Source organism: Phodopus roborovskii, unplaced genomic scaffold, assembly GCF_943737965.1.
Source record: "Phodopus roborovskii unplaced genomic scaffold, PHOROB, whole genome shotgun sequence".
NCBI lineage: Eukaryota > Metazoa > Chordata > Mammalia > Rodentia > Cricetidae > Phodopus > Phodopus roborovskii.
This window is the reverse complement of record NW_026126602.1, coordinates 2,206,024-2,350,202: the sequence shown is the minus strand read 5'-3', so window position 1 is coordinate 2,350,202 and position 144,179 is coordinate 2,206,024. Positions and strand designations below refer to the sequence as shown.

At 42.2% G+C, this 144,179-nt stretch overlaps 1 protein-coding gene across 3 annotated transcripts; it reads right to left on the bottom strand.

Moving 5' to 3' along the window:
- Nucleotides 1-48,600: 48,600 nt before the first annotated feature.
- Nucleotides 48,601-138,735, bottom strand: Epc1 (enhancer of polycomb homolog 1). Of its 3 annotated transcripts, none has more exons than XM_051205610.1 (14): nucleotides 138,587-138,735; nucleotides 79,154-79,313; nucleotides 67,904-68,049; nucleotides 66,931-67,137; nucleotides 66,305-66,453; nucleotides 65,116-65,275; nucleotides 62,967-63,140; nucleotides 62,796-62,885; nucleotides 62,566-62,714; nucleotides 61,390-61,742; nucleotides 54,225-54,343; nucleotides 53,182-53,323; nucleotides 52,716-53,079; nucleotides 48,601-49,960 (listed from the first exon to the last, which is right to left on the bottom strand). In XM_051205610.1, exons 1-14 carry the CDS (start codon nucleotides 138,587-138,589, stop codon nucleotides 49,885-49,887), a joined length of 2,292 nt encoding a protein of 763 aa, XP_051061567.1. In that variant the 5' UTR covers nucleotides 138,590-138,735; the 3' UTR covers nucleotides 48,601-49,884. The 3 variants fall into 3 exon arrangements, with proteins under 3 accessions (XP_051061567.1, XP_051061566.1, XP_051061565.1); XM_051205609.1 differs by lacking the exon at nucleotides 138,587-138,735 and adding an exon at nucleotides 110,817-111,255 and having other exon boundaries at nucleotides 48,601-49,957; XM_051205608.1 differs by lacking the exon at nucleotides 138,587-138,735 and adding an exon at nucleotides 110,817-111,254.
- Between the last annotated feature and the right edge of the window lie 5,444 nt (nucleotides 138,736-144,179).

Sequence of the window (144,179 nt, the reverse complement as noted above, 5' to 3'; positions counted from 1 at the left end):
GTTTCAAATTTAAATTAAAAAAAAGAAGAAAAAGTTTTAGTTAATTCAATTTGCAGTCCTGCTGCTGACCTTCCTATTGTCAGCTCCATTTCCATTTTGTCCGCAATGACTTCAAGTTCATCAACAAATCATAATGGTGCGGCTGAATCATTTTGTCCCAAGTCCAGGATAACGGACCCATAGGAGGTCTTAGCATCTTTTAGGAAGCTGTATGAGATGCAAGGTAGTGCACAAAGCCAGAGGCCAAGACACAGGCACTAGCAGCAGGTCACAGGTGTGTGGTGTGTGGGTGCCCTCAGGTTTTCAGTGTGCTCGTAGGATGATGGAAATGAATTTCAAATATATGTACATCTAAAGTGGCAAGTGTAGCAACAAGTGATGCAATTTCTGTTGCTCTGACATATTTTAACTGACAGCAGTTGGACATGGCTTGTGAAGCTTTCTGCCATGTATATATTGGGCAATGATTAGGTCAGGATGACTGGCATCATTACCATCTCATTTATCGTTTCAGAGCCTTAGCATAATTCCTCCTAGACAGCTATGATGTGATCTCTTCTGATTTGGAAAAAAAGCAACAGTGGGTTTAGAGGGGAAAGTCAGTAAACCACCCCTGGAAGACAAACACTGTTTTCTCCTCTAAGGAAAACAGCCTAATTAGTATGAACATCAACTTGCAATGCAAATTGACCAGGGAATGAGAAACTCTCAGCTAAAAAGTTACCAAGAGAAAAATCCACATTGGGCATCGCTCTGGCTCAGGGAAAGGGGAGGCCCATGAGGTGCACTCCATGGTAAATTTCAATAGGGGATGCTTCCTGAAGAGCACTACAAATAGGAGCATGCTGAATGACTGCATACCTCATCAGTTCCCTCATGCCAGAAGCAGCAGTTAGTTTTTACAACACATGTCCAGATGCTGCCTAATGCTTTACATATTAGGTCATTTAGTCTCCACAGCATTTCAGTCGGCACACAGACAAAGAAATGGAGGTCCAAATGGAAACGGTTGATGACTCGATGGGGGTCACATAGCTGAATGGGAAGAACACATTGCTCCCAGCAGAGAATGGATAACTCCTTGTGGATATGCTGTGCCAGGGGGTTGAGAATGTCGACCCTGCTTTGAAAAGGTTGCTCTGTGTGTGTGCATGTGTGTACATGTTTGTACACATGTGTGTATGGGGGTTTGAATGTAGTAGAAATTTCACTGAATAATTTAAGAACTCTGTGGTGCCCTCAGCTGGATATCTAGCTTTCATGACCTTGACACTGAGCTAGCAGAGACAGGTGGAAAGCATGGAGAGAATTGTGGAGAGGCGTGAAGGGGGATGCGGAAGAGCCCTGGGGACACTCGTGGAGGAAAGGGCCTGGGAGGACCATCTTGTCTTCTATGGCCTGAAGGGTCAATTTATAGCACAGAGCAGCTGCCATTCTAGACTTGAGTGGCCACCACAGAGGATTATCCTGTAGGAGTCAGTGGGCGACTTGGGAGCTGTAGAGAGCTGCTAAAGAAGGAAGGGTGTGTCCCAAGCTTCTCTCAGTTGACATGGAAGATGTCTGAGCTATTCCCTCCTCCACACAGGAGGACTGTGGTAGAGTCCTTTTGTAATAGGCATAGAGGAGAAGGGGGTATAGAGGTTGTGAGCTGCCAGTTAATGGGTGCTGGGAACTGAATCTGGGTCCTCTGCCACAGTAACAAGCACTCAAAACCACTGAGCCATCCCTGCAGTTTCTAAGCTAGAATATTTACATTTAAGGCAAAAGGGAGCATTAAGAAGTGAAAACGAGCCAGAAACACTTAATTTTTAAAAATGTACATTTAGGGCTGATCATGCCTATAATCCCAGTGCCCAGAAGGCAGAAACAGGCAGATCTCTGCAAGTTCAAGGCCAGCCAGGGCTACACAGTGAGATTCTGTCTCCAAAACAAATGTACATTTTATTTACATATATGTAATAATTAACTAGATTTTGTCATCAAGGAGGCTATGCCCACCCCAAATCAGCCAGTTCATTGTTTGTTTGTTTGTTTTTCAAGACAGGGCTTCTCTGTGTAGCTTTGTAAACCAGGCTGGCCTCAAACTCACAACGATCCTCCTGCCTCTCTGCCTCTCGGCCTCTCGGCCTCTGCCTGAGTGCTGGGATTAAAGGCATGAGTCACCACTGCTCCGGGTTCTTCTTTTAATATATAGTTTAGATTCTTCTGATACCCTGCTGTGTTAGCATTACTGTGGAGGTTTTCAGGGTGTGATCTTAGTTTTGTAAGAAATATTTGGTATGATTTTGAGGTGGTCCCTAAGACACTTGGATGCTGCCACTGACCTTATGACACACTTGTGCATCCAAATAGGGCACCCCCCCATTCCACATCAAACATCACACACACACACACACACACACACACACACACACACACTAGTAAGAGGTGAGTTTAAAGTTTCAAAAAGAGGCATAGAAGAACTCTCAGAAAAGGAGACAATGGCCTCAGTATAGACAAAGAGGTTGCATGGCATTAAAAGGCTGTTGTATAGGAAAATGTAACTCCCAGTAGAGCAAACAGACAACCTAGAGTGGGAGAGAAATAAACTTCAGGTAGGTTAACATCCAGGTTTACGTAAAGAACTACAATAACTAAACACACATGAAAGCTGCTCTTCAGTAACTGGGCTAACAGACTCAGCAGAGTTCTGAAAAGAAATACTGATGGTCAATAACTACTCTTTAAAATGTTCCATGTCTTCAGCCATCTGCTAAACAATGTTAAAATTCCATTGCTATGCCATCTCACCCCAGTCAGCATGGCTGTCCTCGAGAAAGCAGATAACAGCAAACCCTAGAGAGGGCAGGCGTGCGGCGTGAAGCTGGTGGGGGCGTCATTGCACACACACTATAGAAATCAGTGAGAGGGTTCTCAAAAAATTAAAAGTAGAGCTGGGTGATGGCGGCACTGCCTTTAATCTCAGCATTAGAGAGGCAGGGGCAGGTGGATCTCTGTGAGTTCAAGGCCAGCCTGGTTTACAGAGGGAGTTCTAAGACAGCCAAGACTACATAGAGAAACACTGTCTTGAAAAAGAAAGGAAGAAAGAAAATTAAAAGTAGAACTACAGTGTGACCCAGCTGAACTACTGCTGTGCATGTACACTGACTCCTCCCATAAAGAGACTGTATGCCCACATTCATTGATGCTCAACTGACTAGAGCAAGATGGCCTAGTGTCCACCAGCTGATGAATGGATGAGGAAAATGGGGACACATAAACCCTATTCAATCACAAGACAGGAAATTGTGACATTTGCAGAAGAGTGAACTCATCTGGATATTACTGTATTAAGTAAAACAATGCAGATGCAAAGTGAGAAATACCAAGTGTTTTCTCTTGTTTGTGGAGTCTTCAACACACACACACACACACACACACACACACACACACACACACACACACACACAGAGTCATTGTGGTAGTTTGAATGAGAATGGCCTCCATAGCTTACCATATATTTGTATGATTGGTTCCCAATTGGTGGAAGTGGGGAAAGGTTAGGGGGTGTGGCCTTTTTGGAAGAAGTGTGTTCCTGGGGGTGGGCTTTGAGGTTTCAAAAGCCCATGCCAGGCCCAGTCTCTCTGTCCCTGTCAGTCTCTCTCTGCTTGCTGCCTATAGATCAGGATGTAAACCTCTCAGCCACTGCTCCAACACTGTGACTGTTTGATTCAAGCCATGGTAATAATAATAGACTAAACCTCTATAACTGCAAGCAATCCCCAATTAATCCTCTTGGTAATTACCTTTTAAAAGTAGGCGTGGTTGGAGAGATAGCCTAGCTTTGCAAGCATGAGGACATGGATGTAATCCCAGAACTCAAATAAAAAAGCCAGGTGTGGTCGGAGTCCTAGCCCTGGGAAGATAGGAACAGATGGATCCCTAGCTCACTGACCAGCCAGCCTAGCCTAAAAAGTAGACAGTGCCTGAGGAATAATGTCTGAGGTTGTCTTCTGACCTCTACACACATGCACACACACATGTGCACCTACACATGTATAAACACACATGCAAATAAATACATAAATACTAAATTAATAAATAATTAAATGTAAGGCATAATTATCTGTCTTTTTCAGTAATAGTCCTTTTTCTATTCCATCTGTAGTAAACTTTGAGTTTTATAGTTTGGAGTTGCCTGCCATTTCCATTGTGACAAACATATATATATATCCATCTTTATATATGTCTCAAAGTCTTACTAAAGTCCTGGTAAAGTCTCAGTTTCTTCAGTTATATATTATGAATCTATTTTACAAGCTGGGCTATAGTGGCACATTTCTTTATTCCTAGCACTCGGGAAGTAGAGGCAGATGGATCTCTGTGAGTTCAAGGTTAGCCTAGTATACAAAGTGAGTTCCAGGAAGGCCAGAGCTACACAGAGAAATCCTGTCTCAAAAACCAAGATATTTATATTTCCTAGGAAGGCATCTAAGGAAATAATGTAAGAAAAGGACTCAGGTTCTAGAATTCATTAGCATTTGATGTACCAGGCTGAAACCATTTCACCTATAAGTTCAAAATTAGCATTCATTTTTGTTTCTTCTTTAAAGTCAGGTGTGTGTGTATCTGTATGAGTGTGTTCTCTTCAGGATAGCATTTGTCTTCTACCCTCACTAGACCAATTCTTGGGTCTTCAGACTCTGAGACTCACAACAATGCCACCTCCCCACCCCACCCCCCAAGTCCCACCCCTCACCCCCCCCCCCCGTACCATTTCATGGATCCCTGGCTTCTCAGGCCTTTGGATTCAAGACTGAATTACACCTGTGGCTTTCTTGGGTCACTGGGTCTAGGATGGAGGATTGTGGGGCTTCTCTGGCCCTGTAGCTTCTATATGCTCCCATTATAAATCTCCTCTTACATAAATCCCTCTCTTTATATATTCTATAGAAGCTATCTCTCTGGTCTATGTGCTGATCAACTCACGTTTCCAGATTGCCCCAACTTACAAGATTCTCCAGTTTCACAGTGACCTTCATGTTAAAGCTTAACCTTTTTCCAGTGCAGCAGTTGTAGCTGGGTACTCCTGGTAGATGTTGCTCAGCACTCGGGAGCTGTGGGGCTCTGTGAGCAGGGATATCAGGCTGCTAAACAATCCTCTCCCGTGCTCTGTGTTGTACCTATGGCATTTGGAGGGTTACATTCAATGGGAGTTTTTTTTTTTTTTTTTGCTTTACAATATTTTTCAACCTCTGAAAAGCTTCGTTGGGGATAGGGGGCATTCATATGGTAAAAGATGATGGAGAATACATGCCATTTGAGGCCTGCCTCTGTCCTCGAAAGCTAAGAGTTACTGTGATAATCACCACCACTATGATTTTGCTTGGGGGTGCTAGAGATCTTCCCCTGTGCTAGGTAGGCAGAGGCAGGAGGATCTCTGTGAGTCTGAGGCCAGCCTGGTTTACAGAGTGATTTCCAGGACAGGCTCCAAAGCTACAGAGAAAGCCTGTCTTGAAAAAACAAACAAACAAACAAACAAACCTCTGATTCTGTGTACCCCCCCCCCGCATTTGTTTGCTCGCTCCCTCCACAAAGCTATAGAAGGAACTATTTCTTGAGACATCACACACTTGTGAGGAAGAGTTACTTTAAAGACATGTTCAAAATAAACAAGATATGGCTGACCAAAAAACACAAGGAAACAAAACAGTAAAACACCATTGTGAGGTTTGCCACATTAGGTATAGAGCCTTGGTCTTTTCTTTCTTAAAATTTCTTCCTTGAAAAAAAAAACAAAAACAAAAACAAAAACTGCAATAACCATTGATGCCACTAGATGGCAGACGTGAAGCCAAAATCTATTCAATTCAAGCACCAATATACAGAGACTTTTACTGTGTCAACATAGTATAAATCTATTGGGGTCCTAAAGTACAGTAACTGTAAATATGTTGTCAATAAAGAACTTTTCTGGAGGCATTCAGGTAACGTGTTGTAGAATTTCATTGTGACTGTGCCTTGCTTTAATCCCAGCACTCAGGAGGCAGGAAGGCAGAGGGGCAGAGAGAGGGGAGAGGAGGGAGGAAGATGAGAAGGTGGAGAGGCAGAGAGGCAGATCTCAGTAAGTTCCAGGCTAAAACTCTGTCTCAAAAACAAAATAACAAGAATTAAAGAACTGCGGGGTGGTGGTGGTGTGCACCTTTGATCCCAGCACCCTGGAGACAGAGGCAGGAGGATCTCTGTGGGTTTGAGGACAGCCTGGTCTACAGGGCTAGTTCCAAGACAGCTAGGGCTGTTACACAGAGAAACCCTGTCTCAGAAAAGCCAAAGAACGAAAAATGAACAAAACAAAACAAAAAACCCAGAGAGAATTAATGATTTAATTCTGTGTGTGTGATGTGTCTTTTAAGCATACCAAGTGTCCTATTTCTGAAAGACCTGCAGAGCAGTGGACCTTCACACTCTGACTCATCATACACCATGCAGGGGTAGAGGACTGAGGACCCCAGTGCAGAATCGAGACAGCTTTTATAGGGTTTACAACAAAACCCTCGCATCATAAACTAATCATCTCATAGCATCAAGAGCCCATGCAGTGAAGGCCAATCAATTTAAACCATTTTATAGTTTTTAGACCAATCATTTTAAATCATCCAAGCCCTCACTTAATACACCAATCTGTTTTCTAAAGCCCTGGAGGTCTGCATTTATGCGGGCTCCTAGACCTTTAGCCTATTTACTGGCAGAGGACAGGGTCTGGAATTTAAGGTATTTAGTATTCTTAAACTTCTAGCTTCCTGGGGTCATTGGAGAGTTAGGCTGTATTTTTCCATCCTTACATTTCGAGTTATGTAACAGTGCTGTCAGCATTCTCTGCTGTTAAGGGTGCCTCTGTGTGTGTGTGTGTGTGTGTGTGTGAGTGAGAGAGAGAGAGAGAGAGAGAGAGAGAGAGAGAGAGAGAGACGGAGACAGAGACAGAGACAAAGAGAAAGCTGCAGCACCATTTAGTCAGCTTTCCCAAAAATGTCAAAGTACATAGTATCAACTAGCTTTTGCATAAAAATCAAAACAAAACTCAGGAAACATTGATTGAGCACTTACTGTGTGCTACCTCTTATTCAAGAACTCTTTGTAATAACTGTGCTCTGTAGGTTTTATTATCTTCAAGCTATGTTTACTTAAATTGCAAGTTTGGTGCAGAATTTAAAAGTTTGTTGTAATTTCTGTACTAGGAACAAGGGAGAAAGTTATATAACTCAACAAGTTCAGAAAAGGCTTAGGCAAAAGTTAATACCCATTCAAAATAAACAAATCAGCAAACAATAGAAGGGACTTCTTCAATTTGATGAAGGGTGTGTGTGGTCAGCTTTGTCAGCTGGACACACCACCCTAGAGTCACCAGGCAAGAGAGGCTTCACGACGGCTTGTCCTCAGTGGGTTGGCCTATGGGGATGGCTGTGCTGTGTGTGCGTGTGTGCGTGTGTGTGTGTGTGTGTGTGTGTGTGGTGTAGGTATCTTTTTTAAATACTATTTTATTTAATTATTATTATTTTATATCCCTACAGCAGTTTCCCGTCCTTCCTCTCCTCCCAGTTCTTCCCCCACCTCCCTTACTCTCCCTCACCCATCCACTCCTCCTCCATTTCTCTCCAGAAAAGGGCAGGCCTCCCATGGATATCAACCAAATATGTCATATCAGTAAGACTAGGCACCTCTCCTCATATTAAGGCTGCTCAAAGCAATCTGGTAGGAGGAAAGGGTCCCTAAAACTGGTGAAAAAAGAAAAAAGAAAAAAAAAGTCTCAGACAGACCCTGCTCCCACTGTTAGGATCCCACAAGAACACCCAACTCCACAACTGTTGACATACGTGCAGAGGGCCTGAGTCAATCCCACACAGTCTCCGTGGTTGTTGCTTTAGTCTCTGTGAGCACTTATGAGCCCAGGTTAGCTGGTTCTGTGGGTTTTCTTGGGTCCTTGTCCTCTCTGGCTCCTATAAACCTTCTTTCTGCCCTTCATAGGATTCTCTGAGCTCCCCCGATGTTTGGCTGTGGGTCTCTGCATCTGTTCCCATCAGTTGCTGGAGGAAGCCTCTCTGATGACAACTGGGCTAGGCACCGATCTACGAGTATGGCAGACTGTCATTAGGAATCATTTCACTGACCTGTTGTTGTTGTAAGTCATATTTGGTTCTATCCTAGGTCTCTGGGCTATCCAGCCTCTGGCAGGGTCAGGGCGGGGTCACTCTTGTGATGTGGGTCACAAGCTGGGCCAGTCATTGGTTGGTCCCTTTCACAGCTTCTGTGCCACTTTTATCCAGTACATCTCGTAAGCAGGACAAACTGCAGGCTGAAGGTCGTGTAGCTGGGTTGGTGTGCCAGTGCCGTGCAGAGGTATCTTAATTAAGTTAGTTGCTGGGGAAAGACCCAGCCCACTGTTTCTGACCATGGTGTGTGAATGTTCCTGTCTGAGGTGACAGATGTGTCAATTTGACAAATGAGAACAACTGCTATGTGCCAATTAAAAAAAAATTAATGTCATTACTCTAAAAAATAAAAGAGAGAAATTTGCTGTTTAAGATGGGGCAAAGCATATGTATATAAAGCTTACATTTCAGCCACGGTTGGCATTTAGTCAGGTGTTTACCGCACCCGCAGCTGGTCAGCAGCCACACCATCTGTCTGCACAGCAATCCTCGCCTTCCTGAAGTAAAACTGTCCATTAAACACTGAGTCAAGTCCCTGAGGACCACTGTCCACCGTCTCTCAGAGTTTATCCTCTCTAGTCTCCTCACATAGGTGGGATCCCAATTACTTTATTTCCACTTTGCATGTTGTCCCCAAATTTCATCACTGTTGTAACACATCAGAGTTTTTCCTACTCAAGGATGACTAGCACTCCATTGTGTGTATATACATCTGTTCATCCACTCACCCCGCAGTGGGCCCTTGGGGTCCTTTTAGCTCATAAATAATGTCATTATGAACACAAGCATACAGACACCTTCTCAAGCCCTTGCTTTTAATTGTCCTGAACACCAAGAAAAGGAAGTGTGGGGTAGCATGCTGGCTCTATTTTGTCGTTTTCTCAGGATTTACTACACAGCTTTCTATATTCCTTAACATTTTACATCCTATAAAAAGTGTAAAAGGTTTTCATCTTCTCCATTCTTTGTCATGCTGGGTAGATTTTCATTCAAATGGTTACTCTCTGAGTGTGGAGGAGGCGGCAATCCAGGAGATTTGGGTTTGTGTTGGCCTGGTAACTAACTAACTATACACTGTGAGCAACATCTTAGATGCTTGTTGACCCTGTCTAGGCCTTCTGTGCCTTCTGGTTTTATGTCAACTCAACACATAAGATCCAAGGGCAGGCAAGCCTGTAGAGCATTTTCTTATTTAGTGACCTGTGGGGGGGGGCAGTGCATTGTGGGTGGTACCATCCTGGGTTCTATTAGAAGATAGGCAAGGCGGTGAGCAGCACCCCTCCATGGCCTCAGCACCCCTGCATGCCTCTGCATCAGTTCCTGGCTCCAGTTCCTGCCCCGCTTCACTTCCAGTCCTGACCGCCTTTTACGATGAACAGTGTTGCGGCAGCATAAGCTGAATGGACCCTTTCGACCCTATTTGCCTTGATTTGCTCTGGTCAGTGTTTCATCGCAGCATCTTTCGTCACATCACTAACTGAGACACCTTTGGAGAAATGTGTCCCAAGTTCCTCCGCCACTTTTAACTGGGCTCTTTGTTTTGGTCAATCCCGAGTGTTCTTTGCCCTGCGGACTTTAACACCTTGTCAGACACTTGATCTGTACTCAGCTTCCCCAGCCCTGTGTGCTCCTTTGCATCCTGTGATAGTCTGTTTATATTTACAGCTTTCCTTACTGTACTGTGATTTAACTATCTTTCTTAACTTTTGTCACCTATCATTTTAATATTACATTAAAAACCATTGCAAAATCCAGGACAGGCAACGTTCCCAAGTGTTTTCTTCTCAGGCTTCTACAGTTTTAGGCCTCACTTTTGTCCTTTGACCTACTTTGAGTTGATTTTGTGGATAAAGTATAAAGGGAGGGTCCAGCTTCAAAAATAAGCTCTGAAATCAGGAAGTGTGTGCTAGCCAGCCTTTTTTCCACCTCCAAGATTGTCTTTACTATTTGGGGTTCTTTGGGAGTTTGTGTTAATTTTAGGTTTTTTCTTTGTTTGTTTGTTTTTGTTTTAATGTTTTTTGTCAGGATGGACTTCTCTAATGCTGAGAAAAATGCCATTGGCTTTTTATACAGATGGCATTGAGCCTGTGGGTCATTTGGGAAGTAGAGACACTTCCACTCTGTGAATGACATGTACTGCTTTTCACTGGTGTCTTGTTCAATTTCTTTTAGGGGTTTTCAGTAATTTTTAAGGCTCATAACTTTTGAGCTCTCCATCAAGCCTACCCCATGTATTTTATTTTGCTGGTGTAAGACAGCAAGTTCTCAGTTGCTTTTCTTTTCTTTTTAAAATTTATGTATTGTTACCTTATGTGCATTGGTGTTTTGCCTGCGTGTATGTCTGTGTGAGACTGTCATATTCTCTGGGAGATCCAGACAGCTGTGAGCTGCCATGTGAGTCCTGGGAATAGAACGTGGGTCCTCTTGCCAGTGCTCTTAATCGTGGAATCATCTCTCCAGCCCCCAGCTTGCTTCTCAAATTATTCATTTTTTTTTTTTTAAACACGGTCTCACTGTGTAGCTGGGACTTGCTATATAGACCTGGCTGGCCTTGAACTCATAGAGACCTGCCTGCCTCTAACTCCTGTGTTCTGGGATTGAAAGTGTGTGCTGCTACACCAGGCTTCATTCTTGATAATGTAGAAATGCAGCTGATTTTTATATGTTGATTTCATTCATTGGTGAGTTTTAACAAGTTTGTAAAATCTTTGCTATTTTATAAATATAAAAAGATCAGAGATCATTTCACTTCTTCCTTTGAAATTTGGATGTTTTAACTACATTTATTCATTTGTGTTTGTGTGTGCCACGTATACGTGTATATGCGTGCATTTATGTGCGTGTGTGTGCAGGTCAGAAGACAACTTTGTTCTCTCCTTTCACATGTAGGTCTCAGGGATGGAATTCAGGTTGTCAGGCTTGGTGGCAAACACCTTTAGCTGCTGAGTCATCCTGCTAGTCCTGGATGTCCCCTTTCTTGCCTGGTTTCTTGGCTAGGACCTCTAGTACTATGTTGAGCATAAGTGACTAGAGGCCATCCTCGTCTTATGTAGGTCCTTGGGGAAAAGCTGCCCATCCTTCTCATTGCCTGTGGGTTTTTCCCATGCAGCCTTCCTTCATTGTGCTGGATAGTTGCTTTAGCTCATAGCTACTAGTGCCCTGTGCCGTGAGAGGGTGATGAATTTTCTCAAATCCTCTTTCTTCATTAATAAAGATGGTCATACACTTTTTCCTTCATTCTGTTTTTATGGTATATTGCCTTGGCTGATTTCTAAATTTTTATTTGTTATATTGGTGATGGGGGTGGTAGTGGTGGTCTTGGTGTTTGTGGTGTTGGTGCTCTCGTTGGTGTTCTTGTTGCTGGTATTGTTGGTAGTGCTAGCATAGGTGATGTTGTTGGTAGTGGTGGTTGTAGTGGTAGTGTATTGTAGGTGGTAGTGTTGGTGGTAGTAGTGGTGGCAATGGTGTGGTGTCGGTGAGGTGGTGTGTTGTTGGTAATGGTGTTATTGGTGTTGTGGTTGCTGGTGGTGTTGTTGGTGATGGCGGCATTAATTTAGGTGATGTTGATATTGTTATTGGTGTTGTGGTTGTTGTTGGTGTTGTTGGTGGTGATGGTAGCATTAATTTAGGTGATGTTGATATTGTTATTGGTGTTGTGGTTGTTGTTGTTGGTGTTGTTGGTGATGGTAGCATTAATTTAGGTGATGTTGATATTGTTATTGGTGTTGTAGTTGTTGTTGGTGTTATTGGTATTGTGGTTGGTGTCATTATTGGTGGTAGTTGTGGTAGTACTAGGTAGATGATGTTATTGTTGTTGTTATTACTGGAGTTAGTGTTAGTGGTTGTGGTGGTAGTAGGGCAGTGCCTGTGGGTAATGGTGATGGTATTATTGTTGGTGTTTGTGGTAGTATGATGTTGATGTGTTGTTGTTGGTGGTGGTGATGGTGGTAATGCTAGTGTAGGTGATATTGTTATTGGTGTTAGTGTTGGTAGTGGTAGAGTAGGTGATGATGATGTAGTTGTGGTAGTAATGTGGTATCTGTGATGGAAGTGTGGTGGTATTGTTGGTGGTGGTGGTAGTGTAAGACCCACGGAGGATATGGATCTTCACTCCCCAGCTCAGGAAAGGTGCCCCCCCCAAATTACTCACAAGAAGTGGTCTTGATGCAAAAACATGAGGTATTTTATATTCCAGTGCACTGGGGCCCCGCAGCCACACTCCACGTGGGGTGTGGAGGCTGGGAACCCTGGGTACAGGGTTCAGACAGCTTTTATAGTGTTACAACAAAGCCCACGCATTACAAACCAATCATCTCAATAGCATCCATTGTGGACCAATCAATTTGAACTATCCAAGCCTGCACTTTGCCCAGGAAGTCTGCTTTCGCTAGGGCTCCTGGGTAGTGTGGCACAGCTCATTTCCTGTTCTCATTCACTCACAGGTGCTATCAGTAACCCACCCTGTCGTAAAACAGTTAAGAATGACCTTTCGCCTATTCACTGCTAGGGAGAATTAGGCTAAATTTTTTCATCCTTACAGTAGTAGTGGTGGTGGTGTGGTGTCTGGGGTGGTGGTATGTTGTTATTGTTATTGTTGGTGGTGGTAGCAGTATTATTGTTGGTGGTTATGGTTGGGTAGTATTGGTGTTGATATGTTGTTGTGGTGGTGGTTGTTGTTATTGATGTTGTTGATGATGGTGATATTGTTAGTGATGGTAATGGTATTGGTGTTGGTATTGGTATTAATGTTGTTGGTGGTATGGTGTTATTGTTATTGTTGGTGGTGGCAACGGTATTGGTGTTGGTATTGGTGTTATTGTTGTTGTTGGTGTGTGCATGTGTATCATGGTACACATACAGAGGTTAGGAGTTGATTCTCTCCTTCCATGTTGTGAAAGCAAAGTCTCTCATGTTTTTTATGCTATGCTGTGTACTCCTGGCTAGCTGGCCTTATGATTCATTTCCTTGTGGTTTGTTAAGAAATGACTCTACATATTTATGGATTTCTCAATTTTTTTATGCTGTTGATTTCTACTTTCTTTCCTGTTTGATTTTAAACGTTATTATTATATGGTTTTAATATTTTAAAATATGTAAAAAATATTTTGTTGCCTAACTGGTCTATCTTGAAGAATTATCTATAGGTACTTGAGAAGAAGAAAGCTGTAATTTGTTATTTAGATTGGCATTTCTTTAGTTTCCATCAGGTCCAATTGTCTACTCGCTAGTCAAATCCCATATTTCTTTATTGATCTCCTGTCTGATTGTCCTATCAGTTGGTGGTGGTATTGGGTTTTTTTGGGAGTAGGTGTTTATGTTCGGGGATGGTGCAGGTCTCTTTACAAGGCAGGGGCTTTGTTTTGACTAAGCTGTCTCCTCGGTCCACATTATTGTTTTTATTTTATAGACAAGGAGTAGAAGAGATAAACAGGTGTACCTTGGTCAAGTTCATTGCTGGTGAGTATGAATTTAGCACTCAGAATTAGGACTCTCTCCAATGGCCTTGCTCTACTAGAAAGAACATCTGTGGTCATATTCTACTCTGCCCCTTATTCATACATGCTAAGATTCAACAATATTCAATCACAACACACACTCAGGTGTGTGCATGTGTGCGTGCGTGCGTGCGTGCATGTGTGTGTGTGTGTGTGTGTGTGTGTATTTCTTCCTACAGGTTGATAAATTCTCCTGCTAGAGTCTTTCCAGAAGCTGAATCTTGGTTAACACCCTGTTTCAGCATCTTTCAAATCTACTCTAGCTGTGCAACAAATAGCCCCAAACCCAGAAGATTTGATTATGCACAGAATTCAAATGGCACAGGGCAAGACTGCATGCTTGTCTTGCACCATATGTGGGGCCGTCACTGGGGCTGGAGCCATACATTGCCCCTTTGCTGGCATGTGAGTTCCTTGGGCTGGGGGTGACTTCACAAGAGCTCTGCATGCAGCTTTGGCTTCCTCAGAAGCAATCCAGCTTCTTAATTTAGTGTTTCGGGAAAGCAAGCATGAGGGTTGTCACTTCTTTTGACAAATCCTTTGAAGTCATAGACCATGACTTCTACTATGGAGTGTCATCCAATTTGTCCATGTATTTTACTTCTTCTTAAAGAGGAGGGAGCAAAGTCACCCTGCAGCGGCATCTTGCTCTGTGAGTGGGATAACAGCATCATTATTTCTGGAAATACACTGAATCTTGTTACCTGCAGCATCCCAAGTTGCCTTTGAAGCCTCCTTGGTATCTGGGAGTCCTTACTGACCTGCTAGTTTCTTGATTTTTATAAGAGGAATCCTTGAAAAGGCTCTTTCTTCTTGGTGTGCCCTTGCCCCTATGAGAACCAGATGTACAATGAAGGAGACAGTGGAAGCTGTGAGTCTCTGCAGACACCCATGGGAACTTAAACTCCTCTCTATAACCAACTTAACACCAATCATCCTGCAGTAGAGGCAAAAGATGCTATAAGAGCAGGGGAAGCCCTAAATGAAAGCAGTCCTGAATGGTTGTGTATTGTCCACATGGGCATCACCATGCCAACTTCTCCAAGACCTTGGACCCATGGAACATTGACAATGCCATTACCCATATACCCTTTCTCGGAAGTCTGCCTACAAGTGTTTATGAACGATTGATATTGCAGCTTCTTCTTCCTGGATGGTTACAGTCTTTGACTGCTCATCTGCAAAGAACCCCTGCCCAAACTAACTAGTGCCTCCCTGGTGCTGTACCCAATACATATGCTTTGGTTCTGGGTTGCCATGATAGCACTAGAGAGCCCCAACTGATCCTATACAGGTACATTCTACTGTACATGTGTCTGTCTGTCTATCTGTAGGTCCCTTCTTCATTCCTTCATCACTCCTAGTCAGGGTTCCAGAACCTAGGCCACAAGAGACACAGCAGTATACAAGCTCCCATCAGCTGGGAGTCTGCACTTTCTACATATGATACTCACTGATGAGCAGCTACAGAAAAGAAATTAACATCAGCCCTGCTGGAGAAGCTGTGTGGAAGAGGAGAGAGCCAGGTCCTGGAGGCAGCTCCACCTAGCAGGCCTGCTCCTTCATTCTCTGGATGTGGGGGTGGGACGGGAGGGACAGAGGATGGGATGACACTACAGTGAATGCCTGCAGAGGGCACAGTCTACTACTCTGAGAGTGTGTGTCAGGAGAGCTCTGCATTCACAGATGTATGATTGTATGAGTCAGGAAATCCTTCCAATCTCACCCACGTTGTTGTTTAATTTGAATTTGCTATTAGTGGAAATGTCATGTAGATAGATGGCTTTTCTAGTATTTATTAACAAGAAGTTAGGCCTGCAGTGATGTTGCTTAAAAGCAGATCTCTGTGAGTTCAAGGCCAGCCTTGTCTACAAAGCAGATTCCTGGACAACCAAAGCTACACACAGAAACCCTTTCTAAAAGAACAATAAATAAAATCACATCCATATTTACACAACAGTAACTCATAACTGCTGCCGAGTGAGGAAGTAGCTAGTCCCTTTTCCATTTACTAGAACATTCTCCCTGTAGTCCATCATACCAGCCTTGTTGTTGAAAGGCCATAAGTTTGGTGAGCTCTGAACCAGGGTTTTGTTTCAGTGTGCTGCAAAGCCAGAAAGGCGGGTGCTGTGAGGTCGCACTAAGGATGGCAAGTACCTTGTGGGAACTTGCATGGGTAAGTTCCCAACAGCTTACTGGTCCTTGCTTCCTAGGTTGGAAATCTTTACGTATTTGATGGGACTTCATAGATGGAAAAGGATCCAAGGGACAGAGAAGAGAGGTTGAAGGAAGAAAAGATATGTTATTTGATCACATTTAGATATGAAATGGGTCTATTAGAGAAAATGGTATTTACAGCAGGCAAATAAGCAAACAGAAAACACCCTGTTCTTGGGTGCTGGAGAGACAGCTCTGGAGTTAGAGCCCAATGTGCTTGCAGGAGATCCGGTTCAGTTCCCAGCACAAGGGTAGCGGCTCACAATCATGACTCCTGTTCCAGGTGATCCAGTGCAGTCTTTTGGCCCCTATGGGTACTGCATGCATATGGTATACTGATATAAATGCCGGCAATTTTTTACATTCTTTGTGTATGGGTGTTTAGCTTGTGTGCCTGCGCAGTACCAAAAAAGACCAGAAGAGGGCATTGGATCCCTTGGATCCCTTGAATGAATGTGAACCATTGTGTTTGTGCTGGAAACTTGAGCAGGTTCCTTTGTAAGCACAGCTAGTGCTCTTAACGGCAGAACCATCTCTCTAGTGTGTATGACAGGATCTTACTATATAGTCCTTGCTGACCTGGGATTCTGTGTGCTTCAAGCTGGTCTTGAACTCACAGAGTTTCTTCTACTTCTATGGTCTGAGTCCTGGGATTAAAGACATTCACCACCACACCTAGCAAGACATTTTTTTTTTTTTTTAAAGAAGGTAGAGATTCCCATTTGAAAGGTTGAGCATGGAGCTGATAAATGGGTTGCATTTTAGCATACCAATCTTATTTGGTTTAGCCCTTTGAAGAATGTTGGGATTCAAGGACCAGCCTGACTCCATTTTGAAGACAGGGTCATCATGCTGTATTGTTAAAAAATAAATTTCCAGTTACTGTACTGTAAGAGTTAAGTTTCTGTTTTTTAAGACTGTTTCCTAGAGCCTGACCTGCCCCAACCCTTGACCTTGTTTTTTAGAACACCCTGACCCTCAGCCTTCCCTAACCACCAGTAACCTTCTGTGCCCCTGTGGTTTTTTTGTTTTTTTGAGATTTTTTTTCTGTACTTCCTTATTGCCCAATTATCCAATTATCTCTTTTCTGCACTACTTATGATTTTACTCTTTAAAAGGGGCCCAAGGAATAGATTCGGAGCTGTTTTCTTTAACCTGACAAGAGGCAGTCACTGGCCAGCTTTTGGGTGCACCCCAATAAAATCAAGCTTGCTTCAGATTCAGCTCAAACTTTTGGTTGTGGTCATATTCTCGGTGGTGGGGTTAGTAGGTTATTGCATCTATAGGCACTGCTCAGCCTCACACACCAACACTGGTTTACACAGATCTTCACTCTGCAGATGGTGCTGGACTCAGTGTAGGACACGCACTTAGTGTGTGTCTCAGGGCTCCTATGGCCGTGAAGAGACACCATGACCATGGCAACGCTTATGAAGGAAAACATTTCATTGTGGTGGCTCAGTTATAGTTCAAAGGTTTAGTTCATTATCATCATGGCAGGAAGCAAGGCAGCATGCATGTAGGCAGATATGGTGCTAGATAGTTCTTACATCTTGATTCACAGGAGATAGGAAGTAGTCTATCTCACTGAATGTAGCTTGAGCAAAAGGGACCTCAAAGCCCGCCCCCACAGTGACGCACTTCCTCCAACAAGGCCACACCTCCCATTAATGCCACTCCCTTTGGGCCATTTTCTTTCCAACCACCACACGTGTGAGGGGTAGTACATCCACTCAGTATATACGAAGCACCAAAAATAATAAATAAATAAATATTTCCCTGTAAAAGGGTGCCATTATTATAATTGCTTTATATTGTGACAAGCTTGCATGTTAAACTGCAGCGAGATTGTGACCATCATTAGAGCAGGGCATGCTTTCCTATCAACTGGCTGTTTGACTTGAGGTGAGTTTATGTCAACTCTGTTTTCTTTAGGTTTTGTAGGGTAATTTATTGATCTAACATGATTTATCCAACACCTACCACAGAGAGTATAATACATGTGTTATTTATTTTTGTCTAATTGCTGTAACAAAATGCACAACGAAAGCAACTAAAGGGAAGGTTTATTCTGGTTCACAGTTCTGGGGGACATCACAGCCAAGATGATACCGTGGCAGAGGCAGGAGGTGACAGGTCATATAGTGCCCATAGTCTGGAAACAGAAAGCAATGAATGCTTGTGCTCTGTTTTGTGGTCTTTGTTCTGCCCATGGAATGGTACCCATCCTCAATTAGGATGAGACTTCCCACTTCACTTAACCTAACCTACATAAGGTCTTGCAGGCCTGCCTAGAGATTTGTCCTCATGGCAATTCTGAATCCCATCAAGTTGACAATCAAGATCTATTAAGCTGACAACCAAGAACCATTGGACTGGCAAGATGGCTCAGTAGGTAAAGGTGCTACTATGTCTGCCAACAACCTGACTTCAGTCCTGTTAGGTCTGAAGCTCAGGACAAGTGGCTGAGGTGCCTACTTAACATATCAAAGACTGGCTGCCAGTCTCCCTCAGTTGTTACCTATTACAGAGTCCTGGCTCCTTAGCATTGGGGCTGACTCCCACCTGCAACCTCTCCAGTCCTGAGCGCCACTGCCATCTCCCAGCTGCTCTTCCCGATAAGCTCAGTCCCTTTGGTTGCCAGCCTCTTGGCCTCTCAGTGCCCTTGGTGTGGAAGGAGAGAACCAGATCCTCTGACCTCCATATACATGCCGTGGCATGGACATATGCACACGCAGCACACAAACAAACACACAATACATCAATGTGATAAAAAAAAATCACAGTGCACAGATATCCTCTGGCTTCTACACATCTTTCTCATATCATGTGTCCTCAACATATAGTTACTTGTAGATTTGACTTGTTTGTGTCTACTTCCTTCTAAAAGGAAAACAGGAGCTGGGCATGGTGGCACATGCCTGTAATCCCAATGGTCAGGAGGCAGAGGCAGGCAGGTCTCTGTGAATTTGATTCAGGGTATGGTTTTCAGGACAGGCAGAGCTATATGGAAGGACCCTTTCTCAAAACTGAAACAAAATAAAACAAAAAAAGAAAGAAAGAAAAGGAAGCACACTGCGAATGGAGTGACGCCTGCCAAATCCCACTTCACCAAAGGCGCTTCCGTAAGATGTGACTTTCCAACAAGAAGGGAGATGATAGACAGATCCCATTAACCAAGATTTCATGAGGAAGAAAACTGGGAAAGATGGAGCACATTCTTACTCACTGCTTTTCCCCACCTCTTTCTGCCTGTAAAACAGTTCACCCTGCTTAGCTCACTACAGAGCTTTGCTGTTACAGATGGAGACAGGACCATACCTATTTACTTCTTCTTTGACATGTTTCACCCATAACTTCCAGAAGTTTCTGGGGGACAGACCTTGTCTATGGTAATCCTCATACTAGGACTAGTGTCAAGCACCACATACTAGTGATGTGGGTGGATGGGGGAATAAAGGGTGGTAGGATGGATGGGGGGGGATGAAAGATAGATGAATAGAATAAATGATGGGGGATGGAGAGCTTTGCAAGTAGCTTTCCTGTGAAAGCACAGGCCCTTTTTTGTTCTGTGGCCTGTTAGAATGCTTGAACAGGGGTCTGAGGGCAAGAACACAGCTCTGCATTGAAACTGACAAGCTCCAGAGAGCCCTGAGCAGGGCAAGCATTTTCCTTTTCACCCGATATTTTCAGGTCACCATTTTCTCATCATCAGAGTAGAAAGATCAAAGGTTTTGGCCATGGGAAGAAGAGGCCCTTCAAGTTGCCTGCAGGGTTAGGTTTAAGGTTTATCTAGGTACTAGATGCACTTTTATGGCCCATTACCTTTTGGTATGTTTGGCTTGAGGTGAGATCACAGTAAAATGATATCAGTTTTCCCATCATTGTTCTCTGGCATGTTCTTCCCTTCCTGCTTTTTAGGTAAGAGCAGCTTGACAGGAACATGTTCGAGGTCCTGGGCCTCCCAGATGGACGCCCTCATGACATCGTCCCAGGCCAACATTTTGCAAGCACAGGCTCTGTCAGCTGGTCTTGTAATCTTCTCTGAAGGAAAAGCATTCCAACATTCAGATTTTCAAAGATTTCCACAAAGATCAGAAAGGCTTGTTTTCATGCTGAAAATTCGCAGCACTGGTTTATAAAAAAGACCTGTAGTTAAGGTGATTTATTTATAACTATTTAACCCAGTCTGTAAACATATGCTAACCGTGCTAATCTGTTTTGTCTCAGCAACCTAATTTGACCTTGGTGATGTGCTTCTGAAAGCCATGTGTTCCCTACACACACACACACACACACACACACACACACACACACACACCCAGGTGTCAGATTCCCTGGAACTGGAATTCTGGGCAGTCGTAGGTGCTAGGAACTGAACCTTGGTCCTTTCCCAGAGCAACAAGTGCTCTTAACTGCTTCACCATCTCTCCTATTTTATACTTTATGTGTACGGATGTTTCACCTGCAAGTATGTCTGTGCACTACTGTTTGCCTGGTACCTGTGGAGGCCAGAGGAGGATGGCAGATCCCCTGCTTGTAGTTACAGACATTTGTGAACTGCCATGATAAAGCTGGGAATGGAATTTGGAGAGCAGCTAGTGTTCTAACCATCAGGCCATCTCTCCATCCCTGATATTATTATTTTCTCATCTCTGTGTCTTTCTGGTCTTGCCTGTGTAGCCATATTGACTGTGAATGTCAGGAAAGCTCTGAGACCCTTAGCACACAGAGGAAATGCAATTGCCTTCCCTGAGTGTGCCTTCTCTTCCGGGGCCTTCTCTTCCATTGTTCTTGAAGGGATTTTGATTAAAAGCTAGTGTCCCACTCAAAATCCCTTCTAGATCTCCTGGAGGCAGAAGCTATCAGATCATGGCCAGATCCTACAGCCTGAAGAAATCAGGCCAGGGCTGCCTGCAGCTCTCTCTCTGTTTGTGTCTCTCTGTCTCTCTTTGTCTCTGTGTCTGTGTCTCTGTCTCTCTCTGGGACAAAGCATTAAGAAACTATGCTGTGTTCTGGTTCCACAGCCTTAAGTTATGGTCCTACCTAAGACCTGGCTCCTCCATGCTCCTTGTCATATAAACTGTCTCAGACTAAATCACATGGTGTGGAACTTCCTGCCGCCCTCTGACACAGAAGTCTGACTCTTTCCTTTGTTTGGGGGATTTCTCTGAAGTTTGTCCTCTTCCCACCATCCTGTCCCTGTGGCTGCCTCTCTTTAACTTTAAGCTGTCCCTCTCATGAAGCTTTTCTCCAGGTTTTAAATAAAATCCTCACCTTCCCTTTAAGGCCCCATCACACTGTGCTGGATACAATGTATCAGGTCGTTCCATTGCTTTTCTTTCTCAAGGCCCAGTCTTGGCCTCCGTGTTCTCAAGGCTCTCTTCTAATAAAGCTCATCCCTAAAGGGTGACTGCCTATCAGCTCCTTCCAGGAACCCACCTGCTGCCACTCCCCCTTCTGTGTCTGATAAAACAACCACATTTTGTTTTTCTTCCCCTAAGAAGGACTTGTTAATTGGAAACATAATGAAGTTATGCAAGGCTGAAGATATGGGTTGGAGGAAGAGTGGTTTCCTAGCAACTACAGGGCACTAGGTTCAGTCCCTAACATCACACACACACACACACACACACACACACACACACACACACACACACACACACACGATACACAGATGTCACATTTTATTTGAAATCTCTGCAATTTTTTAAAATTTTCTTTCAATATTGCTTCTGAGCCTGAAGTAATTAACATGCATACTGAATATATAAGAAAAGAAGCAGGGAAATGGTTCAGAGGGTAAAGGTGCTTGCCACCATGCCTGGCAACTTGAGTTTGTTGCCTGGGACCCACATGGTGCCCTATAGTTCAGGCACCTCTGTTACTGGAATTTTTTGACCCGCCAGGTCCCACTGATACTTCAGCCCCAAATAAGCACACAAATACTTACATTAATTACATAACTGTTGACCAACAGTTAGAGCTTCTTATTGGCTAGCTCTGTCTTGATTATTAACCCATTTCTATAAGTCTGTTTATCTCCACGTGGTCTTGGCTTACTGGAGAATACCCGGACCTGTTACATTACACCTTTGGTGGCTACATCAGGTCTCTTCACAGTCTCTCTCTACCTTTCCCAGAATTTTCCTCGTCTCCTGGTCCCACCCATCTTCCTGCCTCTATTAGCCATACAGTGTTTTACTCATCAATCAATAAGAAAAACATATATACGAAGGACATCCCCCATCAGACCTCCATCATAGTGGGGTCTTCACAGAAACTGAAGCTTCATCTTCTCAGCTTTAAGCATGGCCTCGGGACCTTCTTGCAGGAATTCAGTGATGGTAATCTCAATTGTCAACTCCAGATCTCTTAACAATTACCTGAAGGTGATATTCTGCACATGACGATGAGGGATTCCCCTAATTAGGATGAGGTGAGAAAAACTCACCCACAGTAGGTAACACCATTCCCTGGACTTTAGGAAAAGGAGAAAGGGGGCCAACTACAAGCATCCTCTCTGCTTGCTGACTGTGGGTGCACAATTAAAGCAGGCTGGTGCACTCGAGAGGCTAAGGCAGGCAGATCTCTGTGAGTTTGAGGCCAGCCTAGTTTACAGAGGGAGTTCCAGGCTACAGAGAACCACTCAAAAAACCAAAACAAATAAGTAATTTTTTAAACAATTGTTTTATTTTGTGTAGGTGAGATATGAGTGTTACCATGACAGTCATGTGGAGGTCAGAGGGTAACTTTGGGGAGTCTGCTTTCTCCAGTAATCAAACTCAGGTTGTCATTCCTACCAACTGGGAAACATCACCAGATCATATTGAGGTTTAATAAGGATCGGGAGAAACAAATAGGCCGAATAGACGTTTATTCAGGGAGAAATAACTTACACATAGACAGATGAACACCAGCAGGTTCCTGGTCCCAAGGATGCTCTGGATGCTCGCCTGTCCCCATGCTGCAAGCAAGAGAGCTCCTGGGGGGGGGTAAGGGGGCGATCCTCAGGCTTAGTTCCCCCAGGTAAAGTCTGTCCCTGTCCCCACCCCCGATGGGCGTGGTCTTTGCCACAGGTGCAAACCAAGTGATTATCTCTCTACAAGGTCGCTTTCCTCTGTCACTTATCACTGATTTCAAGGACTAAAATCTTTTCTGAAAAATGTGGCATCCTGGTAAATTACCCATTGGAAGCAGCTGTGTTCCATTTCTGTTTGGGTTAAACAAAACAAAACTTTATGCCACACAGAGATGCAAGCATGGAGACAGCTGCTGTGTGGAGTGTGAGAAGGGCAGGCAGCTGTGGGCCCTGCTGGGTGGGTGGGTCTCAAACACCACCCCACCTGCCCTGCTTTTCCCTGCAGTCCACTTCTGCAGGAAAGCGTGGAGGACCAGGGTGGAGAGGTTAAAGATGCAAAGGAAGGAAACAAACAAGAAGCTTCTGTGGCCCAGAGTTCTGCACAGGGCTTCTCCAGCCTTCTGTGCCTGTCACCTGTCCCAAGCTTCTTAACACATAGAATCTAAATATGGGTCTTGGGGGAGCCCTGGAGCCTGTGCTTTTATATTTTATTTATTCATCTATTTATTTTGAGACAGAGTCTCAGGTAGCCCATGCTGGCCAAGGATGACCTTGAACTTCTGATCCTTTGCCTCCCCAGTGCAGTCATTGCAGGCCTGAGTCATGGTTGTTAGGAATCCGTGCATGCTAGACATAGCTGGATGTAGCTCTACTGACAGAGCTACAGGCAAGCTGACAGTATGGTAGTGAGTGTTCTGAAGGGCTTGGTGCAAGACTGCACATGGGAGGGATGGATGGATGTCTGCGGTTAGGTTGCCCTCTAGTGACAACTGCATAGAAATCTGTTATTTCTCCACAACAGACCTAATGACAACTGCATAGACCTTCTCAAACTCTAAAATTATTAATACCAAATTAATGAGAAATTTACAAATATGGAGATGTCTGGAAATATGGCTCATTGGTCAAGAGCACTGTCTGCTTTTCCAGAGGACCCAGAGTTTGTTTCTCAACACCAACGCGGTAACTCATAACAGTTTGTAATTCTGGTCTCAGGGGGCACCAGGCACATCCGTATGTGTAGGGAAAACACCTATACACATAAACAGTAATCTCTTTATCATTTGAATCACTTCAAACTCTTTTGTTGTGTGCATTTTATTTATTTATTTATTTCAGTGCTGGCTTGGAACCAGAGCCCTTGCCTGTGGTGAGAGCGTGTTCTCTACTGTCTGCTTCCTCAGCCTTTGCACATCTGGTCTGTCAGACTCCAAGACAAGCAGTACCAACACCATCTTTCTCCCCCCTCCCCACAGGCTTTGCCCACATAATCACAGCTTATTTCTGCAACAGTGCTGCATCCCAGCCTTCTTCTTACCTTTTGTTTCGAGATAGAGTCTGCCTCGGCTCTACAGTCCAGGCAGATGGTGAGGCTGTGACCATTACTCTGCCTCAGCCTCTGGGACACTCGGACCGCTGGCCTCGGCTACCTGTCCTGGCTGTTTTTTGTCTTGTTGCTTCTTGAGGAATCTTTTGAGGCTCCCCTCAGCTATAGTGTGGAGATTCACAGTCTGGCACCCAAGAGCTGCCACAGTGTGGCTCTAACCCTTCTGTTGTAACTGTTTCATTACACATATGTGATAGTTCTACAACACTATGCCAAGTGTGGAAAGCATAATACATTGTTTTCATTTTTTTCCCAAATACCAAGTCTGCCATGTGCTTCTAGTACAGGGATAGGCGGCTAAAGTTTACAATTTTGCCATCAAATAGTTTACATTTTTACTATGCCCCCACCCTCTTTTTGAGACAGGGTCTCATTATATAGCCTTGGCTATCCTAGAACTTGATATGTCTACATAGGCTGGCCTCCAACTTATATCTCCACCCACTTCTGCATGCCAAGTGTGATGGGAGACGTCATTCTGTAAATATGTTTCTCTTATTGGTTAATGAATAAAGCACTGTTGGCCAATAGCAAAGCAAGTTAGGCAGGACTAGGAGACTAGGACGATTCCGGAAGAAGTAGGAAGGAGTTTCAAGATGTAGGGCCAACAGAGCAAAACACTGGGCCCCTCTCTCAGGTAAGATAAGACCACGTGGAAATATTTAGACTAATAGAAATGAGTTAATAATTAAGACAGAGCTAGCCAATAAGAAACCAGTAACAGGCCAACAGCATTATATCAAATACAGAGTCTCTGAGTGTTATTTGGGGCTGGCACGACTCTGGGACCAGACCAGCGGAAAAAACTCCTCATAACACAAGTGCTGAGCCATGATGCTTGGTTTATGATCTTTAAAAACAGGGAAACAAAAAAAAAACCCTGTGGTAGCATAATCCAGTAACCCCTGCTATTTGGGAAACTAGGAAAGTGGATTAAATTAGATGCAAATTGGGCCAATTTGGAGAGGTGCTCTCTCTCTCTCTCTCTCTCTCTCTCTCTCTCTCTCTCTATCTATCTATCTATTTATCTATCTATCTATCTATCTATCTCTCTATATATCTATCACACACACACACACACACACAGGCACAGCTTAATGACAGAGCAGTTGTCTAGCATGTATGAGACTCTAGGTTCAATTGTCAGTATTACAAAAAAAGTAACAAAGGAAGGGAGGGAGGTAGAAAGGCAGATAGACAGAAACAGAAAGGGACACAGAGTCATAGAGACTGAGAGCCAGAAAGAGAAAAAAAGAAAGAATTCCCAGGTATTAATATCCACTGTGTAACTTGGTAACTTTTAGTAACACAATGCAATCTACACCATTTCTGTTGAAGAAGAGAGGGGAAGAATGAGGATAATCCAGTTTCTCAAACCATACTCTGTGAAGATGAGCTATAGGATTAAATTATGCTGCTTTCATATCTGTTGTGTATTGACAGATATCTCACCAGAGACTCAAAGTATTGCCAAGTGTGTTAGTTACTTTCCACACTGTGGGACAAAATACCCAATAAAAGCAGCTTCGGGAAGGAAGAAATTTTGACTCAAGTTTTGTGATGGCAAGGCAGTACAGAGATTCCTCTGTTTTGTATTCTTGCTCAGGCCATTTTAGAATAAGAATTTAGAGTTAAATTCATTTAACTAGAATTTGATCCTCTTAATGGAGACTTCCATGGAAAATTACTCATCTTTATTCTAGGAACTCAAGAGCCCCAGCCACTTCTCTTAGGTTCTGTTAAACTGCTTGTGCAGAATCCCTTTCAGCTAATTGCTTATCTTAGCTTCTGTTAAACTGCTTGCTTGCACAAAACCTCCCCCCTGCAACTGCAGAGAAAGATACCAGATGTTTGTTTGTTTTCCCTTTAAAAACCCCTTACTCTAAACACTTGGGTTTTGAATATCTGAATGTAGTTCAGTTGGCTGGAATAAAAACTTTCAGTTGGCTATAAAACTATGCCTGAGTGGTTACCTCTGGTGGGTGCCTGTTAACAGTTTGAGGGTACAGTCAGTCATAGTGGGGACATCATTGTGGCAGACTCTAGGGAGGCTGGTCACGTTGCATCCACAGCCAGGAAGCAGAGAGAGATGAATGCTGGTGTTTAGCTCACCTTTCTCCCTTTTTCCCAGTGCAGGACTGGTCTTCTAGGTGATTCTAGATCCTATCAAGTTGGTGGTCCATATTAACCTACTCCAGGTTATTGATAACATATTTTTGCCAGCTTTTGTGTAGTACCTTCTGCTTTGTTGGGCTTTATAAGTTTTAAATGTTTTGTTACCTTGGCAGCTGCATTTGTGGGCTACTGGCAACCCATCAGGGCCTTTGTGCAAACTGAAAGCAGTCATGGGGCACACCTATGACTGGAGTACATCTTTGTGCTTAAACAAGCATGCCTCCTTCCTGGGTGGATACAGTGGAAGATGGGGCCTGTGGATGGAGCACAGGCTAGGAACATATGAGCAGCACAGCCCCCTACCCATGTCTGTAATATGCATACCCTGGGCATTCCTAAGTGACTTGGCCTGAATCCATGTACCATTTACACTTCCAATAAACAAGCTAAAAACCATAACTTCAATGTCAAATAAAATGAGTACATGTTGAAGATTTGATTGATTCATTAATGAGGGCTTCCTTTCCTCCCAGTCCCTCACTCCCTTGCAACCCTGTGATTTCAGGCTCTCTTGGTTCCTTCTAATCTCTTTCTCTTTCTATCCCACCATCCCTACCCTTCTCAAGGCCAAGTTCAGTTTACTGACCATGTTCAGTCTATTGCTTTCTCTCTCTGTTCTAGACTCTTCCACACATCTCCCTCATGTCTACAGTAAAAATCTTTCCCTTAACCATAACTTGGAGTGGTCATGCTGACAGTTTATACAGGTGTATATTATGTAAATATCCTACAGCTTTTCCCTTTCTAATAAATTGTCTCTATTTCTGATATTGTGTCACTGGTCTAATTCTTTGCCCTGGGACACAAGAGCCTAGAATCTTCCATGAGGGCTCTGGAACACAGATTCCTGCTGGTTCCACTTGACCTTAGCCAACAGAGCTGGAAACAGTGTGTTCCTTTATGTGGTCTTTGTGAGTGAGGGGTGCCGTGCTGTAAAGAAACCACTGACAAGGCTGAGCCATCCTGGGGGAATGTTTCAGTTGTAGCAAAGAGAGAGAAAATAGAGGTATCTGGGGGAATCTGCCTGGGCCACCTTTTGGGGACAGAGAGAAAAGGCAGAGAGGGGAGCAGACTGGCAATCGCCAGAGTTATGGGAACACAGAAGATAGCAAAAATGGTGGAGGAGGCTGGGTATTGGTGACACACACCTTTAATTCGAGCACCCAGGAGGCAGAAGGAGGAGGGTCTCTGGGGGGCCTGTGTGCTGTGCAGAGCGAGTTCCAGGACAGCCAGGCCTACACAGAAAAACCCTGTCTAGAAAACAACAGAAAGGAAGGAAGGAAGGAAGAAAGAAAGGAAGGAAGGAAGGAAGGAAGGAAAGAAAGAAAGAAGGAAGGAAGAAAGGAAGAAAGGAAGGAAGAGGGAAATGGCTGGAGAGTCCTATAAAGGGGTTAGGTTGCAGTGGAAAAAGGGCAGGTTAACTGGACACTAGGGTGGGGCTCTGACCTTATTAATAGAGAACTAGATGCCCTCTCGGGGTTGGGGGCTGCAGGAGACGAACGATAAGAGAGTAATGGCTTTTCCTGACAAACAGAAATCCGGTTTACAAGGTTTCTGAGGAATGCTGAGTGTTTACAGGTCAGAGTCCTGCCTGAGCTGAGCCCAGGCGCCATATGCGGCAGGGGTCCGGTGAAGTGTTGGGGGAGTTGAGACCTAACATTCTGATTGCTACCTCTTCTAGTCAGAGAGTTTTACTTTACATTGCACATTTAGGAAAAGATGATTTTAATCTGTGAATTATTTTGTGCAAGAAAGAGAAGATTGGGGAATATATCTGCCACTTGTCCCAAGATTAAACCCTGTTTTTATCCTCCATGGGCAGAGCACTATCTCACCCACTAGTTATACCAGAGTGTCTATTGTGAATGCTGTCTTACTCCAGTTGTCATAATCTCTTGTCCCATTAGCTGTATGAGGAGGATGTGGGGCGAGGGTTCAGTTAGTGAAGATGCCTGGTGGCAGAAAATAAGAATGGGACGTTCTAACATCTAACCAGAGCATCCTTGCTGCTCACAGCATTCTCTCCACATCTGCTCCAGTCATATCATTAGCAGGCATTTTCAGTGTTGTGAATGGCATACTGATTTCCAAACACAAGGCAATCAACAGTTGCTAGATTTGGAAACCAAATGGTTCCTGTCAGTTTGCATGGCAGTGTTAAGATTGTGGCTGCAAAGAATGTTGTTCTGGATGAAGAGAAGGAAAGCGGAACCCTGCAGGAGCCTCTAGAAATCTGGGGGTAGGGATGGCAAGGGCCTTCCCCCCATCCCATCATGCACTGCTGTCCCACAGCCTGCCACACAGCCATTACTTTTCTCTGTCTAACCTATCAGCTCTGCCTCAGTTGTCACAGGACAGACTGTGTCACAGCTGCCTGCTGCTCTCCCTGTCTCTGGACTTGGTCATGGCAATGCTCTCCCTACGCGGCTTCTATCTGCATGACTGTTATAATGTGTTTTACTTCCCAGATCAAAGTTTTGGATGATTCCCAGCTAACCACAGGATATAACCCAAACAGTTTTTCTTTACCTTTATCTTCTTCCTCATGTATTTATTTACTTTGTGTGTGTGTGTGTGTGTGTGTGTGTGTGTGTGTGTGTGAGTGTGCGTGTGCGCGCATGTGCGCGCACGCATGCTCAGAGTTATGAGACAAGTTGTAGGAGTCAGTTCTTTCCTTCCACCATGTGCAGACTTAAGTCTTCAGTGGCAATAAAATCCTTTCCCTGCTGGACCTCCTTCCAGGTCTCTATAGCATTTGAGTTTGGCATACAAAGACCTCAGAAAGGCCATTTTCTTTCCTCCTGTTTTTTTTTTTTTTTTTTTTTTTTTTTTAAAGCTGTGTTTTTTCAGAGTGTGGCATTTTTGAGTCCCCTATTCACTCTACTTTTCATCTCAATTATTTTCTTCTGTAAAGAAATCCACCACATTGCCAGGTGTACCCAGGACCCCCTCTGCCCCCACAGTACTTGTACAAAACTTCACACTATAAACCATCTCATGCCGTCGTTGTGTTTAAGACCACTCTCTATGTTTGAGGGGCAGTCTTTTAAAGATCTGGGCTGTATTTGTGCATCCTAAGTTTGAATTCTTAGAACCTGGCATACAGAGGAGGCATTATTTAGTTCTTGGGTGAATTAAAAGGTGTAAGTTAAGAATTTCACAATAACTTAATTAAATAATAATAAAAAAACAAGTAACACATGTAAAAAGTAGTATCATCCTATCTTCCGTTCCATATTTACCACATGCCAGGCCATACACATATACTTTATGTTGATGCTTCCCAAACTCCAATGTACATTATTTCCTGCAACTTGACACATTTTACTAGGATAAAAATATTTCAGGGGCTGGAGAGATGGCTCAGTGTTAAAGAGCACTGGCTGCTCTTTCAGAGGATCATGGTTTGATTCACAGCTCTTATACAGTGGCTCACAACCATCTGTAAGTTCAGTTCTAGAGAATCTAATGCCCTCTTCCTGCCTCTGAGAGTAGTGCACACATGTGGGACACAATACATGCAGGTAAAACACCCACACACATATTTTTTTTTTTAAATGTGAAACTCCGGTATTTTAAAGTAAAAATGCATCTCACTGTTGTGTATGAGACACTAATGGCACCTGCTAAAAAAAGAAATAAAAAAAATTATGCAATATTAGTGGCCCAGCGTTTTGTCAGTTTACCAGACTGTTCTCCAACAGGAAGAAGAGTAAGGAATTAAAGCTCCATTCTCTCAGAGGCAAGAAAGGCTGCAAGGATGTACCTGCAGTGGGAGGAGGAGCTGCTTTTGTAAACTTGTAGCAACAGTTCTGATTTCTGTGCATTCACAGCTTCAGTGGTAATTATGTATAATTTACTCTTGAAATTTATAAGCAAAATGACTAGGGAGACTTTTGTTCAATAAATTTCAGTTAAAAGAGACGTCTGAATTGTGTTTATGCTCTGTCAAATTATTTAATGACAGCAAAGTGACAAAGAAAGAGTCTGCCAACAGGGTTGAAAAACATGGAGTTTTTTGACAGTGTCTCTCTACTTAGCTCTGATTAGCGTTGAACTCACTATGTAAATGAGGTTGGCCTCAAACTCATGAAGATCATCCTGCCTTTCTTTGTCACTCTTGAGTGCTAAGATTGAAGGAGTGCACTACCACACACATACACACACACACACACACACATTTATTTTTCAAATTGGTAGGTTTTTTTTGATTGTGTGTGCATAAGTATGCTTTGTTTTGTTTTGTTTTAGTTTTTCCAGACAAGGTTTCTCTGTGTTTTCTAGACAGGGTTTTCTTGCTGTCCTGGAATTCACTCTGTAGACCACATTAGCCTCAAACTCACTTGACCTGCCTGCCTCTGCCTCCCTGAGTATTAGGATTAAAACACTTGGCTATTTTTCATTTTAACTTTAAAATTTCCCAGTAAGGTTTTTGGCTGAGACTTCAGAATCAGTTTGTTCATCTAACCAAAAGGAATCAAGCCTACTGCAGGTAAGGAGGTGTCCCTTGTCTATGTAACAAATGGTGTTCACTTTGTTCAGTTGGGGAATGCTGCTTTGTGAGAATGGAGTCCAGCTGTTAGTGATCATATGCATTTGCTGGGATGGTAATTTACAAAGTCCTGCAGCTGTGGGAGAATGAAGGCAGAAGGCCTTTCTCCTAATTTGGGTGAGCACCGGGAAAAGCAACTGGCCTCCGTGCCCAGAGATGAAAACTAGCAGCCCTACCCAACAGGTTTGGTCATTAGCACCATTTTACTAAATAGCCAAGCATCCTTCTGTGTGTTCAGGCACTTTGAGGGTTTTCCTGTTCCCAACTGTTTGCACAGGCTATACTTTGGGATGAAACTTGGACAGAACAAATCCTCGTGGCTCTTGCCCCAAATGTGTGATCACTGACTATCATATCAGTTCTGTGTGCCCTGTGTCTCTCTCATGCTGGTAAAGAATTACAGGGCAGATTTGGTTATGAAAGTTTTAAAATGCATGACCACTCCTTTTTTGTTTGGTTTTTTAAAACAGTTTTTAATAGGTTTTCTGTATCAGAATAATAGCTTTCTCCGCCTACACAGTAAGCCAGATCAAACCAAATTGCAAAAGTAACAGAACAGGTTTATTTGAGCAAAGCAACCTCCAGATGAGGTCTCCAGTCCCAGAGTTTGAGACAGGGGAAGTCACATGCCTGAACTATAGTCTGTAGGTGAGGGGTGATGATATGTCTGCCACAAACTGGGTTTGTGCCAAGTGTGGTCAAAGCTGGAATGCTTTGGGTGGTGACTTGGGTTGTTGGCAGTCTCAGGGGGAGGAGCTACCATAGCTGCCAAGAACACAGAGCTGGGCTTTCTGGTGCCTTCCCTTTGTTAGGGTCTGATCTTAAGGGAGGAATGGGGGAAGGTGGTAACTGTAGTACAGCCATAATCATTGTGTTAGGAGATGGAGACGTAACTTCCTGTTGAGAAGACTCTATAATCCCTGTGGGTGAGGACAGGACCAGGAATGGTTATGGGGGCACTGGTTATTTTTCCCAACACTGACAAAATGCCTAGCAGAGACAGCCTAAAGGAGGAGAGAGAGGCGTGTTTTGGCTTGGAGCTTCAGTCTATCAAGGTGAGGGAGGCGGTGTGAAGTAAGTCTGTTGTTTGTCCACTGTTGTGTCTATTTGTCCACTGTTGCAAGAATGTGCAGCAGAACCTGCTCACCTGGTGCAGCCCAGGAGATGGAAGACAGGAGCTAAAGGCAGACAGCCTACTTCCACTAGCCAGGTCCTACCTCACCAAGGTGAACATGCTATGAATATTTTAGCACAACTTTAAAATAAAACCAAAAAAAAAAAAAAAAAAAAAAGAACATGCAAAGAAAAGTCTTTCTGAAAACCTGGAGGCAGGCATATCTCTTTGTCCACCTCCTGGCCTCGGGCATGATGGGCAATGTCCCTCTAGGCCAGAGCCACACTTTAGCAGATAACAATTGGGAGGACATTTTAGTTTATATTAAATGAGATCCTCAGCTATGTTGTCTGTGAGTTTAAATTGCCAAGAGGAAAAAAAAAAAATGAGAAGAAAAAAATATGCCCACAGCTGGGAGCCTGAATTTGCAGTTTTGTCTCAAGAGATAGAAAAACACCTGGTCCCAGTGGACTGTCTGTTGAATTTTATAGTTTTCAAAAACAGAAAATCTTAGCTGTCCTTCCCCAGTTTACCCAGGCTCAAGCAATCCCATGAGATTTTACTCTTGTTTTTATCAGCTGGGAAAGGGATACACAGAATTCTGTTCCATCTTTGCTAGACTGAGTCATCATCTTGACAGCTCAGGTAGTGACGGAAGTGACTTCAGAAGAGCCGAGCCTTAGCGGTACACTCCTGGCTGACCCTCAAGTAATCCCAGCACTGGGCAAATGGAGACAGGAGGATCAGGCAGTTCAAGGATAGCCTCCACTATATAATCAGTTTGAGGCTAGCCTAGACTACAAGAAACTTTGTTTCCAAAAGCAAAACAAAATCAACAACTACAATCCTTACCTTCACCCACAGCCTAGACTACTGACCAGAACTGGAATTTTCACATACCCCTAATGTTATAGCTTAAGGTTCATGTGCTGGTGGCTTGGTCCCCAGCTGGCTTTGCTGAGAGGGTCACTGGATCCTGAGAGTGGTAACTGTTAAGTCTCAAATCCTGGGTCAAATGGCTGAGGTGCCTATTTAACAAATAGGTGCCTGTTTATCCAAGAGAACCTGGCTGCCAGGTTCTCCCAGTGTCCCTTAGTACCTACCTGTTACAGGGTATAGTTGACATACCCCACCCCTTACCCCAAACTCTCAGCCCAGTGGATAGACTGCCCTTCCTCAGACACTCTTCCCTATATAATCCAGCCATTTTGGTTACCTGTCCCTTTTTTCTACCTTTGCTCTTCTGGCTGCCACACCTGGTTCCCCTCTCCTCTCTCTCCCTTCCCCTCCCTCTTCTCAGATGGCTCAGGGTCATGCCCGGCCTGGACTCTCCCAGATGTCCCTGTCTCTGGCTGTGCTCTCCCTTTCGTCTACAGTAAACTCTCTCCTCCACCATACCTAGGAGCAGTCATGTCCTTTCCTCTTTGATTTCTTTTTCACCCAATTACATCCTCAGTGGATGCATTCACTGCTAAGTTCTTGTTGAACTTGTCGTTAAGAGGAGAACTTAGTTGAAAGAAGCAGACACCAGGAGGGTGCCTTGGAAAGGGAATCTTTTTTGTTGTTGTTGTTTTGTTTTTTTCAAGGCAGGGTTTCTCTTTGTAGCCTGGCTGTAATGGAACCCACTCTGTAGACCAGGCTGGTCTTCACCTGCCTCTGCCTCCCAAATGCTGGGGTTAAAGGTGTGTGCCATCACACCTAGCTGTAAGATGGTTCTTGTCATCGTTCCTTCCTGTCCTGTTCTCTGTTTCTTGGCCACCATGAGGGGAGCAGTCACTGCCCCCCCCCACACACACACACAATGTCCTGCTTTATCTTAGACCCAAATGGGTCCACCACACTGTGGACTAAAGCCTCTGAAGCTTTGGGAAGAGCTCCAGGGATCCTCCAGATAACATTTCAGTCTACTTATTAAAACTGCATACTTCTAGAACCCGCCCAGCATCTGTAAAGCTTGCCGAGTGTGGCTTGTTTGTTTTGTTTTGTAGTGCTGAGGGTTTGAATCTAGGCAAGCTCTCTGCCACAGAGCTGTGTCCCCAGCACTTCCCTCTCCCCACCCCACCCCACCCCACACTCTTTGAGGCAGTGAACTGTCACAGAGGCACTGAACTCACTTTATATCCCAGGGAGACTTTGATCTTGGGATACTGCTATCTCAACCTCCCAAGTTTCTGGGGTTCAAGGCATGTGCCCACTATGCTCGGCTTCCCAGTATGGTTTTAAGATGAAAACTTTCCCAATGCCAGTCACTGGGGCCTGTAGGGCTAAGAGCAGCCAAGTTCTGTGCTAGTAGGGATGGAGGCCCTGTGGCTCTCTACACCCAGGCAGTAGGGATCTTCAAGGATGTGTGTCTGCCATTCATCTCTCAATTTCAATTCCTCTTCTCTCCCATATCACTAATATAATGGAGTGTGAAACAAGAAAGGAACTCAGGGGAACACAGTCTGTGCCTATAAATCTTCAAAGAATCAATTCCAGGCTGACGTGCAGTTCAGACCTGCCCTGGGCTTTTCTTGGGCTGGGGGGTTGCAGTGTAGGGGGGTCCAGGGATAGCTGTGAAGACCCCTCCCACTTTATGCAATATCATGAATTATCTGTCAGCTTCGATCAGTGTGTGATCTCAGGGGAGGAGGCAGGGACTTGGGAAGAGAAGTCCTCCATGGGATTGCAGTGCTAGGAAAAGGTGCCCTTAGACCCACATTCACTTCCTAGGAGCTGAAGACTGACTCCAGTAAGCCTGGGAAGATAAAGACACACAATGGACACCTTGCTTCCCTACCCCAGGTGCCCAGCTCTCTGGCAAAGATGAGCTGAAAGGAACAGGACTCGGGGGGATAACTGCAATCTGCCCTGCCCACTTAGTCTGCAGGCCCAGAGAGGTGTGGAGTGGGTGGTGCTGTGATATTGTAGTTGTAAGCAGAAACATCAAGATGGCAGCAAAGACACAGGGAAGTCCTTCCTCACCTGCGTTTACTATAACATATAAGCTTGGGAGGCCAGACAAAAGTTCTGTGGAAGGCTGTCTGGGAGGCTGGGACCCACAGGTCTTTCCTGGCTCTCTGGCCTACCTCCTTCCATCAGGAGTACTTTCTCCTTAATTCGCTGCCTCTGTTCTATTCCTAACCACGACTCCGACTCATTGTCCTCAGACACAATAACCCAGACTACGGAGTCTGCTGACGGAGTCTGCCAGACGGTATGACTGGAATCCTACTCCAGACTTGCCAGTACAGTGTTCCCTCAAACAGCTGAACTGTAGCAGGCTAAGCACGGCCAAGGTCACACACCTAAAGAAGGAAGTTGGTATTGGAACTACAGCTTTAATCTTCTGTTATGAAATATTAGATTTTGCAGGTAACGTGCTTTGTCTGGACTTTGATCAATCCATTGTATTTTGTAGTCTTGTGTCGTTGTCTCTTGTGACATACAGCGTTCAGTAGAGGCGGCTGTGGCCTCTGGAATTTTGTACACGTCTTTGAGTTTGTGTGGGCACTCACAGTCCCAGTACTCAAAATCCCGGTGCTCATATACTCGCCCGAGGGGGTCCTTAATCACGTCCTATCTCTGAGTTCATTCCGTAAGACATGGTGATGGGCGTTCGAGAACATGTATCTGACTCCTGTCAGGTAATTTGATAAATCATTTCAGGGAACACCTGCATAAAGCAGTGACAGATTGCTTTGATTTCTTCCCTTTTTCTTTTTACAAGGCAGAGTCTTCTCATATATCCCAGGCTGACCACAAATGGACTGGCGCTCTGTTCATGACCCTCCTGCATTAAGGCTCCCAAGTGCTGGGATTCCAGGTGTGTGCGGCTATGCCCAGCTTCTAGTGCTTAAACACGCGTTTTACAGCATCATTCACAAGGTAAGGATCCTAGAGATGGTCTATCCAAGCAGGCCCCGCCCACTTCATAACATCCGTGCCTTGCTGGTGCTTGATTCATTTTCCACTTTCTCCGCAGCCCCGTGGTTTCGCTCTATCCCCAAGATTGCCACCAGGGGGCACCCGTGACTACCTACCACTGACAGCTGGCTGGAGAGGCAGAATGGGACAGCATTTGTCTGCAGGCTTAGAGCAGTAGTGCCTTATCAACCAGCCTCCCGCCAGTGGCTTCAGAGATCTGGATCTTGTTGCCTCTGATTGGAAAGGATTCCAGAAATTCTAGCTTTGCGTTATCTCTGTACTGCTAATAAGTAAAGAGGCTTGTTTGCCTCTGATGTGAGGTGTTCAAGAACAAGACCAGACATCTGCCTGAGGGCTCCCAGAAGTGCCGAGGTAGAAAGCATCAGTTTGTTTACTTTGTTTTTTGAGACAGGGTTTTCTGCAAGATAAACTAGTGCTCTCAATTGGTGAGCCATCTTTCTAGCCCTCCGATTTTAGTTTTAGAGATTTATTTTTGCTTATTAGAAACTGTGTGTGAGTATGTATGTGTGCCCAGGGAGGCTAGAACAGGTATTTAGGCAGATATGAACAGTTCAACATGGATAGTGGCAAGAGCCATACTTGCTGAACCATCTATCTAATCTTATTTTAAATCGTGTGTGTGTGTGTGTGTGAATTTATGTGTGTTTGAGTATGTGCACGAGTGCTTGCACCAGAAGAGGCAGAGTCATCAGATCCCCTGAAGCTGTGGTTACAGATGTTGGGAAATTCCCAGTGTGTCCTCTGAGCTCTTAACCACTGAGCTGTCTCTCCAGCCCTGCACAGGTAGAAAGGACAGCCATGAGCAGCGCAGAAGCTAAGCTGAGGTCTGAACACAGAACCAACTGCAGGCTGAATGCACTCCCTGCAGGGCTTTGTGAGCCTATTTACTTTCCTTCCCAAGTGTCTTGCTCCAGAAGAAGCCAGGGACAGAAAGAACCTCCCCAGTCCCCCAGAGCCATCAAAGGCACCTGTGAAGGAAGAGACCTTCTACATTCCTGCTTAGTTTACTGTACAGTGGCAGAGGAGGCCCGGCTTTAGTCTGTGTGGTGTGTTGATAGATATTTAGTGACCGACTCTTCCCACAACGACTTGTCTTTCCCATTCCTGACTCTGTGGGGTAAATCACCCCACCACGGCTGAGCCAAGCATCAGTGGGAGTCCACCGAATGCTGAGCTGGGAATGGCTTTCAGAAGCCTGTGTGTACCTAGTAGGATTCAAACATGGGTGAGGCCTCAAGAGCACTGCTCATAATAAATCCAATGAGATGACCAGAAAGTGATGAGCTTAAAATTTTTAACTGTGATGAAATAGACACGGCAAAGTTTACCGTCTTAACTATTTAACTGCTGAAATCTGTCTACCATGCTGAAATCTCTGTCTGTTGGCTCTTGTTTCCCCCTCCACCATCCTCTGGTGACGTCCACTTTACCTCCTGTGAGATGACTACTGTACATGGTGTGTGTGGCTCTTCTGTTTCACTCAGCATACTGTATCCAAGGTTGCTCTAGGCTACAGTCACAGGGCTGCCTTCACCCCCCAAGGCCGAGCAACATCCCCGGTGTGTATGGAGATACCACCTTTGCTTTGTGGGCCAACACCTGCCTGCTCACACCTCTTGGCCGTTATGAATAATGTTGCTATAAACACGCATATAGAAATCTTTTTGAAATTCTGCCTCCAGTTCTTTTAGACAATGGAATGGATGCTGTTCTGCTGTGGTGGGTGACAAAACACAGGCATCTATATTTCCGGGCTGTATGGAAATCCATAAAGATTGTTTTCTATCATCCTGGCTGTCCTGCTTGGTCTGGGCTCACTGGGAACAGCCCTGAGGGCTCTGCTGCTTCACAGTGTGGGGACAGCCACAGGAGACTGTCTGCATCAATAGTTATTACTTGCCACATTCATTTCATCATCTTGAGGGGGGGAAAGGCTTTTTATTCTATGAATGCAATAACTTCATGTGGCCTAGCTATGTGCTGTGGTTTTCCCACATTTACATAGGTGAGTATTTCTCATGTTTTATGGTCTCCAGAGGGCTTTCTCTCTGTCATCTCTGTGGTACACACACATGGGTGTGTGGGTGCGTGGGCCAGTGCTTGCAGAGGCCAGCGCAGGGCAGTGGGGATCCTTTTTTATTACTCTACAGCTTGTCTTTCTCACTGAACTGGAAGCTGGCCATTTCAACTAAGATGGCAGGCCAACAACCTCTTGAGATTCACTCACCTCTCCCCTCCATTACACGAAGCCCTGCCCTGCCTTTTACAAGGAGCTGGGAATTTGAACTCAGGTCCTCCTGCTGACAGAGGAAGAGTTCTTACTGAGTCACCTCCCAGCTATGAGGTTTTCCTAACAAAAGAAAGAAGCTGCATTAGCCTGCAAGAGTCTGACCAGCAGCTCGGTAAGACACTCAGCCTGGCTGAGCACACTCCTGGTGCTCGAAGAGATTGTAAAAGTCCTTACTCCAAGAGGAGCAGAAAGCGGTAACTATGGAAACAGAGCATCCGGAATGTTTTTGCTCATTCCTGCAGTTTGTAGCCTGCCACTGAGGATGTTGTTTAATATGTATGTAGCTGTTCTACGTCAGGAAGAATAGTGGCGTTCTTTTGTCATGGCTTGGATGTTTACCTGCCAGCCCTCTTGCTTCAAGAAGGTGCCCACCTGCCAGGGAACCACCTTGGCTACCTATGAGTCCCTCTTGATCATCAGCTCTTCCCGAGGGCTTTGAACAGACAATCTCCATATCTGATGTTTTAATGAAGTCACCATTTTTTGCCTCAACATCTTCTCTCTCCATTTGGATCAGTTTATTGTGGGACAAGCAGCCAGACCTGGATTCAGATGACATTCTCTGTATTCTTTAATTAGCACAGGACAAGAGAAAACAGATGCAAGATAATGCAGGGTTTTTTGTTTTTGTTTTTTAAAGCCAAGTGCCAGCACAGCAGGCAATGTATTAAGATGTAAGAATGTTGGGCTGGAGAGATGGCTCAGTGGTTAAGAGCACTGCTGCTCTTCCAGAGGACCCAGGTTCAATTCCTAGCACACACATGGCAGCTCACACCTGTCTGTAACTCCTGTTCCAGGGATCTGATGCCTTCATACACACACCTGCAGACAAAACACCAATTTACATAAAATAAATAATAACAGTAAAGAATGACTCTACCAGGACGATATTTAAAAAAAAAAAAAAAAAAAAAAGCAAAGGGGTCAAGACCAGGTTACAGAAACCCACAGAGACAACAGACCCGAACATGGGTCTCAGTTAGAAGGCCTGGGCAGTTTACAGAACCTCCCACAATGGAATCAGGATGTATCCCTGGTGCACGAAAGAACTTTGGGAACACATTCCCCGTGGAGGAATACTCCCTTAACCTAGAGACAGGAGAGAGGGCCTAGACCCTAATCCAAATGACTTGACACATTTTGATGATCCCTCCTGGAAGGCCTCACCATCCCTGTGGAGTGGGTGGGGAATGGGATGGGAGGGTGTTGGGGGGGACATGGGGGATGGGAGGGAGAGGGAACTGGAATTGATATGTAAAATAATAAAAAAAAAATAAGATAATTAAAAAAAAGTTAGGATACTAGGAATGTGGTGCCAATAGGGGCACTCATTCCAGAAGGACTGGAATGGCAAGGTCACCGAAACCCTGAGAAGATACCAGGACAGCAATTAGTTCAAATTTCATTCCCTCCAGGGGGCACGGACACCAGAGTACCGCCCCCAAACACACACACATACAGTGGGGGGGGGGGAGACACGGGGGTGGGGGAATACAGGTCTCAGTTTACTGGTGTGTGGTTCAACAGTCTTTGGAGGGATGGAGCGACACAGAACCCACATCGCATGTCAAATGGTGGCAGCCAGGCTGTCAAATGCAGCCGGAGCTCAGGCCGTGCACCCCTGGATGCTACAGCTTGTGATGTGTCTGTGCAGACACCATCAGTGTGTGCGTGGCGCTTCTTTGAGAGGGAGTGGGCAGCCTGGCACCGGCTCTTTCTGCTCATTGGTTCTCCAACAGTTCCCCCACTTTAAAGAAGTAGCTGGCGGCAGCTTTCTCAACCAGCTTCCTGTTGAACACAGTGCCACCCACAACCCTGTGCCAATGCACTTCCCCTGAATAGCTGCCTCCCTGTCCCACTTTTCATGAGGCGCTGGAAATAGCTAGTAAATAAATTTCTTATCTATGCATCTTATGTAACTATGTATCTATATGTGGTTTCCATGTAATTTTTGCTGACAATTCTTTTATTCACTAGACCTAGAGCCCCATTGTATAGTGTTGTTTTTTAAATTAATTATTTTACATGCATTGGCATTTTGCCTACATGTATATCTGTGTGAAGGTGTCAGAACTCCTAGAGCTGCAGTTACAGACAATTGTGAGCTGCTATGTGGATGCTGGAAATTGAACTCAGGACTTCTGGGAGAACAGCCAGTGCTGTTGACCACTAAGCCATCTCTCCAGCCCTCCCCCCCCCCCCCCCCTTTTTTTTTTTTTTTTTTTTTTTTTTTGGTTTTTTTGACACAAGGTTTCTCTGTAGCTTTGGAGGCTGTACTGGAACTAGCTGTTGTAGACCATACTGATCTCAAACTCACAGAGATCCACCTGCCTCTACCTCCCAAATGCTGAGATTAAAGGGATGTGTCATCACTGCCCAGTTGTGTAGTGGTTTTTGTGGAGATTCTACTGAGTAGATATGAAAAATTAAGTCATTGGCAGTTGATGGCTGAAATCATCTCCAGCACAATTCCTTCCCTTAAAGTCTGGGAGCTTCTGTGGAAATGCCAACAGCTTAGCCACATGGTTAGTTACTAGCCTTGTTTGTGAATACTGTTATAATTAATTTGTCAAAACCTTTGGTGTGTGTGTGTGTGTGTGTGCACATGCACGTGAGTGCATATGTGTACATGGGTGCACTGGTATTTATGGACACATTGTTCTGTTATGTTTGCTTTTTGAGACAACATCTCTCTATTATGTTGTCCTGTCTGTCCTGGAACTTTTTCTGTAGGCTGGTCTCGAACTCACAGAGATCTACCTGCCTCTGCCTCCTGAGTGCTGGGATTAAAAGCTACTACATCCGGTTAATTTTTTTCTTGCAATAATTTTGTTTTATGTTGTTTAGTACAGGATCTTGCTATGTAGTCCAAGCTGGCTTTGAACTCAGTGCCCTCTGGCCCCCTGCTCTCAAGTGCTGGCATTACAAACATTTGCAGTTCAACCTGGCTGAGCCTTCCTCTCCCTCCTGTCTTCCCTTTGTGGTTTGTGTCTATGCAGTTGATACTTGAGGGGATCAGAGGATGACCTCGGGTGTCCATCCTCACCTTCCCCTTGTTAGAGGCAGGGTGCTGTGTCTGGATGCTACACACACTGGATGGTCCAAAGCTTTCCTGGGATTCTGTAGATGCAGAGGAGCTTTGGGACACCTCATCTGGCTTTACCTGGGGACTGAGAATCTGAACTCAGCCTCTTCGTACAAATGTGCCAAGCACTTTACCTACTGAGACATCTTCCTAGCTTGCACCTAACATTTATTTATTATTTATTATTAAAAACAAACAAACAAACAAACATTGGTTTCTTCTGGAAACAGTTGTATTAATTTGTCTTCAAAGGAAATCTTGTTTCTTTTAGGCCATGAGATTTATTGGGATATGTTTTTAATATTTTCTTGTCATTTTCATTTCAGTAGCATTTGCAATCCTATGTCCTCTAGTTCCCCAATGCTGCTGAATAGTTCCTTTCTATTCTAATCAGTCAGTTATAGCTTTATCAGCTTTACAGATCTAGTCAGAGGTAACTTTTGGTCTCTGTTTCTCATGGCCTATGTGCCAGGTGCCATTTCCAGGCTCCTGCCTTGAGTTCCTGCCCTGACTTTCCTTCATAATGGACTATAAGCTCTAAGATGAATTAAACCCTTTTCTTCCTCAAGTTGTTTTTGTCATGGTATTTATCACAGCAACAGAAAGCAAACTAGAACAGTCCTCATGATGAAGCCATCTGTGACGGCTAGATCTGAGAGGAGAGAACTGCAATTAAGAAAACACTTCCATGAGACTGGAGTGTAGGCAAGCCTGTGGGGCATTTTCTTAATTAGTAATGGTCCAGCTCATTATGGGTGGTGTTATTCCTGGTCTGGTGTCCTGGGTTGTATACAAAAGTGGCTGAGCAAGCTATGGGGAGCAAGCCAGTAAGCTGCATCAGCTCCTACCTCCAGGTTCCTGTCCTGTTTGAGTTCCTGTCCTGACTTCTTTCAATGATGGACTATGATGTAGTAAGCCAACTGACTCCTCCCTAACTTGCTTTTTGGTCATGGTGTTTTGTCATAGCAATAGAAAGCCTAAGACAAGTTGGCACCAGGTTAGTGGGGTAGTGCTGTGACAGACATGACCATGTTGTTTTGGGGAGGATTGTGGAAGGACTTTGGAACTTTAGGCTAGGAAAGCCATGGAGTGTTGAGAGCTCAGTGAGCTGTTCATTAGGAGTTTGAAAAATAGCATTGTTGAGGGCAGTGCAGAGGATGGAGGCCTGGCTTGTGAAGTTGCAGAGGGAAGTAAAGATGCTATCAGGCCATTTGTGTGAAGAATCTGTGGTGTCTGGTCAGCTGGGCCTGAGAAATCAATGGTGATTAACAAGAGCCCAGAAGTACTAAAGTAAAACCTTTGTTTTGCTGGGACAATGGATGCTGGTCAGCTGGGGCTGAAGAATCAGCTGTGATTAAGAAGAGACCACCATCACTGAGGTGAAATCTTTGGAAGTGTTTCCTGAGAGCACAGAGAAGCTGTTTCAGAAGTGGCTAAGACTGTACCTCGTGCTGGCAGTTAAACTTAGTAGTGTAAGCATCTCTCAGATGGTACTGGTTTTGAAGGCACAGCAGCAGCCGAAGCTTGGCACTGGGAGAGGCCAGGAGGGTCGTTGGTGAAGGTGCAGCCTCAGTAGCATTTGAAGGCCCCAGGACTGAAGGGGTCATGGAGAAAGTGGAGGCTTGGTGTCATGAGGAAAGCCAATGAGAGGCTATTGGTGAAAAGGGCAGCCTAGTTGCAGCAGAAGACCCCAGTGTTTTTGTGACACTAGTTACGTTGGGATGACCACCACGGACAGCAGCAGCTGTGGAGTGGAGCAGCCAGAGCCTGGAAGACAGCTGTGTGTGCTGCAGAGGGCAGAGCTGGAGAACTGACCCAAGACCCTTAGAAGAGCCGGGAAACTCATAAGTGGATCATGGACACTGGGCACAGCATTATTTATATTGTTAGAAGAGCCCGGAAACTCATAAGTGGATCATGGACACTGGGCACAGCATTATTTATATTGTTGGGAGTTTGGTTTTGCCTTGATCTGATTGTGACTGTGTCCTGATTCTCCATTCTTGAAGTAAAAAAGTAGCTTAATAATTTTTACAGGAGTCCACAGTTGAGAGATTTTTGAACTTTTAAAAGATTTTGGCTTTTTAAAGGGATATTTAAGGGATAGGACGTTCTATTTATTTATTTATTTATTATTTATTTATTTTTGAGTCAGGGTTTCTCTGTAGACCAGGCTGGCCTTGAACACCCTCATCCCCCAATCTCCTAGTGGGACTGGGTATTTTAAAGGGACTCAATTTTTAATGTGTTTGAATTTTTGAAGAGTGTAGGCCTTTTAAAGTGATTTATGTTTTTAATGTGAGACCTTGCGGATGAAGGAGAAAGGAAAGGTTGCGGTGTAATGGTGATGTGTTTGTGTGTCAAGTTGAGGGGTCAATTGTGCTGGAGAGTTTTATGTCAGCTTGACACCAGCTAAAGTCATCTGAGAGGAGGGGGCCTCAATTAAGAAAATGTCTCCATAAGGTTGGGCTGCAGGCAAGCTTGTAGGATATTTTCTTAATTAGTGATTGATGGGTGGTGCCATCCCTGGGCTGGTGGTCCTGGGTTCTTTAGGAAAGCAGGCTGAGCAAGCTTGAAGAGCAAGTCAGTAAGCAGCATCCCTCCATGGCCTCTGCATCAGCTCCTGCCTCCAGGTCCCTGCCCTGTTTGAGTTCCTGTCCTGCTTCCTTTCAGTGATGGACTACAATGTGGAAGTGATGAGTGTAAGCCAAATAAACCTTTCCTCCCCAAGTTGTTTTTACCATGATGTTTACCGAATGGTGAAAGGCCAAAGGCAATAGTAAGCCAGCGGATGCTGTGTGAAGTACCTATTGCTAGTGTCTTCTTTAGTCCCAGTTACATCTGAGATGCAAACCTTTCCGGCCTAGTCTTCCTTTTGTTAAACAAACAAACAAACAAACATTATTTTATGTGCATTGATGTTTTGCCTGCATGAATATCTGTGTGAGGCTGTTGGATCCCCTGGAACTGGAGTTACAGACAGTTGTGAGCTGCCATATGGGAGCTGGAAATTGAACCTAGGTTCTCTGGAAGAGCAGCTAGCACTCTTAACACACAGTTATTTTTTAACTGTGTGTGCGTGTGTGGTGGGTATGGATATATGCACATGTGAAAGCAGGTGCCTTGAAGTCAATAAGAGGGTACCAGATGCCCTGGAACTGGAATTGGAGGTGGTTGTGAGACTGGATCTGGGTGCTGGGATCTGAACCTGGGTTGTCTTGTAAGAGCAGCAAGTAATCTTAACTGCTGAAATATCTCTGTAGGTCCTGCCTAGATCATTTACATTATTAATGTACAATTTTATGAGTAGGAAATCACTAACATGAACTAGAATGGATCTCCTTCTGTTTTACATGTTAGAGTTTTAGGCATGAATGCTGTCAATAAAAGTTTTGCCATGCTGAGCCTGTGAGATAGCTCAGCGGGCAGAAGCACCTGCTGCCAAGGTTGATGGCCCAAGTTTGGTCAGCCACCTTGTGCAAGAGTAGTCCTCTTACTTCCATACCCATGCTGCCACTCACACTCATGCACACACAGATACAAACTTATAATTGAAAAAATTTACTGTCAGAAAAACTTTCGATTTGAAAGTAACAGGAACGGACAAATAGCATATTCACCCAACATATATTTATTAGCAAGGCTGTTGGTTTTGCGTTATACTTCCTGTATGTGACCTATGGATTAGGGTTAAGGTGCCATTCATGTAGGATCACAGGGCTAAACTGCTTAATATGTAGGCAGAATGATGCCAGGGGGCTTTGATTCTGAGAATTTTGAGATAACATGAAGATTATTGAGAACATTTTCCAAGTTCCCAGTTAAGAGCACTATACAGGCTGCAGTTAAGAGGGGAGTGTTATTTACAGGGGAGACTAGGCTGTGGGAGCGTTGAGACCAGAGAAGGCAATGGGAAGATACAGGATGCCAGCTAGCCACCAGCAGCTGGACAAGACAAGAAGCAGTCTGCCCATAGCCACTTCAAAGGGGTGAGAGACTGCAGTTACCTTGATTTCAATTCAGTGACATAAATGTATTCTGCATGTAGGGCTCCTTCCAGAACTGGGAGAGAGTACATTTTTGGCAGGTATATCCAGTCTTTGACAATCTGATGCAGTATTGCTACCCACAAGGCTCATGTACACATGGTACAAACAAGTTTAAAAAAAAAATAAAGTTTTGTGTTATATTCAGTTATCCTAGGCTGGAGAATCCTGGGAGCTATCAGATTTGTAGTAATGTCACTATGGGAGAAAACTAATATATATGGTCAAAAACAAAGCAGTCAGTATGCTAGATGGTTCAGTCAGGAAAGTGCTTTTCATGCAAGCATGAGGTCGTGAGTTTGAATCCCCAGCACACACATAAAAGTTGGATGTGATGGCATAAAATTGTAATGCCTGAGGGGTAGAGATGGGATCCTAGAGTTTGCCAGCCTAGCCAATCCAAGAGTTTTTGGTTCAGTGAGAGACCTAGTCTGCAAGTTGTTCTCTGACCTCTGTGCACATGCTGTGATACACACAGACACACATACACACTCAAATATAGTAATAACAATGGTGAGGACATTGAACCCTGGCCTCCATGTACATATGCACTGCCACATGGGCACACACACACATACACCCATACACATGTGCCCACACTCATACATACTGTCCCCTACATGTCCACCTACCTGCATGCAAAAAATCAAGCAAGCCTTCTGTAACACTAAAGTTCTGAGACACTGGTGGTCCTTTGTATTCTTTTATAGAATTACAAATGTAGACCATTCTCTACATTTAGCTTTTGTACCTCTTCAGAATATTCTGGAATTATCACCTGTTTTATTCAGCCATGTAGCCCATAATTTCAGTAAGTGATTGTTATATTATTCTGATTTCACTGTTACTATGATGATGATATGATGAATAGCAATAGTAATAGGCTGGGACCTTACTCTCTCCTTGTCTGTCGCTCAAAGCAGAGTCTACCAGGATGTAACAGTATGGGAGCCGGGGCCCTGATTCCTGGCACCTGCAGGGGCGCCTGACACAGATAACATGCAATTGTTGGGTTGATGTGCTATTGGTCTATTCCTCTGTTGCTGTTATAATGAAGTAGCCCCCACCCCCACCTTCCCAAAAGAACCTATATCAAAACCCTAAACCCCTTATAATTTGGAGTTCAAAGAGAACACAATTTCTCTTCCTAGGTAAAAAGCCAGTGTCTGTGAGGTATCTGGGATTTATGTTCATCAATTGGACCAAAGCACAGTGAGAGTGTCCTCTAGGGTTACCTTGGTAACCATGGTAAGGGATGGTTACCAAGGAAACTGCATCTGTCTAATTACAGAATAAGCTGTTAACAAATACTGCCACCTTTGGAGTCTGGCAGGAATGAGTTCCAGCCTGGGACTGCCAGTCACTATGACCTTTTCTAACTTTCCCTAAGGTCTTCTGGTTTCAGCTGCTCTTTTATCAGTATCATCCAGTCCTTTATTTTATGCTATTACAGCTTGGTAGCGAAAGTACTGGAAGCCTAGTGTAAGGTCCCCCCCTAAACCTGTTTTGAAGGCATCTATCTCCTTTTAAAGCCCTGCATGTTAGTTTGTATGTTCCCTGAATTTGTTGTGATGCTATGGAACAGATGCGGCATGGAACAGCAGCCCAGCACAGCTGCATTCCAACCTCTCCAGCCAGGACTCATTTTCTTATTCCCCAGGACACTTAGGCATCTGTTAGTGCACATAGCAGGCAGGCCTTGGCCTCATTCTCTCTGCCCTGACCCCTCACTTACCCTGCAGCCCATTCATGCCAGTAGTTTGTATATTAGGTTTTCAGATGCTCTAACTAGAAAGACAAACCTTTTGCTTTCTCATTATACATTAGCTGTATACTCCTTTCAGGGAGGAGATTCTCTTAGAGGTAAAATGAATCCCAAACCACCTTGCCACCATGGCTGCAGTAGACTTCAATATCCCTTTCTTTTTGTAACCTTATGCTTCCAACTTCAGCCATAAAGATTAATGTTTGGTTTCCAGTTCAAATCTCTCGCAATCCCCACTGGTTTATATGTGGTGCTCTCATCTTGACTTGGACTTTAATGAGTATCTCGAACCTTCCCAATGCCCCAGACCTACTTTCTCTTACAGGACTTTCAAGCATGGTCATCTGCTCAGGTAAAATATCTTGGACTTAAGTTTGTCTGTCTGTCCATGTGGAGGCCAGAGGGCTCCCTCAGATGGGGTCCACCTTAGTTTTTTTCAGTCTCCCTTGCGTGGTTTCCAGAGCAGGCTGGTCTAGCCAGTGGGCCCTGGGGCTGCGCCCTCCTCCTTCAGCCTTGGGATGACAAGCACATGTCACTACCTGGTTTGTCCATGAGTTCTGGGAACCAAACTTCTGTCTTTACTGCCCATTTGAAGCCATCCTTCTCAAGTGCCTTACTGAACAGATTCACTCAGCAAGTACTTTCTACTTTGGAACAGGGTCTCTATAAACCTCCAACTGCCCTATAACTCACTGTATACCAGGCTGGCCCCAACTCATACACAGCCTCCTACCTCTGCCTCTAAAAGCATGTGTCACTACAGCTGGCCAGTAAGCAATTTTTAACAGTCCCCTCTAAACACACATAGGCAGATGAACCCCTCTGCTCCAAGCTCTTTTCTGTACAGAAGGCAGAGTCTTCTCCATCGCAGCTCCATCGCAGCCCCCTTCTGTGTCACACATCGCTGCTGTCCCTGCCCTCTGCTCCCTCTCAACCCTGGATTAATGCTCCCCTCTGTTCAACTGCTTAGGCCGCTGGATCTGCTGGGTCAGTGACCCAGACTGACATGGTGAGCATCCTTGGCTTTCTTCTGTGCTTGCTCAGCGGCCCTGGCTTTTCCCTTGTTGCTTCCCATTAGTTATAATGAATTCTAGATCTCATTTGCTCTCTCCCCTTCACGAGGTTGTAGGTCGAGGGCAGGGATTTCTTTCCCTGATGTAGGCAGAGTCATGTCGAACTTGAAGTCCCCCTCTCCCCCTTTTCTAACCAAGCCCCTTTACTGAAATAACAGAAAGTCACACAGAGTTCTGGAGTTGAAAATAAAAGCCAAAGACCACACATTAGTTTGTCAACATGTAATGCCCTGGGTTTATTTTGTGAGAATTCTATCACAATGTTTCCAGGTGGGATTAAAAACCTTAAGGATAACGTATGCCATTGGACTGGGCATTCAGACTTCGGTACTGACAAAGCACTAGTAGTAGTCTGGTAAGTACCGTTCTCTTCACAGAAGAGAGGTCAAATATTTCCAAAGGAAGGCACCCGATATTTGTGGCTCTGGCCTCGCAGCCTTCTGGAGAATCTTAAAAGGAAAAAAGCTGGCTGGCTGTTTTACAAACTGGAATGACGATACACGGACAGCAATTACTGCATTCTTCTCCCCTATAGCCTTTCTGTAAGAACAAGTAAAGAATGAAGCCTTTAAACGATTCCACAATAAAAAAGTACATTTTTTTTTTTTTTGTGCTAAAAAAAGGGCAAGACAACATAAACTCCAGTTGTAAGGACTCCATTTGCGTACTTGATTTAACACTTTTTGGTGTGGAAGGAAATGGGACGACTGGGCTGTTTGCAGAGCAGCAACATAACATTAGTGCTTTAAGTACCAGGGGCCGCCCAAGCTTGCAGGCGGGCAGGCGGGGACGGGAGGGTTCAAGAGACTTCATTTTTAGCTTGTTGCGCGTCCTAATGGTAGTAGACCAGGAAGATCCCCATTGAACAGTACATTCCCCGTTTTAAAAAACTGATGCCTTTTTTTTTTTTTTGTAAAATTCTGTATGTATGTCACCATTTTTTTTTCACATGATACACAGAAAACTCAAGGACCCAGAGGGAACCAAGTTATGTTATACCATTTACAAAATACCAAGGAGTCCACAGCTACCTAACACATTTACTACAGCACAGGAACCAATGAGGGTACAGTGTACAAAACCTGTAAACACGGCACAATAAATAGACAGCAGGTTCCGCACCATGCACATGATGTAATGACAACAGCTACACAGCTCACAGCTCACACTCTTGTTGCAGTTTACCCCCCCACCCCCACCCCCAAGTGCAAAGCATCACAAATGAACATTTCTGTATTCAAGTAACATATATACAAGGGTATTACAAATATGCAGTACTATACAGATAATTGCTGTATTCTTAATTTACAGATGTTGATTTTTTTCCTATTAACAGTAAGAAAAGTTGAAGCATGAGAGATGCGCAGTGCTGCCGAGTCCCCACAGCTGCCATGGAAACGCATGTGTGCATTCCATCCTCCCCTGCGTTCCAACGCCTCTGATGCATAGCACCTGATCATGTCCCCAGGCTGCAGTCCTCCTCCCAGGAAGCTACGTCACCTCCATTGCTACTGTGTTGTCTGCTATATTGTTCAGTGCTGGCTTTTCCGACTCATGGTTTTCCCTGCTGGGATAAAAGTTCAGTTACTGAACTGTCATGCACAAACTGAGCAAACGAAGAAAGAAGCATTAGTAGTTACCTTTAATGACGGGAAGAAACTTTACTCATGTGACAATGGAACAAAGAGGAGGGTGAACTTTTATAATTATGAAAAACAGGCAAGCAGAAATCAGGTATCAACAGTCAATTCCATGGCTGACTGTACTGATGAAAACCTGTAGAGGGGCCCAAGTGACCAGGACCTTCACACTAACTACCAAACACGCCCAGCTCTGAAAGTGATAGTGTGGCTGCCTTCCACACTCACTTCTTTATTTATTGTGTATGCACATACACAACTGTGCTCATGAGAGTATCTTATAGGTGGACTGTGGCGGAGTTACTTCCTCTTCTGTCTTGTAGATTCTGGGGAGCGAACAGCTTGTGAGGCTTGGTGGCAAGTACCTTCCCAGTAAACCAGCCTGGCAGCCCTAAGCCTCCATTCTGACTTTGGTGTGTGTATGTGCATGGGGAGGCCAGAGGCAGAGAATGGGACCTTTCCTATCACCCTTCACCCTATTTCCTGACATAAGGCTTCTTGCCAAACCTCAAGATCACAGAGTTAGCTAGGCTGGGACCTGCCTATCCCATAACTTCCCACACCCCCTACAGTACAGGGTTACAGGCATCCAATACTATATGTAGCTTTTTTTTTTTTTTTTTTTTTTTAAGTGTGGAATCTGGGAAGCAGCAAGCAACTTACCAACTGAACCAACACCCTAGGCGTGAACCCCTTTTAACCCTTTACAGAATTGTGTGTGTGCATGCGTGTCTCAGAGGACACCATGCAGGAGTTGGTTCTCTCTCTCCACCACACGGGTGCAGTAGACTGTCACACTTGCAGGCAAGTACCATTACCCACAGAGCCATTTCCCCCCTTCCAACCCCAAAGCCTTTCTTAGTAATTTAACATACAAACAAATATGATTCATGTCAGGACTTTAAATCTGGGTCCTAATGAACCTCACTAAGTAAGACAGATACTATCAGAACACTAGGGCCATCTATAGGGATCCCTGGAAAATCCACTGACCTCTAGGAATTTGCTTCCTGCTTTTAGACAGAGACAGGGATCTGAGAAGTCCCATATACCATAATGTCCCTATATTAGTACAATTCCACAGCAATGAAAGCCACAATGGTTGGAGATGGGGGAAGAGGGAACTGCAGTTGGCTGGTAAGCCATGACTAGACCAACAATGTACATACTGAAACTGAGCAGACAGGGACCTGTGGGTGTGTAAAGGAAAGGCTACCAATAAACTGCTAGAAAAACTCCTCTCCCTGCCACTCCCCACTCTTGGCTAAAGAAATCTTAAAGTTGGTCCAACACAAGTTGCTGTGTGTTCTGCCTCCTCCTGTAATTCCTTTTCTGGGTTCCTAGGAAAACCAAGTACTTGTTTGCCCTGAACACTTGCATTTCCTCAACTTTATATTTCTGTTTATCCACTCCATCGTCTGAAAATGCCCCTTTTCTTCATCCAATCAATTATTACTTCAGGTAGAATCTGATATTTTATAGAACATACTCAGAATTCCTGTGGTGTATAAACATTTCTCTTTGTTTTGAAATGATAGTGACTGTCTATACAATGAATTGGACAACATACAGTGCTTTAAGATACATCCAGAATGGCTTTCACCTATTACCTGCACCATCTTTTAACATTAGCTTTCATATTTTAGGTTTATTTCTTGCTAATCTAAAAAATCTAGGTCTTTGTTGCCTTTTCTTTTAGTACCTTGCAACAGCAGGGTTTTAATTATAGTTGATTCTGAAACTGTAATACAGCCTTAACAAAATGCTAAACTGTCAACTGAAATTCAAGAAGGCAAGTGAGCAAAGAAACAATGCCTCGATTAAGCGTCACTAGGCATGAATGTCATTTCCACTATTGAGAGTAACTTGAAGATTATTGAAGGAAGGTTTACCAATTCTGCTCACACAGTAAGCTACAGACAAAACCAGCAATACAAACATCCTAAAAAGAACATCCTCCACCCAAAGGCTGGGGAAGAGCGAGAACATTCTAAGTTATTGCTGAACAGACACACATGCAGGCAAAACACCAATGCAAACAAAATAAATTATAAAAGGAAAGAGAGAGAGAGAGAGAGAGAGAGAGAGAGAGAGAGAGAGAGAGAGAGAGAGAGAGAGAGAGAGGGGTCCAAGTCACTATCTAAGTGAGTGGACTGGCTCATTAAACTGAACTAAACTCAACTAAAACTGAATTCAACTAACATAGAATTACAGCATCCACATACTCAGTTCTTAAATAAACTAGGAGTTCTTTTATCTACACATTTTCAATGCATAGAAGGAAGAGTAGAGAAGACTCCAGGAAAGCCACTCCAGAAGGCTAAAGTTAGGGGCCTTACTCTTCAGATATTTTTTTTTAATTTTTTTATTTCTTTTTACATTCCAACCACAGTTCTCCCTCCCATGCTCCTCACCTTCTCCCTAGCCCACCCCCAGTCCACTCCTCCTCATGGGTAAGAGCTCCCGTGAGGAGTCAACACAGTCTGGCACAACAGGTTGGGGTAGGACCAGGCCCCTCTCCCATGCATTAAGACGTACATGGCATTCCACCATGGGGAGTGGGCTCCAACAAGCTAGCTCATATACCAGGATTGAATCATGGTCCTACCGCCACTGAGCATGGCATCCCACGCTAAGGAACGGGCTCTTCTCAAACTTTTTAAGCTTAGGATAACTACTCACCTTGGAACTGAATCTACAGAGGATGATGAGGGGACCTTGGAAACTTGACAGTTTGCCGCGGCAGCCAGCTTTAAGGCAGATGACGGAACAGCACTTAAAGTCCTAGGTATATGTCGTGCATTTATTGGGGCGATAGAGTTTACAGTGGGGACTGATGAAGGTACAGTTAATCGAATGTTGTTCCCAAACAGAACCTGAGTTGTTGCAGAATTGGCAGCAGTTACTTGATGACTCAGTGCACTGTGGGAACCCGCAGTCTGTGTGATATTTGAAGGCTGTAACAAAGTTGAACCTGCTGTCGACGGACTCGTATGCATAAGCGCTGTTGGTGTAGTGCTACTGAGGTGTAAGCCCTTGTATACTCCTGGGGAGAGAAAGAGAGCATGTAAACACTGCGCTCTGTGCCTGGATACAGATAGGTATGCAAATTAACACCACAGGGCCATGCAGATGTCTCTGTCCTCACCTGAGGCTGGAAGGACGCCATTCACCCCAATCCCAAGCACCACATCATCCTTCATCTTGAATCCCATCAGCTGTTCTGACGTCATCAAAGCAGAAGCAGCAAACTGCGCACTAGCAGAATCCAAAGTCTTAGAAACAAAACCCTGAAAGGAAAACACAAAAGAAAGACCATCAGGGTAACAGTCTTGAATCAGTATAAAGACACACAGGCATACCCAAGTCAGCTTCAGCAGCACTAAAAGCCAGCCAGCTGGGCACTCAAACCTTAGTCTCTTTTCAACAGAAAACTTCATTAATTTATTAGGCTTAAACATTTTGACCTTCCTATAAGAGACTATAGAATGCACAAGTCAATTATAAAAATAAACCCTTTAGTATAGAATGTAACAACAGCAGAAAGTTCCAACTGGGAGATTAGAAATACATTTCTCAAATAGTTGAGTGCTGGGCAAACATAAGGCTTCCACGTAACCTCTATACACCCATTCTCTACCCTCCCCTCCTTCCTGCTCATACCCAATTATGACACAATCACAGATGCCTTTGAAATAGTAATACAGTCATTCCTTAATAAAAAACTAAGAAATGGCATAATTTAACTTAAAAATTTATGAAATTCCCTGAAGATGCTTAAAAGATTCAATTCCCAGCCTTCAGTCTCAAATCTTTTTATACAGCAAATATTTTTCCATGCTTTAAATTTCTAAGTGTTTTTAAAGAGCAGATCAGGTTTGGGTTTAATTCTGAAACTGGACAGTAAAATGCACAGGGCTCTAGGCTCTGAACAGTGCCATTACAGACTACAGGTCAGATGACAGCAACTTTACAGCTAAGGGAACTATGTTCTTATGTTACTTTGTACAATAGCAGCGGAAGGAACACCTTCCATACTCACCTGGGATGTTCTTTCTAAACCCTGAATATTCAGGCCAAAGCCACTTTTCTGCTGGTTAGATGCAAGGCTCTATGACAACACTTGGTAATTAGAGATGAACTCTGGTGGGAAACAATGAGGGATAATCATAAGACACACAAGTCCCTCACCTGTGGCGCGGCGGTGGAGGAATTACTATTTGCTTGCTGTTGTTGAGTTTGTGCAAGCTGCTGCTGCTGCATGAGCGCCAGTTGCTGCTGGTGTTGCTGGTATTGTTCGGCTGTAAATGCTGAACATAAAACAAGGAAACGATTCACAAAAATGCACAGACTCCACAGACATCTTACAACACTAAAAAAAAAATCCAGCATTAGAAAAGGGTGTTTTTGTGCAAAATGGAAGCATTTGGATAGACATGATTCTGCTAGAGTTCACTGCTAGATGGAAACCCAGCCTTTTCTGCCACAATTTACAAAAGTAGCTTCAATTTAAAGGAGGGGGAAAAAAAAAAAAGGGAAAAGAAAACAAAGCTTCCCGAATAACACAGAAAACTGCTGCTCTTCTAAAGCTGTAGTACTTGTGCTGGACGGAATAGGAAGTGCTCTTTTGTTCAGTCCACAGGCTTGGAGATGCACTTCGTCCTGAGCTTGAGGTGAAACCTGGTGATCACCATTTCACTTCTAGTTTACCCAGATCGCCATGCCAAGGTGCCAGGGCCTTCCCAAGAGGGCTGTGTGCATATTCTGTTAATGTCTACATAGCTTCTTATTTTAGTCATTAGAAAGGTTTCCTCTAATAAAAGGTAAATCCAATAGCTTATGACTTAAAAAAAAAAAAAAAAAAAGAGAGAGAAAGAAAAGGAGTTCCACTGTTAAGTCAATGAATTTTCCCCACCCAATTAACCCACCTGGACAAAATCCAGTCAATAAGAACGGAGTTATGCTGATTACTGTACAGAGTGATGACTGAGGAAAGACACTGTGTTATGCTACTTATGTGTGTCTATGGAGAGCTCAGTTCTAAAAAAGACAAACAAAAAAATGTTCATTTATTACCCCCAAAAGTGTGTGCAGTTTTAAAAAGGAAACCTGTTTCTTTATTCTTTTCCTTTGGCCAGTATAAAAAATAAAAAGGGGAGGGGAGGGGGAACACACAAATAAACAAAACAAAACAGAAAAAGAAAGAAAGAAAAAGAAAAGCACATAACCCTAGAGAACCACCTGACTACAAGGGACTTCCTTAAGAAACTTTCTTGTCTTAGTAAAGTTATTTTAAGGAAAAACAAAACAAAACAAAACAAAACAAAAAAAAAAAGTTTAGCACATATCCCCAGGTGCCAGGGCACCAACCGCTTATCCAAAGTTCCCTGAGCTCTAGTTTGCAGTTCTAAAACAACTCCCTGATTTGCTATGATGTATCTTTTAGTTGGAACATCTGCCCACCCCATTGAGTTTTCTAATTTTCATCACTAGACAACAGCTAACAAACTCAAGCCAAGGGCTTGAGGAAGCTCTGTCCAACTATTAGACAACTATTAGTGCCTACACACGTTCTTGAACTAAACTAAGTTGTGGACCACATGGGCAAAAAAGTACCTTCTCACTGGGAAATACTCCCATTGAGTCTTCTTCTGTGTGTGTTACAGCTCCATTTAATTGGTATCTGTTTTCCTACTGTTGGTAATCTACAGAACAAACTCTATGGGAGACTTACTGATACTAGGATTTTCCCCTAAATAAGACATAAGTAATTTCTTGTCATGTACACATCATGCAACAGAAGTGATTGGGTCAAAACCATGGAAAAACCTATGCAAATGAATGCTGCCTGGAATAAAAGGTTCATAGCTTAATTATTTCCCATAAAACAACTGTTTAAACCTTAAGATACTTAATTTATTAGCTATTTTTTTAAATGACTGTGTTTCAAAGTTATACTTTAATTTCCTAAAAGCAAATGTGCCACCCCAGCCTTTGCTTTTCCAATAGGGAATATTTAGTAATTAAAAAAGTATTTCTAGAAAGGTCAGGTCATTATGTACTTAGAAAAAATCGTAATTCAGCATTCACTTGAGACCTCTTGTATGAGTGAAAGCAAACAGAAATGCTCCTTAAAAATAACAATGTCTTTTCCTTGCAAAATCCTTTTCTGTATCTTTGATATTTGTGTTTTAGTTAAGCATCTAGTGGTAATTAACTGGGAACCAACTTTGATAAACTTCCAAATACTTCTGCCCTAGTTAAGTCAAGCTCATTCCAGTTTCTGTGGGTGTGTCAATCTCATTTTAGCATCTGTTTCCTGCCGATGAGGATGCAGAGATTAAGACATAACACTTAGCCTATAGCCAGTCAACTCTGCATGAGTCGGCTGTTTCTTAGATGGAGCTATTCTGATTGGAGTCTAGTTGTAAAATCTGGCCTGGATGTTTCTGGTAAATGATCTGAATTAACAGAGCAACAAGCAGGATGGCATGAAAGCGATAAAAGCCTATCACAAGCAGTGCCCTCCTTTGTGGTTCATCGTCTTCTTCTAAATGTATTTGACAAGAATTAACGGAGGTGACTGCTAAAGTCCTCTTAGCTCCCTCTCAGAAATAAAATTAAAGGATGTGAGTCTGTACAAAGATAAGGTAGTAAATATGGATAATTAAAATGTGAACTAGGTTTTACAGTCTCATCACAGAGACTGTAGAAGCATTCAAGGTCACTGGTCCATTCTAACTCCAGGTCTAATCAAACTCTCCATGAAATAAACTGAAAGCGGCCAACTTTCTGAAATTTCTAATGAACTGGGGCATCAAGGCAGAACATTTTCAGCTATTCATCTACTTCAAATAAAGTGCAGCAGTTAAATTTAACTCCCAAATTGGGGGCAAAGGCAACCAATCAAATCTAGAATCACAGTTGCTTTGCAGAACCACAAGGGCTGCGGTCAGTTCATACCTAACTTCCTCCTATAACCTCACACAGGAGATGAAGACTGAGGTCCTGGAGTCACAAAGTGGATAGAAGACAGACAACACCACCACCAAACAGAGAAAAACAGCTTTAGATTTGTAGTTCACAAGATATAATAAAAACTCACCTATATGAGCAAAATGCTTAAAAAAAAAATCCTCACACTCAGGGTACCTGACCAGCAAGAATATATGTGGGAAGGGAACTGTGTGGAATAAAGGCAGAAGTTAAGACTGGTCTAGGAGAGGATGTGGGATGTAACTTCATATATTTGGAGGCTAGTGTGGCAGTGGAGAGCAAACACACGTAGCATGCTTCTAAACTCAAGGAGGCTGATTTTGGCACAATGCATTGATAAACTTTCTAAGTAAGTTCCTTCAATATAGAATAACTTGATGTGTTTTATTTCCCCTCATCAGGAATACTAAAGTAGATGTCAGAAACTACCCTGTTTTTTGAGACAAGGTTTCTCTGTGTAACAGCTCTGTCCTGCAACTTGCTCTCTGTAGACCAGGCTGGCTTTGAACTCATAGAACTCAGAGTGCTGAGATTAAAAGCCTGTGCCACTGTCGCCGCCGCCGCCACCATCACCACCACCAGGAAATGTAGTGACCCAGTGTCTGGAATGGCCTAAGGTCCTATAAGCCCACATACCCCTGTGGCTGCAGCAATCTGAGGTGCTCAGCAGGGATACCAGCAAGAAATGAAGCATTTCAAAACGGAGTCTGGGATTATTTAAAGGTATTTATACTTCATTATGAAAAAACAAACAAAAGCCTGGTTCTAACAGGCCTAACAAAAAACGGTGATTAAAACAAACGTTGGGGATATGGCTTAGTGGTAGAGCACTTGCCTAGTATGCAGGAGACCCTAGATTTGATCCCCAGATACACATAAAAACAAACAAACAAACAAAGACCCAATCAAAACAACTACAAAGTGAAATGATTCTACCTAGTAGGATCCCTGCATTAAGGAGCTGATATCAAAGGGGTTCCCACGCTCTTAGCCACCTAAAACCCAATTTGAAAACTAAGGTGTGTGCAATTCAAGTGATGGCAAGCTGTGTCAGACCTGAGCATACCTGGCTATGGATGACTTCAATGTGACATTTTTCTAGCCCAGTGCTCTCTGGCTATGACTGCCCTTGTATCATCTACATACAGTGCACCTTCCAGAAAAGATTCTGGATTAGAAGGCCTTTGGATAAAGCTTATGGTCCTGGAGACTTAACAAACATAACAAGAATCAGTGCACCAAACTATAGTCCCTTCCACACACAGATTAAACCAAACATAATAATTCTATGCACAGAACATCTGTTGCTTACAGAAATAAAGCAGATTTTTACAGATGGTATGAGTTTAGATAAACAGCTTACAATGATGCTGAAATTCCACTGGGAGCTAGGATTTTAAGGTACATTACTGTAGTCGGAGCTTTGGTCTTTCTGAAACATCTGCACACTCATGCATTTCCTTCCCTTTGTGTTTATGTCTCTCTTGCTCTCTCTATGAGAGAGACAGAGAGTACAAATGCACTAGGAAGACAAAAGACAACTTGTAGGAGTTGATTCTCTTCCTCCATCATGGGGGTACTGGGATGGCTGACTTGGCAGCAAGTGTCTTTACCTAATGAGCCATGCTGCTAGCCCCTGTAATAGGGTCTCACCTAATTATGGTAATTTGATATCACTTCAATTTCAAATGCACAAAAAGAATGCTTAACCTCTAAGCAAGCACTGAATTTGATTGAAAAGGTGCTGGTATAGTTTAAAAGCCTAGAAAAATATTTGGAAACAGTTCAAATCACATTTTAAATAATGATTATTAAGAAGAAATAATTTATCCCTAAGTAGATCTAGCCCTAGGAATGCTAAATCCCTATCAGCAAGTCTCTCCAAGATCCCCCTTCTGTTATATAGAACAAAAGGGATATAGGATTCACTGGACCTTCACAGAGTCTACCCAAAGTCAGACATGTCCTACTCAGGACACCCTCTGTGGGTTCACAGCCTGTGAAATGGCCAAGCCTGGGATCCCAAGTAGTGGTAACACGAGATACACCTGGGCACTCTTCAAGGAAATGAGTGGACTCCCGGCATCTTCATTCAGAACTTCCTGTTCGAGATGAGTGTATGAGAACTCAAAAATAACTACTTCGAAAAGGAGTCTGGCGGATGATGTTTGTAGTCACCAATTTCAATGATCTGAATCAGTAATTGAATAATCAAACAGAAGTACATTTGAAGCCATCTGTTGGTCTATGTAGCAGGGAAGCGTGTTAACTGACTGGCATCTGATGGGAAGGTTAAGTCCAGCTTGACAATGCCTTCGGAGAGGACTTGCTGACTCAATCATCTTAGTATACCCAGTGCTTTCTCTGGCATCGACCAAATCAGGCTTTTTTGGTACCAAATGTGGTTTACATCTGGGGGCCATAGTGTAAAGGAAAATTATTTTTAAATCCACAAGTGTGATGGAGTGAGACAATTGGCCTATGAGGCAGTATCTGGACTCTGCAGGCCAACTTCAATTGAGACCCCATCTGATTTAGGCGCCTCTAGAGAATGTTTTCTTTAAGGAGAAATGTGCTTCAACTCCTGTGTAACATGCCAATAGCTAGATTTTCTTTATGGAATGCACTTGTGCTAGCTGAGCTCACTATGGCACATATGACATGATTTACAGAGCCACAAAGAGAGCTTCAACATCTCATGAATATTCACAAGCATGAAAACAGAGCGTCACCCTGTAGTCTGTTGGCATTTATTCTCTAAGTATATATGAAAATAAATACAGCATAAAAATAAATAAATAAGTAAATAAATAAGCTCCAATATCAAAACCAGTGATTAAGATGCAAAGTTACATAATTACTGAAGTTTTTGGGGCCAATTTTTGCTGATGCTCACCTTTCAATGCCACCTGACAAATAAACAAGTAAGCTCTGCAACTGATACCGACATGTCTACATAGTACTGTGTCTGCAGACTACCTTACACGAAACAGTCACAATGAAATCTGGAGGTCTGTCACATGTTTCAATGTCTGCATTTTAGGAAGTGACATGATGTAGATTGATGGGACATGGCTATTTTCTCTATAAGGTCTCAACAATATTTTATACATCTTAACAACTAATTTTGGGCAACCATCACAAGTTTACACTTGTGCTTATTTAAGGCTCCACACCGAACAGCTCGTCAGCCTGCCGGTAAGGACTGTATGGACAGAGACACAGTCACTACAGTTGGTGGAAGTACAGTCAGTCAAGCCCCAGAGACAGATTTCCAATTGATTCTCAAGTTTGGTCAGTTCATAGAATAACTGTTTGTAACAAGTAAATTAGTTTATGAAGCATTTTCTGAAGAAACAACACATTCTCATGCTTAGAAAGCACTTTAATGGTAACCAAAATAGGTAATTAGGGAAGCAATCCTTGTTAAAAAAAAAAAAAAAAATGTATTGAAAATGACCTAGAAGAGCTTTAACAATGGAATTTAAAGGTATTTTAAACATAAATCAGGCATGGTGGCACATGTCTTTAACCCTGGTGCTCAGGAGGCAGAACCAGGCAGATCTTTTTGAGTCTGAGGCCAGCCTGTTCCACAAAGTGGGTTCCAGGACAGTCAGAACTACATAGTGAGATCCTGTCTCAAAAATCACAAATAAATATTTATTCATTTATTGTACTTATATGCTTGTGTGCATACATGCTCACATGTATGCAGCTCAGAAGACAACCTGAACGAATGGGATATTTCCCTCTACTGTGTGGGTCTTGGGTCCTGAACTCAGGTTGTCAGGCTTGGTGCTAAGCACCTTTACCTGCCAAACCATCTTGAAAGGGAACTTCCATAATTTATACAATATGGATAATGTGGACTCAATGATTTAAAAAAGAAAGCCAAGAGTATTGTAGTATTTTTCAATATTTTAGTCAAAGCACACCAAAGTAGCGATTATCTAAAAATGATTTCAAAGTATTAAAATTCAGTTTCTCTTGCATGTACTCTGAATGACTATGTCAGCATATGTTATATGTAGACTGGATTAGGTATTCAAGTACATACTGCCAACAACCTGGGGTCCCCTTTATTTTCTTATTACTTAAAAATTAAATTTATAAGTCTTGTGGTTCATGGGCTGCCTCAAGGTAACAAATTAAACATTATACAGTAACATACCATCTCTTTGTGGCTGTGATTAAGAAAGGATACATACACACAAACTCACATAGCAACATATTAATGAGCAGAATTCAAAGAAATACTTAAGGTATCTAACTATGGGTGCAATATATCACCACATCCTCAGCAAGATGGATGACCCCACCCTGATACAGAAATAGCAACGGATGCTACAAACGAACGTACCACAGTGTGTGGAGCCACTGCTACTTTTACTCTGCGTGGAGGTCCTGCATGTGTGGGTCCCAGGCTGTGCTGTTCCTGTTCGATTTATACTCCTATGTAATTTTCTACTGGAGAGTTCATCACTGTCACTGTCGTGTAGGGATGGTGTCCGAGGCCTAAAGTGCCGCCATCTACATGATTTGATATCGACTAGTATCTGACTGAGGTCTTTAGAGGAAGATCTGTCCGAGGTATTGGTTTCTGAGGTATTGGCAAACTGATTGACTGGAGAAGGTTGTGGTGAGGAAAGCATGTCCAAATCCAGGTGGTGAAACATACTGTCATAGTCTGAATGCGCTCTGTCCAGCAGGACCCTGCACAAGGAGCAGATGTCAGAGATTACATCACAGAAGTTTTTTTCCTTTCCCGAAAGCCCCAAAAGCTGAATAAAAGTATACTGAATATTTAAAGGCCGCAGAGTTCATCACTGCAGTACTTGGCTCTTTACACAGAGTGTGTGCATGGGACAGGGCACACGGCACAGCACACATGCAGAGGTCAGAGGACAAATTTCAGGAGTCGGTTCTCTGCTTCCACCATGTGGATACTAGGAATAGAACTCAGGCTGTCATCCTGGTGGCAAATGCCTCTTCCCACTGAGCCATCTTCTCGGCTCTGGTTCTTTTAGCCTCAAATCTCAATGTTGGATAAAAGTTCTTTTTTTCAAATTGTCTTTCAACCAAAGTTTCCTGTGCTTGGCAGTTCCTTCTCTCCTCCTCTATACGTATGAAGGTATTCTACTTCAGACCCAAGAACCGTATCCTGACAAGCCGAGGCCATGAACAGAAGAGTTAATCACTGAAGTAGTTAATGTCAACTTTCCCCCAGATTTCAACGACTTTTTTTTGTAGTTTCCTGAACCAAATCCTGAGTGTGTCAACACAATTTACACTTGTCCTTTCTTAGGATTTTACCCTGTGATAACTTAGTTTAGATGTTAAGAAGTTGGGGGAGAAAAGAACCTACATGGGGTCCATTAGAACTACATAGTGGGTGAGGATGGTGGGAGCATACAGACAAACGGCTTCAGCACAGCAAGCTGGAGCCATTACAGTCTGTTCACAAGGAGGGCCCCAGTTCACACTTTGGTTTCAGTGTCTAAAAGCATGCGATGCAAGGAGAGCAGAAGCGCATTACCTTCCACCGCGCCCAACCCGTCTTCGTGCAAATCCAAGACACTTCTGTGGTACGGTGAGAGTTGTTAAGCAATATCTATAGCGAACATCCCCCAATCCTCCATCTTTAGGGCTAGTCCAGGGCCAATTGCCAGTTTGGTCTAAATGAGGCTTAAAAAAAAATCCACAATTATTGTATTTTGTCAGTTTATCTGTCGTTTGTTCTTTACAAAGATTAAGTCTGACACTTACAGCATAGTACTGACAGCCTGCTTTCCTACGGAAAGCAAAAGGACCATCAGGGTCATTCTCTTCCTCAGCTTCCGAAGAGCCAGACAAAACCTTGAAATAAAGCAACGAGAGGTCAAACAGGTGGGCTCCCACACTCCTCTTCTGTACGCAGAGGGCTGGTCTTCTGTTTACCTGGGACAGAGGCTCTTCATCTGAGCTGGGGAAGTCGTACTGGTTTAAGTCTTTAGCACTGAAGACTGGCAGCGCAGCAGGGCTCGGCTGCTGAGGAGTGGCGGCAGACGATGGCAGGACTTTGGGCTTCTTTTCGTATTTGCGTTTCGGCCGAGTAAGATCAGCCTTATCTTGCTGCAACACAGACACGAGTCAGTTAACACACCAGAAGCCACATTCTACACCTGGAGCCCCTGTTAGTAATTTTAGTTAATTATCAGCTGGGGAGCCAACTGCTTAAACTATTTAAAAAGGCCCAGGTTTTCCTTCTTGGCGGTCCCTCCCACCCTCAGAGGTTCGTTCTCAGTTTCCCCTAACAATCCACATTTTTCTCTGTTCAAAACAAACACATGCTTAAAAGATTTTTAGAAAGTGTATGTGTAGGTGCCTTTGAAGGCCAGAGAATATCAGGTCACCTGAATTGGAATTACAGAGTTGTAAAGCATCTGATAAGGGTGCTGGGAACCAAACCCAGGTCCTGGGCAAGAGCAGTGTGTGCTCTAACTGCTGAACCACCGATCCAGCCCAACAACAAAAAAATTTAAATGAAAATTAAAGTTAAAAAAAAAATGCTCAAGATAACAGGAATATTCCATTAATTACTCTGTCCCCCTCCCCGCCTCCTTCCGAGATAGAGTTTCTCTGCTTAGGCCTAGCTGTTCTGGAACTCACTCTATATACCAGGTTGGCCTCAAACTCAAGAGATCTGCTTTCCACTGCCTCCCAAGTGCTGGGATTAAAGGAGTGTGTCACCACCATCCTGCCATAATTACTCTGTCTTAATGGTAAACCAGATCCAAGTATATGGTTCATGTTTCTGAAACTGATGTTGTATAATTAGAATCTGAGTTAAATCCTGAAATATAGAAATAAAAAATTTCTGAAGTAATCTGTAAAGCCACACATTTCAGACAGATGGACCATAGACTTCAATATTAAATGAGGGGAAAAAAATATCCCATTAAAATTTTAGTGCATATGTAGGACTAGAAAATTGTAAATATTTTGGAGCAAGACCTTATTTATTTATTTATATTTATTTGGCAGGGGTGGATGGCTGGTAATGTTTTACTGTGTAGCCTTGGCTGGTCTGAAACTCACTATGTAGACCAGATTGCCTCACAGAAGGCCTATTGAGTGCTAGGTTTAACAGCCACCATTTTTGATTAGCAAAGAGAATAATTCTATTCATCTGACTGATAGCCCAACACTCTTAAAACAACATGTTTGAAATGGTCTGGCAGTGCTCTAAGTGACAGGGGAAAGCATCACTCCAAGTGGGATGGCAATTATACGTTTAGGACTGAGGTCCAGGTCATCAAGTAAAACAATTGCAGAAACATAGCATTAAATAATACAAGTGAGATAACAAAATGAACACCTAAATTGAATGGACTTTAGGAATGAATTCCTAAATTGAAATGGAATAAGTTTGAGTTAAATGATATATGTTAGATCAAAAGTATATAAAATACTTTCCCTCCTCTGGCACACACTCCCCCGCCTCCCCTTTTTTTGAGACGGGGTTTCCCAACAGCTCTGGTTGTCCTGGAACTTGCTTTGTAGATCTGACTGCCTCTGCCTCCTGAGTGAAGGGATTAAAAGTGTGCGCCACCACCACCCGGCTGAGGCATGTTTTCCTGAAAAAGGCAGACTGACTGCCATCTTTATTTCCCAGGTTTCCCTTTACTAATTTCATTTCCCCCTCACCAATTTTATTCTACACAAATTGTGAATTATCTTGTTAAGTATCAACTTGTCAAACACTTCTACTTTTACATCACTGCCCACATCACCAACTGTTAAAGACCCTCAATCACCTCTTTCCTTCACTTACACAGATGTGTCACAGGTGCTACAAAGCCAGGGAGGCTCCGTGTTCTCAAGCCTCTGCACTGTGAACCACATGGACATTTCATATCCCCATCAGCAAAACCCTCCTTTATTAGACCCAGAACAAACCCTCTGCTGGTCTCGGGAGGCAGTGAGAGAAGGAGGAGGGATCAAACTGTCAGGAAAAGCTAGTCTTCTTTCCAGGGCACAGCACACCTTGCAGGAGAATTTACTTATTTCTGTTTATTGTATGCTACTGTGACCAAGCCCTAATCACCTTATGAACTTTGAACTCCTTTCCATCTGTGACCTCCTGGTGTTTGAACTGACTGCTGTTAGTGATAGGGATGATGGGAATGGCATACGTAGGCTTCACTGGCTGTCTTTGTGCCATGACCTCAGACATGATCTCTCCGCTGTAGTCACCTAAATTATACCTGAAATGAGAGAGAGGAAACTTAAGCTGTACATAGATTACAATGAGATGCTTCCATAAACACTGAGAAATGATCAACAAGTCTAACTAATCCAATATCCGCCTCCCCAGGCATCTGGTGTGCCTGCTGCAGGTGGGATACACTACTCAAGAGTTACTATTTTTCTGAGACATGTATCCTAGGCTGGCTTCCAATATGATATGCACTCAGTGAGACCCTGAATGCAGATAGGTGGTTTGCCTGCATGCTATTCTGTGCCCACAGAGGTCAGAGAGGATCCTGGATCCCAATGGGATGTCATGTAGGAACTGAGAATCAAACCCAGGTCCTTTGGAAGAGCAGCCAGAGCTTAACCTTTGAGTCTTTAAAGTCTCATCCTTGAACTTTTGATCCTCCTGTCTCTACCACATCCTGTCGGTGGGAGCCACCATGCCTTCATCATCTGGTGCTGGGCTGGTAGCCTTATCTTGGTACACAGTGACTGTGAGGGAAAATCCTAAGGCTGAGATGCCTCAAGTGCTGTCAAGGAACCTCCTGCTAATTAGGGCTGTCTGTGCTACAAAAGTATTTTTTTTTTTTTCCTGAAAGAATCATAAGAAATTTAAGTCTTTTTTTTGGGGGGGGATGGGGGATGGCAGTGGACCTGGAGCTTTCATTCTCTACCTCACCAAGTGTGTTAAAATTTATGCATACCTGGTGCTAATTTATGTAACATGCTTGCCTACAGTACTAAAAATCTCACAAACACCCCAAATAAACAACCAGTATTCAACATGAACCCTCTCATTCTGCCTAACAAGCTACAGAAACAACTCAAAAGAACAAAAGAATTTCTTAGTAGAAACACCTGATAAATTCTTAAGTGAAACCAATCCCTTTGATAAAATAAGATAGAGTTGTGGATAAAATTTCACAAAGCTTAATCACAGTCTGTTACTTAAAGAAACTACCCCTGAGGTTACATATAGGTAGGAGATGCAAAAACTGTGACTGGCATCCGCTCTAACTCATGAACACAGTGTCTGTCACCTCTTTTCCATAATTTCCAGTGTCAGGTGCAGTAGCTCCCGTTTGCTCTTCTCTCTTCTCTTTATCATCTCTAGGATAGTCACAGCCCGGCTCAGGTCCCGACGCAGCTTAAGCATCTTTTCATATGAGGCTTCATCATTTTTGCGGTTCTGAATATAAAAAAGTTTTGCTTAACTTCAAGAAGCACTTCTAACTAGCTGCATATAAAAATGCATGCATTTGCAGGGTTATGTTTAAAGATATGGAAAGGGAACACAGATATCAATTCCGTACATGATTTTAGTGAGCCAATACTAATTTATGTTATTAAGACCCCTATAAAACTAAAGGTCACCATATTTAATATTTTCCATTATAATTAAAAAATTAGTGTGTGTGTGTACAGTGCCCACAGGTGGGTGGGTGGGGTACTGGATCCTTTGGTGCAGGAGTCACACACAGGTGTTTGTGCGCTGCTTGATATGGGTACTAGAATTGTAACACTGTCCTCTGAAAGAGAAGTAAGAGGAACACTGAGCAACCCCTCTAGTTTAATTTTAAGGTCTGTTATATGAAAGCATAGATTAAGTCACAAAATTAAGACATCAAGAACTACAATTTTTCTTAAAAATTTAAAATTCACTTACTTTTCGAGTTTGCATTTTTTCAGTTCGTCTTCTAAAAGCCACATAAGGATCATTTGTGCTAGAACCGTCTCGCTTTTCCTGTTTTACCGTTGGTATAAGTGATGGCCCTCGACAGTTTTTCCTCTTTTTAATCCAGTATTCATAAACTTCTCTAATTAACTCATCATCTTCTTTTAGTAGTAGTTTGGCTTCCTGCAGACTGACTGGCTAAATGTAAAACCATTACGTCACTTTCATAAAACACATATGCAAGGACTCAAAACCATTCTTCATTTAAATAACAACAACCAAGGCAACAATAGTATTGACAGTATGCTTTCTTAAACACAGGTTAGTCTTGAACTTGTGAGGACAACCCTGAACTTCTGATCTTCCTACCACCTTTTAAGTGCACATCACCACACTTGGTTTATATGGGGCCGGGGAGCAAGGCCAACATGCAGGCTAGGCAGGTACTGTGCTAACTGAGTCCCATCTCCAGCTCTTGTGTGTTCAATCCTTACAACCATTTCCTATCAAATTTCACAAGTCACACAGCTTGCTGTATTTCCTGACCATAGGACTTGGTATTAGTCACATTCTACCTGTTCACCAAATACACAAATAGCAGTTTTTTTTTTTTTTTTTTTGCTAGTTTTTGTTTTGGAGATAGGGTCTTACAATGTAGCCTTGGTTGACCTTTAATTCACTGAGATCCACCTGCCTCTGCCTTCCAAGCAGTAGGATCAAAAGTATGTGTCACCACATACCTCCAGTTTATTATTTTTATCTCTACACACAGCTGGGGTAACTGAGGCACAAAACAACCTTAAATATATTGCTCAAAATTATACAGGTTAACACTAGGCAGATGTAAGTAAACTCATGTTTTTAGTTCCGGTGTCTGCTGGCTCATCCCTCCTCAACATTGCATGATTTCACATAATATAGGCATTTATATGTAACACACAAACATACAGAAATGAAGTTGTACCTGCTGACCACTGCCTTTTTCTAGACGGTCAATCATCTCCTCAAACTGCAATGGGCAGATGTCCATTTTCTTCTTCAGTTTATTCACAAACACTTCATCTTCAGAATCCAGATCGTAATCAGGCTGCTCAGCGTCCAAACTAAAAGCTGACAGAGGAACCATAAGCAATCATTTACTGAGTGACTCCATGAGCAGAGGCTGCACAGACAGCTGCATAAAGCAAGGCCTGGGCTTCCTAAAGAATGAATGCTTCTTTCTAGATTCTGTCTTCAGAGCCTCACACACTCTGGCTTACTGCTATGTCTTCTACACTGAGAGCCAGACAAAAACTGAATGTAGATAGAAGCTATAAGAAAACAACAAACAGGACTCCCCACCCACACTTTATGCAGGATTTTTTTAAAGATTATTTAAGTCTTATTTTATAAATCATTTAGCTATTATTCCAAAAGACTAAGGAAGCTACTACTAAGAATGGTGACAGATCTCAGTGGTTTGCTCTTACATATGTTGTCAAGAACTGCCACTCCACAGTGGGAAAACTCACTCAATGGCTTACAAAAATTGAGGGAGGATGATATTAAGGGAAGCTAAATATCTTGGTATCAAAGCTCACCCAGTTTTCTTTGAGTTATTAATTTCTAACTCCGCAATTCAATGCCTACCTAGTATGGTGAGGCCTTTTAAAATTATTTTATAACAGTTTCCCTAACTGTTTCACATCAAGTTTCACATCATACAGCATGATACAGTTTATGACTTCAGACCCATGTATTAGCCATTTCTTAGCTACTAAGCAGGTAAATGCCAATGTAATCTTTTAAAAATGCAGCATGACATCATTCCTTTAAAGCTCTTTGCCTATCACTCACCCAGAAAGTGACTTCAAAGCTCCTCTATTTCAGAAACCAAAACAGAAATAGAAAAATAGGCCGTGAAGATATATAATGTTCTGCATAAATTAGAGGCATTTCAAGCAATCCGGAAGGTTTTTTTTCTTCCTCAAGACAGAGTTTTTCTGTGTATCCCTGGCTGTCCTTGAACTCAGAGATCTGCCAGTCTCTGCCCCGAGTGCTGGGTTTAAAGGTATGTACCACCACTGCCCGGTTAAATCTTAGAAACTTTTTTTTTTTAATTTATTTTTGTTTTATGTGCATTGGTGTTTTTGCCATGGGTGTTGGGTACCTTGGAACTGAAATTACAGACAGTTGTGAGCTGCCATGTGGGTGCTCTCCAGCCCCTAAATCCTAGAATCTTATACATACCTTTAAAAAACTGCAGCCCCAATCATTCCCTCTCCTTGCACTGATATTTTTTTTTTTTTTTTTTTTTTGGTACTATTTTACACTTTGGCTGTTAAGCATGCTTGCCCAGTAGGAAGATGAAGCTGATCTTAAAGGGAGCCTTATCTTTGTCCCTCCCAAGTGTTCTGAGAGAGTAAAGTGTCCCTTGTCTGTGCCATGGTGACAAGATGGGAGTCTGCAGACTCAACTGAGAAGTGTTTTAGTGTATGGAAATCTACTTAAAGGGGAGGAAAATAATCACACAACAACTAGTCATTTGTGAAATAAGGGGACATTCGCTGGGTGTCCAGGACTTTAGGAAGTATCTGCAGTATTAAATGTATTAACTGACTTTCCCATTGACTTTTTTAGTTAAAAATGTGGTGGGAGTGATACAAGCAGATGTTTAGACATACAGAAGTCTCTAAGCACTAGGACCTGTGTGCTCCAGACAGCAGCAGTCGGTTCTTCGGCTGTTTTCCAAATAGCTATCCCTGTTCCATAAGCAAGCTTTTGGAGACCCTTGTGTAGAGGGGCAGAGGCAGAAAGCCTTTGACTCTTTCTACTTCTTACCAAATGATGTTTATCCCCTAACCATTTTGGCTAAATTTATATTAGTCAAGTAAAATCTAAAATTTTACCTCTGCCACATTAGCTGCATCCCAAGTGCTAAACACCCAAGTGCCTGGTGTTGAGGGGCTGTTCCAGAAAGTACAAATTAGAAAACATACCCATCACTCTAGAAGTTCTATTAAAGAAGATCATCCAGAAGGCCAAATAATCAGGGGCTGGTACTGAGTTCTGCCATCTTAGGCTCCAATCTATACAGCACTCACTGAAAAGCTCCACTGTCAAAGTGTGGGTTTTTGTTAGGACAAACCACATAAATCATTTAATCATTCATAAGAATGAAAGCAGTTTGCCCAGTGTCACCTTCATATCAAGGCACCCAGCACACTTCCGGTACACACCCAATCATCTGGAAGCTGTCAGGGAACTGCAGTGGGACTTGGACAGGAAGACTCCCATCTTGTCACCAGGGAGTGCAGTGACATTCCTAAGGGCTCCCTGACTTTCCTGTTGACAGTGCCAACACATGAAAACACCATGTGTATGTGCGTACAGAGGCCTGAGATAGGTCCCACTGTCCAGTTCAGCTGGCCTGAAACCTGCGGCCCACTCCTTTACCTCCAGAGTGTTGGTTGGGATTACAGGTGTATCCCATCATGCCCTGTTTTAATGGAATTCCATCAGCCACATAAGCTTGGTGGCCTATACCTGTGATCCTAGTACTCAGGAGGCTGAGCCAGTTTGCTCCAAATTTGAGGCCAGCTTGGGCTATGTAGTGAGCCCCTCCAAAAAGTTTTGTCAATTAATTAAAATGAAACTCAGCTAGTCAATTGCTGTCATCCATAACTAACTCTAGGAGATCAGAACCCCCATTTGGCCTCTGTGGGCAGCAGCCATGCATGCTATGCACATACATACAGACATGAAGGTAAAACACTGATTCACATAAAATAAAAATTAAGCAAATCTTAGGAAAAAAAAAAAAGTCACCACCACACTGTGGGTATAATTCAGTGGCCCAACACTTGCCTCACATGTATAAGGACCAGGGTTTGATCTTCAAAACCACAAACACTAAAATACAGAAAAACAAACCTTTGGTATTGTGTGTTACATACAGGAAAATGTTACAACATGAATCCAAGTGCAAAGAGCACAATCAAGAAACACATAGTGTGTATTTACTGTGGGTGGTGATATTTGGCAACCTTGCCTTAGATATCAAAATCAAAGGCATCTCTAGCTGGTGGTGACATCACTGAATCCTTAACCTCTTCATGGTGAAGACCTAGGTCCTGGAGTCATTTTTAGAATGTACTGAAGTAGAGTAAATGGAGAAGCCTGTCCTTGAAACCCCTATGAATTCTCCATATGTACAGCTCTGTGGTTGAAGTTACAGACTATCTGACTATCAGTCATAAAGCAAGGCCCTGGATCATGCTCTAGGTAGATATGGAGACTGGAAAAGAAATACTCCCAACTGCATGCTTTCAGAATTTGGGCATAAAGACAGAGCACCTGTCTGAAAAATAATGAAACTATAAGTTTGATTGTGTTTTTAAAATATAATGGGGAAAAATAACTTTTACATTTCCTTTACTTTTGTGCCTGTGCAGCCTTGAGGTCAGAGGACAATTTTTGGGTACAGTTTTCTTTCACCATGTGGATCCTGTGGTGGTGGTGGTAGACAAACAAAAGTCATGAGGCTTAGAGACAGTACCCTAACTCAATGAGCTATCTTGCTGACCCACCACCCTTCTTTTGTTCTGTAACTCATTATGCAGCCTAGGATGATGCTCTTCCTGCCTTAGCCTCCCAAGTGCTGGAATAACTAACAGGTATGAACCATCATGTCCAGGAAAAAAACCAACCCCCCCCCCAGGACTCCCTGTACAAAACCATCTTTTTCCTTTGAAAGTCTACATTTCTGCACATTGAGAAATAAAAACATTTGCAGAATACCCGAGCGCCTTTATCTGTATTTGTAAAGTCCCTAGGTTTTATCATATTTCCACCATACCCGAAGCTGTGCAAGCTGCTGCCACACATGCATACACATTTGTTTTTTCATTTTCTAAGTCACCCGAGAGTAAGCAATGATAATGCCTCTAGCCAAGACAATAATTCCATCTGTAGTTTGTATACCAGTTCTGTCAACTCATCCAATACTTTTCAAGGATTGTCCCACTCGCTACAGGGCAAGTTGTTATATTTCTTACTCTCCTTTAAGGTGGAGAATTTTTACTATGTTAAGACTCTGATAGGCCTTTAAAACTGTTAATTAACCCTCCTAAGCTTTTTATCATCACCACCATTGCCATCACCACCACTATTTTCAGCATACCCCTTGCTGGACTGGAGATAAAGCTCCGTGGCAGAAAGAATTGCTTCAGTGAACAAGACCCTGGGTTCAATGCCTAGCTGTAATAAACAAGACACATTCATCACTTAAAAAGCAATGGGTTTGTTCTTCTGTCATAATTAGATTGTGCTCTTGACTACAATAGGATACAACTGTTTCAGCCCTTATACCTGAAGGCACACAATATTTACTTGTTCCTCATAACTGATAATTAAAATTTTATTATATTTTGTTACATCACATGTGCATCAGTGTTGAGTGTGTTTGAGAATGAGCACGTTTGTGTGCACGCACCCCCTCCCCCCAGCACACAGTGTACACACAGAGGTCAGAGGACAATTCTCTCTTTTCCTAACTTGGACTCAGGTAATGAACTCAGCATGGTGGCAGAGCCCCTTCTTGGGCTCATCTAGTAATTTTGATTTATCAAGTCAAAATATTGCCCAATGACTCCCCTATAATTTGTATTTATTTCTTCCTTGTGTAATAATCAGGGCGGGAGGGGGGGAAGCTTAAAACTACTCAAATATCCTACTCCTAAATCCTTAAGTTCAATAGACACTGGTGATGTGTACGGTGTCATCTTGACCATGGGAACTCCTTCCATGTGTCACAAACTCTGGCATTTGGCTGGAAGCCTGAGATACTCACCATGCTTAATTCATCACCACCCAGAGTTTATGATCCCTCCTTCCCAATGGTTTATTATTTATTACTGCACTTAGATGTTCCAGGGTCATCTTGTCTTTCCTTTGCTTAAAGCCTGGGATCAGACACTTTCCTAATGACATAGGTACTTGGTATGCTTATTGCTATGGAATAATATTGCTTTTGATCCCTAAGAGTAGGAGAAATTGAGCAATACCAAGTGAAATAGTTTGAAGCCCTACAGAATGGAGCTGAAGACAGTAATGGTCTTAATGTTTCTTCTTGCAGAACTCTTACTAGAATAAAGAGAAAATTATGTCTTTATTCTGAGCCAAGTCAACATAAAAACAGGAGTTTCCTAAGCTATTGTTTGATGAAATGTTAATAAATACTATTCAACCTAACATCACAAGGCTATCACAGCCCATACTACACAGCAGTAATATGCACTATCATTTTGGGGGCAGAGAGAGGCAGACATTCCCAAACACATTTGATCATGGCCTATTCATTTCACCCTAAAAACACCAAAGAAATAGTCAAGACACTCTCACCCTCACCCTTGATTTCAATCGGCACTAGAGCCTGGGTGGTACAGACACTGAGGTACTGGCACAGAAACAGACCTGTGTATCAGTGCAGCAGAACTGAGCATACAGAAACAGACCCACACTCCTACAAACACATGATTTTAAAACAAAGATTCAGGAAATAGTGCCAAAAATTGACAAATGGGACCTCATAAAAACAACTACTACAACCATCCCTCATATACAGCAAAGGAATAGATAACTGAGCAAAGAGACAGTATAGAGAACAGAAGAAGATCTTCGCAAGCTCAACATCTGACAGGATTAATATCTAGAATATACAAACAACTCCAGAAACTAACCAACAGGGAATCAAACCACACAATGAATAAATGGGTGAATAGAATGACTAATTTTCAAAAGTGAAGATCAAATAGTGACTAACCATATGAAAAAATGCTCAACATTAGTAGCTATGAAAGCAATGAAAATAAAACCTACATCAAGATTGGGTCTCACTCGGGTCAGAAGAGCTAATACCAGGATGACAAACAACTGCAAGTGTTGGAGAAAAAGTAAAGGATGCCAATTTAGACATCCAAGGGCAGAGGAATGGATAAAGAAAACGTGGCCTGCCACAATGGGACCTTTCAGCCACAGAGAACAACAAAGTTAGGTCCTTTGTGATACAATGGATGTGGCTGGAGATGATTATATTGAGCAAATGCAATCAGTTCAAAAGCCAAATGTTTCATGTTTTCTATCATTTGTGGTCTTAGGCTTCATAGGTTATATAATGAAATCATGTATTTACAAATGACATGACAGCAAACGAAAGACTTTCTAAGGAACAAAGGGGACTAAGAAGGGTAAGAAAAAGGAAATAGGGGATGGTGGTGGAATATGATTAAAACACATTACATGAAAATGGCCTCACATAATCCTATAAAACAAAAACAGAAATTCCAAAGAAAAATTAAGTGTAGCTTTTTTTTTCCTTTTCTTTTTGGTCTTTTGAAATAGGATTTCTTTGTGAAGCCTTGGCTGTACTAGAACTAGTTCTGTAGGCCAGGCTGGCCTCAAACTCAGAGGTCCACCCACCTGCCTCTGCCTCCCAAGTGCTGGGATTAAAGGTATGCATCACCACCACCCAACTAAATTAGTGTAACTTTAGGAGCTCCCCCCCTAAAATTATTTTATATATTTCATGCCTGTGTGGTGGATGTGAGTGTGGGCACAAACATGCCAAATATAGTGCATGTATATTGGTGGTGGGACGGAAGAGAGGCAGAGGGCTAGTTTTTGAAAGCTGGTCCTCTCTTCCACTGAGTCATCCCAGTGATCCTACCCAGGTTGTCAGGCGTGCATGGAAAGCAAGGCCAAGCACTGTTACCCAGTGAGCCATCTTGCCCTAGTTTAGGAGGGAACTAAAATGCATTCTGACACACACACACACAAAGTTCCTAAAGAATTATATACACATTATATATAAATGTGACTGGTTCACACACACATATATTTGAGAGAGTTCCTAAGAATTCAAAGGAATGTACTCTCTTACGTTTTCTATCACATCATGCACCCCAATCCCATTCATCTCCCTGTCCTTGCAACCCCCTGGAAAGAAAACAAAACAACAACAACAAAATAATAATGACAAAAAAGAAATTGGCTGTGGAGGCTTCAGTATACATAGCATGTGTTAGTATACCCTTTGGTTCCAACAGCTTTACTTGCAAACGTTCACTGTAATGAATGATTGGACTGGTTCGAGGGGCAGGGCTGGCTCACTGGCTTACCAGTGCTGGTAAGGGGTGGGGACTAGTTCTCCTGCTCTCATGGCCAGTTCTTTTATGCTGCCCAGGGGAGGGAGGAGTGGACCAATGCGTTCTTCACAAACCAGAATCAAGAGTTCATTTTCCATTTGAAGGAAATTATACTATATGGTTGTCAACCTGACTACATCTGGAATTAACTAAAACCCAAGTGTGAGGGATTCTTTCTCTCTCTCTCTCTCTCTCTCTCTCTCTCTCTCTCTCTCTCTCTCTCTCTCTCTCTCTCTCTCCTTTCATGCTGGGATTTCTCTGTGTAACAGCTCTGACTATCTTAGAACTTGCTTTGTAAACCAGGCTAGCCTTGAACTCACAGATATCCGACTGCCTCTGCCTGCTGAGTGCTGGGACTAAAGGTGTGCACCATCATGCTCAGCTGAGGGATATTTCTTTTTCTTTTTTTCCTTTTTTGGTTTTTCCAAATAGGTCTCCTATTTGGAACCTGGCTGTCCTAGAACTTGCTTTGTAGTCCAGGCTGGTCTCAAACTCACTGAGATCCACCTACCTATGCCTCTCCAGTACTGGGATTAACAGTGTGTGCTACCACCACCTGGTGAGGGATATTGCTTAATAAAATCATCTGGGGTGGGAAGATGCAATTTTAATCTAGATCTTTGAGTGAGAAGATCCATCTTTAATCTGGACCACACCTTTTGCTGGTAGCCTATATAAAGAACACAGAAGAAGGGAGCTCTCTCTCTCTCTCTCTCTCTCTCTGCTGCTTGCTCTCAACCTTGCACCAAAGTCTATTCCTTTACTGGCATTAGAGCCTACATTTTCTGGATTCCAGCATATACTGAAGACCAGCTGAGACACCCAGCCAGCCTCATGGACTGAACAACTACTGGATTCTTAGACTTTCCATCAGTAAACAGCCATTACTGGACTACAAGTTGTATGTTACGTATGTATGTATGTATGTATGTATGTATATTTGTATATATATAACATATATTCAACTCTATCAGTTCTGCTCCTCTAAAAAACCCCAACTAATATACTATATAACGAACTTTTCTTCACTTATCATAATATCCTTAAAACCATTAATAATTCCCATTTCCCCCCTCCTGAGGCAGTAAGGTTTCTTTATATAACATCTCTGGAAGTCTTGGAACTTGATTTGTAGACCAGGCTGGCCTCAAACTCAGAGATCTGCCTGCCTATGCATCCCAAGTGCTGGTGGGATTAAAGGCGTGCACCACCATCACCCAACTCCATTAATAATTCTTTAAGAATTAATAGCAATGTTATTCAATTTCTTCCACAAAACACAAAAAGAGGGAACATTCTCCAACATGTTTTTATCACATTAGTACTAATAACACCTAAAAGAGGTAAGACACATGATTACAAGATGTTACTAATACCGCTCATGAACACAGATGCCACAGTCCTCAATAAACTCTTAGAGAAAATATCTCACCTAAAATGTACTGAAAGACACAATATGCCACAGTCAAGTGAGCTATAAATTAAGGGTAGAAGGCCAGGTCAGCATTTGAAAATCATGTAGTATAATATACCACATTAGCAGACTGTGCTGGTTAGCTTTTTACTCATGTAATACATGAGTTATCTAGAAAGAAGAACCTCAAATGAGAAAAATACCTTTGTCATATTGGCCAGCAAGCAACTTTACAGAGGATATTCTTGATCAATGATTGATGTGGGAGGGCCCAGGACACTGTGGGTGGTACTGCCCTGAGCAGGTAGTACTGAATGCTATGAGAAAGCAGGCTGCTGCTGGCACAATCCCTATGGTTTGTTCGGCCTATTTTCTATTACTCAGGACTTAGTCCCAAATGTTAAGGGTTATACTTAGCTGTAATAATCAAGATAGTAGTGTTATACTGAGATAAACACAAAGATCAATGGGAGAGAATTAAGAATCCAAAAATAGACCCAGTAGGGCAAGGTGGTACATGCCTAAAATCCCAGCCCCCCATGAGACCAAAGTAGGAGAATACTAAGTTTGAGTCCCTGTGAGATACAAAGTGATACCCTGCCACAAGCAAACTAGCACCCACATAATATGCTCAATTAATTTTTGACCATGGAGCAAAAAGTAACTCAATGGGAGAAAGCTTTTGTGATAATGGCACCAGAGTGATGGGTATACAAAGGAAAAACAATTATTGTTTTATTTCACCTTCATGCTTTCTATAAAAATGAATTAAAAAATGGATCAGATATATATATAAATCTGATAGATTTCCAGCACAGAAGAATGCTCTAAAAGCCAGGTGTGGCAATTCAACGCTACAAAATAAGGCCCCCTCTCAGAGCAGTCATGTCAAGGGAATTATTAATAACTTGGATCTCACCCAAATGGACTTCTGTTGTGGGAAGTAAAGAGACATATGACAAAGTGGGGGAAATATTTGAATCATGTATCTAATATGTTCTTAAGTCTAGGGTATGTTTTTATTACCTCTCAGAAGTCAAGAGTTAACCAACCCATAGAAAATGGGTAAAATGTGTGACCGGTCCCTGAAAATGGCACAAATATATGGCAAAAATAAAGCCACATGTTGAGGCTTCTCTTCAGGAAGTGCAAAGTAAATGTAAAGATAATATTATATATAGTCTTAAAACACCTATAATGCAAAACTATTGACCTCAAATGCTTGAGAGAGCATAAAACTAGAAACTAGATTCCACACATGATTCTGACACTAGTCAACATGAATACTGAATCGAGATAGATTTAAAAAAAAAAAAATACAACACCACAGTCAACAAGAATACTGACTAGATTAAAAAACAAAAAAAACAACAACAACAACAAAAAAAAAACCAAACATTACACAATAACATTTGTTCTAATCTTAATCTAGAAGCAACCCCAATGTCCTCCAATGGGCTAATGAACAAAGTATGCGGTACATACATATCATGGGTTACTATTCAGCAAAAATAATGAATGGTTGACTTTTGATTCACTTGTTTCTTCAGATGTTGGCTTACTGCCCTTTACTTTTCAAGAGGGCTTTCTAAGGAACCATCTAAAGACTTTTGTTAGCACAGTATAAACCTGACTTATTCTTTAGTGATTTTGCAAGAACCATTGACAAACTAGCTTTAACTAATTGTTACTTTACTACTTACTTTCTGGCTTACTTTACCTTTCCAATTATTTGTTTTTAAGTTGCCAATCACTTGAGGCTAGGCAAGTGAAGTTATATTAACAATGCAAGACATATCATCTTAAACCCGTAAGCTCTCAATTCATTACTACCAAATGTGGGTCATTTGAGCAATCATTTCTAGTTCACCATCAAGTGGAATAACTTTCAAATCAGAACTTTGACACTTAAAATACTAGTATGTTGTCCTACTAGTGTAGCACAAGGTCAGAGGTTGGCAAACTACACCCCATGAAACAACTCTGGCATGCTATATGTTATTATTAACGAAATACCGCTGCCTTTATACTACAAAACACCAAGGATAGTATTTGTGACAGAGAATGAAAATCTTCCCAGGAAAAACTGATTCCTGAATTACATCAAGTTCTTTGAGGCTAGTAACATTACTAATTCTTCCTAATAAAATGAAAACTGATTTTATTCTGAGGAATATTAAAATCCTACTTGTCTGAAACAGCCTATGATGAAATTATATAAAGACATCATGCCATCTTTTTATAAGACAGATATCTCAAACACTGTATTTCTTTTTCTTTCTTTTTTTTTTTGGAGACAGTATCCATGATGGCTTCAAACTCAAAATGTAGCTGAGGATGACTTAAACTCCTGTTCCTCCTACCTCCACCTCCCACATATTAGAATAACAAGTGTGAACCATTGTGACCAGTTTATTAAACGCAGGGCTTTGTGGCATGCTAAGTACTCCATCAGATGAGATACATCCCCAGACTTTTACACACCATGTTAAAAGTGAAAAATAGGCCCTACTTACTTAGGCTATGGAAACTTGACTTAGGTCAAGGAAACAGATTTTGCCAAGTCAAATAAAGAGATAAATACAGAAGGAAAACCAACCATTAAAAGAACACTCACGCTGTATGTGAATGAGCTGCTTTGGCATCTTGAACTCCCCAGGGTATATGGACTCATAGTAAGCGATGTTGCTTTCTGCCTCAGGAACTGGAATAACCATATTATCCCGCTTCTCGCCGTACACCTGTTGTGCAGAGATAGCCCGCTGAAGATGGTGTTCCTAGAAACAGGGAAAACAAAGTGTAAGCTCTAAATCCTAGTCATCAGAATGTATGGCCTTACAGAAGAAGGTTTCTGCTCACTTGCTTTCAAGGAATTCTGGTAGACCTAACAACACAGCTAGCATTAAGATTTTTTTTTTTTTTTTTTTTTTTTTAAACATAGGGGCTTATTATGTAGACCAGGCTAGCCTCAAACTCACAAAGATCCATCTGACTCTGGCTTTGAGTGCATGACAAAGTCGTGCATAGCATATAAGAATATTTTAAGTAGAGACACTATTTCCTCAAAATGTAGTATTTGCCAAAGATCTGACTAACAGCATAAAAGGTTACACCTGAAGACAAGAGTTATTGTTGTTCACACTTGGGATAATACAAAGATATCAACTAGGAAGACGATCAGCATAAAAATGTCAGTGAAGTTTTGTTTACAGGGAGGAATCAAGAAAAATGGAAGAAGTTAGAATGAGTAAGGAGACAGTATAAGTATAAGCCCACCCCACAGTAGCCAGGTTACACAGGGTTAGCATTAAAATGTCTACGTGTTACCCACTATTCTTCAAAAGGAAAGAGAACCCACGAATAGTGATTTTTCGCTGTAACTTTAGAATTTTCCTTCATGCACCGAGTAACAATCTCCAATGCAACTAACCAACTATGCTTTACCAGTAAGCCATTCTGGGCTAGTGGATACAATTTTAACACAGAATTGACATTTGGGGTTCGAGAATGCAGTGGTAATTATATTTTGGCTTTTATTCTAGATGTTTACCATAGTTAAAGCAATAGTTGAGGCATATGAAGTGAAGGCAGGTACAACTTTAGTAAGAATCCTGAGTCTCTTGTGACCTACATACAACAAACTACAATGTCTACACAAATGGGACCATGTTGGTTGAGGCACTTTACACAGGCACAAGAGTGACAAGCACAGGCAGCCAGTCATCCTAAATGCACCATGCCAACGAATTAAAAATACAGCACACTGTGGAGCTAAGAGCACAACCAGCAGTGTGCTTCGTCCAGGAGATAGATGACTGGTCCTCACACACAGCTAAGCCCACCCAGCTGCCCTAAATCATATGCCACAAGTATCAGGTTTCCAAGAGAGGAATGATTCAAGGAAAGTCAGTCAATCTTTTGAAAAGTGTCACATTCATAAAACCAGGATAAGGCTACATCTATCTTGAAAGCTGAAGACAACAGATAAGAGCAGTCCCAGTCATGAAGAAAATGCTCTCAGCTCTGAGAAAACATCATGTGTGTATAACTGAAGTGGATGAGGGAACCTAGAGGGTTCAGCCCATTGTACTGTGAATGGAATCTAAACCTCAGGTTAGAAGTGGCCCATATGGCTTTGCATAATGCTCAGCCCTATCTGTTTAATGGCATGTTCAAAGGTAAAAGCTGGCAGGACTGTAATGGTAACTACAGCCCCAGATGTTGCCTATGCCTGCAATTTGTGGGTTCTTCAGTCTGACAATGTTCTATCTATTGATTTCACAGGTGTTAGGCTCAGAGACGGCCATCTCTGGCAGCAGAACCACCTTTCACTATAAATGTTACTTTTCCAGTCTGAAAGGTAAAACCAAAAGCCTGCCTGCTCACCTAGGGTGGAGCAACATCAGAGCTCCAGGCTGAAGACTTCACCACTGATTTGGAGTACTCAGACTAACCTAGAAGGGCGGAGGAGGAGCCTGGACTAGCTCTACAAATACCTTTAGCTACTGACTTAAGCCCGAGTCCAATTCTTTCACCTTGATCTTTAAACAAATAACTTCCTGAAGCTTGGTGGTGGTGGTGAACACCTTTGACCCCAGCACTTGGGAGACAGAAGCAGACAGATCTCTGAGTTTAAGGTCAGCCTGGTCTATAGAGTGAGTTCTAGGACAGAGAAACCCTGTCTTGAAACAACAACAAAAATTCAAAACAGAACACTTAATGAATCCATTGCTTATTTACTACTCTGTGAAGTTCAGCATCATGACCTGACAGATGCCACCAACAGTTTACACTCAAGGTCTTGCTACTAAGCCCCGAGCTGGGGCTCCAGAGACCACAGGCATACTTGCATGCTATTTCTTCATTTAAACTCAGTCCCACATATAGAGAGAGCTCCAGACACAGCTGAGGACAGAGATTTCCACCCTGAACAACTAGAGCAGAAGCTCCTGTCAGAACTGCTTGGCTGGCAGGAAAGACAGGGTGAGCCTGAATGTGTACATTCAAATCTTCAAGTGATGAATAAAGAGACACCATTGCAGTGTCTTCTGGACTACAGGACTGCACCACTGCCGTCTGTTGCTGGAACTACTTCAGAGACTCAGGATGGAAAACACAGCTCAACTTACTATATAGGAAGACAGCAGACTATGTATAAGAAATGTTTTATGATTCAAATATCCTATAAATTTAAAAGGCTCTTTCATAGGGATCAACTAGTAGGATCCGTTCACAGAAAGGAATTAGTATCTTCCTCCCAATGAACACATACTCTTGTCTCAAGTAATACTTTTTCTTCTGAATTTCTGAAGTCTCCTCTGGACACACAATAAGAATAGGACTAGAAGCACGTGTCCTGAACTCAGACTGTTTGAATTAGAGCCAACTCCAACATCTAACAGTTGTGATTCCTGGCAAGTCTTCCAGTTATTCAGTGAGGGGGGAGGGGGAGAGAACCCAGAGTGCCTTTACAAAGATGGCTACAATTTAAATAAGGCTGAAAGGTATGGTGTGACAGGTATGCAAACTTTGATTTAGTTACTGCTCAGAAAAGCTCTTACTAGTTAAGAGAACACCAGCTGCTATTGTCCTCATCTAGCCCTACAAATGCCTAATTTAAGCATAAACACACACACACACACACACACACACACACACACACACGAAAAGCATTCCAGCTGTATGAAAAGCTCACTAAGAATGTATATATATTCTCCCAAATACTTTTCTATACATATAAATAAACCTGTAATATATTATAGTGACATACAGGGAGCCTTGTTGCACAACAGTCTTACTTCACGTTATGCATCATTTGATATATCTTGACGAGCTTTCCACATTGAGACTTTACTCTCTTCAGCAGATACTCTAGGCTTTACTGTACAAGTCAAGTGCAGATTGACAGTGGAGGACAACCTAAATGCGTAACTTTCTCCTCAAATGGTATAAAAACAAATAATCACTGTTGTACTATGTACAAGGTATTTTTCGGACATGGAAAAGCATCTACAGACAATTACAATGTGTTTAAACAGACTCCCAACATCTATTCCAACATCCGACATCCCCTGGAGTAGTATACCCTGCCCATTTTTATATTTATTTTTTAGACAAGTCCTCACTATGAAGCCCAAGGTGACCTGGAGCTCACTATGCAACCCAGGATGACCTCAAACTCAATGGTACTATTCCTGCCCCAGCCTTTTAAGTACTGGGTTCCAAGCAGATGCCTGGTTTAGTATCTCTAAAGAGCTGCTTCCATTAACGTTAAAGGAATGTGTCTCATGTAATAACCAGACAAACTTTTGCTATTCTTTTGTCTTCTATAAGTCAAACTCACAGGCCACTTTATAGTTTGTCATATTTGATCTCAGGAAAGTTGCAAACACTGTGGTGTATGAGCAAATGCTTTGTTTATAATTCTGTTTTATGTTTGTGCTAAAACTTTCTGTTACTACTGGTTCCTGGGAGTCAGCAGAAACTAAATGTGAATGATGAGGAGTAGAATTGAATTGATGTTGAGCCCAGAGACAGGGTGCTCTGGTGAGTCCCAGATGGGAAGGTAGACACAGGATACATTTCTGCTCTCAGATACATTTCTCCTGGACATCAGCAGGGACAGAGAGGATGAAGGAGGGAGGCAGGGCAGGCACTTCATCCTCATTTTGCATACTTGTTCCCAGCTCAGAACCTTTCAGCCATAGTTTATCTTCTGGATTCTCCTGCAAATCTATCCTGCACCCTGAGGACACTTTTGAAATGCTGACTGTAGTCTTTAGTCCCAGTGTTTCTGTAGTGAGATTGGGAATGGATACAGGAGTCCCCAGGAGCCTGAGGGACAGTTAGCTTGCAACATAGCTGCAAATTGGGAGATCCTGTTTCAGGTAAGATGCAAGGTGAGGAAAGATTGACAACCAAGATTGTTCCCTGACTTACATACTCTGCTGTGTCATTAGATTGACAACTGCTACGGGATTTTAAGAGCTGGTTGAGAGTACTTACTGCCAAAGAGCATATGGCTCTAAAGAGGCCACATCCTTAATTTCTGAAAAGTCAGAAAAACACCTCTAAGGGGAGTGGGGGGAAGGAATCAATCCCAGAGTTCTCTTTGCTCCCAGGAGCTGAACCTGTCCGAAAGGCAGGCTTTTGTCAACGTGTCACAAGCATCTGCCATTGCTCACATGGCGCTTTCACCATGGAAAAACACAGTCAAGCTTACTTCTCTACCTCACATACAGGTACACAAAACCGGCACCTGGTGTGTGCTCCAGCAGAAGCACGCTTTACACTTAGAACAGCAGGCTGTCATTATGTTTACACATCAATCCCCATCATTGTGAGCTCTGTTCAGGTTAGAGGTGCCTGTCTAAGTTACCTTTTTAACTTTTTTTTCAAATGATGTATTTTCTCATGGTGTTTGGGGATTACATTTTTTTTTTTTTTTAACCTTATGGACTGTCAGTCCAGAATTTCTTTGCAAAATACTAAAATTTTAGTTTAATAATCTGGCTTATGTAGTATTTTATAAATTATCATCGAGGAAAGCTGAGAAAGAACAGTCTCAATGAAGCACGACCAAACATGCTTTTCTCAGCTCTATAACAGAATGGGATAAATGCCACAAACCACTAAATTTCCATTTTAGCAAGCAATGACCTCACAGCAGCAGTAACAATCAGGGCCGCAATTAGACTAGCCTAACTAACAGTTTGTTCTAAGTAGCAATAATACATAAAATTCCTTCTGGGTGAATAAGTGACAGCTAATTTTGTTAAAAATCTACTGAAGGGTAATAATCCAGCTATAGTCACACACACCAGTCTTTGCTGTTGGTCAAACTTCCAACAATGCTTCCTTTCACATCTCCTTCAAACTTGGTACATGAGTCCCCTAAACAGATTACTGCTTATCAAGGCTCCCCCACTATATTCTCATTAGAATGGCTAAAACTGAAAAGGCCAACATCAAAAGATGATGACGATTTGGAAGGACAGCATTTATACCCTGTCACTAAGAAGTCACAGTAGTTTATAAAATCTAATGTTCACAGCAGACATAGCTTGACAAATCCACTTCCAAGTGTTCATTCAAGAGAAAATGGATACAAGCTCACAGAAGACCTCAATAAGAATGCTCAAATCATCTTACTAACAGCAGCCTCAAACTGACATCCAGTGTCCACAGGCGAAAATGCTGCAGTAACAGCTCAGGGGTAAAGCATGTGTACAGCATAGGGAATCTGTCTCCCCATGTTCCAAGTAGGATAAACTATGCATAGTTAAAAAGTGAAATATTAGTAACAAAAAGGAACTAGTTACTTTTATATACACTATCACAAATAAGTTTCAAAATCAGCTTAACCCAGAAGAGCACACATAGGGGTTCACCTACATGTAGTTCTTAAACATCCAAAATTAACCTATGGTTGGTATGTCTTTAATCCCAGTACTCGGAGGCAGAGGCAGAGGCAGGCAGATCTTTGTGAGTTCTAAGCCAGCCTGGTCTACAGAGTGAATTCCAGGACAGCTAGAGCTGTTATAGAGAAATCCTGTCTCAAAAAACAAAACAAAACAAAGTTAACCTATGGTAGAAAGTATTCTAGCCACAGCTCCCTTGGAGGGCAGGAGTCTGAAAGAGGATGATGGTGATGTTCTGCATTTTGATGTGGGGTTAGGTGATGTTAATATATAAATGCTAAAATACAACTAAGACCCACTATTTGTAAATCCCTCTGTGTGCCAGTTTTACCTCAAATGAAAAAAAGTAAAAAAAGAAACAACTGAACTCTAGTTGATACTATGCATGCTCAAACACAAACACGAACTGACATTTAAAATTAAAATGTATTTTAAACATTAGGTGGGCGAGCTGTGCGGGAAGCCCTTTCCTAGCTGGCATTTGCAAATAAGGTCGAGAGATACATAGATGAGAAACAAACAAAACAAAATGTTAACTTGCTGGCTAGTGAATTACCATGAATGGGCAATCATTAGGAAAGTTGTCAACTTTCCCTGTGCTTGAAAATTTTCATAAAATCTTACTTTTAAAAAAGCTGGGGATGTAGCCTAAACACTTGCCTAGCACACATGAAGCCCTGGGGTTGACTCTCTAGCACTACAATACAAAACCCCCATATGTATTATCCAGGCTATGGCTGCATTTGCTGTCAGGAGGTGCATTTTTCTGCTATTTTGCTCCAAGCGGAGAATCAGACCTAACACATTACAAATACTCAATAACTCCCCCCACTCCTGTTTTTTTAGATAAATTGTACGAGAAATGACGCTAGTTTCAAACAGACTTTATAAAAAATTAAAAAAAAGCAAATAAAAATTAAATATATTTTGCTTTGACATTTCAAATGTTCAAGGGAATAGTTAAAACTTGTTGAAGGACAATGTGGCATGAAACACAACTTAATATTTATAATTTTTCAAAAGAAATAAACAAAAAAGGTAAAATTATTTCCCACTATACCCAAACTTAAAGTGTAATTCTGAAATTCTATTTCCAGGATTTAAAAGTATAAAGGAAGTTTTGTTATTTCAAATTATGAATTATTTGCCGATTCATTACTGAAGTTGAGCACTGGGCATGTCTGGGTGGCCTGAGAGGCTACAGCTCCTAACTCAATGGAGAAGGCATTCTCATTCTACCAGAAGTTTGACAACAATGGGCAGCTCAGTAAGAGCACCTCCTAGCAGCCACCTCACCTCTTGCCAATATCATGTAATATTTGGCCAGCAAATCCCCACAGTACAAATGATCTTTGTTTCTGAGACTTGCAGAAACTGAAAAGAATAAAGTCTTCAGGCCAGAAGATACATTTACTCTCCTGTGGCAGGAACAGGCCTATCAGCCTGGGAATGCCCATGCTCACCTACCTGAGCCCCTTTGACAGAGGGGCAGAAAACCCACTGCTTGCCACTGGGCTACCTGCTATCAGTCTTTCTTTCCAAAGCATCTTGTCTTTAAACTTAACCAGCTGAGGGTTTCTTTACAAAATAACCAGGGCTTAAGTTACTAACATGTTCAAAAGCAAAGTAAGTTTAATTTTGATGCTTGCCTTAAGTCCTTCTTTGTAGCCTCAATGGACTGTTTGTGTTGCACTTTTCAACCGCCTGCAAGGCTCGTGATACTCAACAAGTAACAGGGCAAGAGTAAAATTGTAGTTCCTTACTTTTAGGAGAGTCATAATCTAAGTAGAAAACAGCCCAAAGCTCCCTTCTCTCCCTTTCTGGTTAGAAACTTCAAGGTAATAGTGTCTACACCCTGCATCAGCAGCTCCTCTCCACCTGCCTCTGGTTTCTTCTAACCCAGTCAAAGAAAACACAAAGATAATTCTTTGTAAAGCCAGTGTAGGCATCACCTTGACGGAAAGCAAACACGTCCCAAGGACATGAACAGCTGCATTAAGGCATCACGGCCACTTCCTGTGCACACTCAGCTTTCCGCTGCTCCCTACTATTTCTGTGGTGGTGGTAGGTCTACACACTATTTTCCACTCAGATTTAACAAGAGCTCCAGATCAACGTCTTGCTATGCATACTTTTCCTCCCCTGCTGGTCTGTCCCGATTTTATCCAGCTGTCCCACCTCACTCACCCAGGCCTGAAGTCAACCCCCCCTCTCCCCGTGTGTCTTTCTTTCCTTCCCCATCTCCAAATCAGGCCCAACTTTTAAAGATTTCTTGTTTATTTTTTTTAGAAGCTATTCAGTATTTCCCACCTCAAAGCTACAGCTCATCAGCCAGCAGAGCATACTGTTCCACCTTCTTTTCTGGAGCTACTGTCAGTGGTCTTGCTGAAGAACTTTTTTTTTTTTTTTTTTTAAAGCTTTCTATTTATTCTTTGTGTCCCATTCATTTACCTGCCCCTTTGTATTCACCCTACATCCTTGCAACGCTCCTCCACCCCCCAAAATAAAATAAAGTCAATTCTATCATGGAAGCTGCAGTATGATACAGTGAGTCAGTCACACAGCAAACCCCTTTGTCCATATATCTTTACTTCCAAGTGTTCATTGCAAACAGTCAATGGTCTGGACTGGTTGAGGCCCCTGGTTTCTGCTACACTGTCAATGCTGGGCTCTCTCTGGGACTCTTCTTGGTTATCCTGTTGTTGCCCTGTGATGGGGAGATCCTACAGCTTTGGGTCTGCATGATTGGTCACTTCACATGCTCCAGCAGATCACAGATGGGGTGGATGTTGGGGTGGGCCAACTCATACCCCTGGTTCTGGGCCTGGGTAGTTGCAGGTTTGGTAAGAAGCTCAACTCTTAATCTGAAGAACTCTGTCTTTCCTGATCTCTGTCTTCCTGCTTCAAGCTGCTAGTGATGTGTATCTTACTACTTCTTCCGATCCAACACCCCACCACTTCCCACCCAGAGGCAGCATCTTACAGAACTTTCTAGTAATACCAGAAGACAGTAGTTCCCTGTCTTTAACCCACTTATACCCCTCTTCATTTTACATGACTGTACTGGGATGCCAACATTTCCTGTGAGGTCTCCCACCATTTTTACTTAGTACAGTTATTACAGTAACAGAGAAAACATAGAGAAGTGTCCACCTCCTTAGAAAGCATCAGGCGAAGGATGGCTGACATCAGAAGTTTAAGGTCAGCCTGGGTAATACAGAGAGAACCCTTTTGAAAAGTAGTCTACCATCATATTCAACCAAAACCTTGATGAAGTAGAATACTGAGCAAGGCAGATCAGGAGAAAACTTCCTGATCATGACTTAATTGATGTCCCCAAACTACCTGCATCACACATGTGAGAAAGGGGTAGGACAAAGCAGGCAAGAAGCACAGGCAGGTGAGGGCCACAGGCCTGTGATGTCAACACTTAGGAAGTGGAACAGAAGACCTGGAGTTTAAGGAAAGCCCTGGCCACACTAGAGCCTGCATCGGATTCACCTCCCCCAACCCCAAACCCTAATGGACTGAAATACTTAAAAGCAAAGGGCCATGATGTAATAAATGGTTTGTGAAGATAAAGGGGAGGGAGAGAGGGTAGAAAACAAGAAAGCAAATGGAACATAGCTGACATGGTAGATAACAAGGTAGCAGAATGATGGATACAGTGCTGAACAGAGGAAGTCCGGGTTGACAGGATTAGTCACTTAGTCATTGAATACACATGTTGTACTGACCCACTTAGGAAAAGTGATTTTTAAAAAGTGGTCTTGGAGGGGGTGGTTCTAAAACGGGAACACTGTCTTTGAAAAGTAGTTCTAGTGGTGTCATCTAGCCAGAGGACGCCTGTGCATCAATCTCAGCAACAGGCAGAGAAAAGGATGTAGAGTCCTCACAGGTGCCATGTTCTGCCCAAACAGACCATGCCTGTCCTGAAAGCACTTCAAATGTCTTCCTTATTCATGTCAGAGTCATGCACTGGGAAGTTTGATGAGGCCCAACTCACAATGTTTAATACGCTTTAAAATCAGGTTATAATGTTAGGTGTGACATGCTAAAATCATTCTCTTCTACAATGGAATTACCTATTTTGGGAAACTTGTGGTTCCTTCCACTGCTGAATTTAAATGAGCTATTTTCCACTTTACATTTTTATTTTTATAGTATTACATTACGATACTGTAATGCTGAACCATGTTTTATGGGAAAAGATTAGAGGTTACCAAACCTCTGGGGGAGGGGTGGGGTCAAATCCAGCCTGTCGGTGGGTGTCTGTGCACAGACAGTATTGGAGCACAGCCTCAACCCTGCTGGGTCACTAGAGACTGCCTGAGAATGACTTTGTCCCACAGCAGAGCTGAGGAGTTCTGGAAGACTGGAATGGAAGGCCTGCAAAGCCAAGCATCTACTACCAATTCTTTACAAACCAGTTCCAGACCTCTGACCTCTGTCTAAATTCTGATATGAGGTGATCTGGAATAGTGAGACTCCCAGTGGCAGTTACTAGAGCTCCTAAAACATGGTAAAAATGACCGACAAGCAAGACATAGCTTATCAAGTAGAAGCGTAAGACTATACAATGCATACTTCATCTCTATATCTAGGTCTGTTACTAGGTATACCCACTTTACAGGAAAGTGAAGATCAGTAAGATCACATCACTTGCACACAGTGGGAGAAGATGGATTTGGGTTTTGGTCTGAATCAACAACCCCAGTTTCTCAAGGGTGCCTAATTCCTCCAAGTTTTTTTTTTTTTTTTTTTTTTTCTTCCCAGCTATGGCTAAGTTCAGGTTGGTTGCTAATATTAAGAGTAGCCACAAAAATTTTAAGCAGCTGAAAATATATAAACAATGGATACAAGGACCATGAGGAGCTAGAGTCAACTTAGGGAAGCAACGGATTTCCTAACTTCATTTACTTGACTGGGAAGCCGACAACATAGACTTATGCTTCCTGATAACGCATCACTCTATCATTCAATTCTGGATGCACTGAACACAGTGAAGGGAAACTATGACTTCAATAAGCATTATTTTATCTTGCTGAGTCTAAAGCCAGAATATTAATATTTACTAGTCCATCCAACACACAAACATTGGCACGACAATAATACGTGGGTATAACATAGTTTCTTTTGTGTGCTGGAGGTGGGGGGGATGCTGGATATCATCACTGAGTGGCTTCCTTTATAGATGTCCTCCACCCCACATGGGGCAGAGTCTCTCACTGAAACCAGGACTCACAGACTGAGCTAGACTGGCTGCCTATATAAGCTTTGGAATCTGTCTCTGCTCCCCAGTGCTGAAAGCCTACATGTATGTGCCATCAAGCCCAACTTTTACATGGTTGCTGGGGATCAGGTCCTCATGCTTGCATAGCAAGCACTTTCTCCTCTGAGCCACCTTGCAAGCCTATAGTTTGTTATTTATAGAATGTCCTCAGGATTAGAAATTCCCTTATAGGAAGAGAATCAGCTTTCAAATAAAAGGAAATTGAGAAAACTCACTTGGTTTTAGGATTAAGTATTAGTACAAAATCAATTTTACTGTTTAAAAGAAACAAATTATTCATCATTTGGAGAGAAGACTTGTGTGATGAGCAAACTTGGCTAAAACAAAATGTCAAGCTTGATTAAATTTGACCTATAAAAAATAGGTTTTATCATTTGTTTTCCAGTTGGCTAATGTTACAAACAGCATTCAGCTAGTGTTCCATTCACCTTATTACACATTTTTTTGGAAATCACCTGAAAATCAAACTTTCAGGATATTCGTGAATGCTGACACCTGGGCAATTAAGGAAACGGGGGCAGTGTAACATGGCCTGGATGGAAAAAAGTGACAATTCTGTGTAGCTATTATTTTTACCAAACAAAAACTAATTGTGGGAGCTGGAGAGATGGCACAGCAGTTATATGAGCACTGGCTGCTCTTCCAAAGGACCCAAGTTTAATTCCCAGCAGCCATATGATAGCTCACAACTGCCTATAATGCAAGTTCCAAGGGATCTGACACCTTCACACCAATGCACATAACATAAACAATGATAACAACAACAACAACAAAAGCTAGGCAGTGGTGATGCATGCCTTGAATCGCAGCAGTCGGGAGGCGGAGACAGGCAGATCTCTGTGAGTTTGAGGCCAGCCTACTCTACTGAGCGAGTTCTTGGACAGGCTCCAAAGCTACAGAGAAACCGTGTCTCGAAAACAAAAAACAAAAAAACGACAACAACAACAACAAAAACCAACCAACCAACCAAACAAACAAAAAACCCAAACCCAAAGCAAACTCCCAAAACCTCTAATTATACCCAGTCCCTTGGCTTCAGCAAAAGCATAACCTCTGAGTCCCCTCTCATATGTGTAAACAGTAGTATTTTCCCATGGCAGTTAGAAAAGGCCTGATGGTCTTAAATAGCCTCTTTTCTTTATTTGCTAATTAAATGCAGAAGAAAATAAATATCTAATAATAATAAGCTTAACATGTTGTTTTTGTTTTTAGTGGCATATGAAAATAACTTCTGACTCCAGTAGAACGTTTTCACAGTCAAGGAGAAAGGAATGTAAAAGGCAACATCAGAAATGTGGGCTGGGCCAGGCAGTGGTGGCATACATGCCTTTAGTTCCAGCACTCAGGAGGCAGAGGCAGGTGGATCTTTGTGAGTTCAAGGCCAGCTTGGTCTACAGAGCTAGTTCCAGGACAGCTTCCAAAGCAATACAGAGAAACCCTGTCTCAAAAAAATAAAACAAAACCCAAAAACAAACAGAGAGAGAGAGAGAGAGAGAGAGAGGGTGGGGTGAAATTCCAGTTTGTCATTTACTGATTTTGTGTTGCACTCTTTAAACCTCAGTTTCTTGTGTGTATGTGTCACACATGAAGTCTTCCCCTATAGCTTTCTGACTTATGTTTTGAGAAAGGGTGTCTAGCTGAACTTGGCTTGCCAATGGACTAGGCCAATAACTAGGCTAGCCAGTCAGTGAGCTCCCAGCATCTGTCCAGCTCAACCTTACAACATGGATGGGGCTTACAGGGATGTGCATTCATGCTTGGTTTTTATATGGGTGCTTGGGACTTGAACTCCGATCCTCATGCTTTCATAGTACACTCTCTCATCCACTGAGCATTCACCTTAGCCCCTCAATTAACTTTTAAAGATATAATCAGGTACTTGCCATTGTAAGGGCAAACATGAAATAGAAGATATAATAAACCTTGTAGTATAGTACCTAGCACTTCAAAATCAATTTAATGTCTGTTTTCTTAGTGGTAAGGAGCTGAAAATAACATATAACTTACAGGGCTATATTGAGAATACCAAGAAGTTGTACCAATGAAACCTTACTGCTGCATATTCCTGTAATGGTCATTATGATACACAATGGACTGCAATATTAATAAAAATCCTTAATGTAACTATACACGAAGCACACAAAGGCCTTAGATTCACTCCTAAGTACCACAGTAATAAAAGTATACCCCTCCCCAATAAAACAAAACTCAGCAACTACTTTTTTCTTTTCTGTGTTTGAGGAAAGATTTCTTCTAGTTCATGGTTTCCAATTAATTTTTAGTGGCAGACTGTCATGATCAACAGTTAACCCTGAAGACCATCAAATCCCACTGACAAGGGCTTTCTCTGAAAACTTCAGATACTGTCAAAACCACAACTGTATTTCATTTCAAATACTACTTATGTCACAGTGTGTGACAACTCACAGGAATATTTCCCAACTCTGAATGCTACCTGAAATAAATCTAATCATCTCCTTCCATGAAAACAGATGAAATGCATTAACTACATTAATACAGGGAAGAAGGTGGAAAAAAAGAGCTGCAAATTCAACATAACCCAAGAGGATCCAGGTCTGATCTAACTCATTAAGTTATTATCTCTTTAGTTGATGTGCTGCACAGTGACAGATGACACATTTCTTCTTGTAAAATAAAGAGTAAATACAGCTCAGGCAGCATTTAAGAGAGACTTCTTCCAAAGACATTAAGTAAAACAAGCTAAATTTGGAACTCAAGAATTCCATTAAATTTGGTGAGAATAACAGGCTAATTCTATTAAACAAACAAACAAACAAACAAACAAAAAACAAAAGTAGGCACAATCTCATTCCAAAGACATAAACTGTAAGAGACAGCGCCAGTCAGTCTTTTCATTTTTTAAAGCCTAAAATGGCAAGTTAACATTGTAATAACAAATGCTGGCACAGGAGCGGTGTTAGAACATCTGTTCAATTAGGGAATTTGTTCAGTCTATAAATTTCAATCACAAAACAGCTTTCAGTAAGTAACTGGTATTTTAAAACCCAATCAAAGCATGGTCAGAATGTAAACTCTTTTTGTAATGAAGGGGAGGCTAGATTAATAACTGTTAGAAAAAAAATAGCCATCTTTAGACACACCTCTAATCTGTTCACAAAGGATCGCTGAGCTGATTGTGGTGCTATACACCATTATCTCTATGAGGCGGAGGCCTGCAGGTCCACACAGGAATTTCAGGACAGCCAAGGCTACATAGAGACCCTGTCTCAAAATAAAACAAATAAAACACATGGTTCTCTGAAAACAGGACAGTTAGCAGACTGCTCCAAATACAAGGTGCTGTTGGGTACATTTCATCTTCCCCAGCCAATAAAACAAGGACACTCAAAGTACCTTTCCTTCGATGCTCCTGGGAGGACTGGACTTTCTGGCAAGACATTCTCAGTCAAAGTGACCTCCATCTGGACCATAACATTTAAGTGCTAGGCTAAGATTCAAAGATTTCAAAGCACTTTCCAGCATCACCATGTTTGAAATAACAATTACTGCAGCAGCTTGGATCCCCAGATGACCTAAGGTGATCTAAAATGTGACAAGAACAAGAAATAATCCATACTGGATTCAGGGAGGATTTAGAGACAGGGTATCTCTGTGTAGCCCTCGCTGTGTTGGAATTCACTCTGTGGACCAGGCTGGTTTTGAAGTGTTGGGATAAAAGGTGTGCGCCACCACCACCTGGTCTAAGAAATAAACTTCAGGCATTATTATATCCTGAGATTTTTGAGGCTGTCACCACAGACATACCATAGCCTGACATATACCCTAACATATAATAGGGGGAAGGGTACAAACAAAAGATGCCACAGGTTCCAAAGTCAGGAAGCGAGAACAATGGCAATCCATAGCATTATTGGTGAAAAATCACTTATGACCACTTGAAAGGATTGGTAACATACTTTAAACCTACAGCCCTAAGGAAGTTTTAAAAAGTGAAATAAAAAAAGTGTACTGGTTGTTGTTTGGCATTACACAAAAGGACAGATGGACGGGGACAGACACCCACACACACAGTGAGGAGAGACAATGGGCAGATAGACACAGATGAAGGCAGCAGAGAGGCAGAGTTTAGAAGAGACGCACCTGGGCAAGAACACTGGCTGGCATACTGAGCAGAACCGAAACACCATGGACCTCAACAGAGGCAGCACAGCACAAAGCTTAACTGCTGACCAGAAAATGACAAATGTCAATCGCCTGCATGAGGCACCTCACGGAATTAGAGGCATGCTTATGTCTCTGCTTTGTCATAGGCAGAGAGGATGCTGTGAACTGTTCCAGCTATCAAAGCCCGGACACACATCACACGAAGCCTAGAAAGGCAAAAGAAAAGGGGGATCTCTCAGATGTCAACACAGAAGCCAAAGAGAGTTATGGAGCAGGGGGCCTCCTCACAATGGCACATGGGCCTGAAGAACACGCATATCCTGTGGATTTATTTCTGCAGCACTTCTCCCAACCTTCCTTCATCTACACAGAGTGGAACTGTTGTCATCCTGTCTGTTAATCAGTTCTCAGATGGGCAAGAGGAGGAGGAAGGTTACAGTCTTCATTCATATCCAGGGCAAGAGGCAATACACCCAGACCTACAGGCAGAATTATGTGTGTCATCAGGAAATAAAGACTTCACGTGTGGTAGAATATTTTAAGGCGTGTGACTTTTGTTTATATTGCATTTGTTTAACTCTGTGAAGCTGTGATTCTTTGCCTGTCTAAAGCACATGGTGCTCTAATAAAGAGCTGAACAGCTGGCCAATAGCTAGGCAGGAGCTGGCAGACAGAAGGAGAAATGAGAAAAAAACCCAGGGGAGGCGGATGTCAGGGGCAGCTACCCAGCCACCCAGCCAGCAAGAAGGAAAGTAAGATATACAGAAGAAAGATAAAAGCTCAGAAGGGATAACTTAAGTTAAAAAAAAAAAAAGCTGGATAGGCTAGCAACAAACCAAGCTAAGACTAGGCATTCATAAGTAATAATAAGACTTAGTGTGTGATTTATTTGGGAGCTGGGTGGTGGACCCCCCAAAAAGCAGAAAGAGTGAAAAACATACAAACACTACATTCATGTTTGATGTTGTAGTTAACTGGGACTTTCAGGTAGGCTATACTGTGCCAATGAGTTCATTGTGCACTAAGGAAGACATGCTATTAGTTTTACCTCACCAAATATTTACATTTCTTTCAGCCATACACTAAGACTGTAATTACTGGTTTATGGTTAGGTTTGGTACATTATTTCTTCTAGCCAAATTCTAACCAGAGCACTTAACAGCTGACTTGAGTCTGACCTTCCTAAGTTTCTTCTACTACAGTCACACTGGGGATTGAGACCACTCTGCCAGTCTGCATCCTGGAGCAGGGTTATAAAGAATAGGAGCCCCAAGTCAACCAAAGAGCATTGCAGTGACATAAATAAGTCTTTGCTGCAAAGCCACTAGAATGGAGGAAGGTTTTTATGTGTACAGTCTAGTCTTCCTATCCTCTCTGATACCTGAAAGGGGTAGTCAAGTTAGAGTCACACTTATGGATCTCTATTATCAGTGACAAGAGTGTGGCAATGAAGTCTAGTGGTTAAGAAACTTGTTTCAGCATAGTAATAACATGGAAACCCAGTGTCTTGATAAAACTCTGAAATTCAATAGAAGGAAACACAGCCTTGGGATAGACAGGCTAGAAATGTATAAAGTAACAACCTAGTCACGAATAATGGAGGCATTAAAATCCAATGCTAATGGCACTTGGAGCTCAGAATCCTATGGTGAAATAAGCTTACATAAAATAAACTTCAGCAGCAACTGCAATGACAGTCTGACATACTTGTAATGGACAACTAAGGAAGCGACCTAGCTGGGACTTGAAGGGTCATGAGAGACTGATTAGCAAACTCAGCAGGGAAATAGTAGGGGAATGCTTTCCTATCGGGAATAGAGAGCTAGTCTTACTGCTGAAGGGACCCTGAAGGCTTCAGAAGAAAAAGGCAACAGGCCAGATGATATAAAGCTCAGAGCACCTTTCCTAGCAAGGGTTTCTACTGCTGTGATAAAAAATCATCACTAAAAGCAAGTTGGGGAGGAAAGGGTTTATTTGGCTTACGTTCCCACATCATAGTCTATCATTAAAGGAAGTCAGTACAAAAACTCAAACAGAGCAGCAATCTGGCAACAGGAGCTAATGCATAGGTTATGGAGATGTGCTGCTTACTGGCTTATTCCCATGGCTTGCTCAACCTGCTTTATTATAGAACCCAGCACTGCCAGCCCACGGATGGTCCCACCCACAAGTCTGGGCCTATCCCCCAAGTTAGAAAATACCTTAAAGTCAGATCTTATGGAGGCATTTTCTCAATTGAGGTTCCCTCTTCTCAGATATATCTAGATTGTTCAAGCTGACATAAAACTAGCCAGCAAGCATCACACATCACTTCAAAATCAGCAGCAACAGATTTTTGAACAAAGAACAACTGATTTATGAATAGTGAGGAGGCAACAACTGGAATTTGGGAGGCTCAGTTAGGAATTACTTAAATCTGTGTGAAACATTTTCCCCAATCAAGGAAAGGAGCATAGTAATGGGGATAACGACATGTTTTTTTCTCAAACTGTATTAGCATTCTTGGTATGATGTGTGTGTACGCCATAAATCGACAGTGTGAAGTCATGCTCTTTTTCATTTTTTACATGGCTTCTGGAGATTGAGTTCAGGTCATCAGACATTCATAGTAAGCACTGTTCATTGCTATAACATTAGAAATATTTAGGAAGTGATACTAGCATTTTATTCAGAGTATTTTCAATGTTTGTTAGCCTGCCTGACTTGTCCAACTAAACTCTCAAATTCTTGACAGCCTAATTTCTTCCCAGGGCATGAACTGGATGCATGGGCAGTCTAGCACCAGGCTACTTAGCTGGTAAGAAAGAGACAGAATTCAAATCACAATATCTCTAATAAGGGCTAGCAATTCTTTTATAAAACTGGAGTTGTATCATGAGCCTATAATTCCAGCTAGGAAGACCAAAGAGTTCATGGCCAGTCTGGGCTACAAAGCCAGATCCTTTTTACAAATAAAACCCCCCCCAAAAAGCTACAAGACAAATGCATCAAGGAACATGTATTTATGGAGTAGATTCTTTAATATTTCTTGGCACACAGAAGGAAAAAAAATCCTACTGTTTTATTTTAGTGCAAGTGTCTTACAGGGGAAAATCCACAAAAGAAAAAACAAAAAACAAACAAACAAACAAACAAACAAACAAAAAAAAAAAAAAACCAGACTTCTCGGGTATGATGCTCCACTGTCAGACAGAACACAGGAACATCACTGCCAGTAAGAAAGCATTTGCCATCAATCTTATTTTCATATCAGAGAAATGGAAACTGATATAAAAGTTTTAATTCAAGTAAAAAAAAATCAATTTTGAGAATATGTGATTTATTCTACTTATCTTTGTTTCAAATGGTAAACAAGACTTTTTAGGAACTACAAGTTGGCTGAGTTTCTTTACACTAAGTGGCAACATAACTGCTACAGCAAAAATCATTGTTTCTCACCCTTAAAAAAAAGGGAATTTCAAAACAGACCCTTCACTCTGTCTAATTTATCATATGAATTTTAAGCTCCATGTTTGCAGACACCATGGCATGAACAGCCTACTTTGAGAATGTAGTTCTAGATATGCAAGCTGGCACACTTAGCACAGAACTTCACAGATTATATTATTTCATGAAAGCTCATGATACTCTCTTGGGCTTTCAGTTTTGATTCATTACATTTCTCATATTCTTCATGTAACTCAATCTTAAAATCCTATTTCACTAGACTCACTTCCAAAATACAAATGCTGAGTGTCATTTAGAAAATGATGTGATTGAGTGTAACTATTTAAACATTCTTTCAAGAAACATTTGTTACCTCAATATTCAGTTTTTGAAGATGCTGCTTTCTACCATCAAAGGGCTTATACACCTCAATTTATTCTCTAGTATTCAGGAGCCATGGCACTTGCATCTAAGCAGACAGTAAAAAGGGTTTACTGAGATGTCTGGAAAGGAGAACAGTACTGCCCAATGGCCAGAGGTTTGTGGTGGCTAGCCTTCAAGACTACCCAGACACATCAGCTTCTTGGTATTCAAAATCCTGTGTAAAGGTGGCCCTAGGCCATTTACAGGACTAGACCAACCTTTTTGGATGTGATCTTAGTATCTCTTGGGGGAAGTGACCTTGTGCCAAGTCATACAGAAGGTCAATGGAGAGGCCTGGGTGATGGGGAACAGAAACTATGGGCTTAGAATGTGATTCTAGAGGCAGTCTGCAAGCAAGCAGTGTTGGCAGTCCTGTAGGATTCTTTTGCACTTGAGTCAGAACTGCCAGTAAAGTGGTCCCTGAACACTCTGAAACTATGAGAGTATAGATGTTTGATGTTTCAAGCTGCTAACTTCAGGACAGTTGCACAGTAACAGGTAACACACGTTGATACTGATTTCTTGCCTCCCTAACAAAAAACTAAAAAAATATTAGAACAGCTTTGGAACTGGTCCATAGACCAAAGAGAGCTCATTAGTGAGGAGGCCACTGATTAAAGCATGGTAGTGTGTCACATGGCTGTGCAGGTAAAGACACAAAAGCAAGGGGTAGGGTACTAGACACTGGAAGGCACAGAGCCTTAAGCAAGGGGCAGAAAGTTTACACTTTTGCCTTTAGTTGTGTGAAAAGTGGAAAGTTTAATTAGTAACTGGGTGTTAGGGAGACTTCTGAACCAATGCTTTTATTTTCTATTATACACAGTAATAAATACGAGTAATTAAAATAGGAGCTCTTAAACAATAGCCAGGCTGATGGGTTTGAAAAAATTACAGTTTCTCCTTACAATAATGCAAACATTTGGAAATGGATGCTAAGCCAAAATCAAACTCTAGGTACTGCCAAAAACCATGGTCCACATGGCATGCTGAGAGCATTATTTTTCTTGTGACAGGGTCTCACTATGTAGCCCAAGTTGGTCTCAGCTGGGATCTTCCTTCCTTAGGCCCCTCCCCAATACACTGGGATTACAGGGGAGTGCTGAGGCTACAGGCTCAGGCTCTGCCTCATTCTGCAAATCTCTGAGACCTCAAAATGATCAGAGAAGGTGCTCAGAGTACTTGTTTCACAGATTAGCTCATAGTATCTTTCAGAAATTTGTCATCTCTCAGTAGGACTAGTAAAGGGATGATCTCAAAGAAACTTATTCATACAAGCCAGGTGTTAGGTATAGGTAGCTCACACTTGTGACAATACCCCTTGGCTGATGATTAGCAATTTAAGGTCATCCTTGAGGACACACCAATTTAAAGCAACCTAGATAGAAGGAATTGAGAAGGCCAGCCAGATGAGGAAGCAACATGAGATGAGCAGTATAGAGAGATGAGGTAACGAGCCAGGCAGAACACAGATTAAAATAAATGGGTTAGTTTAAGTTATAAGAGCTAGAGGGATAAGACTAAGCTAAGACTGAGCTTTCACAATCAATAAGTCTCCCATGTTGTTATTTGGGAGCTGGTGGCCCAAAGAAAAATCTGGTTCAAGCTGCTAGACTTGGGAATGAATTGTTTCAGAGCAAGGAACTACTAATGCAGACTTCAATGGGTTTCTTCCCTTGTATCTCCCATGCTTGTTTGTTTTCTCACCTTTCCTAAATAAATGTAGTTCTGCTCTAAAGCAAAGAAAAATGAAACAAAAAGAAAGAAAAAACAAAAAACAAAAAAAGGGCAGGAAAAGCAAAGGAGCAAAGTAAAAGGACACAGGTGGAAACATTCCATCATGCTAGGCTGTATATACCACACAGAAAGGGTTTTCTGCACCCTCATCTATGAGACAAAGAGTGAGGAGAAATAACCCTTCCTGAGAAAGTAGTTTTAACTCTGTGCAGAGATTCTGAGATCTGGATGTATCAAGTGGCAGAGCTGTTTCAACAGCTTAAAGCTACTAAAATAGCTGGTTGTGGGTGAAGCACGCCTGAGGTAAAGACCAGTAAATCTCCATTAGACGTCAGCCAGATAGGTCTACATAGTGAATCCTACACCAGTCAATGCCACACAAGATCTTATCTCAGAACAAAACAAAAAAGCCATGAAAACACACAGAACTTGTTAAAAGGTGCAGAATACTCCTCTCTCCTTCAACTCTTTAAACAGCTGATAACTTTTTCATAATGCATTTATGTCCCAGAGACATCCCATGGGAAACAATTTATCTGAATTGACTTTCTTGTCCAGTAAGCAATGGTGCTGAATATACCATGACACACTAAATCATAATAAAACTAGACCTGTATAAAATCAGAACCTACTGACAGCACTCCACAACCTTCAACTCCTCATGTGATAGAAAGCTGTTGACATCTTAAAACCCACTAACAGTTCTGTCCTTTAGGGGCTGAAACCAAAAGAAGCTGAAAGGATCTTGAGTCCTCACACGAAAGCGATGCAGTGAGGTGATAATGCCTACAGAGGTTCTGAGAAAGTCCACTAATTGTATACTATATAGCACTCTATGTATTCACTACATTCCTGGAAAATGCAGCATGTCTCAAAACTATGAGAGAGAGAGAGAGAGAGAGAGAGAGAGAGAGAGAGAGAGAGAGAGAGAGAGAGAGAGAGAGAACTTCTCAGGGAAACATGAAACGAGGGCCTAGATGCAGGTAATTCACACACCAATTTTATCTATTAGAATGTTCTGTGGGACTATTTTTGCTTTGTGAGATGTATACAGGCCACCTTCTAATAACTCAGCAATATCAATAATTGTGACAATTGAAAGTAGCCTCTAACGCTCCCAGAAAGTCTTCAGGTAAGAAAACATTTAAGCCTCTGTCACAAACCAATGTAGAGAAAGGGAGGTCTCAGATAATGTGTAACAACCCATAAAGGTCACTTCCTGAGCATTACAACAGCTGTGCTATGTAAAAAATTCTTGTGCAAGTATTTATAAAGTATGGTGATACACATCTGTAATCACAACACTTGGGAGGCAGTGGCAAGAGGATTGCTGCACATTTGAGGGCAGCATGACCCAGTCATCCCTCCTCTCAAAAGGACATTTATGGGACTGTCCATGAGGAGTGACAAGATCTCAAGTTCAGGGGGCTGAGAACTTTTACCCAGTGAGCAGCCTTTCCTCAGATTCACACCATGTGACTACTGCAGCATCGTCCCCTTATAGCCCAACCTCCTCCGTTGGGGCTGCATCAACTATTATTACAGAGTATGAGAAACCAGCATGCCTCTGGCTCATCCCAGCAGCTAATGTGAGTGACCCGATCCTTTCACTCTTTCTGACTTCCAATTCCTCTATTTCCAGTTTCCTCATTTTCTTGTTCTAAGTGGTTCTACAGTGTCTCCCAAGCAGCACTTGTGTAGTTGTCCTTTTTCCACACATGCAAGCATGCACACCCCTACAACCCTGACAAGTGGACTACTGTCTTCCTTGATTTCCAGTTGTCCTTTCATACCATCACATTCTGAGAGTTGTCACATGCTTTGGTCAGCCAGAGCTCACCACATTCCCAAAAGCATGGCCTGTTATCACTCTCAAAGGATCCACAGCTATAATCACCAATACCAAGCTCTCACCACTCCTGAGGGTCTACCTCCAGACTGTTGGCTTTCTCCAATAATTGTACCTCAAAAATCTAAACTCAAACACCTTGTTCTTTACTGTCTGACCCTGTTCCTTTCACCTATCCATGCACTCCATTCAATGGAACCTTCCATTCCAGTTAAGTCCTATATCAATTTTCTGCTATTCATTAGCTCCCCTATGTCTTCCTTTGCTTACATAGTTCAGATTCCCATGGCTCAGTATCATAATTGTAATTTCATCATTCCTCTCAACCTCTTCTGAACTTTCTGGAAAAACTTCAACCTTAGATAACCCCACTGTTTACACTTTGTAAATCAAGTTGAATGCTTGATCTTCACTAAGCAGTTCACATGACCACTTTAAAATGATCACAAATACTGGCCTTCAGCAAATCCATTACATTTTCTCATTAAGATTTGCCATGCCTTAGACTCTCCAGGTCCCCTCCTCACTGGTGATGACCTCACGTCATATGTTGCAGAGAAACAGAACTTAGGATATGTGACCTCACCCTCATTACCAATTCTACTAATTCCAACTCTTGATATAGCTAGCTTGCCTTCCTTCCTTAAAAAAAAAAAGGGGGGGGGGATATTCCTTTTCCAATTAGTAACCAATTCCCTCAATCAAATGTATCCAGGAGAGGCAAGGAAAGAGTTATGAAATCAATGTTATACTAACTCTAGTAACTTACTGATATTTACAACTTTAAATGGTTTTATCTACTTATGTGATTACCTAATGAGCCACATTTTTTTTCCTGTTCTTTGTATGTCTGGCAATTTTCTCCTTTTCTTTCTGAGAAAGGGCCTTGCAATGTAGCTTTTGCTAGCCTTAAACACAATATACATTCCAGGCTGATCTTAAACTCAAACAATTCTCCTGCCTGGGCTTCAGTGTGTTAAAATTACAGGTGTGCCTCACCATGCACAGACCCATCCTGGTGACTTTAGTCGGATGCCAAATGGTGAGTTTTGTGCTGCAGGATATCTCAGTTTTGGCTTCCAAGAGTTGTGTTTGTCTGGAACACAAGTTGCTCAGATTTGTTTAAGCCTGGTGTTCTATCTTTGCAAGCCCAGAACAGTCCTTTAGAATAGAACATGTGATAATTCTCGAGTGCTTTTCTAGATGGAAGCCCACTCTGGCTAGGCAGGATAACACTACTGGTTCTGTGTTTCTAGAACAGTCCCTCTTCCCACAGACTTGGAAGTTCCTCATCAGCTCAGATCAGCTTCAGGAAAGCACAATGGGATCTGGGGCGTTCTTTCTGCACAGTTCCTGTACGCCACCCAAGCTCTGAATTCTGTCTCTTCAACATACTGTGCTGCCAGGCTGTATTTGGGATTTCTTCCCTGTGCTGTGACCCAAAGATTCTCAAAGGCTCAGCTTTCTTCACCTCCCTTGTCAGAGTGCATCCTTTCTCTACATCTAGTACATGCAAATTCATCAAGTCCTGTTGGTGCTACCTCAAAATGTGTCTCAAATCCATCAAGTTCTCTTCATTTCCATTACCATCACCTTAAAAGGTAAACAAACAAAATCCTCCCACTCTTGCCCCAAAGGACTTATTCCCACATGGTATTTCAGCGTGATCTCAGGGGAAATGTCAGAGCAGTTGCCCCTTTACATGAAAGCTTCTTTCAAAGCACTTCCAACTCCTCACCCTGAGGACCCAGGGCCTCACAGTGCTCTAAGGCCTCTCTGTGTTCTGGTCACATGGGTCTTTTTTGCTTTCATCATTGGGCTTTCTGCCTGGAAGGTTCTCACCTTCTCTGCCCTGTGAGGTTCTTCACAGGGCAGGCCCACTCTCACCAGTCAAGTCTCAGTTAAGTGTACCTCTACCACTACTTAAGAGAAAATTTCTTCCCTCCTTCTGGAGGAATTCTGTTTTTATCTTACTGCCTTTTATTCACTCTGGTCTCATCCAATCATTTAATAGTGACAGTTACTACATGCCAGACACTATTTCAGACTCTAGAAACCACCCGCAACTGAAACAGATAGAATCCCCATCTCATAAAGCCAACAGACTGGAGTGTAAGAAGACCCACAGCACACCTCTCTGTGGTCCCTGTTGCATCCACTCATTAGGCTGCCAGAGAATGCAGTATCTGCTACTTAAGGGGACAGAATGGGCTTAGCTGTGCTTACTGTCTGCACAATGTCTCTTACCTCAAGTATCTCTAAAATAATGACCAAATCTTTGCTTTATATTACTATATTTATATATTTAAGCTTCAGACCTCCTGTACTGATAAGAGTATTAATTGGAACTGTAATTACTGAATTCTGACCCTAATCCCAAATTGTCACAACAACCAAAAAGTACCCTGTGACTATTTCATCCATCTATTTCCTGAATATCCTTTAGAACTTGGCTATAAACTTGAGCCTCCCGAGGTAAAAGCAGAACCAGTAACTCAAGAGCCTTGACTACCTTCTTTGTAAATAACAAGTAAATGATGCCATTAATTCATTCAAGATTTAAAGCACAATACCACTTTAATAGAAAAACACTGTAGGTCAGGCCCTTGTCTTTCACAGCTTAGAAAACATGGCCTTGTGTATACCCAAGCGACATCAGAGGCTACACTAGACTTTCTAACTAGCTCCAAAACTAAAATTAAAGACAGTTTTTATAGCTGTATTGTGGAACTCTTTAGGGAGGAGAGCACATTTTATACCAGGTAATCAAAGATTCAGGTTACATGAATGTTAAATTACTTTTGAGCACCAATCAAAAGGGCATTCTAAAATCTGACTAGGACTTGGCAAAGCACTAGTGTGCTCCCTATTCTTACCATGCCTTCTTTACTCCTCAAAGCTCTCCTGTAAGGTGGATCAGAAGACTGCTAACACACCAGCAGACTGAAGTTCACCCAGTAAGGTTAAGTGACCTGTGAAAGGATTCAGTCTTGGTGCATTTTCTAACTACTACTTGGGGTTCTAAATTATTAAACTAACTCACCCCAATACATAAAAAGACTGGAACCGAGAAAATTATTCCCCACAGGACATTTTACATTGTTATGTGTACACGTGCTAGTACCAAGGGGGACACATACTCCAAATGACTTGTTTCAGGAATCTGTTGTAAAATTCAGCAAGCTATGCCACAATGCACATCCAAAGCTCAAGGAAGCTTTTTGAAGCTAACATCCTATTGTTCAAGAATTCATGCCTGAGCTTATCAAGGCTGCAACCCAGACAGAATGCCATAAACTTCTCAAGGTCAGCAAATTTGTTATCTATTTGCATAACAGAAACAGTGACTGCTGGATGAAATTTACTTACTGCAGTCAAAGGTGCAGAGTTGGGCTTCACTAAGTTGAGAATGAATAACAGCCCAGTCACTTACCACCACAGGCATTAAGAAAGTTAGCTGAAGATAACTGGACTGAGTAATCCACTGAAATTAACCCTGTGAAAGTAGTTAAGTCAATGACTTCCTTATGATCTGACTTACTCACACCAGAAAGCTTTTTCAACAGGGTCTTACTCTTCAGGCTTAAGGAAGCTTCTGACCACACCCACTCTGTGAAGGACAACAGGCATGAGCCACCACCACACCTAGCTTAGCTTTAGAAGTAACGTTTTAACAGTCCAAAGCTCACTTCAGAAGTCACACACACTTTCTTGTCTCCAGTAACATTATTCTTTCATATCACTGTGTACCCAGAAACAACCTGTTTTACTACCTAACTGTAATGAAGTCTCATTTCCTTGTGTATGTTATCTAATTCTAAGGAGTCAGGACTTTCATACCTGTGCGCAGGTCACTTAACAATGTTAAAGACACAGCCAGATATTGTTATCTCTGTATTTACATGCTATCCATAGCTGTTTCATTATCATTACTATTCTTAAATTCTGTGCCATGGAGCACAAAATATAAAAATAAAGCCCATTCTGTTTTTAATAGAACACTGTTTGATTCAATCCTTCCTGAGACAAGCTTTTAGACGTTTATTCCTTGTTTGTTCTATATTTACATAATGCTTTTAAATTAATTCTAGTTAACAAAAAATACAATTGGGGAAAAAAAGTTGCATTGCTGATCACAAATAGATATATAAGCTATCCATCTTATCATGATTTCTTACTAAAATGAAGTTGAGATATGACCTAATCCCAAATATCAGACTGCAAAATAAAATGGAAGACAAACGCATGCCAAGACCCCCTCACTGCTCCAGCACTACACCACTGCGCTCAACAGCCTTGCCTCTGGATGAAAAGATGGTATACAACTACAGAGTGCACTCCTTTACAGAACTTGGTTTCCAAAAAATAAATTAAAAGCTCTAGAAGGAAAGTGAACAATACTTGAGGCAACCAGGTATGGTCCCTTTGGTAATTTTTTTCTCCAGTCTCTTTCTGGAGTCTCTACTCATGTTTTCCAATTTTTAACCCTTTATTAATTTTTAAAATAACTGCCATACAGAGATAAAATTGAAACATCTCCATTTGAAACTTCAACACAGCAGATATTAACCTTGAAGAAACTATGAGCCTTCTCCATCAAAAGACTTCACAAAACTTTACATGCTTATCGAGGGAAAGCTTTAACTTCTGGAAACTGCAATAGCCAAACCCCAGTTTAGAAACCTTTACTCAATGTAGGTGTGACTCCACACACCTATAATCCCAGCACTTGGGGCAGATTCCAAGATTCCAGTATCAGGAGTTTATGGCAAGCCTCAGCTCCTGACAGCCTGTCTCAAATAACCACTAGAGGTGGAAACTGAACTTCCACTACCTAGTGCAAAATGCCCAAATCTTCCCAATCCTCACTATCCATAGTTTCTTAATTCTGCTTCTGCGACAATGGATATTTCACTTCACTTGCAAGAACACTCACAGGATGGAAAAATGCGCTGAATTTTACAGCTTTAAACACAAGAGATAAACTTGGCTTTACATATTAAGGTCAAAAAGTCTTCTTTCAAAAGGAAACCAGAGCCTCAAGATTATTACTTGTACTGTCAAACTTATTTTCATGAAACTGATATAGATCTTGTAAAAAAAAAATTAAATGCAGAGCTTTTTATGTTAGGAATATGTGCATATTTCTAATTTTTCCCTACCTTAAAAAGTTTTAGAAGAATCCTATAAATCTATGGAGTTGGATTATGATATCTAGATTTCTACCAGTCTTAAGAAACTGTGTAGCTAGTATCAATGTGGTATCATTTGCATTCCAGTTTCTTCAACTAACCCAGCCTACCCAGTCCAGCCAGGAAACAGGCTAAGTCTCCGCTCCCATAAATGATGGCCTGCTTCCTGATGTCACCCAGAAGTTAAAGTAGCCCCTATTTGTCAAATACCACTTTAAAAACAAGTAGTTAAGACCTGCAAATATGTTTCCACACAAGAAAACTGTAAAGTCCCAATTTTAGTCACTTAAGTCAGCTATAACAAATCCATCCAATAGTGCTAATCTTTTTGGAAAGGTACCCTCCAGTTATAAGTAAAACTGTGGTCCTGTTCAGATCTTACAATGAAACAACATATTTAAGAGATGCTTACTGCTAATGGGACATCCACCTCTCATTTGTTATAAACCTTTGTCTTTCTTTTTAGGGTCCCAGTCTCTCCCCCAGTGCTCACTTTTCTCATGAATTACTATTGCTTCCCTGGACTTTAAAATTTACAGGTGACTAAACACAAACTTTCCACCAACTATTACTTTTTGACAGCAAGTTGCTACTACTTATTACACTCTACCAACTGAAACATTTAATTTGGTCAAACACTTCAAGCACTACAATTTAGTTAAATTTTCAGTTCTACACTAAAAGTTTTAAATGGAGAAACAATCTTTTACCACCCCCCCCAAGGGGGTGTGTGTGGTGTCATCATTTACTTAAACTTGTTTCTTCAAAAAATTAAGCATACACATTATTGTGTATGCTTAGGCTTACACATTCGTCTTTTTAAAGGTACTGGTGATGGACCCAGGGCTTACACAAGGTAACGTTCCATCAATAAAGCAGGGCCCTAGTCTTTTGCTTTTGTACCCATTTGGGGAGAGGGTCTTGATAAATTCCCTAGGCTGGCCTCATTCAAAATTCTTACTACAGATTTTGCTACCAGGCTTTATTCAGTTTTTATTGCAGAATAGGAGTACATGAAGAAGTTATCCTCCCAGTGCTAGAAGATTTCTAAGCTGATGCGCCGGCGGCTATGACCTAATCCCAGCACCAGGGAGACTGAGGAAGGAAGACAGTATATTTGAGGAAGCCTGGGCTACATAGCCGGATCAAGATCTAGATTTCTTTAACCACAAAGACAGTATAAAGGCAACAATTATATCCTTAGGTAGATACATGCTATACTACAATTCTGCAGATGCACTTTTATCATGAAATGTTTTCTTATAAAGCAGTGGACAAGACACTATCCTCATCTAAATCTGTTTTGTCTAATCAGAATCCTATTAATCCATGAAGTTGGATTATGATAACTAAATACTACCTATGCCTAGCAGTCTCAAGACTGACACTAAATTAAGATTATATACCCTTTCCTAAACTGGACAGTCAATTCAGGTCCCAGGTTACAGGACCTGGCAGGAAGCATAGGCCACAAGTCCATGGCTGAACTTTGCTTTAGCTCTTCTTTTTGCAAGTCCAAAAGATTAACTCCAAATTACATCATGCTTGGTACTTTTCAATACTGCACAACATACTACTTTCAGTTCCATGACTCACAAGCCTGTCACTAGCTGCTGGACACACACAATTGTGGAGCAGTTTGTTTACGAAGGGTTTTAAGTTCTTCTATCACTATCAAACAACCTAGGCTTCTCTCATATAGTTTTGATTGGTTGTTACTTGAAAAATTCCAAACAGATGATGGAAAAAGGTACCCTAAAGGGGAAAAGAAGAAAGCCCCTTATCTAATAACTTGGACCTTCACCTGCTAAAACCCAGTGACAGTAACGGCACAATACCAAAACTGCTTCAGTGACCAAAATTATCTGTGATTGTCAATATGCACAGACAGACCCTTCAGTTGAACTCAGCTCTCATTTTAGACTGTAGCTCTTGGGACAGTCCAAAAGACTCAGAGAAGCAAGACCTAACTCAGTTTCTAAAGTGTACTGTTGTGGGTCTTGCTCTTGCTTAATTAATGATTTCCACTTTAGATCTACAAAAGCTAAAAATTAATCCCTCAAGCAGGGTAACACCAGCACCCAACTTGAAAGTAGTAACTGTAAAACTTACATAGAGAAACAAAAATAAAACAAAAGGACAAGATTCTGCAGTAACAAGTACTTTAATTTTTTTAAAAAAACAAATCACTTATTTTAAAAATAAACAAATGGCACCATTCTACTCTAAGTTGATACAAGTCAAAATAAAGAGCACTGCTCTCACAGACAATAAGCTGCTGAGAGAAGTCAGTACACTACCCCATACATCTCATCTACTACATACACTCAGCTGTGAAGGAAGGATTCAAAACCCTCTGCCCCGAAGTAACATTCGACTGTCAAAACTATTTTACTTTAAAAGGTTAAACAACCCAAGCAGTTTGAAGAGTTTTATTTTGAAAAACATTACAGAGAATAGAAAATTCTTACAGCACCACAGAAGTATTACAGTACAATTTTCCACAACAAAATTGGAGCACACAAGTCCATGGGAATCCTTGACTTCCTTGAACTGTCAACACACCCTGTTTAAGTGGCTGTACCTGGAAACCAACGTATGCAATTCCTTAAAATTATAAATTGTAATGTTAGCAATCTGGGGGAAATGAGAGGAAGATTCTCTTAACCCTGTGTCGGACCCAACTTCCACAGCAAGGTAAAGGCCACGGTATAGTAAATCATCTATTAGCTGTATAAACAATGTAACTACTGCAGCCCACCCAGTGAGGACATCTTAATGTTAGGATGTCTGTGAAGAATTCACAACTTTAGCTCGGCTATTATTAATAATATTAATAATATTAATATTAATATTAATAATATTAATAATAATAATAATAATAATAATAAAAAAATAATAGAGGACCTTCCTTCAAAATTCAGAGTTTTTAAGAGTTACTGAACCGGCTCGTCTCTATCTTTAATCTGAAAGCAGGCGAACCTAAACTTAACTTACAAGTAACTAAAAAGTTGCAGGCTTTAGAAACACATACATATTGTAAACAAATCTGCAACACTGTCTCCAAGAGCAAAAAGTAGGGGAGACAGTGGTTTTTGTTTTTTGTTTTTTTTAAATCCGCCGGGTTAACAAGCACTTCGGGTGGAAAGAGTACACCGGGAGTTTTATCTTCTCTAAAAGTAAAGGCGTCTGGGCAGACAAGGGGCACCCTGGGCATTTCCCTGCAGGAAGCGGGGAGAAATCAGCCTGAGCCCTGAAGTCAACATGACAGGCCCCTCGGAGGCTCCACGTGGGGACTGTCCGCACCGAGCCCGCGGGGAAGTGCGCCCAGAGCCTGCGCCGGCAGCCGCTGCCAGGCCGCGGCGGGCCCGGGGCGCCACCCAGCGGCCCTACGAGGGCCCTACAGGCGCGGCCCGCTCCCGGCTCGCTGCACCCCCACCGCCGCCCAGCCCGCTTCCCTCTCCGGATGCACAAGGCCCAACCCAAGAACTGAGACCACAAAATGGCTGCCGGCGGCTTCGTCACGTGACCCCTTTGTGCCTTTCGGGCCCCCGAACTCCGCGGGACCCGGGTACCAGCGGCCGGGGGCGGCGGAAGGCCTTCGAGGGGGCCCCGCCAGGCCGCAGCGGCCCGGGACCGAGCACCGGGGAGGCGGGGGACCGGCCCGGCCGGCGACCGAGAGTCGGCGGCGGAGAGAAGATGGCGGCCATTTTGTGTGGGTCTGCTGCTCCGCCGCCGCCGCGGGCAGCGGAGGGCGCGGGCCTGGCGGCGGGTCGGACAGGGGAGTTAACACGTACCGACTCCTCTTCCTTCTCCATTCCGGTGGGCATCTGCGGCACGGCCCGGTTTATCGAGGCGTATTCGTGCAGGTCGGGCAGATCCTCACAGCGGAAGACCGGCAGCGGCTTCGAGGCGTCCAGCGCCCGCGCCCGAAACGACAGTTTACTCATCTCAGGCGCAGCAGATACCTCTCCGCTCTGGGGAAACGGCCCCGGCCAGCGGGATCATGGAGAACCGGGGTTTCGGTCTCCACTCGCCTGCCGCTGCCGGGGACTTGGGGGCGGAGCGCAAAGCCCGCCGTCCGGGCCCTGACACCAGCCGGGAGGGTGGGAGGCTGTGCCGCTCCGCGCCTCGCTCACTCGCTCTCCTCAATACGCCATGGCCAACATGGCGGACATTAAAACTCCACTGTGCGCTCTTCAGCCAACCCCAGCCATTCCCCACACTGCATCGCGCAGCGGCGCGGGCACGCGCGGGGGGAGCGCGGGCTCGAGCGGGCGCCGGCACGGCGCGGCACGGAGCGCGCGTCCCGCCAACCCCCGGCCCGCCGGCCGCCGGCCTCGCCTCGCCTCACCCGCTCCGCCCGGCCGCCTCGCGTCCGCCCTGCGCGGTCCTCGGACGGGCGAAGGTGCGACGAGCTGTCGGCGCCCGCGCGGGCCCTGGGAAGGCCGCCGCCGAGAGCGGCCGGGATGCTCGGGCCTGCGTCCCGGGCGCGGGCACCTGTCACCGCGGTGCTGGCCGCGCAGGGCGAGCGCAGCGCAGTGCGGGAGGTCCAGCGACTTAGGAATAGAAAAAAGCACGCGGAATCACAGGCCAACTCGGAAGTCAAACAAAACTTTGAGTTATAATTCTGAACAGTTATAATTCTGTATCAAATCACTGGTCAATTTCCCAGCCAGGGCTCGCTATAAATACTACTTACATATTCAGCTCCAAAGTAGTTTTATCCAATCCTACATTTTTATTCACCCCTTTTAGTTTAATTGAGGCGAGCAGAACCATTACCACAAATTGTAACAATCTTTGGGGAAACACAGTTTCCAAATTCCAGAGCCCATATTGCTAGGTCGCTCGTGCATTTCTGCAGTATTAGAAGAAACGTTACTTCAATGCAGCCATAGGTTCACACTCTTGTCATCTGTTCTCTGGGAAACTTTATAAAATCGAATCAAAGACCTGTGGTGGTTCGGTGGCTACACCAGAAACGGGAGATTAAAAGTTCATTTATTAAAAAATAGATACTGATAAGACATCTAGTATTGGGTTTGTATTATACATGAAAATTAGTACTCAGATATCTCTTTTCAGTGAGATAGTTTATAAATGCAGAGGGCTGCTAGGGTGGATTTTGAAAGTTTGGCGGCAAAATTTCAAATGTTTATCACGATTCTAAAAATGTGTTATAAGTCTGCTTTTCTCCCTGAGGCTACATAGTAAAAATAATCACTATTCTTAAATACAGGGTTTGATGTGAACTGTTAATTAGTTTAGCGTGCACAGGCAAACTATCTCTCAGGTTTGTTTCTATGTAACATTAATTACAACCTTTGTCCTAAAAGAGCAAGCTTCACTACTCTAGAGCAGGGGTGAGCAGACAAACAGAATACAGATTGCAGTTCTCCAAGATTATCCTAAAACAGCTTATCTCCTCAGGATAATGGGACTTTTTACTTGCCTTTCCTCCAGCATCTAGGTTCGTTCACTAAGTGCCTCTCCCGAGGAGTTAGGATGAAAACCAATGCTTATTATTGGGACTGGCAGAAGTGGTCTGCAACCTAGGGTGAGGCTCTATTTAAGTGTTGACAAAAGGTTTGGGAGATGATATCCAAATGAGATCATGTGGGTTTTGGAAGGGGAGAAGAAAGGGAGGGAAAAGGAGGGACAGACAGATCTCAAGAGTCATGGAGACCATATCACATTCTGGGAACCCAAAGAACTGCCAGATCCACCATGGAATATAACCCATATTTAGCCAGGTTCAACAGTTAGGGACACATTACAGTGGCAGTCATTTGGGCTGTAATATTAGGCTACTGAAAATCCTAGTAGGAGGATTTATAGTTGGGGGAACTGAAGATTTTAGAAGACAAAATAGTGTCTAGCGAGTGAGCCAAGGAAATAAACTATTTTGCTCTTCATTGGAATGACAGCCTAAGGGCCCCCATGTAGGGACTTGGTAGCATGCACAAGGTTCTGGGTTCCAATCCCAGCAATACAAAACAGACTGACAAGTAGCTTGTGGATGTATGCTTTCTATACCCTACATCAGCAGCAACAGATATGACAGAAATAGTGTTTTTGTTTTCTAGAACTCTTCAAATCATCCTTCACAACAAACTTAGATCTACATGCAAATCATCGTGCCTTTTCCATATAACACGCCTACCAAGGGGCACCTGTTTTAGAATCGCTCTCCATCCATCTCCTGGTATCCTGGGATCCAACTCTCAGACCCTTCTAGGTTTCCCAGGACCCAAAGGAGTTCCACTTCTCTGCCACAGGGGACAGAGTAATGAAGGCTCAGCTCTAATCTTCCTCAGTTCTCCTAACACGATTCCTTAGGGGGAAAGACCATCAGCCCTGCACTACCTTTTTCTCATCCGTTTTTTACTTGAACCTCCTGTTTTTGTAAATATCCCCAACAAGAGCTACATGAAATTCTCAATGCTGGAAAAAAAAAAAAAAAAAAAAAAAAGTACACCAGCGCTACATGCTGAATACATTTATTTAAAACTCAAACGGAAACATCTTTGGGAAGAGAGCTGTAATCAAAGAGCTATAATTCATATTGCAAATAGGTAAGGAACAAAGATGTCATGATGGGCTAACTCTATAGGGCACACAAATGAGAGAGCGGTGAACCAAACATCGGGCAGCACTGGAGTGCAGCAGAAGGCAGTCAGAGCAGGGTGTGCTGGGACAGCACTCAGACAGCTGAAGCGGAAGGAGAGCTGGGTCACTATGCTACCTACCAGCTTGCACTATATAGGAGATCCTGTCCAAAAACAAACAAACAAACAAACAAACCAAAAAATAAGCAAGACAAGTTGACCAAATATCATAGAATGGCAGCATGGGATTAGACTCTGGAAGATGCCATGGGGGAATGAAATAGTAGAAGAAAGGTATTAGTGGAGGAGCTGAGCAAGACAGAGGGAGGAGTGACTGCCAGGTACTCAGGAAATGGAAGAGTTATTCAGCCAGGGGATAGCAGAAGGCACCTCCAACAATCCTGTTACAAAACTAGCAAGTAGAAGTGGTGGGAATTTTAATGGACAGGGTAGAAGAGATATAAGTCTTTTTGGAGTGGGTTTAAAGATGCTCTCGCTGTTTGTTCTGAGAGAGGGTCTCGATATATGTAGTCTAGGCTGGCTTGGAACTCACGTCCTCCTGCCTCTGCCTTCTGAGTGCTGGGATGCAAGTGTTGAGTCTGTCTATTGCCCCCTCATCCTGCTGTGAGATGCAAGGTTTAATCAATGAAAACAACTACTTATAATGTCATCACCCTTATATTCTGAGCACAGTTCAAGGCATGCCTTTAGCAGGGCCTCACAGTACACGCCGCAGGTCAACTTGCCTGAAACCCAACTTCTACTCCATGTCCTCTTAACCCAAGTCATATGTTTGTAATTGCTCCGTATTTTGCCCATGAGGTAAGCTAAAGTTGGTTTTAGGATGGGAGTGAATGTAAGGATTCAGGCATTATCCTGGCCTGCCCCTGTCACCTGGCAGAATGCACTCAGGCAGTTCTCTGGTCAGCCCAGGGTTCCATGAGTACTAGTCTGCAGGCAGGTGTAAAGGATCCCCTTAAAAGACAAACCCCTGCCCACTTATGCTCTCTTTTGTGTTCTCTCTCTCTCTCTCTCTCCTTTCAGTTGGCCACCAATTATCCCCCTCTTCTTCTCTTCCCCCTTCTCTCTCCCCTCTCTCCTCTTCAGTTCCTGGTGCCTCTATGTCTCTTCCCTTTTCCCTCACTCCCCTTTCTAAATAAACTCCTCCTTTAAGCTCTATCTGTCTGCTGTGTTATTCCCTCCGCCTTGCTGCCTTGGTCATCCTCACCTGCTATGGAACCTGCTATGCTCTCCCACGTGATCCCTTACCTTGGGTCCCCACTCACTTGGGGCCCTCACCCCCTTCTCCAGCTTTTATTCTTATAACTGTAACTAAAGAACAACAGTTAAGACCTCCTGTGATGATGCTAATATCACTTCTCATTTTTACCCAAGTCAAGCTCTTCATTGGTCAGTCTCATCAACTCCAGCAATCAGCACAACTCTCCTAGCTCCAGGTTTTTATTTATACTTTTCTACCTGCTTGTCCTGCTCTAGACTATCTTCAGAAATCCTATCTTATAATAGTGTCTTGAAGATTGAACAAAACAACCCATGAAAAGCATTTAGAATGGTTCCTGGCCCACAGAACAGTCAATAGTTATTGCATTGGATGGCACACAGAAAGAGACTGACAGCCTCACACATCCCAGGCAAGTGTTCTATACTCAGCTTCATACATCCTCAGCCTATGTTGTTTTTGTTTTTTGTTTTTTTTTAAAGATGTTTTCCCTACATACTCAGGGTTGTGTGAACTCTCCATTCTTCTGTCTCTGCCTCCAAGTGCTAGGATTATAGGCACATGCCACCAGATCCAGCTAAGAAAAATTTTATTATCCTTCAAAATCCAAGTCAGTATCACCTCCTCCACGAAACGGACAATTTAATTCATCTAAACTCTGCTTTTCTAATATGAAAACCAAACATGCAATTACATGAACTCAACAATCTTAAGCCTACATGAACTTTTCTTTCTCTGATGTCAACTCCACTTTGATCAGCACTGTACACTTATTACACTCCTGGCAATGTAAAAGAGATCGGCAATAATACTTCACTACTTCCGAGATAGCCCTATCTGATGTGTCTGCTGGGTTACAGATGGTCATAAAGCTGGTGAGAGACAATACGGAGGTTAGAACAGAATCTGTTATCTGATTTGGGGGGGGGGGGGAGTCTCCGAAATAAGAGTTAGGTGGGAAGGAGAACATACAGTGGGCAGAGGGATAGCAGGGCACAAAGAGCTAGCTGCGAATTTTCTTTTGGAAGGTGGGAGATACGGGTACATTTGTACTAAAAAAAAGAATGGTTCAGATGGACTAACTTTAGGACAGTCTCACTCATGAGAAGGAAGACATGAAAGCAGGAATGGAGAGTAATACAAAGAGTTAAATTCTTTGATAGGACAACAGGATTAAATATCATAATACCAGGTGAGTTAGCAGGAGTACAACTTCCTCGTTCCTGTAAGCACTTAATAAATATTTACCAAATATTTGATTCAGATTAGGGCTAGAGAAATGAGACAACCCCGTATGTATAACCTCTCAAAGGGAGACTGGACTATTGTATTTAATTGGGGAAAAAGGGAAATACAATCTATAAATATGAATGAACTTATGAATGAACTAAATAGAATGTTGGTGCTGTGCATTATACAAAAGCATCAATATTGAATGAACATGTTTATATTTAAGGAAATAGTTTTCCTTAACTTGTTTTTTATTTTCATAATAAGCCACAAAGAAATGACAATAAATAATTCTTCCAACATAACATTTGACAAAATTTAGATTGAGTACCCTTTATGATATGTTGGGGTTTTTAAAACCTAGAAAATGCTAGAAAAGAAGTATTACAGTTTATATTATAATATATTTAATAGAATATCCCAGAAATCATATCGGTATACTGAATTTTCTACATCGTGATTTATGCCTATAATTGAAAAATTCCATGAGTGATTTCACTAATGTAGACATTTAAAAAAATCTCATCCAGCTTGCCTTATTGTGTAAAGTACATTAGAATGTACTTTATAGTTAGTTATAGTTATAGAAAACCTATTTACCAGTACACAGATTTTGTCAAAATTCAAACTTCTATCCCTCTAAGGGTGGGTGAGTTTGACAGTCTTTTAAGACATGCCCCTTTAGTTCCTATAGGTCATGGGTGTTTTGCTCACCCCGCAGGCAAGCAGCAGAGACCCTTGGATTGCATTTTAATGACAAGTCTACCTGTTATACTGGAGAAGTGATGGAAAAGCCCAAGTTGGAAACCACTGAACCTTGAGCTTGAATAGCAGTGACTTAGCGTTTAACTGAGAAACCAGAATTCTTTCCTAAGTCATGGATCTGAACAAGGTGGCCCAGAAGAATTAAATTCCATCTAGAAAAGTGTTTAATTAAAAACATTTGGCAGAGAGTATCTCAGATGAGTTGTGTTAATTTCTGTTGACTCATTCTGCCCACTCAGGTGCTCACATGAGGCTTGGAGTCCAGGAAGGACCAAGAGTCAGAACAGGAGGAAAACTCTGAGCTTCAGAGCACAAGCCTCGGGTACCTTACAATCCTGAATAAATGGGACCCGCAACCCAAGCACTTTTCCCCAGGGAACATATGTGTGAGCCAATAAGGCATCATTGGCACAGGTGGGTAAAGGAGTGAAATCTGAAGGTACAGAAAAGCCGCCAGTAAAGCAATGGCTTATGGGAATGATCAGACAGGTGGACTGGTGGTTGATGAGAGGGCACTGGAGAAAGTGAGGTTACATTGAATTGTTATTGCTCCTACAGCAGGATGGAATATTTCCTAGTTTCTTTCTAACCCTGGCTTCAGGATTCTCTTTCTTGTCATCATATGAGTCAAAGTTAGTGAGATGGAGTGTTGTTTTTCACTGTGTCTATTTTCACTGACACTTGGAGTAACGTTGCTTGCATATGCATCCGGTTCCTTGTCCCTTCCATACCGAGGAAGAGAGAGTGATGATTTCAAACCAGCCGAGTAAGAGTACAGGTGTTAGAAATGAGTCATATAGCAAAAGTTGAAAAGCACAGAGGATGGACTCTCCTCCGCCCCTCCAGGGAACACCAAGAGTCCAGACAACAGAAGGAGAAGAGCCGGAGAAAGAATTAGGAGAGTTGGGAGAAGCTTGGAGACAAGCTGAGCTCATCAGGAGAGCAAAAGAAGGAGATGCTTAGCTGGGATCAGTGGACCATTTCTATGGGGTACTGTGTGCAAACAGATTGGGGAGTTCACAAGGGAGTTGGAGGAATGAGTGGCTGTGGTACCTGGAGCACATCAGTCATTCATTGGCAGGCCAAAGCTAAGCAACACTTAATTCATCTCCAAGTGCCCTATGATTTTCTTCTATTTTTTTTTAATCTATTTCTCTGTTGTTGGCGGGAAGGTAATACCATGGCCCATGTACAGAGGTCAGAGGAAAACTTGTGTCAGTACTCTCTTCCCCCTGTGGATCCCGGGCACTGAACTAGGTTTTCAGGCTGGGCAGCAAGCACTTGCCCACTGAGCCCTCTCACTGGCCCTGCCCTCCAATTAGATTTTTGTAGTTTCTTGTTGTTACTGTTTGGATTTGAAATGTCCCTCTCAGGTTAGTGTATTTGCACACCTGGGCTCAGCCAGTGGTGCTGTTTTGGGAAATTGTAGAACCTTTGGACATAGGGTCTAGCTGGCAGACATAAGCCTTAGGGACCTTTGGAAGATTCTACACTAACCTCCATCCCAGTGTGGCTCTCTGCTTCTGGGCAGCCATGTAACAAGCTCCTACTACCATGAATTCAGCCATGGCTTCGCCAAGACTGACCTTTCCCTTTCAATTGTGCTTTTGTCTGCTATTTTGTCATAGCAACAAGAAAAGTAACTAATGCATTCACCTGCCAAAAGGAATTGTAGTGAAATATCAGCTCAAGTTGAGGCCCTAGCCTGAGGCCTCAGTGTTCACCCTCATGGCATCCTTTACATTAAAAGGGCACATTCCACACTTGCATGCATTTTGTACATCCTCTTTCTGGGTTCAAAGATGCAGAAACTATGGTACCAAATAACTGTCTGCCTCCGGGAATTACAGACAGAGGTAAAAATCCATGTCCAGATCTGACACCCTGAGAAGTGAGTTTCCTAAACACGGGACACAAAAGCCCAAAGCCAAGACAAACAGTGCTGTATTCACTAACACCTTCAGATGTGGTAATATATTTGTGTAATCGATTTACTCACAAGGTTAACAATTTGGTGTTTTCATTTCTGCCAATTTTTTGGGGCTTGCTTTGTTAAGATTTTGGTTTGACTTTTTCCCTGGCTTATTTTACAATGTCAGAATAACACTACATATTATTGATAATACTACTGCTATTTCACAGCCTTTGTATCTCTATACAGTTGGAGGGTGTTCCTTTTTTTACTAAATATGCTTTTTAAATTATCTGATTATTTTTCAGACAGCGTCTCACTGTATAGCCCATGCTGGCCTCAAACCTGCTACCTCCTGCCACAGTATCCCACTATGGCTAACTATGGGCAGGCTAATAGTATGTACCATAGTTTTCTTAAGCATTATCCTTTAGATAACCTAAAGGATAATGCTTCATGTACACTCATTCTTGGTTACTATAAAGAATACATGTAACACACACTTTTAATTCCAGCACTCAGAACACATGTAACACACACTTTTAATTCCAGCACTCAGGAGGACCTCTGTGAGTTCAAGGCTAGACTGGGCTACATAGTGGGTTTCAGGACAGTTAGTACTATAGAGAGAGACCCTGTCTCAATAAACAAAAGACACATATAATCTTAATAGAATCCTTATGATAAAAAAATAACTTAAAAGTGTCATGGTTTAAGAATGAATGTGTGTATCTTTCAATAAAGATGATTCTGTGTCTATAAAAATGATGGTTGACAAAAGCTCTTGAGAAGAGGGAAAAAACCTTGATCTTAAATACTAACATTTCTTTCCAGATGTTAACTTGACATTTTCCAAAAGTATGTTTTTATAACATATCAATCTAGATACTCTGGGATAAGAGCTACATACAGTTATATAAAAGACCAGAAGGGACTGGATGTGTAGCTCCATGGGAGAACACTTGCCTAGCATGCTAAAGACCCTAGGTTCCACCCTTAGCGTTGAAGAAAAAAATGAATACATGAATAATAAGCCTGGAAAGTAACTATGGATTACATCTTGCCCTTTAAAAAGCTGTAGGTTCATGATGTATGTATAGGCTTAGAGGCAACCTGAAGAAATGGTAAGCTTAATACAATGTATCTGAATGTACTTATAGCACACTTTGTCAAATTCTAGTCAAGACAACTCAAGAAAACAGAAAATGTCTAACCACATTATGCCTCTAATTATTTAAGAGGCCTGGTACATAAGCTTAGAAAAGGTTTGAATATTGATATAGCCATAAATTATTATATTTATTACATTTATTTACATTATATTTATTACATTTTTTACATTTAATTTTTTTATTTTTAATTATGTGAGTATGAACACACACTCAGGTGTACAGGTGCCCGTGGAGGCCCGAAGAATGTGTAGATTCCCTGAAGTTGGAGTTAGAGGTGGCTATGAGCCACCCCACATTGGAAGTAGGAACTGAACTTGGGTCCTCTGCAAGATCCTGATTAACATATGTATCCTGATAATAAACAATGTTAAGCAAGACATTTAAACAAAGAACCGAATAGAATTCCTACAGAAATGAGAGCAGATCATTACACTCCACAGTATTTTTGGTGCTTAAACGTCTATATCTAAAAAAGTTCAGCTTTACTTAGTCCTCAACACTTCTGGAAATTACTTTGCTCTAGTCTAAGCCCTCAGAGCTGTTCTTTGCCATTTCAAAAGCCAAGAATCATAAACCTATCAGCAAGGCTGCTCCAAGGATTTGATGAAATACTTCATGCAAAGAGTGCCCAAGCCAGCTTCCTTTTTTTCCTCCCTGAGATAAGGTCTCACTGTGTAGGTCAGGCTAGCCTAGAACTTTAGCCCACTGGCTTCAAACTAGTGACCCTCGCACTTCAGCCTTCCCAACACTGCAATTATAGGTATGTATTACAGCACCTACCTTCCCAGGACCTGTTTTTAAAGGACATCTGCATCGTACTTATTTTACTTTCCCAACTTTATTTTTATTCCTTGTTGCTGCCAGGGAACTGAACTTGGGCCTCACACATGCCAGGCAAATATCCAAAGCTCTGCAATTGACTTTCTGTACGAAAGGGAATAGTGTTTGTAAGGGCCTCATCCTTTAAGTAAAGAAACAATAAAACCCTCAAACCAAACACCTACATGATATTTTACAGAACCAGCGCATGAAAGTATGGGATTTTCATAGTCTACAGGGATTTGTTTGTTTTGATTACTTTCCACTTAGCAGATATGCACCACTCAGGCAGCTCCTAAGGAGCCACCTCCCCAGCTCTCTTCACCTCTCCAGCAGCAGATTAACTGTCAACTAAAAGATTACTCAAGCTCTCAGGGCCCAAAGCATCCAAGGCAAGAGTTAGTTACCCAGGGGAAAACTCCCCAGAGTACCAGGGCTTCTGGACACAGCTAGCTACTATTTGTCTCAGGGAGAATGCAAATGGATAGGTAAAGATTTACATTCAAAACACCCACAGGATTTGGAAGGGGCAGTGGCTTCCCAGGTTGAAGAGCTGGGTCCCGATCTAATACCTACTATTTGCCATGACTGTTTTGGTTATAGCCCTAAGTGTCCCTGAGAAGTTTCTGTGTAGAAACCTTGGTTCCCAAGACAACAATGTTCAGAGGTGGATGCTGAAATAACAGCTCTGACTTCATCAATGATTGACAATACATTCATAGAACTGTGAGGGGAGGGGTTCTGTTATAAAAATGAACTTCCTCTCTCCACCTCTGCTTCCTGACAGCTGTAAGTGAGCAGCTAATCCCCAACCACATGCTACACAGCCTGCCATCGATTGCATCAAGTTACCAAGAGCTACAACCTCAAAAGTGAGCCACAGTAGGTCTTTCCTGTTGATTTTTCTCAGGCGTGCTGGGATGATCCTCAGTTGACCAACACAATGACACTACAGAAGTGACCTCACATGAATGGTCTAAGGAATGAACTCTTGGTCTCTCTCCTCTTAGGCAATTATCCAGAACAAACAAGATACTACACAGGAAACCATCTCTACAAATTCCAAAGTGCTGTATCAATAAAAGGAAGAGCAGATGAGTCAATTTGGTTTGGACAGGGTAGCTGGGAAGGAAGGGCACACAGCCCTCAGAATAACACAGTACAACACAAAATCTACGTCCTGTTCAGTGCTCACAATTAATAACAGATGACTTAGTTGCTAGAAAAGGTTCCTTCACGCATTTTTCTTTCACATGAAATCTTTAAAACAATTTTACTTATTTTAACACCCTTCCCCCCCTTTTTAAATCTAGCTGGCCATAGTACATCACTGGGATTTAGAGACTGTCCAGATCAGGTTCATTATTACAGAAATGCTGGACTGCATTTATACTAATCCAGTCTCTCTTTCCCTTGAAGAAAACTGTAAATTCTAGACCCTTAAACACAAATTACAGATTTTAAGTCTCTCTCTCTCTCTCCCCCCCCAGTCTCCTTCCTCTCCCTCAGTCTCTGTCTCTTTGTCTCCCTCACTAAGGATGAAATTCAGAACTTTGTGCATGCTAGGCATTCTGCATCTCCAGTAAGAGTTAGTTCCTGGATACAATTTCTCATTTGAGAATGCACACACACTTTTCCATACCAGGCTTTGGGGAAATACCCATGCTTGCACTGCCCTTTCCAATTTTCCTTGTCATAACACAACTCTCTGTCTTTATTTTGAGTTGTTCCAATGCTTTTTCCAGATAATTTAAGCTCACAATCTATGGAAAAGCAATGGTTCGAAAGTATTAACCGTGACAGACTCTGTACAATTGTCTTTCTTCAAATTCTTAATTCTCAGTGGGAATAAAAAAATGTAAGTATAAGAGTATGGGGCTGGAGAGATGGCTCAGTGGTTAAGAACCACTGAGTGGCTGCTCTTCCAGAGGATGGGTTTGTGAGGAAAGGGCTTTGTTGTAAAAGAGAACTCTCTTTCTCCCTCTCCCTGCTTCCTGACAGCCATAAGGTAAGCGGTTTAGTTCACACATACTCTCTGCCACGATGTCATTCCTCAACACAGGCCTAGTGACTGGTGTGAGTCAAGTTTCCACTCCCAGCACCCACATGATGGTTCAAAATCACTCACAACAGCACCCAAGTGACCTGACACCCTCTTCTGGCCATTTTAGGCACTGCATGCATGTAGTGTAGACATGTGCAAGCAAAATATAAAGGGGAAAAAAATGTTTAAAAGAGCATGATTTCATGACACTGCCTCCTCCTGTTGTGTTTCAACATCGTCTTAAAAAGCAGAAGGCATTTCAAGTCATGTGACATTTTTTTAGAATTGACTCACAGATAAGTTAAAAATTAATCTATAAAGATCCACCTTACTTGTATCATGATTATTCATGAGCATTTTAAAGGAGCCAGGCTCCAATGCAGCTGTGTGATCTCGTCTCTCTCCCTGTGTTGCTGGACACCAACCTAAAGCTCTGCTAATGCCACTCTAGTGTTCCACCACTGAGCTACAGATACCCCCAGCCTGATTCCGACCTCAGTCTCCTGGGTCTCCCTGTCCTCTGCTCTGAAAAGAATGCATTCTTGATGATGATGCTTCAATTTTCTGACACCTCTATTCTCCTGCAGTCCATAGAAAAATAACATATGAAAGAAATTAAATATAGGAAAAGCTAAGCAAAGACAACACTTTGAGAAGTCACACCCATGCTCTCAAATGCACCTCCTTCTTTGAGTGCCTTTTCCTTCTAACCCTTGTTTTCACAACTACATTAAAACACTTGAAATAAAACCTCCAACTCTGGTTCTTTAAAAAAGAAGAAGAGCTGATTAAAGATGTCCAGGCGCCTGTGAGATAGCCCTGTGGGTGGAGGACTTGCCAAGGGAACTTGATGACCTGAGCTCTATCCTGGGAACCCACATAAAGGCAAAGGCAAGAACCAGCTCCACAAGGTTGTCCTCTGACCTCCACACATGGGCCAGGATACCTCCCTGCCACCACAAAAATGAGCAAAAACCTTAAAACAGCTTTTGAGATCTGTGATTTGTAGTGAAACTATGCCTTCAGTGTTTCTTGGTAGTAGGTATATCTACATGGTAGACAAAGACTAGTTTAGAGTGTTAAGAGTACATTAAACAAAGTCCCAAGAGATGCTTCATGACAGGAATTTCAATGATAAGTCAAGAGAGTGATGGTGAATTGGGAATCCCTAAGGCTTGATCACTGGGGATCAAAATCAGGGCCTCCTGCATGCTAAGTACTCACCCTGCCCCACAAAAGGCTCCTATAGTATAATTGGATGTAGCTTTGCACTGTGTGATCAAGTGTGATTTGAGGGATACAAGCAGCTTACAAACATATTAAAACTAGAAAAGAAGGGTGCAAGACTACTATGAAGAGAAAGACAGATTTCATAACAAAGGCTGACACGGAAATTATTCAAAAAATTGTTTAGGGAGGGGAAAAAAAACCCTGCAACTAGGGCGATATTCACCTTGAAAAAGGATAGAGAATTTCCTTGTAGTAGGTTTAGAAGGTAATTAACACAATAGCACAGTTTAGGAACCAAACAGCAATGACAGAAACATTTTACCAGTTTAATGATTAGAAGTGTTACATGTATAAAGAATCAATTTAAGTCTGCACAAAAAAAGCTTGATTATGTTTTATATAACTAAGCTTTTCTGAGCTCACTTGTTTACCAAACCCTACCCCTTGCCAGCTTTGGATTACAAACCGTGGGAGGGAACAAAAAAAAAAGGTGTTTTGACCTTGCTCAATTTTTTTCCTGTTTACATAAACACGTTACACTATTTTATGCCCTATTTGAAAGGTACAGTTTGTTATTTTGCACTTCCAAATTACACAGTTACTTATTGAAATAAAATATGGGTAATAGTTCATAAATTTACAAAGTAATGTATTTGTATCTAGCTTAGGCCAAGTATATTTTTTGTTCCTGGTTCTCTTTAATAAATTAGAAATCAATATTCAATAATCATTGAGTAGCAGGGCATTGATTAATTTGGTCTTTTAAAGAGATAAAAATGATGCATCAATACACACAGAAAGGTGTACCGCAAAATCATGGTGCTGAATGCAAAGGCAAGCACGCAGTGATTCCAACCTTCAAACACAGGAGGAGAGAATCACAGCGGGAGGGAGAGGGAAGAAAGCAGGGAGGGGAGGGTGGAGGGAGGCAGAGAGGGAACCAAAGATTCAAATGGGCTTAACTTACAGCCACGCAGACAAAGGCAAATCGCAACACATAAAAAGGAAGGTGAGATGGTTCAGTGGATAAGGGCACTCACTGGCTGAGCAAGCCTGGCTGAGGACCTGAGTTGTCTCCTGGAACCCACATGGTGTAAGGAGAGAACAACTCCCCCACAAACTGTCCTTTGACTCCCACATGTTCACCATTGCATGCAAATATACACATGCACACATGCACACTCCTGCTCTTGAGTACACACACACACACACACACACACACACACACACACACACACACACACACAAATAAATCCATGCACAAAAGCAGTTTTAAAGGTATATGAGGAAACTTTCATTTCATTTTTTCCCCACATTTACCTCTTATGTTTTTCTGTAAGTCATTTTATTAATTATATCTGCATATTTTTCCAGTTTGGGCACCATACACATTTTGATTTTGTAATTTGCTGATGGCTGTTTTCTCCCCCCCCCCACCTTTTTTTAAAATTTAAATTTGAAGCAAGCTTGTTTTACATGTCAATCCCCTCTCCCTCCCCTCCTCCCCTGCCCCCTTAACCCCTTCCCCATCCCCTTTCTGCTCCCCAGGGAGGGTGAGGCCTTCCATGGGGAATCTTCAAAGTCTGTCATATGATTTGGAACAGGGCCTAAGCCCTCCCCCGAAACTTTCATTCTTTTACAGCTAACATCACTAATTTTTTCAAACCTTTAAAAAGCTAGCAAGCACAAAGTGAATTTCAGTGGCAATGTCTGAATAAATTTATTGCAGACAATTTTAAATGCAGATATTATGAAAAGTTTCATTCAAAGTCTAACAAATGGCAGCCACAATGGCAATGACTATCAGTGCACTCCAGGAGCCCAAGGGTAGAAGAAATTGATTTTGAGGTCAGCCTGGGCTACAAAGTGAGATGCTGTATAAAACAGGCAAGAATAACTCCAAGAACTTGCACAGTTACACATTTGAAAATTTAAAATTCTATTATTATGTAAAGTAAAATGTACACTCAAAATTAAAATGAAACTGTTTGTTTGGTTTGAGACAGATTCTCATGCAATTCAAGCTGGCCTTGAGCCTCTGGTGACCACACCTCTGCTGGGATTAGAGTCCTGTGCCACCACATCTGGCTCAATTCACTATTTACCTGCAATTTTCCAGAGTCACTGTGCCCATTCACTGCTTTTTAACAGTGCAGCTGAATATTGGAAAAATGAAAGATCTGGGGCTTCCAGATGGCTCAGTTGTTAGGAGCGCACTGCCTTTCCAGAAGCCCTGACTGCCTTTCCCAGCCTCATCAGGGAGCTCACAGCGCCTGTTAATTCCAGTTCCACGGGACTGGACACCCTCCTCTGGCCTCTAAAAGCAATTGCACTCACATGTGCATCCCCGCCCCTAACCACATATCCACATACATGTATACATAAAAATAAAATAAAATCCATTTGAAAAGGCAGAAACCTTAGAATCATACAAATCCAGCTAAAGCATACTGTGTGAAGCTCTGGATTCCTATACATTTAAGAGGAGATGATGCATGGAATGTTTTATGTCCTCTAAGATAAACATCTATGCTGCTCTGCCATTAGCCTATCAAGTGAAGCTATTATTTTACTATCTGTTAATTTCTAATTATTCTGCGTAAAAGATGGATGGTATTAATATACTTTGCATTAAAAATATAAACTCACACTTGACAAAAGAACGTTAGAGAAACCTACAACTTCTATCAACTTTTTGGTGCTGCCCCCTGCTGCCCTGTGCCTATGTTTACTGAAACCTCTCCTTAGCCTTCATTCTTCCCAGCTCTTTACTCTCCAATCAAAACTAGCCACTGGCAGAGACTTCCCTTTCCAAGGCCAGTGGTGAGCAGATGATAACACTTATAGACGGTTTCCTCCTCTCCGTCTCTACCATTTTGTGGGTTTACATTTGAACTGTTCTGGGATATTGAGTTTTAGATCGCCTAGCTTGAGCTTAAAAGGGCCACCCCACTGTGTTCTAGTTACTTCCAGAGGCTGTGTGCATCCCTCTGTCTTACCTCTGTTCATGTCATGTCCTCTGTCAATTTCTGCCGGTGCAAAGTCCATGCAGCCCACAGGGTTCTAGTCGAAGCTGCCTCTTCTAGAGTTTACTCCATTCCCATATCCTGCTCTTTCTGCTTCTCTTTAAACCTCAGCAATTTTTTTTTTAATGTGGTAGAAGTTCAATAAATGTTTGCTTAATAGATGAGGATATAATACAGAAACTCTTAATAACTCACTAATAAGTGAATGTGTGTGTGATGTGTATGTGGTGTGTGTGTGTGCTGTGGTGTGTGTGTATGTGTGGGGTGGGGTGTGTGTGTAGTGTGTGTGTGTGTGTGTGTGTGGTACCTGCACATAAGCCTGTGGATATGAGCATCAAAAAGGGCAAAGGCAGAGGCCACAGCAATATGTTGGGTGCCTTCCTCCATCACTCTCCATCTTCCCTACTTGACACAGGGTCTCTGGCTGAACAAGAAACTGTCAATTTGGTGGCTCAACCTGTCTCCAGCCCCCAACACTGAGGTGACAGGCATGCACAGCCTTGTCATCTGAGTGGTGGGAATTGGAACCCAGTCCTCATGCTTGTAGCACAAATGCTCTTAACCCACTGAACCATCTTTGCAGTCTCTCGCTGACTTTTAATAAAGCACCTGGAAAAGACAGCACTCTGCCCCAGGAGCCGATCTAATACTGAAAACTCATGTGTTTAAATGAGGCAATGGGGGTGAGGGTGGGGACTGAGCTTGACCCAGGGCCTCACATAGGTATGCAAGTCCTGAGCTAGGTCCTCAGATGTGGGGTGACCAATGTCCATCCTGTCTCTTAGAGTTGGGATCTTAAGTTTCCCACAGTGTTACTAAAGGTTTATTGTCATGGTGGTGCTATGGGGAGGTGGTGGTATCTTTATTTAGGAGGATGGGCAAAGTGGGAGGACTTCAGATCATCGGGGGAAGTATCACAGGGAAAGGGAGGACCACATTCCCTATTCTCTTTTACTCACTGGCCATGAAGTAAGTGGATACCAGACCCACTATTACCACCTGTCATCTCCAGACATGACAGGTCTCTAGTCCCAGACCAGAACTTCTAAAGCTGAACTCATTTGTTCTTTATAAGTTAATATTCTCGGATAATTTCTTTTTTAATATTTTATTTATTATTTGTACAGTGTTCTATCTGCATCGCCTGCATGCCAGAAGAGGGCACCAGATCCCATTATAGATTGTTGTGAGCCACCATGTGGTTGCTGGGGATTGAACTCAGGACCTCTAGAAGAGCAGCCAGTGCTCTTAACCTCTGAGTCATCTCTCCAGCCCCCTCTCGGATAATATCTTGCAATGATTATGGAAAGGCATTGAAAGGTGTTTTGACCCCTGCGATCAGAAAGTGAGTTCAGAGAATGTATTGAGTGTTCACTGCAGGCCAGGAACGATTGATCATAGGTGCTCCAGATGCATCAACTCAGTTCTCACAGTGCTAAGGTGAGGCAGCAATACTACCTGTCACAGGAAACTGAGGGTCTAACTGGCCTAACATAATCTAGGTGTAAAGAGTGCGGTTCAGAATGCAGGTGAGCTCACTCAGGAGTGACTCATCTGTATAACATCCTCAACTGGAAGGGGAGGAAGGGGTCTAGTTGGCTTTTCTATACTACCTTGTTAACTGGGGGCTCTCTGCAAATGTGGCCATACAGTACACAATGCCCTCTGAGATGTCCAAAGCCCATCAGGCATCTGTCGCATCTGCAAGAGCTGACTGTTCTACAAGACAGAAGGTGAAACCACGTGGCATCCTGCCATGTTTAAAAGTCTCTGAGGCGCTGGGCAGTGGTGGTGCATGCTTTTAATCTCAGCACTCGGGAGACAGAGGCAGGCAGATCTCTATGTGTTTGAGGTCAGCCTGGTCCACAGAGCAAGTTCCAGAACAGGCTCCAAAGCTACAGAGAAACCCTGTTTTGAAACAAAACAAGAATCTCTGAGGCTTCACTATAAAAGACTTTTGGATATTCTAAAAGATTAAGAAATGCAAAATCCAAATATCTGTCAATGGAGTCACTTGTGTGAGGACCATAAAATTCTAAGCCAAACTGAATGTGATGGCAAGTGACTGAGGCAAGAGGTTCACAGGTTTGAGGTTATCCTGGGCTACATAATGAGAACATGTCTCAGAATATTCAAAATAAAATTTAAAAATGGTTCTACTCTTCTTTAAAAACACGTAAAGGCAGGTCAATATCTAACTGAAATATGTTCCTGGTATATATTTTAAATTTAAAACTACAGTGAACACAAAGGAAGACTCAGCATGGCTCAGAAAGTCCCAGACAAAGATGTAGCTGTCTTGTCACAAAATCTCTGCTTATCAAATCCCAGCAAGCTTGCAAGCCACCCGGGAGGCAACTCCCAGGGACTAAACATGAGGATATAACTGTCCCCTTAGGAACCGAGAACGATGCAAGCCAGAATGACTTAGAATGCAAACCGGAAGGCACAGCAATCACTTTACTTTTGAAACAGGGTCTCATGTGGCTAGCCTTGAGCTCTCTGTGTAACTGAGGTAGTCCTTGAACACCTGATCACTCTGTTTTCATGTCCCAAGTGCTAGGGTTATAGGTGAGTGGCCCACACCTAGCTCCTGAGTATTTTCATCGAATGGTGCTGTACTACCTTAGAACAACGGACTCGGTGGAGAAGAGGTCAGCCCACTGTTTGTTTAAGCAAACATCTACTAAGTTTATGGGTCTCCCCTAGCTAAAGTCTGTGTGGCGTGGGCTGCCAGCTTTATTGTTTCCCTTCACACAGCAGGCTTGGCTGTGCAGTTTTTCTCTACTTACTTTAGATCTCCTCTACCTCCTAGGAGATAGATATCTGGCTACTAGATAAGACTAGCAGCACTGGTCCACTCAAAGCCCTTCCCAGAATTTGAGCTTCATGCCTTGCCTCAATAGATAACTAACCTACTGATCTAACTTAGAGATCCTCAGCCTCTAGCTGCATAGCAAAGATCATGAATAGCTGTGGAAAACGCTACACCTAGCTCCAGCACAGATCACTAAACTCAGAACCTCCTGAGGTGAGTGAGACCTAGGCATTTTATTTGCAAGTTTCTGGGTGAGCCCACATGTAGATAGAAGGCTGGGAGTGCAGCTCAGACACAAAGTATTTACTTAGCAAGCACGAGGCTCTAGCTTCTGTCCCCATCGCCACACAGTATTACACAGGTGAATAAACATGTGCACACATGTGGGCAGCACTGAGAAGTACTGGGATAAAAGTATGAGCCTGCCATAGTATGGAGGATCCAGGTACATTCTGGACCAGAGCTACCCAAGAGAGCCTTCTAGAACATCAGAAATGTTTCTTAGCCTATGCTGCCCAGTATAGGAGTCACTACTATAACCATTTGAAATGCAGGCAGTACCATTGAGAAACTGGAACTTCAGAGTTTAAATTAATTCAAATTTAAGTATGCATAAATGCATGTAGCAAGTGGACTAGTGTATTGGAGAATACAGCCCTTGAGTTTTATGGTATTTTAAATGAACTGAGTCTGTTATTAAATGGGTACTGAATGATGTATTTGTGTGTGTGTGTGTGTGTGTGTGTGTGTGTGTGTGTGTGTGTGTATGTGTGTATGTGCACCAGTAGGCACCATGTTTTGCATAAGGAGTAGGTTCTCTCTCCTTCTGCCATTCAGGTCCCAGGAATTGGCCTCAGGTCATGAGACTTAGCTGGCAAGCACCTTTACCTGCTAGCCATCTCACCGTCCTCAGGCTCTTTTAGGTTCTAGGCCACACTATTCACATCTCTTTGAAATTCTTCACACCGTTTTCCTGACAAGAACTTCTGCTGAACAGAAGGACAGACTGAAGGTGATTCTGGCTTCTGAGGAAGGTAAGGACCACCCCCTTCTGGTAGGAGAAAAAGTAAAAGGAGCTAAGGGTTAGAACTAAGTGTTCTGTAAGTCTTGTAACTTAATAATGGAGAAGTGAAGTGATTAAACTCTGGGGAAAGTCCTCTTCAATCCATGGCAAAATACAGTGCTTTCCAAGTGGGAGTTGTGACCTTTGCCTTGGAAGATGGCAAGTTCCCAGTGATCTGTGCTGACAGCCCGAGTTCCAGGGCTAAATATAGGTCCCTGGCAATGACAACCTCCCTTTCTCAGGCACTTGGAAAGCCAGTCCTGTGAATGAGGCTATTCATGGTTGGTGGGAGACAAGACTGAGAACAGCCAGGAACACGGTACAGACAGAGGACTCTTTCCACTGGCACTGCCTGCTGAATAAAGCTGAGCTGCATTTACCTATCTCTACAACGACTCGTGAATTGTGGGTTGCTGTTTTGAAATTCTAAAAATATTCATGCTTTTTAATTTAACAAAGTTTGAGAGAGCAAGGATGGATTTACAGAACTTAGTAGCAAGCCAGATCAGGATATTTCCCCATTGCTGCGACAAAAGCATGTGAGCTGCAATCACACAGACTTCAGCTGTCAAATCAACACCCATGGAGTCTTTGTCAACTATCGCTGTTTCAGAGGCCGCCCTGCCCACCCTATTTAATACAGCAAAATGTATTCATTCATTATATCTGCCACTTATTAGATGAGCGTTTGTGACCCATTTTTTGAGGCGCAATTAAGTATCATGGCTGATAGCCTAAATGTACTACTGGGCAGTGTTCTCCAAGGGTGTACCTTGAAGGAGTGCATACAGGTCATTTGGGACTGGCTGAAAGGGTGCATTCTCATAGACACCCCCAGACTTCCTGAATACAGAACCAGAGGGGTATAACCCAGCAATCTGTGTTGTTATAAGCCATCCAGGTAATTCTGGTGCTAAAATTTGACATCTACTAATCTAAAGTATTGTAAATCCTCCCCCCCACACACACAAAATTGTCCCCCAGGAAAAGGCTTCCCTACCACCTGAAGTTGAAAATGACTGAAACATTTCACTATTCTTTCTTGTTGTTAGTATTATTGTTATTATTAATAATAGTATTGCACATGCCAGGGAGTGTGCACATGTGGAGGGCAGAGAATGGCTTTCAGGAGATGGTTTTCTTCCACCGTGTGTCTTCTGGGACTCAAACCCAGGTCATTAGGCTTGTGCATCAAACACCTTGATCAGATGAGCTATTATGGAACCTAAATCTGGCCTTGTATGTTATAAATTAGAAGTCATTATTCTATCTGGTCTTAATTTTATGAGTAGTGAATTTCCCTGTTTCAACAAGGCTTCTTTTTTTTTTTTTTAAATGAAATTCATTTTCATAAGTTTAAAATTTGTAAAACTCAACTTCTGAAGGAATCTCATTAGATGTGCTTGACGATGTCATACAAAAACACCTTAAACAAACTCAACATAGAAAACTTTCAGAAGCAGGGCTGGGGCGATCACTCTGCAGGTGAGAGCCCTTGCATCAAAAGTCCGAGTTTGAGTCCAAAAACCCCCAGATGGAAAGAGAGAACCAACTCCCACAAGTTGTTGTCTGGCCTCCAGGTGCAAATACCAGAAATCACACATGCACACAATAGTAATAAATAAGAGAGAAAATTTTAAAGAAAAATTCAGATGTATATCACTGCTAAATGAGGGTCACTCCTCCCATGAAATGATTATTGGTTCTAAAATAATGAATAAATTCATTAGAAACTTATGTAGTTATATACTACCCCATGCATTTAAAATATGTCAATTCACAAAATACAAATTTACAGATATCTAATGTGGCAGCAGTGAAGAGGCAAGTCTGAAACCTCTGACCTCAGACCTCTACGTTCCAACTATAGTTTTTCATTTACTAGGTAAAGTTGGTCATGCTAAGGTGTGCCACTTTCTCTTCTCTGCCTGTTTCCTCCATAAAAACGAGTTAGATGGTCTTATCCTATGTCTCGTGAAGGTTCTGAAACAGTACTTGCTGCAGGACAGCATACATGCAGTTGAGGGCTGTTGCTGTTACTGCCTTTTAAAACATTTGTTCATTTGTGTGCATCTGCATGTGTTTACACGCATCATGCTCATGCTGGTGCCTGTGGAAACCAGAAGAGGGTGTCAGATCTCCTGGAATGGGAGTTACAGGCTGCTGTGAGCTGCCATGTAGGAGCTGGGAATTGAACATGGGTCCTCTTAACTGCTAAGCCATCTCTCCAGTCCTTGTTGTTCCTTTTTGAATCAGCTCACCTAACACTCCATCACTCCAGAGTTGTGTTAAGTCTACACAAAGTAAAACCAAGCTAATGACAATGAATTCTGGACACCCAGCAACTACCCACCCTTCTAAGCATTCATCTCTAGCCAAACCCACTGTGCTCACTTAATCTCCTTGTAGATGACTGGGTAAAGTGAGCCATGCCCAGTGACCTCTGTGCTTCTGGGAAAGGACATCTTCCTTGGCAAAAACAGAAAGTCTCCTCATTTTGAAAACTGAGATCCTAGACTGATGAATGCATCTCAGCAGCCATCTTGGTACCACCGACAATATCAAAGGAGAAAACCCCCAAGAAGGTACATAAAATGGATGAGTTAGTCAGTCAAACCTAGAGCTGTGGCTTTCCTCCTGAATACTAACTTAGTTAAATAATAAATACCCTTAGTTTTAACATTGTTATCAGAAGAGTTCTATGTTAGTACAAAAACAAATTAGGTGGTTAACATAACCAGCTAGTATGAGCTAACTGGTTCTATAACAAAGTAAGTTTGCTATCTTAAATCCCTGCAGCAACTCCTTAACTGTTCCTTCTTCAATCTGTGCAGAAATAACATTAATTGGACTTTTTTGTGCTCCACACTTGCTTAGTAGAGTAAACATTAGCTAGATGTCTAATGCATTAACTTCATAAAATATTTGTATTATTTTAAAATTTCTGTTATATGTCATTAGGAATTGCTGCAGAAGATTTTAAAATAAGAATACATATTAAAAGGAGCTGCTGAGTTGGCTCAGGCAGTCAAGAGCTTGCTGTGTGAGTGTGAAGATCTCTGACCAGATGACTAGCGCACATGTGAAAAGCCAGGGAAGATGCCATGTGCCTGTAATCTCATCAACAGGAGGGTGGCAAAGGTAGGTGGATCCCTGGGGCTTTCTGCCAGCCAGTGTAGCATAACTGATGAACCCCAGGTCCCAGTGAGAGACTCTGCCTCAAAAAATTTGAAATTACTTCTAATGTAGTCTTTGGTTACTCTCTTTGTCTATATTACTGTAAAGGTTGATCATGAACACAGTGACGTTTAAGTCACGGTTATGTGAGTAAAATGTACAATATACACTTAAATAATAAAAAGCATGAGCCAGGAGTAGTGGCACACACCCTTAATTCCAGCACTCAGGAAGCAGAGGCAGGTGTATTTCTGTGAGTTTGAGACCAGCCAATGGAGTTCTGACTGCATGTATGTCTGGGAACTGGAGTTACTGAAAGTTGTGTGTTGCCATGTGGGTACTGGGAATTGAATCTGGGCCCATGGAAGGGTAGTCAGTACTCTTAAAACAACCATGGAGTCATTTCCCCAGCCTCCAAGTTTAACAGTAATTTTAAATTAACATGAAGGACTTTGGGCTGAATCCTAACCATCAATACAAATGGCACTCACAAACATGCCCCAAGCTCATTCTACCAGGGAGCCCTTTCAAGGGCTTTCTCACACAAATAAGCCAATGTATTCTTTGCTTTGTCCTTGCTTTGCAATGGGAATGAATATCAGGTGGCTGTCTGGTTATGTAGCATCTGTTTGTGCTACATCTAAAACATGAAGGCCAACCACCACCTCCCAAACCTGGCTATGAGTACTTGCTGCCCAAATTATAATCCTTTAATGGAAGGACACTTGTCAGATCCATACAAGCAGGTCAAAATTTAAACATTTTCCTCCTCTAGAAATTGTACATGGTCAACGGCTCCAAATGGGAACTCCCCACACCTAAGGCCCCAGATTTAAAATTTTAGAACATGGAGCCATGTTGGACTTTTAGTTGCATAAGAGGAATCTTTCCCTTCTCTCTCTCTCTCTCTCACTACTGTGACCCAGCATCTTTTCCTATAAATGGACAGAGAGATATCTCAAGCAACAAAATCTCCCTGGTAAAATTGGTGTTACACACAGCAAGCATAACACATGCGTATCTTTTTAAGAATGAAACCCTTTATGTCTGCTTTACGTTCTGCTTGGCGTCTTTGTCTGAGGGTCACCGTGGAACGACCAAGTCAGAACACAACACACCCATTTTGCATATTATTTTTCTTTCCTTGGCAACGTCACACTGGGAACAGTAGACTGCTTTTGCAGAATGTCTGCAGGGTGTCTAAGAAATAACAGAAAAGAAGCAAGAAGGACAAAAATGCAGCATTTAAAACATGCAACTTCAGGTCTGGATTGAAGTGGCATGTAGAGAGTACGTATTCTACCCTTTAAAAAAGTTCATCCCAAGTTAAGGAAGCCTGGCTCTGAGTGTGGTCAGCACCACATCTAACCTCTATGTCTCAATGCTTTTTCCTTTGTTGCCTCATCCTACCATTACTTATTACCTAGTGGGTTTGGCCACTCTGGAATGTCCTCAATACTTGGGAATACCAACAACTACACAGTAAGGAATTAGGAAACTACATTGGTTCAGTACATTAAATCTGAATATAATCTTCAGTTTATTCCTATTATTAAAGAATCAAAGTTCATTTTTCTGAGCTGTATTGTCTAGAATCCAACTTAAAGACTGTCTCTGTCTTCTGTGTCCCTCCTGCAACCTGTTTCCTGACCATTTCACTGTTCATTAATCTCTCCCTCCACAAGAGGGATGGGCAGTGTACACACACACACACACACACACACACACACACACACACACACACACAGATTTTAATAGAATCAATTCTGTTACTACTGTCTCTGATAAAATTATATGCAAAAAGTGTCAAGGTGACTGAAATGACATAGCAAAATTCTGAAAAAATAATTGTTTTGATTGTCCATGATCTAGCAATTACTTCCATGAAAATTGAATTAGTTATTTATATGTTAAATTTTATAAAGGGTTTTTTGATGATCAAAAGAAAAATTGGTTTTTATAATTCTAAGGATAACCATACCAAATTCATGAACTATAAGATGTTATCAATTAAAAAAGAATTAATTCCCAAAGAATCAAGAGCTAAAATGAAGCACCAGGTACATTTTAAAATGGAGAATAATATAAAATAGGGAATTATTTTTATTTTATACTTTTAAACCTCTTTGTACACATGATGGAAAAGTCACATCTAGAAGAGTATGTATGACAAAAAATGTCTATGGGTATTTTCAAAAGTAGCCATTGAACTCTAATGGTTACTTCATAATCAATGATGTAATAGTCAGGAGGAGAACAAAGAGGATTGCATAGCTACGGATGGACTTCCCAGTTCAGTTTGCTCTTAAAAGAGGTGACATTAGACAAACACTGTTAGTTTCAGAAACTGTACAAAATGAAAAATTACTGTATTTTGGAGAACAGAATATTTTAGCAATAAATGTGCCAGAAGGTATATTTTATTCAGCTTATCAACTTAGGAGAACTAAAGTCTCAGCACAGCCAGGTTAGAAACCAGGTTAGATAATACATTTACACCTGCAATATCTCATTCCATAAATAATCTATACTATCAGAAACCACGCCGCATTGAGACTCTACAAAGAGAAAAGGAAACGTGCCGGTGGACACATCCAAACCTTCCGATCATGGTATAAGCAAAATATAGGCATTGGGTATGATTACTGTGAAGTTCAAGGAAAGAGATAACAGATTCTAGGAAATAGTATTTCTACTCATTTTCACGCATTCTTTTACTCCAGACTGCTAAAGGATTAGTGAAAAGGTCATTTATGTATTTCAAAGTAAATAAAGACACTTAGCAACTCCTGACATTGTCACTCTCTCAAGACATAACCTATTAATCAGATAATCCAGATGCTATGTCAGTTGTTTTTATTTTATTTGACAAATAATATGTTTCAAGGTATAATTACTGATTCCTCCCATTTTCTTTCTGAACTGAGGACATCCCTATTATCTTCACAAACAAGTAAAATGTTTACAGAGACCGGTAAAACCAATGTCATATTGTGACATATTTTTGTTCCTAGCAGGCTTTGGGCCTAAATCCCATATTCTCTAATCAGATAACTCTCAAGAACAAAGATGTAACCCTGTCCTTACATGTGTGTACATCAATATTTTTAAGATAAAACCAGGTGTGCAATATTCTTAAAAATTATCTTAGTTCCAAAAATATTTGCTTTTTTTTTTTAGGCTATCTATAAATTCAATTCAAGAACCAGCTCAAAATAAAACAGACATGACAAGATCCTAGAACATCCTCAAGAAAAACTCAGGAAGGTATTTCAGAATTCCCTGATTCAAAATGAAATCCAACTTTTACAATGTCCAAGGAACTAATAACTCAAATGTTTTGTTACATTGAAAGGGAACTAAGCAGCATGGTTTTGTGAAATAAGGAAAATATAAGTACCAAACGCTAGTGAAGAGAGGGAGGATAAATGACAGCTTATTATTAAAGAATCTGATAAAGATAATAAATCAGATCAGATCAAACACAACTGCCAACTGCATGCTTGTCCATAATGTCCCCTGAATTGGATGTGACGACATGTCTGCTTTCGCCACGGTGCACAGTGCTTGGAAAACGCTTAAATAATATAGCTGGCCAAATTGAACTTTCTTTATGAAAATTAAAGGATAATAGATAAAATCTTGCCCCACCTTTTTTCTTCCTTTTTTCTTTTAGCAAAACTGACAAATTGTTGAGGAGCACTACAGCGCCACCAACACAGATCAATGCAGAACAAAAAAAAAAAAAAAAAAAAAAAAAAAATCTCCCACCGTGTGCAAAAAGAAGAAAACTAGAAAAATACCAAAAATTACAAAATGTCTCCCATATGTACCTTTCTGGAGAAAACGTAAGATAGGTCTACAGAGATGAATTGACAAAGAGCTTTAAAGAAATCACATCCTAGACCACAAGTTAGATCCACTCAGCAATAAAAGAGCCACTATTTAGCAACAGCCATAACTTAAACCCGGTTATGTCAATCTCCACCTTCATTATACCAGAGCTGCTTTCTGTAGTTTGTATTCAAGTATTCCATCAAGGGAATCACAATAGGTCTATTAAAACAAAAAAACTACAACGGTAGTTTGCTTGCTGATAATTTACTCTGGACAAATTAGGCAATAGATAATTTTTATAAAGAGGATATGTACATATTTGGCACTACCAACATTGCTGGCACACACAAAAAAAGTCCATCTTGAAACATCTGAGTTCCCCTGTGGTTCACAGCAATTAAAGTATAATTTTTTTATATATGTTTATCTTTAACAATGTAGAGAAAAAAATTAATTTTTCCCCTTTTGGTAGAAATTAACCAGACAAAATTACGTGGAACGTGCACAGATCGAAGGTAAAGAAAAACACAAAGATTGGTTTTGTGAGAAGAAACACAATGAAAATTATCTGATGCTCCCTTTAAAGATGTAATGCCAAGAATTGTTTAAAATCATAAACTTACCATCAGTGTAAGCAAAGCAGCAACCAGCCCTCAAAAAAAATTTGTAACAATATAGGCTGGGGACTGGGTTGTCCAGAAAAAACAGCCTCCGGGCAGCGTACGGATCTTCAAACATCCTGAAAATATTTGGTAAATCAAAAGTGAGACTTTCCTCCATGGAGGGCGGCGGAGCGGGGCGGGCAGCCGCAGGATCCGAGGGCGTTCGGGGGAATGGAGCAAGCTGGAGGATGCGGAGCGGGCGGCGGCGGGAGGCTCGGGGTTAACAACTTTGCGCTGGCGGGCGGGCGGGCGCGCTGATTGGCTGGCGGCCGCCCAGCTCGGTCCTCGCTCCCGCCTCCCGCAGCTCGGAAAGAATGCACGACTGTGCCATTTTACACCGGGCTCGGGAGAGCGCCGCCGCCCGGGCCCCGAGTCGGGGCTCGGGATTAAGTGACAAGCACAACAATGGCAGCGGCCGCGTCCTCGGAGCATCTGGGCACGCCCTTGCGCGTGGGGGGCTCCACGCGAGACGGCGTCCGTGGGGGATGTGGACGCGGACGCGGCCATTTGGAAGAAGCCCGTGAAAGTGTGCTTGGTGTGCAGTCCCCCAGGGCCTCCGGCAGCCACGAGCTCCACGGTCCCTGCATTAAGTAGCCGAATCCTGACATAAGTTGAAACCATATTCAGCTTCCCTCCCTCCCCTTCAGTACGCTTGCTTCCAAACCCCTTCCTGGCCGGCCCAGTGCTACTGCTCCGCCTTACAAACAAAATGGCTGAGGTGCCCAGTTTTTTGGATCCTTCCACTAGGCCTCCAGGAAGTGGTAAAAATTCAAAATAAATACAGCACTAAAGTACACCCTTGAGTCTGAACTCCGGACCACCCTTTGGTGCTGATGCTAGCGGGGTGCCTAAAAAATGCGCTGCTGCTTTTTTTTTTTTTTTTTGTATTCTTTTAATTGTTTGAAAAGAACATCAATCATTAGGGATTTACTTGACTGTAATTTGAACTTCCTGCTTTACATATTTATAAGGTCTTTCACCTATCTTGGCAAGCTTTCAGATTAAGTGGGCTGGGAAACCTGATTCTCTCTAGTTGTGAGCTGACTAGGGTTGTTGCAAACAGGCTTTTCTAATAAAGACAATCTGGAAAACTGAACATAAAAATGTTAGAGGAATCCAACACTTGTAATTGCAAATGTAAAGCCCCCAAAGTCAGCTAATATCAAAGTGTTTCTAATACTTAGATGAGTGAACTAAACACGTTCACTATACAATTCCTTGTCAGTTAAATTTCTAACGAGCCAAAGATGAAAGACGACACTAAAGGATGAAAAAAAAAAAAAAAAAATGACGGAGAATTGCCTGCATTAAGACCACCCCTACCCAGGCATCGGTGCTTGGCTAGTATTTGGTCGGGTAACCAACCACCTTAAAACTATAGCTAGGGTTACAGTATCACTCATTGTCTATCACAAGACTCTGAGAATAAGAGAACAAATGCTATTAATTACAGAACAATTAGAATAAACAGGGCCCACCTTCAGGAAACCAGAAGATTGACAAAACTAGAATTTTGTCAGACAGGTAGTGACCCACAGGCCTGGGGCTCTTTTAGATAGAGTCTGCTAGCCTCCCTCTCTGGCCTCTATATTTTGCAGCTGTTTTATAGTCAATGAAAGTAGATAACTGGGGTATGGATTCACATGTGTTTAATGAGCAGCCATGGTAAGAAAAGTATCTAGACTGGAAGAGACACTTATAGAAGCATACAGATAGGCCCTTTTTATTATCTATAGGCTAGACTATTCTGAGCCCTTTGTGAGGTGTACATATTTTAAATTATAAACTTTCTGATGAAATAGTTTGCGTTACAATTTTTGAAGCCATATTTATGACATACATGAATAGGTTTCTTGTTTTCTTTTTCTTTTTCTTTTTTCTTTTTTTTTTTTCTTCTGTGTGTACAAAAGCAAGGTGCAGGATAAAGTATAGAAAAGTTCTCAGAGAAAAATGGAGGAAAAACAACTTGGAGGTTTACTACAGTTCTTGAAAGCTTAGCATTTGCTGTGCCCAGCAGTTGCTGCTCACAGATATTAATGAATAAGCATATTGTTTATCTCCTATTTCACGGAACTTATAATCCAGAGGCAAGACAGACAAGTAGCAAGCTAGCAAATGCATAATTAAAAATGTGGGTGAGTGCCATCTACAAAGCACTGCGGCAGTCCAGGCAGAGAATACACCAACAAGGAGACACAGAAATAGCCTCTTAGAGACAACATTAATGTTAGGCATGAAAGATGGGGAAACTAGAAAACTACCTGGGAAATAGCAGCACAACTTAGACTAAGTCACTGAGGCAGATTCCATGGTCACATTCTAGAAGAGACATGGAGGCCAGAATGGGAAATGTCTATATGGTTATATTTGGCCAATGGTACAGATATTGAGGATTAAAGTTAAGAGTGAATGAAAAACAGAAACAATAAGGAAAGGACAGGACTACTCCTAGGCATGGTGGAGAAGAAAGTCAATTGAAAAAAAAAAAAAAAAAAAAGCAAGAGCCAGCAGCAGGGATATCTGGGGGAATCACATGACCTTGAGCCATGTGATGAGAGGAGGGAGGGGTAGAAAGAGGGGAACCAGATTGATGGGAGATGTCATTCTGTAAATATGTTTCTCGTATTGGTTAATGAATAAAGCCCTGTTGGCCAATAGGAAAGCAAGGTAAGATAGGCGGGATTAGGAGACAAGGAAGATTCAGGGAGAGGTAGGAGGAGATTCAAAATGTAGGACCTAGAGAGCAGAGGTCTGAATGCTTTCTCTGGTAAGCTAAGACCACGTGGAAACACTTAGATTAGTAGAAATGGGTTAAAATTTAAGACAGAGCTAGCCAATAAGAAATACTAGTAACAGGCCAACAGCTTTATATCTAATACAGGGTCTCTGTGTGTTATTTGGGGTTGGCTTGGCTCTGGGACCAGGCTGGTGGGAAAACTATTTGTAACAAAATGGTGCCTGCACCCTGAGGCACAAGAACTTTCACTTAATACTTGACAAAAGCTTAAAAAGGGGTTTTAGAAACAAAAGAACAGAGACAAGCAAGGCTTCTTGGTAGCAGAATTTTTCTCAGTTGGGCTCTGTTTTGCTAGAGACAAACAGAGATTTGTGCAGCTCCTTTAAGGGAGGTTTCCTGATTCAGCATGGCAGCAAAAAAAAAAAAAAAAAAAAAAAAAAAAAACCGCTAGGCTCTTAAAGAGCTCTGCTAACAACTTAATAATGTGTACGAGAGCTGGTAATGGCAGTGACCACATCTCCAAGGCGGCAACATGCTGCTGGATGACAGCATAGACCAAGGCAGTGAGCACAGCTCTCAGTTCTGGTGGTAAACATATCCCACCAACCTCCACCACCATCTTTGATAGACGGTGGCTAATACAGCTGTGGCTTTCTTTTGACCAATGTTGTTTAGCAGATAAAAGACTCATGGCCGTAAAAAGATTTACAGTAAAGACAAAGACAGATTCAAATTAAAAAAAAAATACCCTCTAATACGAATACTTTGTTTTAGAATGGATTTTCATTTATTGATACAAATTTAAGGTCAATTTTGTGGTATGTGTATTTCTCCTCTTGTTTGGGTATTATGTTTATATAGCTCATTTAAAAAATGTATAATTTAGTACAGATTTTAGATAGTTACCTATAATAGTCAAAACTTTAGTTAGGTTTTACTTATAATAGTCAAAACTTATAGTTAAGTTAGTTAGGATTTCTAGATATACAGAGATGTATTTGAAATAAATGGGCATTCTTCAAACCTTTCAAAGGCCTACAGAATATGGTATTTAAAATGGTTTAGGGTTTTTCTTGGCAACACCACCTGCGTCAGAAAGGAAGATGGACATTAAAGAAACACGTTATGGAGTTTACATCCAATGTTGCAAGACTAGCCATTTGGGCAAGATACTGCTCTTGTCTGGACTGTTTGACTTTATGCTGTATGAACTGGACATTAAAGACCCACAGGAAAGTGACTGCTGATACAAGATGGACATTGCCTCAGGGTTCCTGCTTCATGGAAGAGTCTGCCAGACATTCTGGAGGACACAGAGAAAAGTGACTGACAAACTGCCAATACAGATAGACAGTTTAAAGTTTCCTGCTTTGCTGCTAAGGAGTCTGCCAGACACACTATGGCCTATAGGCTGAAGATGGAACATTACAGAAGAACTTTGGGTAACTGACCGGCAGTGAGTTGTTTCTGTCATTTCTAGAGTTTATAGATTATCCTTCTGTGATCTTTGAGGGAGTTGAAGAAAGATAATTATGGTTATAGTTTTCCTTAGTTAGGATTAAAGATAAGTTACATATAGGACTTTAGACTCACAAAGATGGGATAGATGATAAAATATTTTCTTTAAATCTTGTTAAATGTTAATGAACTAAATATTGTTAACTATAGTTCTTATTTGATAACTGTTTTGTTATGTATTTTGCTATGTTAAGGTTAAAACCATTCTTTTTATTTTAGACAGAAAAGAGGAGATGATGGGAGATGTCATTCTGTAAATATGTTTCTTGTATTGGTTAATGAATAAAACCCTGTTGGCCAATAGGAAAGCAAGATAGGTGGGGTTAGGAGACAAGGAGGATTCAGGGAGAGGTAGGAGGAGATTCAAAATGTAGGACCCAGAGAGCAGAGGTCTTGACCCTTTCTCCTGTAAGCTAAGAGCACGTGGAAACACTTAGATTAGTAGAAATGGGTTAAAATTTAAGACAGAGCTAGCCAATAAGAAATACTAGTAACAGGCCAACAGCTTTATATCTAATACAGGGTCTCTGTATTTGGGGCTGGCATGGCTGTGGGACCAGGCTGGTGGGGAAAACTACTTGTAACACCAGGTACCACAGCCAGGAGTTTCAAAGGTGCTAAAAGGGTCAGTTACTTGCCATGCAGTGGTGGTGGTGAATGCCTTTAATCCCAGCACTCATATCTCTGTGAATTTAAGGTCAGCCTGGTCTATGGAGTGAGTTCTAGGACAGTTAGGGCTACACAGAGAAACCCCATGGCCAAAACAAAAAATTCTCACACCTTTTTAATCAATTGAAAAAATATGAGTATCTTCTATATTCATAAATGATGCAAAGCATTGTTGAAGCTAGACTTTGGAATACTTACAATAAAAAGTATTTATTTTTCAATTTGGTATCTGACTTGTAGCAAACCAAATTTCCATGTGTACATGAGCAGAAACAGCATGCCAAGTGCTTAAATCTAAGATCTAGAGCATTCATTGTTCTATCAGCTCATCAAGATGACCCCCTTGAATGCCCTTATGAGCCAGAATTTTCAGACATTTCAAATTGTGAGTTGGTTGGTGAATGAATAAAATGTTTACCTCTCAGAACTGAGATTAACAGGAAGATGTTTTTGAATGCAAACATTTTATTTTTAAGAGGCAATACAGAAACTTTTAAATCCTAATCAAGCTTATTACAGTTTTTGCAGTCAAACACATATGGCCAGTTGCAGTAAGTGGGATAAATACGACAGGTACTGCAGGAATTCCAGTCAGTTTTTCACACTAAATAGGAGAATGAATGCAGCTTA

What these genes read in the sequence shown, in the direction of transcription:
- Epc1 (XM_051205608.1), bottom strand. Translation starts at nt 110,969, where the DNA reads ATGAGTAAACTGTCGTTTCGGGCGCGGGCGCTGGACGCCTCGAAGCCG. An exon ending in TGGAGAAGGAAGAGGAGTCG is followed by an intron (nt 79,314 to 110,816) that starts GTACGTGTTAAC and finishes CCCTGTTTCTAG; the next exon opens with GAACACCATCTTCAGCGGGC. An exon ending in TGGCGTCCTTCCAGCCTCAG is followed by an intron (nt 53,080 to 53,181) that starts GTGAGGACAGAG and finishes TTCTCTCCCCAG; the next exon opens with GAGTATACAAGGGCTTACAC.